Source organism: Spermophilus citellus (assembly GCF_964194105.1).
Source record: "Spermophilus citellus genome assembly, chromosome: 3".
NCBI lineage: Eukaryota > Metazoa > Chordata > Mammalia > Rodentia > Sciuridae > Spermophilus > Spermophilus citellus.
This window is the reverse complement of record NC_138184.1, coordinates 116,526,537-116,664,899: the sequence shown is the minus strand read 5'-3', so window position 1 is coordinate 116,664,899 and position 138,363 is coordinate 116,526,537. Positions and strand designations below refer to the sequence as shown.

Below are 138,363 nucleotides of genomic sequence, written 5' to 3'. Positions count from 1 at the left end.
CTAGCAGAATTTGCAGCCCCTGCATCTTCCCATGCTGAGCTAATGCCACAGGTTTGGGATGGCATGTTTGGGGCAGGGACAGGAGCTGGGTCTCTGGCCTTGAGGGTGCAGAAGAATGGAGGGAGGAGGGGGCAGAAGGCGGGCCCTGGGTTTGGGAGAATAGCTTGGTCACACCTCCTGGCATTGACAGAGGTGAACTATGCCAGCTCCTCCACCCAAGGGCTGGCCCAGGGGCCCTCCCAAGGTCTGCCAGGAGGAGTACCCAGGCCAATGGGGAGATCACACAGGCTGCTCAGGCCAGTTGAGGCCTCCTGGCCCCAGCTCTGTTCCCTTCCTAAGCTGGACTACAGCTCTGACCTCTGTGCTGGGGACCAGGATACCCTTGGTCACTGGGCCTTTGCTAGGATGGGTTGGGGGCAGAAATTCAGGGGCCTCAGGGCCATCTCAGATGCCCCATCCTACCATGAGCTTGTGCCCTTCCTGAAAATCCCTGAGGAAAACCTGAGGCCAAATCTGTCCCTCTGAGCCTCAGGTTCCTCACCTGTGAAATGGGCAGGCTCAGGCCCTAGCAGGTACATGGGGGAGGAGGGCTAGTTTGGGTCAGAGGAAAGGACTCAAGAGACCCAGCCTTGTTTCCTTCTCTAGAGGAGCTTTCTGCCCCCACCTCCTCCACCCTGCCCACAGCTCTGGAAAACCTCAGGGATTAGAGCTGTGGTAGGCAGGTGCCCTCTCTGGGCACAGGGACCACAGCAGTGGCTGGGTCCTGGGGTTCCTGTACAAGGCCCTCATTTCCCAGGAGCCCCTGGACAGCAGGAAGAGTTAGCGCTACATACAGGCTAGGTAGGGGTAGGGGCCGGGGGCCGTCCTCGGGGCCACCACCAGGTTCTCCGCAGCCTAGCCACAGCTCCATGCAAGGGCCATGGGGTGAGAGGGGTGGGGGTCACCAGACGTCCAGGCCCTGAAATACACAGGATATTGGTCCAGAGCCAGCTGAGGGAGAAGGGCTGCAGGTGGTGGTGGGTGGGAGTGGGCCCAGCACTGCACGTGCCAGACCAGGTGCCCAGGTGGCACTTATTTCATGCCGCTGCGCAGCACCTGGTTGGCTGCAATGAGCATGACGCTGATGATGAAGGCAATGGCGAAGGCGCAGATCAGACTCTTGCGGACACATGTCTGGCGGATCTGCTGGTTGGAGCAGGCTGCGGCCACCCACGGGGAGCACCAGGGAGCAGAGAGAAGGAGACACAAAGCGGTAGAATCAGAAGCTGCCTACACTTTGGCACGCAGTCTCAACCCATGGGAACACAGGGACACAAAGCTTGGGACACACAGGAAGCCACCCCCCACCCTGCCAGCCCCACTCTGCAAACCCCTGGTATGTCCTTCTGCTCAAGTGGCTGAGCTGTCCCAGGGGCCTGTCACTCACTTTCCACATCCACAGGGCACTCCTCGGCTGTGCCCAGGTGACTCTCCTCCTCTGTCATGATGATGTTCTCTATGTCCTTCATGGACAGGTGCTCACAGAAGGTGTCATAGAGCAGCCGCTTCAGCTCATCCACCGTCAGCTTCTGCATGTCGCACTTGGGGCAGGAGGAGGAACAGTGCTCTGGCCACCACCCCACCCAACACCCTGCAGTCACAAAAGCCCAAGGACGGTCCTCCAGATTCTGAAGGACTGGAAACTCTTGCTTCATTCCTACGGCATCCTTGACCGACACCTGCCTCTCCCAGTGAGCCCATGGCCCCCCAATAGAGAAGACATGCAGCGGACAGAAGCCTGGAGTGGTCATCTCCCCTTTACAAACCCCTAAGTCTCTCCAAAGCCCTGAGTCCCAACCAACCAGGACATACCTTCCAGAAGACAGTGTCAAAGTCAGTGCCATGGAACTTCTCTGGGATCCCCGAGGTGGAAAGCTTGGGTCCCAGGAGGGTCACAAACTCCTCAAAATCTACCTGGCCATCACCTAGAGTGGGCACAGGTCCAATCAGATTGTCAGGCTGAAACCTACCTGGGGCGGGCAGGGCAGTTCCTGCCCTCCTTTGGGACTTGGGATGGAGTCCTGGCATATCAGGTAAGTGCCCTTTTTAAGTCTTGAGTCAATTTCAGGGGCACCTAACATGCCACGCTCTGGGCTAATATGGAGACCACCAAGTGTGATGAGGCCCCACGGGGGAGGGTGGAGGTGGAGAGCAGCAGGTGGCCCCAGAGTTCACTCAGTTTACACAAAACCATCCAGGGCTCCCCAGCACCCTGTTGCTGACCAGGGCCGGTACAGGGCCAGACATCGCCTCCGCCATACAGGCAGGAAATGAGGTTCAGGAGGGGGTGACCTGCTCTCTTGAGGTCTCTGGTGGGATGAAGCAGAGGGGACTTGGCATTATTGGTCTTTCTCATGAATTTTTCCTTAATAAAATGTCAAGTGGTAAAAACAACTCAATGATTTTGTTTGGGATGGTGGAAGCTGGGGATATATTTATTATAAACTCTCAATTTTCCATATTTCTCAGTCTACAGAGTGAGATGAGAAGAGCAGTCTTTGAGCCCTGCATGTGGCTAGGGCTATCTGGCCTCGATTCTCCAGGGTGAGAAATGGGGCCAGATCTGGCTACAACCTGCAACAGACTTTGGGGTGGCTTGGAGTAGGGGAAATAAGAGGCCCAGGGTAGACTAAGCCTCAGTGACTCAGGCCCCAGACCCTCCCCCATCCCTGGGGCCCAGGTGAAAGGGCCAGGGCTCACCATCCATGTCCAGCCGTTGAATGATAACCTCCAGCTCCACCTCGTTGGGCATGTAGCCCAGGGAGCGCATGGCCGTACCCAGCTCCTGCTTGGAGATGAAGCCATTGCCATCACGGTCAAACACCTTGAAGGCCTCGCGGATCTCTGTGGGGGGAGCAGAGCAGTCTGGAACCTCAACCCTGTCCCCAACAGCCCCCTTGTCAGACCCCTGGGATCCAACCAACCCAAAATATGCAGATCTGGTGAGAAACAGTCACAGGATGGCCCAAGGGTTCACTAGTGGTGCTGTATTCTGGGGTCTCTGGGCAGGCCGAGCCAGGCTGCAAAGGAGTACCTGGCCCTTTGCGGTGACTGTCCCCTGGAGTCTGACCATGCCAGGCTCCCAGAGCCTCTCCTGATGAGCTCACGACGCCCCCGTGTGGTAGGTACAGGGAGGATGCCAGGCTTGCCAGGCCAGGGCTTCTCCTCTCATTCCCACCCCTTCCATCTCTCTCTCTCCTTCATCCCCACCTCCTGAGCTTCCTCCCAAGACTCAGCTCCTTAACAGTGGCCAGCACTCGCTAATGACAGCCACATGAGGCGTCAGCAGCTCCAGCTAATGGGCTCCCAGCTGGGCACATACTGCCTACCAGTTTCGGGGAAGACAGAGGTGGGGTGGAGGGGCCCCACCAGGCTCATGCTAGATCAGATGTGGGAGTCTCCTCCCCATTGCACAGAGGGAAAAACTGAGGCCTGAGAACCTGGGTCACTTAGTTGGGGAACAACACACTTGCAGAGTATGACCTTGGACCGGCCTCAGTCTCACCCATAGCAAAATGGGTGGAATGATGCGAGGATGACATCCAGGAACCATGAATGAGGTCCTAATTTCTCACCTTTGTTCCTCCTCTGCTTCTTTAATTATCACAGCCCCAAAGGGCCCCTCTGGGGGACAAATCTCAGTCCACTAGCTCCAGTTCCCTGGAGGTCTTTCTTCACTTAGCAGCCTGCTGGCCTTTGCCTAAATTGTCCCATGGGTGGGTTTTCAGCATGCAGAGTTGAACTCCTTAGAGACACAGGAATGCCCCCGTGCTCCCCACCTAGACACTGAGTCCTGAAGAGGCTGGGCAGCCAGCTTCTGGACAGGCTGATCCAGGACTTAATGCCGGGGTCTGTGAATCCTAAAACTGCTTTAAGAATCCTACACTTTGGGGTTATTCCTTGGTCTCTGGGGGACAGGGGAGCCCAGCTCAGCCTATTGGTTCTACCACAGACCAGGAGCCATGGCTTACAGCCAGATGGTTTGAGCTGAGGTCAGAGTCTCACAAGTATGTCTGAGACAAACACAGGGAAGCCCCTCGAGTTGCCTAGGTACATTTCAAGGAAAGCTGAGAATCTGGAGCTAGGGAAACGGCTGAGCTGAGAGATTTGGGCCAGGCCCAGGGTTTCTGCAAACTTTAGACTCTGGAAACTCTAGGCCAACTCCCACCAAGCATTTTCCTAAGCCACCAAGGAAGCAGTGTGCTCCCCCTGACCAGAGTGTGTAACAGGCATGGCACCCACAAGGCTCACTCTGAAGAGCCTGGGAGTCTCTGGGTAGAGATGGAGGCAAATACGCACACACACAAACACACGTGGGTTTCTGGACAGTGCCAACCCAGCCCTAGGCTCTGGCCATTCCAAGTACTGAACTCTAGCCCCCAGGGGCCCCTCTCAGGCCTGGACATCAGCATTGCTGTATCTCCAGGAATATGCAGCTCCTTTTACCTGGAACGCTCTTCCTCTCCCTATTGCCACCTCCCATGCAGCCCCAGTTCTCAGCCTGGACAGTCCATCTCCCTAATGCCCTCCCTGCCCCTGCCTGACCTTGGCTCTCCTCTGGGGCCCCAAAGACCTGCTCTTCCCCCACACTGAACGGTGAATTATGACTGCTGTAACGGGGGAATCTTAGTCATGACTTATCCCCATGACCTGAGACAGGGCCTGTCACTCAAGCATAAACATTTGCTGGATGAATGACGAAACTGAATAACTGATGTGGGGACCCACCCACGGGGGCACACAGAGAAAGCAGCTGAGCAGAAGTTCATGTACCGCACCGCTCGACGTGAGGCCGTCACTCGGAGCCTGCTAACAGTCAGCAATGGGAAGAAGCAGGAAGGGAGGCTGAGGAGGCTGCCTGTCCCCTTGCCCAGCCTTCCAAGGGCAGCACCCTCACCCACCCTGTGAGCCATCCACAGAAGAGGGAAATGGAGCAAAGGCAGAGGTGGAGGACCACCCTCGGGCCGCTAACCCAGGGACTTGATTGGGGCAGGGGGACCCAGCATCGGGTACCACGTTTCTCCAAGTCTTTGGTCTCCCCCTCTCTACAGTCTTCTTTGGGCATCTCAGGGTGGGCTGGCAAAGCCCTGGACACTGAAAGTTGCAGAGGCAGCCCCCTTCATCCCTCCCGTGAGCTGAGTTCCCAGATGTTCCTTCCACCTTGCCAGAGCTGCCTCAACTGGAACCCAACTCCTTTCCCTGGAGACCCTGAGGAAAGGCACCACACAGGAGCAGAGGCAGTGGAAGGAAGGCAGGCGGACAAGAGGCTCTGAGGCAGCCCAGCAGGTCCCAGGGCCATGTCTCAGGCAGGACTGACCTCCCAAGGCCACTAGGTAAATCCACAGCCTTCCACCTCCCCATCCACGTGTCCCTTCACGCACCCTTCACTGCACAACCAGTTCGTACCACAGTCCGGGAGCCCCGTCACCCCACTAAGCCCCTGTGCCCACACAGACCCAGTTCAGGCTCCACCTTCCTTGGTCAGGGAGGCATCCTGATATCACACAGACCCAGGTTCAAAACCCAACCTCCTCTACCCTGGCTGGGTGACCTTGAGTTTGCTCACCTGTACAATGGGACTTTCTGGGATGATTAAGCAAGAAAATCAAGCGTGTAAGTGCTGGCCAGGCCTGTAAATCAGACTGTCCCAGATGGTAGTGCCAGAAGGAGAGGGAGAACTTGGGATGCCAAGCTGGTCTGCCCACTGCTGGGGCCAGGACCCAAGGCCTGGGCTTAGGTTCTGGCTCTGCTGTTCCGAGCCAGGTGACTTGGGCAAGGCACTTCCCTCTCAGAGCCTCAGGTGCCTGGTCTGTGAAATGGGGATGAGACTCCTGCCTGATGGCTGAGGCCTGGCCTCTGTGTGTGTAGGGGGCGGAATAAGGAGTAGGTGGTCCCTGAGAGGCATAGATGTCATGACTCCCAGTCACTGTGTGCCATCAACATATCACAGCCTAGCACATTTCCCCGAAAGCCTTGCTCTCTTCCTGCCGCATGAGGCCAGGGTAAACCTGCTGTGCTCCATCTTGGCATGGGGATGCCTGGCTCAGGAATGGACTGGCAGGGCCACCGGGTTTCCAGGCTAACATTGTACCCCACCTGACACCCCAGGCTAACATCCCCCAGCCCCCTCCGTAACCTGTAGAGTTATGTCAGGGCCTGAGTCCCTAGCAGGCCCCAAAGGCCACCAGCGCTCTGTCAAGAGAGCCCGAGTCCAGAGAAGGGGCACGGAATGGAGGTCACTGGAAGGGGCAGTGTCCATTCTCTGCAGAGGCTGTCATTTCCGCGGCATTGGCCCTGCGCCCCACCTCTTCAGCCTCCCTGAGTTTTTGGCCTGTGCAGAGGCGGCTGCTGGGCTCAGGTTGCAGGGACCAGAGGCAGAAAGGAGACTACCCAGGCTCCTCCTCCCCAGAAGGTCCCCACTTGGCCATTCTCAATGCAGTCTTCAGTGTCTTCCTGGACAACCCCAAAACCCTGCCCGGGTGGCCATCTCCCTGCCTACATACTCTTTTCTCCTGTCTCTGGCCAGAAAGGGTGATGGCTTGCAGCTATTTCATTCCCACCCTCAGGTGCTCAAGCCCACTGATGCCTTGGGACCCCTGGAGGCCTCTGCTGTGGGTGCCTGGCAGAACCGGGGTGCTTCGCAGCCATAGTGTGTCATACAGAGGGAATGTGACGGAGCTCTTCCCATTCCCTCAGTGGGGCTGCGTAGGCCCCAGACCAGCTCTGCCCAGCCATGCCCCTACCCTATCAACTGCCATCCAGAGTTCCCCAGGGCCACAGGTTCCCAAGTGCTTCTGCCAGACCTAGCCCCCCACCTTGCCTTCCTCACCCAGTTTCTTGAACACCCTACAGCCCCGCCTCACGGACACTACACACTCCAGGCTTATATTCCTCCAGCGTCCCCTCTTCAATCTCCCCTGCTGTGATGGTGGGACCCCTGACACGCTGCCAGGCCTTGTCCTGAGTACTTTCAATGCATCTTCTACCTGCAGGACCCCCCTGGAGAGCAACATCAACCCCTTCCTTACATACAGGGAAAACAAGGCTGAGAGAAGCAAGAGATTGTCCAAGGTCACTCCATGAGCAGAGGGTACAGAGATCTGAACTTAGCTTTATCTGGTTGGGAAGCCTTCATCCTAAGGCTGCCCTCCCCATCTCCTTTCCTCATCTTCCTCCCTACGCAGACTGACTGCCCCCTGGATTTCAATGAAGGCAGGCACAAACGGCAGTGTTTCATCCCAGTCTGCCTGGCTCCCTCTTTCTGGCACATGTGGCTCCCCCACGAAGGGCCTCCTCCCAGCCAAGGGCCTGGGTCTTATCCATACAGTCCCAGGGAAGGAGCACCAGTGGAGCACTAAAGAGGCAGCAGAAAAGGGATCGGTGCCAGGGATGGCCACTCTTTTTACCCTGCCCTGGCATTCAAGGACCCCTGCAAGGAGCCCAGGACCTTCGAGGGCTTCTGAGGTTCCTGCAGCGGAGAAGAGGGTCAGTCAGTCTTTGTGTCTTCATTTGTAGATGCCCACAGGCCAGGAGATGGCCCAGAGCCACCCTGGTATCTGCTGGTCCCATGCCCTCCACCCGATGGCTTCAGGGAGGTCCCTGCCCTTCAGGTGCCCCCTGCACTAGGGCCCCTCTGCTGGCCCAGGAGAAGGGGGCGGGAGAGAAGCAGGGAGTGTGTTTGGTGTGATGGTGACTAACGCCACTGGGCTCCTGCCAACATGTCGGCTAGGTGGCCCAAGGGGAGCCTGCAGCCTCCTTGCCCCTGGACTGCCCACCCTGTGGCCCACTCACCCCTGCATCCCGGCCCACTCTCTGATTCTCTCAGAGCATGCACTCCAGGATTGAGGATCAGGGAAGGAGGGACCCAATGAGGCTTAGAGCTGGGGTGCCAGGGTCATGTTGGAGGTGCTTGGAGCAAGGGAAGGGAATGAGGTAAAAGCTGCCTGGGGTGTGGGGAAGCATGTGGCCCCCTGTTTGAGTGACCAGAAGGAAATGACCAGGATGAGGGTCTCTGGAGGGGGAAACGGGCAGGAGGTCTGGTTGGCCCAAGGCAGGAGGGAATGAAGATGGGAAAAAGATGGCCTATGCCCCTTCCCTTGCCTCTTGCCCCTCATCATGCCCCCTTCTTTTCCCAGGCCCTAGACGAAGCTCTGAACCATGGGCTTTGGTCTAGAGAGGGTGGGACTTGGGCTTTGGGAATGAATGATAAGGACAGGGCAGGGAAACCAGTGTCCCTCCATCTCTCCTGCCTGCACCAGAGCCCAGACCTGGTCTCCAAAGCTTTCCTAGAACCCAAGGGTTTGTGTGGGTTGTTGGTGAGGAGCAGGTGGCTCCTGGTCTTGTGGTGCAGTGAGTGTGGTGGTGTCTGCCTTCTCTGGATCTTCCCCAGACCCAGTCTGACTCCCCAAAGATCTGCCCCATTCCAGCTTAGGGACCTGGAGGGAACTCCCTTCATGGCTTCCCACCACCATCCCTAACTGCACTGTTCCCTAGGTTGTACATTAATCGGCCCTAATGAGACCCCAGATCTGAGAGACCCTTCAACCCAAGATACCCAGAGAGGCTCATCCTTGAGGTGATCTCAGCCCCTCCCCCAGCAGCAGACAAGCAGATCCGAAGAGGCCAAGACTCCCATCAGCCAAGAGCCCCCCAACTCCACTCCATATGGGGCACCAGGAGGCCTGGGGGAGGGGAATCATGAGCACCTCCCCCCACCTCAGCAGGGAAAGAGTTGGGCAGGCCCTAGGGGTCTTACTGCTCCCCAGAACACTCTTTCTGAGGACCCCAGCTGCGGTCGCCTGTTCTGATTTCTTCTAGACAGTTGCCTGCGGTCCCCATTCATGTCTGAGAGACCGAGGGACTGGGGTAACGGGCAGGTTTGGGTCCTTGCCTCTCTGCCTTTCCCTTCTAAGCTTGGCTATCGCGACTGAGCCGCCCAATCCGGCCACTTGTTGTGGCCACCGCCTCCCCGGCCGCCTTCCGGGCGCTCCGGGCTGGGGGGTCCCCGCAGAGCTGAGGGGAAGGGGCTACCGCCTCAGAAGGGGCTGGGGGAAGCCCCACAACCCGCAAGAGCAGGGCAGTCGCCCTCTCCCCTTCTCCGGCTGCCCAAGCAGATTGGATTTTTAAAGCGACACGAGCGGAATGTCAATGCGAGCGCAGAGCCACGGGCGGGCGCCGCGGAGGGGATCGGGATGCGGGTACTCTGGCCCGGCCAGCGCGGGGGGCGTAGCTCGGACTCCCACCCCCGTCCACCGCGTTGCCGCACCGTCACCGCGGGCTGCGCGGCCCGGTGACCCTGCTGCGGGGCCCGGCAAGTTTCCGCAGCGCAGGGGACCACGCGGCCAGGGGCTGGGCCGCCCCTCCGCCTCGGCTACCCTCACCGCGGCGCCCAGGGGTGCGAACGGATCCTGCCTCCCCGCAGCTGCTCGCTGGAGCGGTCCACTTGGTTGCCGGTACCTGCGGACAGCCCCCCGCCCCGCTGCGCCCCTAGCCGGCGCTTCACCTGGGCGCACAGGTAGGAGGGCCGGCGGGCAGGGGTCCCGACGGGGCACTCACTCACCCTCCAGCTCGTCCTCAGGGATGTCCACGGGGCGCTGCTCCGACAGCAGGTTGGGCACGGTGTAGATGCCCCGGTACATCAACGCCGCCGTCACCGGGTGGAACGGCATCTTGGAGGCTCCGCGCCCGCCCGCCCGCCGCAAACTTTGAGGCCGGGGCTCATGGGCCGCCGGTGGCCCCCGGGGCAGCTGGAGCGGGCGGGGCGCGCGGCTGCGGAGGACGGCGGCGCGAGGCTAGGGGCGCCCCTCCGGGGGCCTAACGCCCCCGCGCCCCGGGCCGCCGGGCCATGCCGCCCCCTCCCTCCTCGGGCTCCCAGCCGGGGCCCCGCAGGGGCGGCGGGGGCGGCGCCGCTCCGGCCTCTCGGCTCCGGCCGCCGCGCGCTGCGCCCGCCGCGCCCGCTCCTTAGTGCCCCGCGCGCTCCGCGCTGTTCGCGGCTGGCTCGTCCGCTCGCCGGCGCGGCCGCCCGGCCAGCCGCTCCGGCTCTCGCCGCCTCTCCTGCTCGCTCGCTCGCTCGCTCGCTCTGTGCCGCGCTAGCTGCGCTCCCCGCCTCCCCCGCCCGCCGCCTGCCCGCCCCCTCCGCGCTCCCCCCTCCCGCCCCTGCCCGCCGCCGGCCCCTGAGCGGCAGCCCCAAGCCCTCCCGGGCTCCTTCCTCCCTTCGGCCCCGGATTCTCCTTTTTCCCATAGGTCTCCCTCAGATTTCTCGTCTCCCACACCTCACATTCGCAGCCACCAGGACCAGGATGGGGGTGAATTAGGATGGGGCCCTTCCTTCGAACCCCTTGACCCACCTTCCCCCACAGTCCCTGCCCCCCTCCCCCAGGAGCTGAGACCTGGAAACTGAGGACCAGAGATCCAGAAAGGTGAGGTTAGTCCCAGATGCCTGGTTCCTCAAGAAGTAGCCTGGTGTTGGTGCCAGGAGAAGCTCAAGGTAGGGAAACTGAGGCTGAGAGAAGGACGTTGACCAAGGTCATAGAATGTGGGCAGTAGGCAGGAGAAGGGGACAGGTCTGGGGCAGGTTTCCTTGTCCTGTGGCTGCCATTAGCAGCTGACCTTGTTCCCCAGAATGGGGCCCCAGTCCTGGATCCTCCCCGAGCTTCTGTCACTCCATTTGCAAATGGGGAGCCCTGATCTGTCTCATGGCCTCAGGGCCAGGGAGGGACAGAGATGGGGCCTCAAGCCTGTGGGGTCTGGTGTAAGGGCCTGTGTGTTCAAGTGGCTACAAGTCACACCTAATGTGCATGCAGGGCTTCCCTAGGCCCAGAGCATGTGGGGGTGTGGGTGGGGGGTGGCAAGTGTTTGAGGGAGCAGCATGTGCATGCGTATATCTTTTTTCTCAAAGTGTACATGTGCCACCAGTGTTCGTACATGTGTTTTCCATCTACGTGTAGATGGATGAGTGTTAGGAGTGTTGGTCACTTGTGTATGCCATGGTTGTGAACTAGCAGGGGAGGGGGAAGGGGCAAGAGCCTATGGGCAGATGGGGCCACATGTGCAAGTCCTTGGGCTGGGAGAGCCCTGGGTGTATACAGGATGATGACCTTCTGACCTGGGTTGGCCTCAGTCTAGGTCTTATCTGTGAAGCCCCCAGCAGAACTATCTCCCTGCCCCCTTGGGTCCAATCAGCCAAAGGCCCCAGCAGGAAAGCTGATTGCCATAGCCCTGCCCGGCCCTGCCCTTCCCAAGCTGATTAAATTTTTCTGCTTGTTTCTGCTTTTGTCGCTGATTAATCATATCCCTGTCTCCAGGCCTGGAGAGAGGGGACTCAGTAAGCCAGTCCTGGGCCTCAGCACTTCTTGGGCTACTCCAGTAGCACCCACAACCTGCAGAGGATCCAGGAAAGACCCCAGCTGTCCATCTATCTGTCTCCCCAGGCATATGGGGGGAGACCCTGTTAAGACCTGGGGCTGGAGGTGTGAGAGGCCCCACAAAGTCCCCACCCCAAAGCTCTCCTCTCCCACCTGTTCCATTGTCTGACTGTCCACCTATACAACTGAATGCTTGAGCTCCTTTGGGGTTTCTGATGCAGCAGAGAGGGGAGGAAGAAAGAACTCAGACCTGGCTCCTCCCTCTGCTTCCTCTTTGCCATAGTACTTTAATCATGCCCCTTAACCTCCTAGGGCTTCAGTTTGCCCACCTGTGAAATGAGAGTGGCAATGCCACCCTCAGGCAGCAATGAGGATGAACAAATTAAAAAAATATGAGTGCCTTCCTCCATCTCTTGGGAGTTTCTTATTAGAATGAACCCCCAGGAATATGAATTAATAATAATTATAGCATTGAGTATTGATTGAGAGCATGAGCTGCAGTAGTACTCAGTTTGCTGAGTGTCCAGGCTGCCCTGGCCCAGCCAGCCAGTTGGAAATTGGGCTGAGGGAGGGCTGAGGGGCTGGCAGGAAACTCAGCTCCCAGCAACTCCCTGGGAGGCTGCTGCAGAGCACGTTGGCACTCGCCTGATGGAGGGGCAGCTCTCCCTGAGTCCTCTGCAGCTCCTGGCTTTGCCACCCGGGTGGGGAATTTTCAAAAAGAAGGGACAGAAAAAGTCCCTGAGTGAATCAAACACAAATCAAGTGAGCCTCCCGAGGATGGCCAGGCCCTGTGAGTCTGTCCTGAGGAAGGATCTGGATATCCATGGAGACATGAGCCTCCCCCCAGATTTTGGCCTTGGTCTGTCTGGTCTAAGGGGTCTGACTGTCTGTCCTGTGACCAGGGTACTCCCCGAGGCCATCTCCTTCCAGGCCAAAAGTGCATGGCTTGCTGGGGATTATAGCTCTAACGCTATGGTGCACCCCACTATTTGGGCCATCTTTGTCATCCCAGTCCCCTGGTGACTCAGTCCCTGTCCTCTCGCCTGATGCAAAGCCATAGCCCATGATGCTGGCTTTCCACACAGTGGGGGCTGCTGATCAGCACCACACCTCCACATGCCACAGCTATATCTGTTCCTCTTTCTGACTCATTGGGGAATACATGGGACACCCTCGGGCTGTGCATGGTACTGTCCAGCCCCCATTATCATGCCTTGCCCCCGTTCACAGGCAAGGACATGTCTGCTGAGGGAGCCGAAAGGACCAGGTTGGGCTATACAGCCACAGGCAGAGCTGGGGGATTGGAGTCCAGGTCAGACACAGGGACTCCAGGGAGCAGGCTGGGTCATGCTGATCTCTCTGTGCTCTCCCAGGCTCAGCTGGAGCCCTGCTGCCTCTGGGAACCACTGTTGACCTCCTCAGCCCTCCACTGCTGTGTACCAAGGTTCATTGGGCAGACCCTGGGTGCCAGGCCCTACATCTCAGACCAGAAGTCAGAGGATAGAGCTGCTTTCAGCTGGGCTCACAGAGCAAGGGTCAGAGGGCTGAGCAGTATCGCAAGACTGGAGTTCATGTGCTCTGCTGAAAGGCTTGGGGAGGTGTTTTTAGAGAGAAACATGGTGGCAGGATTTGAAAAGTCTCTGAACGAGGAGTCAGGGAGGCAGTGAGTGTCATGAGCAGTCAGAGCTCTACATGGAGAAGCAGAGCTTTCTGTGTGACCTCTCTGAGTCTCAGTTTACTCATCTATTCAATGGGAATACATCTAGCCCTTGAATGAACAATAAGATCCTGCATGTAAAGTGCTCAGAACACAGAATCTGGTGGCTCTTATTACAAATCTGATACCCAGGGAGAGGAACCAGGGTGGGCAAAAGCTCAGAAGGGCAGGGTCTGGGTCTGCATCCTCCAGGGTCTCCCATTCCTCATAGCTGGCACAGGGCTGAACTGAGCTTGGGAAGATGATCTGTTGAATGAATGAATGAGACAATGAATGGAATGATTGTTCACCCAGCCGCCCTGCGGCAGGGCAGTCTTGTCCTCTCCTCTACACGTCATGGGAGCAGATGGCATGATTTCAGGGTGTGAATTATGTCTGTCGCTCCCCCATCTGGGGAAGGTGCTGCCGCTGTCACACTGCACTCCCTGGGTGCCCACCAGAAGATGTGCGGGCCTTGGGCCTCCCCAAGAAGAGGCTCAATGGACCTCACCTACTAATCTTTGGCTCAGAGGGCTAGAGATAACAGGAAAGGCGATCCACTGAAACCTGTGACTCTGGGTTTCCCCAAGTGGCAGAAAGGCAAGGGGGAATTACAGTGTCCAGAGACCAAACTCCTTTCTCCAAGGACTGGCCTGGTCCTTATCCTCCCGAGACTGGGAACTTCCCCCCAGGACACTGGAACTTTCTCTCCTCAAGACCAGCACAGGCCCCTCCTAGACCTCTCATCCAACACCCGCATCCTCTTGCCACCTGTGTTCAGCACCAGGGAGAGCTCCCAGAAGAACCCAGGGTCCTTCAGGGGAAGATGATATAGTAGAGGGCCCCTGGACAGCCTGCCAAAGAGATCCATGAGCCCACTGTCCAGAGGAGGAAATCAAAGTGGAGGGCGGGTAAGCACCAAGTCCAAGGTCATGCCTAGACCACTGACTGCAGCCCTGCCCGAACCAAGGGGCCTGCTGAGAGAGAAGGTCCTGGGAGATGAGGAGGTACAGGTGGCAGGGAGGGGGTGTCTAGTGACAGCAGAGGCTCTGGCCTCTGCTCCTTGGCTGGAGAACAATATTGTTCCAAGAACCCGCTGGGGACAGTGTCTGGAGGTGAATAAAATATTCATCGTCCAGGCAAACTCATGCAATCACTTGATGAATAATGGAATTTATGAACTTGCAGATGCAGGCTGGGGCCGAGAGAGGGTGTAGTCCAGAATCTGGGGCTCCTGTCTGTTCTGGTCCCTGCCTTTTTCTGGCCACCCTCTCTGAGCCCTCAGAGGCCCAGCTCCTAAAGGTGGTGGGAGTGTACAGAAGAGCAGGGAACAAAGTCCATATTTGGAAACAGGGCAAAGAGGACAAGCCCTTAAAGTCCTTCTCCTTGAGAAGCAACTTGGGGATAGGAAAAGAGCACAGAAGGTAGAGTGATTGGGCTGAAGCCTGACTCCTGTCCCTAGCCTCGTGCCTTGAGTGTGTCACCTGTCCTGGCCTCAGTTTTCTCTCCTGTAAAATGGGGTTGATGCTGCCGTCACGCAGCCTGCTGAACAGATCTGCCGAGATGATGAAGTTCACAGTGCCAGGGCTGCTGTCCCTGAGCCTGGTCCTTCTGAACCTCCCTCAGTGGCCTCTAGAATTCCCCCAAGCCCAGGAGTGATCTCACCTCGGTACCCTGGGTGGAGCTGCAAAACAGGGGAGATGTGTGGCCCCAGAAGTGGTGAAGCTTCAGACCCTCCAGGCAGGGTTTGACACCCATAACTGGAAAAACCAAAACCAGTTCATCCAGGCACAGTTCCTTCTCTGAGAGTCTGCTCCCACTGGTTTTCCCAGGATTTCACACATACTAGGAAAACTCTCTAACACTGAACTACGTCCTCTAGCCCTTTTTAAATTTTTTATTTTGAGGGAGAGTCTCACTAAGTTGCCCAGGCTGGCCTCTAACTTGGTGATTCTCCTGCCTCAGCCTCCCAAGTAGCTGAAATTACAGACATACACACCCCTACTCCCAGCTGGGCAAGACCCTTTCTTTCTTCCTTCCTTCCTTCCTTCCTTCCTTCCTTCCTTCCTTCCCTCCCTCCCTCCCTCCCTCCCTCCCTCCCTCCCTCCTTCCTTCCTTCCTTCCTTTCTTTCTTTCTTTCTTTCTTTCTTTCTTTCATTTGTTTATTTATACATACCAGGGATTGAACCCAAGGCCGCTTAACCACTGAGCAACATCCCCAGCCCTTTCTTAGTTTTTATTTCGAGACAGGATCTCACTAAGTTGCTTAGGGTCCCTCTAAGTTGCTGAGGCTTTGAACTTGTGATCTTCCTGTCTCAGCCTCCATAGCTATTGGAATTACAGGCATGTGCCAATGTGCCCAACCAAGATCATTTTTTTTTTTGGATTGAACCCAGGGTCTCTCCACCACTGAGCCACACCCCCAGCCCTATTCTGTATTTTATTTAGAGACAGGGTCTCACTGAATTGCTTAGTGCCTCGCTTTTTGCTGAGGCTGGCTTTGAACTTGTGATCCTCCCATCTCAGCCTCATGAACCATTAGGATTACAGGCTTGTGCCACCATGCCCAGCCCAAGAAAATTCTTAATAGCTCCCTAGGAGCACTGAGGGCCAGCCAGAGTGAGAAGCCATGCTCTAGACAAAGAGGGCCTGCGGGGGTGGGAACTGAGGCTGGGCAGAGGTGAGAAGAGGTTGGGGGTGTCCTGCCTCAGAAACAGCAGAGGTCCTTGTCCCTGATATTTTTTAAGTTTTAGTGTTTCCCTCTGGGAAGTGGGAGCCTATACCTGGGGTCTGGTCAGGCTACAGGATGGGAGGTTGCCCCAGGGATCAGAACCCTAAATAGATGAGACGGGGACCATGGTTACCACTGCCCTAGTCCTTGCTCCAGGCTTGCTTCCTAAGTGACAGCTGTGGCAGCTGGTGAGAGTTGAGGTGCGAGACGGCTCCTAATTGCTCTGGGTTCCCTAGGTTCCTGTCTTAGTCTGTTGCCTCTGATGAGAAGCTGGACTGTCTGCCCAGGTCAACCTCTCCCCCAAAGGACACCCCATCTCCGGCCAGCCCAGGCGCCACAGCCTAGGGTGATGGATCGCCTCTCCTGACCAGGATCCTGACACCCTGGATCAGGGTGAGGCTGGGACCCCTCCTCTCCAGATCTCTTTGTGGGATATAAAGGGCTTGTGTGTGAGCTCAGAGGCTGAAAAACGCAGAATAATGAGGTGGGCTCTGTAGCCTCATGTGGCAACCCTGTCCACACTTGGGGCCACATCTGGGCAAATTGGACGTCTGAGATTCTGGGAACCTCCCCAAGGAATAAGGGAACCTGTAACCTATTTCTCAGGGTGAGCACCAAAAGAATAAGGCACAAAGGCACTGAACCCGGGATCCAGGACTGCACAGACATACCTGCAGTGTCTCACGATGCCACAGACCCCTGCCCTCAGCAGACCCCCTTGGGCTAGGTTTTCAAGTTGGCTGCATTTCCAGTTCCAGCTGACCAGACTCCCACCCTGTGGGCCCTGCCCCTCTTGTTTTCTAGAAGCACCTAGAAATGGTTGGAGAGCATGAGACTGAGCATTCATTCCAAGTTCTTTTTTAGAAGGTCCAGGCTCCAGAGGCAGCCTGTTTGTACACCACCAGGGAGTGGCCAATACTGGTCAGGGCCCTGAGGTTTGCCTTTGTGCTCAAAGATCTCCCCTGCTTTGAGACCAAGCACTGAGGGCCTCTAAAGGGGCACCTGCTTGTCACCTGGGAGAGGAACAGTGCTAATCTGTGCCTGCTCATCAATCAGAGTGACACCTCCCCTCCAAGCTGTGGGATATCATGTGAGGTTGGCACCTTGAGCCTGTGGGCAGAGAGGGCTGTGATGATAGAGAGAGGGACAGGAGGAGTGGGGGACAGGATTTCAGATGAGGAATCTCCACTTCTTTATTTTTATTTTTTAGGTACCAGGGATTGAACCCAGGGGCCCTTAACCACTGAGCCTCATCTCCAGCCTTTTTAAATATTTTATTTAGAGATGATCTCACTGAATTGTTTAGGGCCTTGCTAAATTGCTGAGGCTGGCTTTAAACTCACGATCCTTAAACTTTAAATCTTTAAACTCAGCCTCCTGAGCTGCTGGGATGACAGGTGTGCACCACTGCACTGGGCAGGAACCTCCACTTCTCATCCTAAGACTCAGTTGCTTAAATTAACCTGGTACTGAGACTGGGACATAGATGGATAGTTTTGTCCATGGGGAATGCGGGAGAGGTCTGGGCTGGAGACACCTCCCAGGGAGGGGCTAGGCTAGAGGAGCACCTCAGCCCTCTGCCACCCAATCCTTCAAAGTCCTCAATGGTGGACGGAGGAATGTCCCCTGGGGCCAAGCTAGGCCCATGTCCCTGGCCAGCCCCCAACCCGAGGGTCCAGTAATGGGTCTTGATGCCTGCAATGCCCCGGTCATGTAGATCCTAAGTGATGATAAAATCGACAGCAGTTTAATTGGTAATTTTAATCCTGGACAGAGCAGTAATGGTGTTACTAATTGGATCGTTAGAGATTTGTGCTTTATGGCTGTGTAATTAGAGAAACTGTGGGGGGCCGGGGTAAACTGGGGAGCCATGTGGGGCCAGGGGCAGGGGCTTTTCCTAGGCTAGCCGGGTCACATTGCTAGACCCTTCCAAGCTGGGGCTCCGGGGTGGCTGTGGGAGGGAGGTTTGGCCAGGGATCTGCATGGAGCCCCTTCTAGGTCTGGGTCCCATCCCACCAGGAGAAGAGCAGCCCACAGGGACCCCAACACTCACAGCCCAGTCCTGTAGAGAACAGGGATGGAGGGTTCCCCAAGATTGGTCTCTCCCTGTGTCCCCTGGGCTCACAGGGCTCATGTAGCTACACCTGAGGTATCCAGTGTCCCTGCCTGCCCAAGGGACCCCAGTCCTGGGCCCTCACACCAGTGGCTTCCAGGACTCAGGGCAACCACAAAGTGTCTTTGTTTTTCTTTTTTTGTTGTTGTTGTTTGTTTTGTAGCACTGGGTATTGAACCCAGGGCCTTGCATATACTAGGCAAGTACCATACCCTTGAGCTACATCTCCAGTCCCCAAATGTCTTCATTTTAAAATGGGAAGGATTCTTAAGTCCCCCTTCCCCAGTTGTTTGTCACATGGTGAAACTGAGGCACAGGAGGGCAGGGATACCCTGTGTGTGCTGCCCAGCCAATCTCATACTGCAAGGGAAGGCACATTCTCACCCTGGACCCCAATCTGTGGGTGCTCACACACGCCATCTGCACCCATGTGAGGTGGCACATAGGCTGACCTTCCAGGGCCTGGAGAGGGGCTAGGGGACCTGGCACATGGGGCAGACCTTGTGAAGTGCCTCATGGAGGGGTTGGTAGAAGCAGTGTCCTTTGGATGGAGTTCACAAGGGCTGGAAGTGTCTTTGGCCCTCAATAAATATATGCTGGGTTAATTAACAAAAGGAGAAAAGAGGAAGGAAGGAGGGAAGACAGACCAGGGCAGAGGGTGCCTGTAACATGCCCAATCCAGTGGTCCTGCAGGCCCCTCCCATTGACCTTCTAGCATCTTCCATTGGTCACCTAATCTACCACAATCACTCCCCTAAACTCTGCCAGTCATCCCATGTCACCCACCTTTATTCCAAGGAAAAGCTGAAGTGCCCACAGGGGCCCACAGGACCTCCTCCCCACCTCCTCACCTCACTCCCTGGGCCCTCGTGGCTGAGTACCAGGCACCTTCCTGCCTCCGGGCCTTTGTACTTGCTGTGTCCAGAAATGCTCTCCCCTCAGATACCTTCACGGCTCACTCCTTTGGGTCTTTACTCAAAAGTCACCTTCCTAATGGGACTTCTCTGGCCACCCTAGCTTTAAATCAAACAAACAAAGATAAATAATGCCTCTCCTCCCTATGCTGCTTTATTGACCTGGTTTGCATTTAACACAGGGTAACACAGCCAACTCGCTTTTCTTGCCTGGTGCTGGATTTTGTTCACAGCTAGTGTCAAAACATATAGTAGGTGCTTATACATGACTGTCAAATGAATCAAGAACTGGAGGTTCCGCTGGGCATGGTGGCTCATGCCTGTCATCCCAGCAGCTAGAGAGGCTGAGGCAGGAGGATCGTGAGTTCAAATCCAGCCTCAGCAATTTAGAAGGCCCTAAGCAACTCAGTGAGACCCTGTCTCTAAATAAAATATGAAAAAGGGCTGGGGATGGGGCTCAGTGGTCAAGTGTCCCTGAGTTCAATCCCTGGTACCCCCCTCTCCCAGCAAAAAAAAAAAAAAAAAAAAAAAAAGACTTGGAGGTTCCTTACAGAAGCAGCCCTGGGAAACGAGGACAGGTTTGAGGGGGTATAGAGAAGCTGAAGAAGACAGGAGGCTGACATGGGGCCAGGGGAGTGACTGGGACACCTCTGGCCGTGGGCCCTTTCCTTCTGGCTGACCTGGCTCCCACCCCCCAGCAGCAGCTCAGTCAGGAGATGATGCCCCAGCGACCTACATCAGCAAATTACTCGGGGAGGCAGTGGTGGGGGAGATAAAAATCTCTGTCCTCCTGCCAAACGCTGCAGAGCTGCACCACCTCTGTCCCCTCCACCTACAAGGCCATCACCCTGACCTACTCCCCCCTTCAGCCAGGTCACCCTGGGGCCTCCAACTGCCCCCTTCATATTCCCCCCAAAGAAGTGGCTACCTGTGGGGTGGCCTGTGGGACCCCAAGAAGGCCCCTTCCTTGCTGGCCCCAGATCCCCAAACACAGGCAGATGACAGTGTCAAATCTCACCATCAGCCCTGAGGTGGGTGGCACCAGAGCACAGCAACACCCTGCCCACCCGCCTGGCCCTGCCGCCTCGGTGTGGCCAGGTGATATATGGCCACTAGCCCAGCCAGGAAGTGACAGAGATGGATGGGCTGCGCTGGGGGCAGGCTCGGAGCCAGGTGCTTCTTGCAGGGGGTGGGGAAGTGCCTGGCTCTGGAGAAAGCCGTTCCGGGAACGTCACCTCTCTGACCGAGGGCAGGAGATGTCTTGGGCATGGCTCCCACACTCTGACCCTCAGTGTGGGACAGTGCAGGCAGCTGGGAGCTCTTGGCACTTTATGGGATCTCTCCAGGCCTCAGTTTTCTCATCTGCAAAATGACCAAGCAACACCACCGGGAGGCAGAGTGGAGATCACTGAGAAGTGCAGCCCCAGTCGCAGGCGGTCTGCCCTCCCAACCCTGGGGTCCCTGTCCCTACCACTTTGCTTCCGCCTTCCCACCTGACCCCCTTCTCTTTTCCTTTCCTGTTCTCCGAGAAAAATCACCTAGCCAGACCTGGATGGGGCTGCCAAAGTTTCTAGCTTGCCCTTCCCCCCCATTTTCCAGAACAGAAAGCAGGTGTGTGAGAAGGACCTACCCAAGGTCATGGGGAGGTCTAGGGAGACCTCTCCTGGGCAGTCCTGAAAGAAGCCCCCTCCTCACTGTGGATGCGGGAGGGTGTCTGGTGGCAGCTGCCTCCCCTGCTCAGCAGGTGGGGAAGGACAGGAGGACAGCGCTGAGCACGGGGGCTAGAGGCCGGTGCAGCTGCTGAGGCCGAGTCAAGATGCGCCAGACGCCTCCGTGGGCTCTGTCTGCAACCAAGGAGACCAGGACACTGGGCGGACGGACGGTGTGTCCTTGCAGGCTGGGCCTGGAGGAGGGATGGGAAATGGGGGGGTCATTCTGGGAACCAGGGCTGCCTGCAGGGCTGGGCCGTGTCTTCTGTTGCCTGCTTACCTGCCCTGTTCCCTAGAGGAACCTGGACCCCACATGGGGCCTCCAGTGGCTATAGGCATGACACAGAGGAACATGCTCAGGTCTGTGTGGCCTGTCAGTGCAGATGTGTGTGTCAGCAGCTGGGTGTGTGGGCACACATGTGCTTGTGGCCACTGGATGCCAGGTGCATATGTTCCTCCACTCAGGGATCTGACATCTGCCCCAGGGACCCACAGCCAGGACAGAGCAGGAGCCCAGTCAGGGTAGACACACTTGTGTCAGTGGCAACGGTGAACACCTCTGCAAAACGACCAGGTCATTTCTGTGTGTGCAGGGTTCACTGCATTTGCACACACGTGGGTGGGTGTGACTTCATGCTCACTCAGTACCCATCAGGCCCTGCTCAGACTCAGCCTCAGTCAAGGGGACTAGGAGCAGCCCCCATTGTCAGAGGGAAGACTGACAGTAGCTCAGAATAGAAAGTGTCCCACCAAGGTGGGTGTCAGGGTTGACCCTAAATACGGGCTCTTCAGCAGAGCACACCTGGGGACAGTATTCTAGAATGTCAGTCTTTTTTGGGGATGGGGGGGGGTTACCGGGGATTGAATTCAGGGACACTTGACTCTGAGCCACATCCCAGCCCTATTCTGTGTTTTATTTAGAGACAGGGTCTCACTGAGTTGCTTAGCACCTCGCTGTGGCTGAGGCTGGCTTTGAACTCGTGATCCTCCTGCCTCAGCCTCCCAGCTGCTGGGATGACAGGCGGGCGCCACCAAGCCCAGCAGGGGATGTCACTCTTGCTTTGTCCTGTGAGCAGGGACAGGGACATGGACTGTGAAATTGCAGACTTTAACGGGGTCTCTGTTGTCTCTTGGAGCAGCCCCTTGCTTGGAACCAACAGGCAGTACCTTTGTGGAGGGCAGGGGGCACCCCATCTGTAGGATTCCCTCTCCAAGCCTCAATTTCCTCACCTATAGAATGGAGCCTCCCACCCTACTCCTTTCGGGTCCCTGCTGGGAAGGGCTGATGAGGCCCCTGTGACACAGCCCTTCCAATGAAAGAGGGCTGGGGACCCAAGGTCACCTCAGGGACAAAGCAGTGGTCCCAGCTGTACAAAGCTGTACCCTGAACAGTTTCTCTTGCTGGCCCGCTGATCTGGGAGAAGAGATGAGCCCCGGGTGGGGGGAAAGGGGGAGTGAAGGGATCCAAGGCAGGGCGGCAGGGCTTCCGGTTCAGTTAGTGAAAAGATTTGTCATTTTAATGAGGTGATATTTCTTGCCTGGCTCCTGTCCGTGGAGGCGCAAAGGGGACAGCTGCCTCCATGAATGAGGAGGTGCTGGGGCTGCTGTGGCTGTCTTCAGACTTCTGAGCCTGTCTGGGCTGAGGAGGAGGACACCTGGACTCAAGGGTTCCAAGAGCCAAGAGCTCTCACAGAAGGTTGCCTCGGCCCAGCTCTGCCTCTCCCTCCCTACATGACCTTGGGCAAGTCCTTCTGCATATCTGAGTCTCAGTTTCCTCATCTTTAAAATAAAACTAATACCAGGGTGTGGTGGTGCACACCTGTAATCCCAGCAGCTCGGGAGGCTGAGGCAGGAGGATAGCGAGTTTGAGGCCAGCTTGGGCAACTTACTGAGAGCCTGTCTCAAAATAAAAAATAAAAATAAAAAGGTGGTGGTGGGGTGTAGCTAAGTGATAGAGCGCCCCTGAACTCAATCCCCAGTACTGAAAATAATTAGATAAAAATTTTAACTAAATAGGGCTGATCCACCATCCCCCTGCTTTGGGCACTGACCACGGCTGGCTCCAGTCTTCCTCGTAACTCCTGCCCTGCCCCATCTCACCACCACCACCCTGCCCCTGTCACCTGTAAGAACCCACCCCGCCTTTCTCACTTTCAGGACTTGGTAAGAACTGCTCTGTCAGCCTAACTCAGCTCCGTCACCCTGGTCCCTCGAGACTGGTAAAGGAGGCCTCCTTTGACTCTCACGGCCACCTTCCATCTGCCTTGTGAGCACCCTTGTCATATCTAGAGGGTGACGGCTGGTCTCCTAGCTGATGTGCTCATTGCTCTGGTCTAGCACCTAGTAGGCCCTGGATGAATGTGTTTGCTGAATGACTGAATGAGCAGCTGCAGGCCTGCCCTCCTGACCTTGGAGCACAGCATCGAGGGTGCTAGTGGTGGCGGTAGCGAGGGTGGCCTGGCGGGCAGCCCATCCATCAGCCTGGTGCCACACCTGACCAGATGGAGCTGTGCCCCTGGGGGGAAGGAGGGGGAGAGAAGATGCATCACCTTCCCTGTGGGCTGGCGGGTGTGTGGGCCTGCCGGTCCCGCCCCTCACGGGTCCTCATCCATCATGCTGTCTCTGGGATGCTGCATGGAGTCAAGCAGGGGTGTCCTCTCCACCAGGCTCCTCTGGGCGGAAGACTGTAGCTCTCTAGTGCAAAGGGGAAACTGATGCCTGGGGGACAGCATGGGTTAAAAGTGGGGGCTTGGGGACAAACTGGTGTTGGAGTGATAGCAATGGGACTCCTCTGGGACTTGCTTGTGTAGCTCTGGGTGAGTCTTTGGGGGCTTGGAGCCCATTTCTTTTTTCTTTTTTTGGTCTCGGTGCTTAACCACTGATCCCCAGCCCCAGCCCTTTTTAATATTTTATTTAGAGACAGGGTCTCATTGAGTTGCTTAGGGCCTCACTAAGTTGCTGAGGCTGGCTTTGAACGTGTGATCCTCCAGCCTCAGCTTCCCAAGCCCCTGGGATGACAGAGCTGTACCACTGTGCCCGGCTTGGAGCCCATTTCTTCTGTAAAATGGGTACACAGCAGTGTCCCGTCACCTGGAAGAAGAAGATTCACAGAGATAGGTCCAGTGCCTGGCACATAGATAGTGCTTAGGATAGGCCAGCTTGAGGTCATGCTCCCACTCAGCCCCTGCTCCTCAGGCTGATGAGAGGAGGAAGAGGCGGCTATGGGGACAGGAGCAGTAGATTCAGGCAGGATTGCTAATCTGTCTGGGTCACTGAGGGAAGGAGACTTTGACGGATGTTCCTCCCTCCCAGCCAGAGAGGCTGGGGGAAGGGGCAGCTGAGTGATGACTGGGCCCTCAGTGGTGATCACAGCTCAGCTGGCCTGACCAGCTGGCCCAAGGGAACATCGGGCACCTGGCTCTCTCCCAGGCCCACACCATTTTGCTGGGAAGTTAACACCGCCTATCTCCTCCCCAGCCTTCTCATTATAAAAACAAGTTCTTCCTTAGCCCATATTTCACCTGAATTGCACAATGGCCTAGGGAGTGAGCTGAGACCCTCTGGCACTGAGATTCTCATTCCTCCAACTGGGATTCATTCATTCACTCAGCAAAATTTTACTGGGCACCTACTATGAGCCAGGCTCTGAAGAGGGCATTGAGAGAACCAGACAAGGCCACCTGCTTGCCCTGGGCACCCGGGAGGTTACAGGTGGATCTGGTCTGAGTGCTGCATCCTGCCTGAGCCTGCCAGATAAATGAGAGTGTTACGGGATATCATCCCTTCTGGTGGCGGAACTGCCTGGCAGTTATGGGTACTTGCCCAGTGCCAGGCGCTGTGCAAGCACTTTACGGGCATTATTTCATTTACTCATCCAAGGCAGACATCAGTGACCCTGTTTTCCAGCTGAGCAAACTAAAGCTCAAAGAGGTGACCTGACCATTTGCGTGGGGTCCCCCAGGTGGGGTAGGCAGAGTGGCACTTCCCCCTCCCATATACTCTTTCCTTTCAACCACGGGGCACTAATGCCCCATGTCCCCAGCTCCTCCCCTGCTGTGGGGGGAGAGCTGGGTTCCCCCAGAATGCCACCCTCTCCTGGATAGCCCAGGTCAGGCTGTTGGGCTTGTCCCCACTGCTAAGCCCCTTGGAGGGGTGTTGGCCACACCCAGGTGACAGGAAGGAAAGGACTCCAGTCCCTTGACTCTGACTGGGGCTGGAGGGCTTCCTTCTCCCATGAGGGTGAGTTGTAATGAGCCCAGGCATCGGGGAGGGTGGGCTTCGGATCTCAGTTCCAAGAAGTCACGTGGCCTCCCAGAACCTCAGTTTCCTCCTCTGTCGCAAACAGGAGTCTCTCCTCTGTTGCACAGGGCTCTCCTAGGGGGTCCCTCATGATGCCACCAGGTAAGGTCCTAAGCAGGAGGCGCTGCCAAGTTCTTGGGCCCTGGTGTGTGCAGTGATGAAGGCCCTTCTCAGAACCGCCGTGAGGACCGAGAGCTCCCGTGTGCCACGGCCAACACAGGTTCCTGTGATTGTCATTATTTTCAGCTTTTCTCAGGGTCTGACCAAGGCAGGTGTTTAGGAGATGCTGCGACCCTGACCCCATGCACACAGAGTCGGTGCTGGGATGGGGGACAGCTCCCCTGATCCAGGCAGGTAGGGCTGGGTTGGCTTGGAGGAGCTGCGGAGCTCGAGGAAGGGGCTCTGCCCATGCTGATCTAGCCAGTGGAGCAGAGCCAGCTCTAATGAAGTGAGCTAGCCCCAGGCTGCACTGATTTCACGACTCGGTGGCCACTTCCCAGCTGGTAAATGTCATTGGAGAGAGCAGCAGAGGCTCTTGGCATTGGCCCAGTAGAGGGTGGGGGTGGGAGGGCAGCTGGAGGGGCTGGGGATGCCCAGGGAATGCTGATGCTGGGCCAGAGCCCCCAGAACCTCTGGACTCCCTCACCAACCCCTCAGGAGGGGTGGTGTTCTATTGGCTGAAGCTGTGTCACCTACTTTGTGACATTTGCAACCACCTGCTCCAATCCTGCTGTCCATCTATAGTAATCAGAACCTCAGGGCTAGTAGGCTTCCCCTAGGTGGCCACATCTGCCCTTTCTTCTTCTTCTTTTTAATATATTTTTTAGTTGTAGATGGACACAATATCTTTATTTTTATCTGTTTATTTCTATGTGGTGCTGGGGATTGAACCCAGGGTCTCCCGCGTGCGAGGCAAGCGCTCCACCACTGAGCCATAACCCCAGCCCCATCTGCCCTTTCTGCACATGGGGAGGGGGGCTCAGGGTGATCCAGAGGACACAGCTGCCCTGGGTCTCTAAGCAGGAGGTGGAGCTGTGTAGGAACCTTCTGGCCCACATCCCTCCCCGCCCTGAGCTGTCTCCTTTGATAAGTGATCCAGGACAAGTTAATAGTAAGTAGCTATAACCACACAGCAGCTCGCCTGGTTTAATAAACTCTCGCTGCAGCAGGCGCTGCCTCAGAACCCGGGCTCCGTGATCTCATTTAACCCCAGGATGACCCTGTGGTGGATTCTGAACTGACTCCCTTATTGGGGAGGGGGATGAGGCTGGGAGGCCGAGCCCTGGACTCTGCGCAGCCCTGGAGGCTGGACTCCTCCTCCTCACCTGCAGCCCTCACCGGCCCCTCCTCTGTCCACTCCCTGCTCTGCATCGTCTTTCCCCTCCTCAGCTTGCAGGGTCTTCGGGAGGTGGACACCTGAGGGTGTGGCTGGTCCGTGGAACGGGGAACTCAGGAAGGGAAGTGGGGCCTCCAGAAAGATTTGGAGGCAAGAGGCAGGCCATCTTGGAGGGGGGTACAGGGGTGGCTGGAGATGTTCACCCTTCAGTATGTCCCCAGTGCCCCTCTTTTCTTCTGGAATCCTGATCTCCAGGTGTGAGACCTGCAAACAGTCTATCCCAGATTCCTGGGCGTATGTGTGCACCCTTTGTCAATCAGACAAGCTCCTGCCTGGACAGAATATGGGGGTGGCTGACATTAGTCGTGTTGCTGGGGACTGGGAGCAGTGCCCTCGGGGACAGACAGACAGCAGCCTGAGTCACACCCTGCTGGGTCACCGTGACTTCCACATGGAGAGCTGTCTCTGGAACCCCTGGCCTCTCCTTCTCACCCCTCCCCTGCCCAGGGACCTCCTCAAGCTACTTGACTCCCTACCCCAGGCTCAGCACTGCCTGGCCACAGCAGGGTTGCTGTGGAGGGTGGGAAGGAGCTTGGGTCGGGGCTGCCCCAGGAGCTTCCAGGGTGCCCAGAGAGGCAGCTCCCAGCCCACCTTCACCCAGAAGACCTCTCCATGAGAGCTGCTCCATTTCCCCCTTCTTGGCATTTCCAGGGACCTTCCCATGTGGAGTGGGGAGCCCTGGCATCCCCGGCCGCTGTCTCCCTTCCAAGGGAAAAGAGGAGGGAGGAGAGAAAAGCCGTATTAATAAAAGAATAGGGTACTGCGCCTAACGCCCTGGTGTGTGCAGCTCAGAATAGCAATGTGCTTTCTCAAGGCAAACAGAACTCCCCAGGTGTTAATGCAAATTCACTCCAGTTAAGATGAAAGAGGGTTGTTTCCCCCTTTGCTGGTTAATATGAAGGACTTAATAGATTCAGCCTCAGGAGCTGGGGATCTCAGGCTGGAAGCGGAAGGCTGGGAGGAGAAATGGGGGAGGGATGGGGCATGGGCAAAGAAGGTAGGTCCCCAGTGGGTTTCAGGGCAGAGCAACTGTCACAGCAGACCCGGCCAATGCTGCATGTGGCTCATGTCACCCCCACCTCGTGCCCGGACTTGACAGGGGCTGAGACTCGCTGCTCAGGAGGAGGGGGTGGGAAAGCTCAGAGTAGCTATGCCAACCCCCTGTCCTGGCACCTTCCTATTAAGCCAGGGGCTGGTGCCACCAGGGACCTTCCCCAATCTGTGCCAGAGGAACGTAGCGCGGGGCCCCAGGGGACTGCCATCACAGGCCAGGCTTGCTGTTCCTAAAGGCACCAGCTCTTGGTTGTGGCTGTGGGCCACCCCCCTGGGGTCCTGGGCTGGTAACCCCCTTTTGTTTCCCAGAGGGTGATGCTGGGTTGAGAGGGCCTGGGGAGACCAGATGGTAGAGTTGGAACTTGGGAGCCTTGGAGTTCTTCTGGTTCAAACTTGACCTTCTGCCACTGAGGCATGAAAGTCCAGAGAGTGAAAAGGACTTAAGGCCACACAGTGGAAGCAGGAGCTGGGGGAACCAGAAGCCCCTGTGGCCAGCTCTCCTGAAGGACGAGCTAAAGGGGCAGGAGGGCTGCTCTGCCAGCCATGGGGCCCTTTCTTCCAGCGTGAAGCCCTTCTCCACCCTGGGGCTCTAGGGCTAAGCTGTGCATCACCTATGCCTCTCTGAGCATCATCCCCACCTGAAAAATGTGCAGAACCCCAGCAAGCTGTTGCTAGTAGTGAGACTCCGTGTGTGGCTTGGCTGTAGCAGATGTGCATCGAGGACTGGGCAGGGTGTCACCTGGGCTCTGCTGAGGATAAAGGGAGACTTAGGGAGGCCCAGGCCGGGCTACCCCCACTGACTCAATTTAACTTCTCTCTCTCTCAGGGTGAATGGTAGAGCAGGTGCCTGCCACAAGACACCTCCGCTTTTGTTTACTGACTTAATTCCTTCAGATCAAAGGCTGCCCCTTCCTCCCCAGAGGAGGCAGGCGGGGGAATTACATTATTTATATTGGAAATGGGCAAGGCTCCACGGGGACTTCTTTCTTATGCTTGATAAGAGAAAATTAGGTCACCGCTGTGCCTCCCTGGTGTCTGCAGTTGGATTTTTGCAGCCCAGATACCCACGGGTGCAGGGAAGAGCTCCGTGTGCAGAGTCCAGTGTGGCCCACCCAGCTCCTCTCTCATCCTGAGCCTCCAGTAAATTATTGACCCAAGCAGAGGGTATTAATGTGACAAAACAAGAACATCCTTCCCGGGTTGCCCCTGTCCAGGGTTATCTATCATCTCCTGGCCTTTGCAGCTGGCACTGGGCAAACAGCAAGGACAAACAGGCCAGATGCAGGTTCATTAAGCTCCAGGTACAAGTGGTAGGATGGGGGCCCATATGGGGACGGTGGGTGGGCCTAGTCCCTCTGAGCTGTGATATCCTCTGGTCACTGTGGCTCTTTTTTCCTGCGTCCTTCTACCCCTGATCCCAAAAGGAAGTTTTTAGAGACAGCCACAGCTGAGAGTAGGGACATGTGTCTAAACACTGTACTCAGAGCTTTCCAGATATTATTAACCTCCATGAAACCTTCTAAAATTCCCATTTTACAGATGAGATAACTGCAGTGCTCTAAGGTTGGGTACCTTGCCTAGACTCAAAGGGCTGGTAAGTGGCCAAGCAGGGATTTGAACCTGGGCTTGTCTGAATTCCAAGTCCAGGAGGGCCCTGAGTTCCCCAGCTTATCCACAGCTGGTGGTAGAGTTGGTGTCTCCTCGTGCTAGCTGCCTGTCACTCGTAAATAATGGCAGTGCTGCTACACATCCACACCCTCTTTTTCTTAGAAATCGAAGTACTTTTTGCTTCGGTTCTTCATGTTATTCTGGCAACATCCCCAAGACACCCAGAGGCACCACTGTCAACCGTCTTTACTGAGAGGGCAGAGTGTGGCCCTGGGGGAAGACAGGGCCAGGTCCCCACCTTGGCCAAGAGCCATGCAGCTCGGAGCTGCTTAGCAGAGTAGCCGGCTGAGCAGCCTCTGGGGCTCCCACTGCGGAGTTCTCAGGAGGTGTCTTGATTTCGACTCAGAGGCAACATGCCAGGCGCTATTCTGAGGCCACCAGCCCAGTGAGAAATGGGCATCAAGTGGAAACCAGGAGAGGACACGGTGGGGGACCCGCTCTGAGTCAGATGGAGTCCTTGCCCTGCTGATAAACGGCCTTGTCATTTGTCTGGGCTGCCCTGTCTCAGCCTCGAGGGCCGCCAGAGCTGTCTCCCTGCAAGCCAACTGCGGTCTCCCCAGCAGCGCTGGGACTGTGGCCGCAGGATCCTGCTGTAATGCAGTAATGACAGGCTGCCAGGGAGCCCCGCACGGCTGGGAGGGGAGGGGAGCCCTTGGCCTCTCTCCCTGGAGGAGAGGAGGCTGCCTGGGCTGTCTGAGAGGGAGCGGGGGGGGGGGGGGGGGGGGAGGGGGGATATGCAGACGCTTGTCTTTCTCGTCCCCAGACGGCGAGATTGGATTAGACACAGTCGCAGCAATCTTCTCCGGGTACCTTTCCCCCCAGAGTTGGGCTGCCAGCTCCTCATTACACGTGGGTGGCTCCTTATCCTCTCCTCCACAGGGAGGCTCCAGGGGCGGGCAGCCCTGGGGAGCAGCTGCCAGGCACTCCCCACTTAGGCACGGCCCAAGACAAAGGAGGAAGCACTGGCAGGGAGGTCAGAAGGAGCCACGGAAGGGGGGGGGGGAATCCCTTGAGACCCAGCTGCAAATGCCACAAGGAAGCGCTCAGGTCCGGCCAGCAGCTCTGAGTTCAGAGTACGATCACACTCAACTAAAAACACCAGCAGAGCTCAACCCACTTCCTCAACACCCAAATACCTGGCAGTATTGTTATTTTGAATCCTGCTTAATAGGGACCTTGGGATCTCCGTGTATGTCTTTTGAGGGTCAGGGTTGTCTTTTTTAAAAAGGGTTAGGAAAAAATATTATCAGGACAACCTAAAATAACAAATATGTACAAAGTGCTTTCTCTGGTTTGACCACAAAGAAATCAGGACTACCTCCACTTATTAAAAATAACAATTTACATGTGAGAAATAAAGTTCTGTTATTATTTATCTAATAATTACTAACTCTATATGTTAAAACCTAACAACATATTATATATATATTTCCAAAATATATGTCAAAAACTAGTGATATTTTCAAAGTAGGTTTAAAAACTAATATTTAACAAGGACATTTGGGGAATATTTTGTATGCAGCCATGTATCACTTAAAGATGGAAACACATTCTGAGAAATTTATAATTAGGTGGTTCACGTCAATGTGTGAGCATAGTACACTTACACAAAGACATCACCAGACCATATAATCTCATGGGATCACTGTGGAATATGTGGTCTGTCACTGACCACAACTTTAGGTGCCATGTGACTGTATTTTGACGGGCTATTTTCCTTGGCTTGAATGATTAGAATAGAAATATATTCTTACAAGAGACAGAAAGGTCTCCTCGAAATACTGATAATCACATTAGCCACTTGGCTTTCTGATTTTAGGCTGCAGTGATTTGGAGAGTTATCCAATGATAGTTTTGGTCTTAATAACAGACTTTTGTTGATTAAAAAATAAATAAACATAAGCTCTGCATTCAGGGATGGTTCCCAATTTCAAGTGCAGATGTTGGGTAGCCCTGTAATAGGAGCCAAGTCTCTGCCACCCTATAGATGGTGCCTGGGTCCTCATGGCTCTATGTGTCCCCCCACTTTCCAGAGCCCAGAGTTATAAACCCTAGAAGCAGAAGTGCCTAGAGGGATTCCCCACTCCAGTGCCCTATTCTCAGGTCTGGAGTTGAGGACAAGCAGGGCCCTTCCCACACCTCAGTGTGATCCACAGGAAGAGTCCCTAGGTGAAGGGGTTGTTAGAGACAATGCCACAAGCAGGTGATCCCTGGCCCTCAGAGAAGAGGAGCCAGAGGTGAAATCCGGGCAGTCGGGGGAGGGAAGACAGCTCTTGTCCTCATGGAACCACAAAAGCAGGCCCCACCACCCAGCCCTGGTCTTGCCACCTCAATAGTTTGAGCGACAAGCAAACCGAGGAAGCCCGTGACAAACTGTTAGAGCTTAGAATTTTTATTAAAACAATCACTTAAATTACAACAGTCCCCAGAATAGGAAAAAGCCTTCCAAGGTCTGGTCCTGACAGGAGGTGTGAGTCAGGCCCTACAGGAAGAAGTGCTGCTTGACATCTCTGAAAATGGATGCAGCGTCCCTGGAATCCCACGAGGGCCGGCTTGGCCCCAGGGCCACTGGGAGAGACTGAATCCTTGCCAAGGCTGCTCCGCCAGGGGCTGTGAGGCCCCAGCCCTGTCAGGGAGGAACACTTAGTCACTGTCGCTGGTTGTCAGCCTCTGGACTTTTGAAAAAGAGAAAGAGAGCGAGAAACCTGTCCCCCAAGATGACAGAACAGTCACTCACAAAATGTTATGTAATGCCACAGGGCGTTGTCTAGCAAGGCCTGGCAGGTGCATGAATAATGGGGGGTGACCACGGGTCAGAGTGCTGCTGTGGCTGGGGTGGGGCCTCAATTAAACATGTGGGAACGGCTATGGGCCAACAGCATGACCTCACAGAGTCCCGAGCTGGGCAGTGACTTCATGACTGCTTTCAGTATTGGTGGCACTTCTGCCTAAAAGCCACCAGAAGCACTGGTAGTGAAATAATCATGGCCAGAACCTTGCTCTCTATGAACTTCCGAGACTTCCTTACTTGACAAGCTCCCAAGCTCTACAAAATGCTCACCAGAGCCAGGCGTGGTGGCACACGACTATAACCCCAGAGTCAGGAAGCTCTGGCAGGAGGATTGCAAGTTCGAGGCCAGCTTTGGCAACTTAGCAAGACCCTGTCTCAAAAGAAAAACAATAAAGGACTGAGGACTTAGCTCAGTGGTAAAGTACTCCTGGATTCAATTCCCAGTACCCAAAACAAACAAACAAAAACAAAAAAACTCTCAGGAGGCTGAGGCAGGAGGATCATGAGGTCAAAGCCAGCCTCAGCAAAAAGCAAGGCCCTAAGCAACTCAGTGAGACCCTGTCTCTAAATAAAATACAAAATAGGGCTGGGGATGGGGCTCAGTGGTCCAGTGCCCCCCCGAGTTCAATCCCCGGCACCAAAAAGACCACCCCCCTAAACAAACCAGAAAACAAAAACTCACTAGACAGAACAGTCACCTCGGCTAAGGCACAAGTCTCTGAAAACCAAGCGCTGCTTTCATTCTTCCTCCTTCTACTGGGGCTCAACATTCTGAGGACCCCATCTTCTCCCTCCAGAGAGGGCCGAAGGGCTTCTGGCTGTTAGTGTCACTGGCAGGCCCTCCTTCCTGGGTCAGCTGGGCCCCAGGTGGCCATAGCTCAGCGTGGCCACATGGCTTGGCATTTCTTGGACTTCAGAGATACACACAGCAGTTAAATTAAAAACACAGCCCGACATCATTTTTATAAACGACTATCATGCTCCTGTGCCCCACAGCCACTGTTAAAGATTAAATTTACAGATCGGGAGGAAAGTAAGTCCTGGTAGAAATTCAGGGATGGGTTTTACACCCAAGAAGACAGAGCAAGGCACAAAAGCCAGACCTGACTTTGCAAATGCCCAAGGCTTCAGCTCCCGAGGACTCTCCCTATCTGCCACAGCCATCTGCTTTCAGATTCTAGACTGGAGTCCCTCCCTGAGTGTCCAGAGCTGGCTTCCTAGGGGCAAGGTGGCTCAAGAAGGGGGCAGCCAGCCCAGGACATTGTTAGATCAGCCTGACAGTGGAAACAAAGCCGGATCTCACCAGCGAGTCTCAGTTCCTCAAAACCAAATGGAATCACCTGAGATGGCCTCTGCCCTCGGGACATCTCGAGGCCCTCATCTGTCTTCAGTTAATAAGTGTCTTTTCCCTGATTAAGACATATCACCTGCCCTGCGTTAAGGCCTAGGTGTTAGGACCTAAGGGCCCTGGTTGGCCTCAGCTGCAACAGGAGTCATGGAGAAAAGGATCCGAGGTGGCCCCAGACCCTGGAGTGAGTGAGTCATGGGGTGAGTGCTGCCAGGCACCTGTGTGAGCACCGACTTCGAGTGGACACCTGAGTCAGGCGCCAGCTGGAAGGGATGAGAGAGACCTCGCTGGGCCCTCAAGGGGACACAAAATAAAGGGGCTTCGGTGGTGGGGGGGGTACAAAGAAACAGCAAAATGAAGCCCAGGTATAAGTGAAGGTCCTGCTGGCATGTGGCCTAGAGGAGGGGTGAGGCAGGAGGACTAGGCTCTGAAGCGTGGTGTTAGAACAGCTAGAAGTACCTGTGGGGCCTCGGAGCTCATGGAGCACCCCCCACACTCCTGGTCATGCCTGGGGTTCCAGGCACTGATGAGAACATGACCAGGAAGCCCCCCATCCTCCATAGGCAGGGGGACAGGGAAGACACATGTGGCTCCCACCTGCCTCTCTGACCAGGGCTGGGGTGGCTGTGGGGGCAGTGAACACTGTACCGTCAGATCCCTACACTGCTCTATTTGCCTCCCAGTCGCTCGGCTGGCTGGTGGCCATTCATCACAGCTTCTTCCCCGAGTCTCCCCAGTCGCAGCTGGCCTGCCTGTCCCAGCAGCTGGCAGCCGGCACTGTCTCGGCGCTGCCTCGCTGAGGACTCATCGCTTTGCGGGTCCCGAGCTTCAGGCAAGCTCACCGCTGACGTGTGGCAACAGGCGGCTCTGGGCCCCCAGCACAGCCAGGCCTACTGCTTCACTGTGCCAGGTCCTCGCCTGTGGAGGGCAGGGACGTCCCGGAACCCTGAGCAGGGTGGAGTAGCAAGACTAGCCTCCTGGCCTCTAGGCGGCCTCTGCACTTCACTCCCTACAACCATTTCCCAGACAAGGCTCTGGAGGTCAGCGCTGGGCAGGCAGGCAGGCAGGCAGACAGAGACAGACACACATACACACACACACCATGGTGCTGGAACAGAGGAAGTATGGGATCCCACATAAGACAAAAAAGGACAAACACTTCTCAAAAAAATTAAAGTCGCAGGTCAGGAGAACTAGAACGCCATGAGAGAAATCTCTGCAGGGTCGTAGTTCAAAGGCAATTGCACATGAAGGGGGCTGGGCTCTCCACTAAGCTGGGGGAAATTCTGGAGCTCCCACAGGAGCCCCCAGGTAGCCCCTAGGGGTGGTTTCCATGGTGTTGGACCCATCCCGCTGGTGCCAGAAGCAGCAGAAGTGGCAGATCCTGGGGTGGCCCGGTCACTTGTTAGAGCTCTTCAAAGAAGGCCACTCGAGACTTGGCACTCTGCAAAGTGAGCTGTAAGAGAGCAGAGAAGAAGTGAAAGGGGCAGTGTGTTTCTGTCCTTTTATGTGGGATCCCTTCCTGTTGCACGGACTAACCTCAAAGGTGGTCTGGAGTGACGGGGAGGCTTGTTCAAGGAGATGTTCAAGAGGCTGGTGGTCAAGTTCAAATAGGATTCCAGACTTGCCCCAGCTTTCAAATTAGGTGACAAAGGAGGACATGCCAGGAGGCATGGATGGTGGGCAGAAGCCATGTTAGCAAGAAAATGTCATCAGCGTTGCCATTTCATAGAAGATAAGGGTCCCTAGATATTTTACCAGATTCTCATATATTCTTGTCTACAAAAGACTGAGATGTCACCTCTGTGGTATCTACAGCAACACCAGCCTGGGATTCTTATCATTTCTGGACCAGGAAGACCCAGCTCAGCAGGGCAAACCTCTCAGTCCTGACTCCCAGGTAAGGCAAACCATACTTGGGGAAGGCAGGCCCGGGTTAGACAAGGAAGGGCTTGTCCCTTCTGCTCCTAGTGGCCTCAAAGCAGACCTGCTTTGAGGAGCTGAGAGGGATGTCTCCTGATGAGCACGGAGGCAGCAGTTTCCCCATGTGGGACAGGCAGAGGGGACAGTGTATATGGGCAGCATTCTGGCCATCAACTGTCAGGTCTTCCCAGGAAGAACACTGCCCAAGAAGAATGGCGTCAGAGAAGCTCAGAAGGGGAGAGGTGGATCAGGGGCCACACTCTGAGCATGGTAGAGTTTGTGCTTCCTGAGTCCCTGACTCTGAGGCCACTTGGTAGCCTTTTCCCCAAACAGAAGGATCTGGCACAAGTGTCTTCCTGATGCCCTGTTCTGCTCCTGAAATAGACCCACTGGGGCAAGACCGTGCATTCTAGATTTAGCTCCAGAACTTTCTATAGGAGAGATGGCAAAGGGACAGCAGGGAGTCCATCTTCATATCCCCAAAACGTTTAGTTTAGTGCGTGGCATTGGGTAGGAGCGCAGAGCATGTTGAGTGAATAATGTGAATTGTAATGACAGTTAAGTGGCAAGATAGGGGGAAGGCAGGAGCTCCGCAAGGAGCTGAGAAAGGCCCAGGCGAACCCGCTCCACCCTCAGCTCTCGGGGCGGTGGGGGGGGGCCCAGGGAACACCCTTAACCTCTGAGTCTCTCTACTCGGAAGTAAGCCATGGGGCAGGCTAGCTGGTCATGCCCTCCTCACCCTCCAACCTCAGGCCATCTCCAAATCTGAAGAGCCCTCAGTCTTACCCAGGGCTCTACAAAGGGCACGGGAGGGAGACTCCAAACCAACCACTTCACCATCAAAAGACAGGCAGCATTAGCGAGCTCAAAATGAGACAGCTTGAGAGCCGACTCTTTAAATCCTGCCAAATCTTTTGGCCTTGAAGTTCCCGACTAACAAGCGGAATGCAGGGAGGCATCTGAGCCGTTTCCTTCAGTGGAACCAATTCCAGAAGCCCTTTGGAAGCCCACTTCTGATGGGAATGGAGACAGCTTTTCTTTGCTGAAATGGAACTCACTCCAGAAGGGAGCTGCGTGTGGATGGGCTTCTCCCTCAGTGCCATCAGAGAAGGGCCAGCAATTGTGTGCCCTGTGATAATGGGAACCAGGAGGGTAACCAGAAAGACAGATTCAATTGCCAGAGAACTTCTGGGACAAAACCCCTCTCAGCTCAGGGTTGGAATCAAATGGTGTGTACCCACATTTCCACTCTGGCTTCCCCCACACTTCTGAGAAGACCTCAGAAGGCTCCTTAGAGGGCAGAGGCCCTGTAGGGGACAAAGCCATGCTCACAGCCACTTTGAGTCAAACATAAGCACGGCTGACCCAAGGCCCATGTGGCCCATTGACCAGCTGGGTGGCCCTGGGTGGGTCACTGAATCCCTCTGGCCTCAGTTCCCAGCACATGCAGGGTGTGGCAGGCCCTTCCTCACAGGGGACCTGCAGGGAACTGGGAAACGCTTGTGAAGCTCTCAGCGCCACTCCTGGCACGTGCTGAGAGCCTGGCAGCTGTTATTACTAATAGCAGCATCACGTTCCTTCCCTCCCCCAGCGCTGGCTCCTCTCCTCCCGGGGGCAGCAGAGCAGAGTGCTTGTCAGGAAGGGCTGCAGGCAAAGGCAGGGTCATGGCCTCTGAGACAGGGCAAGCGCTGCCCCAGAGGCCTGGCTACTTCCCCAGGCAGGGAGCCCAGGCTGTGGGGGCCTCCGAGAGCCTCCTGCCCGTTTGCACAATGCTGGCTCCAAGAATTCCTGGATCCTCTACCAGAGAGTGTGCTGGCTGTCCCCTCGAGGTGCCAGGGGAGGGTTTTGGCAGCGCTGGTAGCGCCAGATTCCAGTTACTCAAGCATGTGCTTGTTAGGAGGCTAAGCGCTCTTTGGTGGGCGGGCCACTTCCCAATCAGTGTCCACCCCTGCTGCAGGGCAGGGCTCAGCCCACCTCTTCTCTTGCCAGACCAGGAATTTGTCTTCAGCTTCACAGAAAGGAAAGGCTTGCAGTAAAGTTGATATTCTGACCATGCAAGAGAGAGAGAGGGCATCACAGTTGTCCAAAAGGTCCTGAGGCGGTTAGGCTCACTGGCCAGAGGTGGCTCAGACATGGCATCATGGGTCACTGAGGGTGGCAGACGGAGGGCAAGGGGAGTCTCCTGTGGTTGCCACCCACAGGCAGACCTGGCTGCTGCAGCCCCCATCTTCCAAGTTCACACTACAGTTCTGGCAATTTCCAATTCCACTAGGAACCCCAACGTCTGAGGAATTCATAATGCGCGCTTACTCCCCAGGGCTAGGAACCCTTCCAGGCCCCACCATGGCCTCTGCCTAGTTCCCCCCACAGCATTCTTCATCTTAGACATCAAATGCCCTCTTCCTGGCAGGACCAGGAGAACACAGGGGGAGGCAGCAGCGACATGAGGTTCTGTGTGGAAAGGCTTTGGGCCTCTTTCCTCCAGATAACTCAGGAGCCCCTTCCCTCCCACCACTGCCCACTGCTTCTGCCAACTGTGCTCCCTGCAGGGCACACCCCTCACCTGTGGGAGCCTTTGCCACTACAGGGTCTGTTCTGGAAAGCTTACTGTCACATTTACAGCAGAGTTGCAGCAGAAGCATAAAAGAGAAGGCAAAGACTCAGAGAAAGTGGCACAAAACAAACTTTGGGTCTTCTTCCACTCAAAAAAAACCAGCTAAAAAAAAGCTTCTTGGTTTCCCTGTGGCTCTTGCACTCCAAGATTCACCAGCCCATGGTGATACTTAGTCTGTCTTACTGCCTGGTGGCCAGCCTGGCTGTCTCTGCACAACACAGCAACATCTCTGCTTGACAGAGCCACAAGACACCATGGAGATGATCCTGCGAAGGCCCTCGCCTTGTCCTATGTTGCACTGTGAGTTGAGAACTGAAGAAGCCCCATGAGTCCCACTTGTCACCAGAATTTCAAGAAAAGATGTTTGTGCTCCCTTTGGCAACACAGCAATAGCTTGCCTGTTCCCAGCCTTGCCTGCTGGGGGGAAGTCTCCAGGCAGAAGTGGGCTATATGTGCACACTGCAGTGTATCTAGAAGGTCACCCAGAAGAGGTCTTTGCATTTCAGCAATTAGGGAAAAGAACGACCTCAGCTTACGGATACACAACCAGGATCCAGTTGACAATGGCTGCATCTGTGGGGCCTCCCAGTCTTATGGACCTCCTTCGACTCCTTCTGAGAAGTGAGCAGAGCTCTGCTGCACATGAATGGTGACCATGTCCTCCCAGCACTGTCCTTCAGAATTCATAGTCAAATCCAACCACGGGAGGCCTAGCAGTCAAACCCTGCTCCTTTGGTAAGACTGTAAACCACGAGGATCCTGCTCAAAGTCTCCAACCCAAAGTGCTCTTGCCAGTTTCCTAAAGATGACTAAAAGAACACCAAATCTCTCACCAGGCCCCAGGCTGACCTGCTGCTCTCTTCCAGCTGTCTCTTCACATCTGATTAGAATCAGCCATGTGAATAACACAGGAGGAATTAAGTCTTCTCTTGACAGAACCAGTTGTTCAAGTCTGTCACTAATCCAAGTCCATTCTGAAGAGAATGACTTCCTTTCCTTTGTGGCAGATCTATAGGGCTTTTTTTTTTTTTTTTTTAAATCTTATGGGGCCTCTGATCCACCTGCGAGGCTGGCTCTTACCTCCTACCCAGCATCCACAGACTTGACCCTGTCACAATCACCTTTCATCCTACCTTCTGCTCCATCAAACAACCAGTTGTTTGTGACAGCTGCCAAGCTGTGGAAGAATAGGAAAGGAAGCCACTCAGCAGATCAAGGCCTCCTTTTGTTCCACAAACTATGTGATACGACAAAAATGGCCCTTACACCCAATTTAAACCAGTTCAGATTCAGGAGACAAATCTGTCTCCTTGTAAGACAGGAGGCCGGCTCCTCCCAGCCCTAGAAGAGGACCTGGTCGCCAGCTGGGTCTCCTTAACCCAGGCATGCAATCTGATGCAGCCGGCTCTTGCTCACTGCTATGTGACAGCAGCCCATCAAGATGCTCTGGAGAAATGTCCCCAGGGCCTGGAGACAGCAAGCCTGGAAGGTATCTGTGACAAGCACTCTCACCTTCTTGGTGGCCCACGTGGAAGCACAGCTCCTTAAAAATCGCTCCTAAGAGTGCCCCCTGCTGGAGACCCACAGTGCTGGCGGGCTGCCAATTCCTCTAGTTCTCCTCTAAAAGTCCTTTTAGGGGACTGTTTCTCAAAGTGATGGGAAGGTAACTAAATGTATTCCGGCACGGAGCCTGCAGCGGCAAGGCTGCTTGATTAAGAATGAATTACACTTTCATCAGCACAGAGAGAAAATTGATTCACAAGGCCGCATTGTGATAATCTTGTTCCTAAAGCAAAAGGGGGTGGAGGGGTGGGTAGGACAGAGAGCCACTTGGGCTATCAGTAGTGGAGAAAGGAAGCTCTACATTTAAGCTGGAAGAACAAAACTAATCAGAGTTCCAGGATTCCTTCAACTAGTTTCTGGGGGCCTCGCCTCAATCCACTCATCCCAAGAGAGGGGGGGTAAGGAAGGGGGAGGGGGCTATCTAATTCATCTTAAACAATAATGCCAATAGCACTGAACCCATTTTAGATACTAACCTAATAACTCCTGGCACGAAGACTCTGCTAGTCCCATAAAAATGCAGTGAAATTGAAATGCAGGCTCTAAAATCATGTTATACTTCCTCTCCGCCACTACATATTGAAAATGAAGGAGCAAGGGACAGCGAAGATACAAAAGGACATGCAGATTGTTTGGCATAAGGATCCACAGGGGGGAAGCAGACTCTGGAGCAGAAAGGTGGCAGCCACATCTAGGAGCAGGAAATTCCAATCTAGTCTTTGGTTTGGGGTGTGGTAAGCAGCCCCCCTTCTAAACTGGAGCCAAAGAGGGGTAGGGCTGCTGAAGGGGGTTGCTGCTATAAAGTGGCCAGATGAAGCTCTTCTGCAGTCTTGCTAGGGATGGCTTGCACCCAAATGCCATCTGGTGATGAGCACAGGGACAGGGCTGTCTGCACGCTTATTTCTAAACAGGGGTGGAATGAAAAGCCACGTCCATCCCAACAAACAAATCCAATTTGGTATTAGCTCTAAAAAGAAATGTTCCCAGGAAAACCCAGGGGGCCCTATTGTGTATTAATCCTTTAGGGACCTAAGGCAGCAGAAAGATGTCTGGAAATGTGTCTGTCCGTGTCTTCAGCTGCCGCTGTGAGGCTGGTAGGGCCTTTTGCTACTTTGTTCTTCCATCTGACAAATGGACTAATAGGCTTGCTTCACCTCACTGGGCAGGTGGAGGCTAAATGGTGTCTACTGAGCCCTGAGAGCAAGAGCCTTAGGAAAGAGGTCCAGAAATACTCATGTCACTTTTAAATTGCCAATCTCAAAAGAGAAATCATGGCAAGGCTCATAAGAACGGAACCTTGAGCCAGCAGAATGAGTTTGCATCCCAGCTCTTCCCTCCCACTGTTGCAGCAGCAAATCAGATGCCCGTGGAGAGCCGCACTGAAACATATCTTCAGAGCCCAGGGGCCAAATGGGATGTTTTACTGCATCAAATAAGGCCCAATAATGGCCTCAGGCACTTCCAAATAGTCATAAAATATCCTAGGCTAGCAAGGCAGTTTGTAGGCTCAACACCTCCTAAAGAACAACTGCTTGACTGGGTAAAGCATCTTGACCAAAACCAGGCTTGGATTGACATCCTTTGGAAAAGAGGCCAATAGAATCCGCTATTGAGATGGGTGCAGTGGTGCGTGCTTGTAATTCTAGGAGCACAAGTTCAAGGTCTCAGCCACTTACTTAGACCCTGTCTTAAAATAAAAAATAAAAAGAGCTGGGGACATAGTTTCATGGTAGAGTGCCCCAGGGCTCAATCCCCAGTATTGCATGCATGTGCGCACACATGTGTACACACACACACACACACACACACACACACACACACACACAATTTTCTCTTGAGAGTGTTACCAGAAACAAGCAAGAAAACTGTGTGCATATTTTTAGGAATGGCCTTCAGGGACAGGCCCACAGTGTCACATCTAGGAGGAGCCCTCCTAACATCAGCCAATGACTCCTAATGCCTTCCATGTGCTCCTACAGAGCCGGGAGCTGAGTCTGGGTGGCCACTGTAATTTTTTCTGGGTGTGCAATGCCCACAACTTGCTCTCACCCCAGTCCACACTCCTCTTTCTTCCCTCCTCCTTTGAACACAACAACAAAGGGAAGGTTCTGGAACTGAGAAGCCAGTTTGCTGCCTTTTGTGTCAGGGCCAAGGATGCTGTACCAAACAAGAAGCCCAGTTCCTAATGCAGTGGCCTACAGGGTCATAAGGACGGCTGGACATAGGAACCACGTATTAAACATGAATTACTTAGCATCCATCTTTGAGGCTGGTGATGTACACCAGGGGTCACTAGGGAGGCTCTGGCTGCTTGTTTTAATTGTGGGAGATGCCTTTCACGCATATTCACTCTCTCTCTGTGATTTATCACTTCCCTGAGTGTCTGGAGTGTTCTACTTCACTTCGCCAGCCCTGAATCTCCAAGGGGATTCAGCAGAAATTGAAGATGACATTGGACTTTTATGTCTTTCTGATCAAGGAGTGGGAGCTGAGCTTCCCATGAATGTCAAGCCTCCTCTGGTTCCGTCTCTTCCCTCAGTGGGAACCACAGCTGGACCTAGATGATCTGATTATAAAGCTAATAAAATAAGCTTTCTAAGCCTCACAACCCTCATAACTTCTCATCTGTTGATTTCTTTGAAATCCTCTGCTCCATTTGAGACCATGGAAAAATTATCACTTGTTTGCTGGCACCTTGGGCCAGCGCAGGACCAAGAGACTGAAACCAGTCTCTTGAAAGAGGATGACAGCAAGACCATGAAATGTGCATGGTCTGGGACCATGTTTTTATCTCCAGGTTGTGGCAGCACAGCTAAACCCCAACCTGAGCACAGCTCCTGCATTAGCACTGCGGATCTGAGGGCAAAGCACTCAGGACTCAAGGAATCCTATGTGCCCCACCCCCACCCAAGTCTGGCTGATGCCAGTAACATGTGTAGCTCCCTTGGACAACGAAACAAATCCAGGTTCCCCAGTGTGGTGTGTGTGTGTGTGTTTTCATATTAGGGATTGAACCCAGAGGTGTTTTACCACTGAGCCAACCATTTTTATTTACTATTTTAAGACAGGGTCTCACTAAGTTGCTTAGGGCCTTGCTAAGTTGGTGAGGTTGGTATCAAACTTGTGATCCTCCTGCCTCAGCCTCCTAAGTAGCTGGGATTACAGGCGTATACCCTTGTACCTGGCTTTATTCCTCTCAAGAGAGGAAAAATTATAGAAAAAGAAGTGGCAGAGCAATGGTAAAACCCTGAGTAACCAACTGTCATAGCCTCTCAGCATTCCTAAGGGATCACGGTAACACTTAAATTAGCTTCAGCTTTCCATAGCCCCTGTGGGAACTACTTGAACCATACCGGACACTGAACTTCTCAACAAGGAGGAGGAATATTATATACCTGGACTGCAGTAGGTGAGAAAACCATTCTTCCATTGAAATCTAAGATCTAAAATCACTAAAATAAAATAAAAACCCCAATAGGCTGGTTTGGACCCAGGTTAAGAAACGTTTAGGAAACTCTGCAAGTCAGCACTGGTCTTTCCATCTCTCATCTCCAGATATTCTAGATGGAACTCTGCCTTCGACATCTAGGTACTCACATTTCCAAAGCCTGAGGTGGCACTTCTTCTCTGCTAGGCTTGCATTAGTTCACCCTGTGGTAGGCAAGACTTCAGAGCTACCTTTGCACAGATATCTGGCTGGTCATGGAGTCACCAGTCACAGGGACCACCAAAGTCTAGAAAATGGAGCATGCCTCAAATTTTGAGTGCAGCAAAAACCACCAATATGTAATCCAGTGATGCTGAGAGTACAGTCTTATTAAAAGGCAGACTGCCAGGCGTGGCAGTGCACACCTGTAACCCCAGTGACTTGGGAGCCTGAGGCAGGAGGATCACAAGTTCCAGGCCAGCCTTGGCAACTTAGTAAGACCCTCAGCAAATTATCAAAATCATGTCTCAAAAAAAAAAATCAAAAGGGCTGGGGATGTAGCCTAGTGTTAGAGTGCTTCTGAGTTCCATCCCCAGTACCACAAATAAATAAATAAGCGAAGTCCACATTTTATTAACCCGTGATTAAACAGAATTCTTGATTATCTAGAGCTTGACAACATGTTTAAAAACAAGTTCACAAGAAGACATTAAGCGAATGAATGAATGAATGCTTCCATATACAGTTCCTCATAGCTTAATGATGGAGACACATTGTGAGAAATGTGTTGTTAGGTGATTTTGTCACTGAGTGAAAATTATAGAATGTGCTTACACAAACAAACTGCTATGATGTCACTAGGTGATGCACTCTTAAGGGACCATAGTTGAATACTCAGTCCTCCATTGACAAAATCATTTTGGGGGACCTGACTATTTATTCTAGAAATGGTACAAATTTGACTAAAAAATGTAACTTCAAATTATTTATAATAAAAATTCAATGAGAACTTATGGCTAAAATTTAGGATATTGGCTGGGCATGGTGGTGCACACCTGTCATCACAGCAACTCGAGAGGCTGAGGCAGGAGAGGATTGCAAGTTCAAAGCCAGCCTTAGCAACTTAGTGAGGCATTATTAACTTGGTGAGATCCTGTCTCTAAATAAAATACAAAAAGAACTGGGGATATGGCTCAGTGGTCAAGTGTCCCTGAGTTCAATCCCTGGTCCACCACCGCCCCAACCCCTGACAAAAAAACAGTTTAGTAAACTGGAGCATTTAAATATTCTGCATCATTATAGAAGGAGGATAAAATCATATTCAGATGAACAGTATGATCATATGCAGAGAAAAACTGAAAGTATAGGCTGAAATGAATCATAATTTTCTGTTTGTTCCTGTTTAACCAAAGTTTAGAAACCATGGTGGGTCCCTGTGGTACTAGTTGCATGGGGTCACCACTTGGACAGAAATCCCCCTGGCTTGCCCATTCTGATGCTGGTCATAACTGTTCTGCTCCAAACACACACTGGTGTGTGTCAGGATATCAACACCAATGTGAAGCATGAAAGAAATAGTTTTCAAAATCAATCAGGGCTCAAGTTACACCCAAATCAGGGTTCATGCCATGGATTCTTGGAACCATTGACAGCTCTAATCCATCTTATTAAAGATCTATCTGGAACTTTAATAGCTAACTTCTCTTGCTAAGATAATGACTATAAATATGATCTATCTTATGCCAGATCTTATTTTTGGTAGAAATTTCCGATTAACTTATTCTACCCGACTAAATGAGGACGCCAATGGACACATATTATATCCCTGTCGGACAGTGCAGGGCTTACTGGCATGGGCGTGACTGGGGATTAGGTGAGAAGCAGGGGCAGGATGTTATTTTATTACCAGACAAAATAAATTCTCTTCACCACCTAGGCATTGGAAGAATAAGCAGCAATCATTCCATTAATTCACTAAACAACCACTGATCGCTCATCTTCTGGGTGCCTGCAACAGGACTGTTCCAATGTGAGATCACCCGGAGCACAGCCCCACTCCACACTGCAGAGAAGTTGAAGCTAAGCTGCCTTAAGAGCTGAGATGGGACAGACAGCCCACCAGACTGAGAGATGAAGCCCCTATGCTCTGAGTTTGCTGCACTTGAAAAGAAAAGGGGTCTGTACAGAATGGGAAAGCTCTAAAGGAAAATGAGTGAGCGTGGGTGACCCCTCCCTTTCATGACCAGAAGCTGCCAGGTGTGGCCACAGGCCTGCAGAGCTTACCACCACATGATAGGTTGTGATCTTTAGTTAGAGAGACAGTCTGGAAAGCACCGGAATTGGCCCCACTTCCATGCTAGGGTTATTTATCGAAGGAGTACATCACCAAGACAAAGGGCTTTTAGACAGACCTGACTGGACAAGAAGCCATGACCTTTCCCAGCCCAACAATGACACAGATGGGAAGGACAACCAGTCCTATAGTCCCGTGACATGCTCTTCAGAACAAGGCAGCCATCTGGGCTCTGGAGACTGGCCTGGCCCCACAAAGTGGACGCCTGCTCTCAGATCAAAGCATGCTGTGGCCAGTACCCAGGTCTCACCTGCCCTCAGGAGGGCTCCTGGTGGCCCGAGGACAGAGACAGGCAAGCTCATGCATGGGTTAGTATCACAGAGGGCAGTACCATCACCACAGACAGAGTACCTGGGAATAACCTACTTTGAGGGCTCAAATGCAGATAGGTCTTCTGCCTTGGGCTTGAGGCTAAACCAGCAAAATAAAATGAAGAAAAACAAAAACATACCCTGTGATATCAACAATGCCACATGTGCCATTTGCAAAATGCTCAGACAGGCCTGAAATAATGATGAGTGACTTCGCTTGTTTTAATGGCTTGAAAACAGGTCTCTCTAACTTCAGCACTCCAAGTTCTCGTGGCTGAAGGTCCAGCTCACTACAGCAGCAGTGGCAAAGAGGAGACCGCTTTCGGTGCTCAGGTGAAAAGAGCGTGGGGTGGGGTCTGAGGAAGCTCCCTCAAAGTGGACTAGCTCATTGGCCCAATCATCGTTTTACCTCTTTGCTTAGTGATAGAGGCCTCCTTTTAACTTTTTAATAACTTCATTTGGGCTAGGGATATGGCTCAGTGGTAGTGTGCTTGCCTGGTTCAATCCCCAGCACCGCACACAAAAAAAGGGAAACCACTTTAATAACTGTTTTAGAAGGGATATCCAAGAAAGGACAGAAACCAGAGGAAAGAACAAAGAACGTGGAAATGCCTTTCCTTCTAGGTTATGCTATTAAAAGTGATTCTCTACCTGGTGCCAATTGTAACTGGAGTCATTAGAGAGAAGTGCTCCCACTTCTCTACTGTACCCATCACTGATGACAGGCAGATTCAGTCACAGCTTAACCACTGAAAACAGAGACAGTCCTTAAACTGGGAGACCATTTTAGAGAACATTTTAAAGGTAAAGAGTAAAACTTGAACCAGATCAATGAATTCTAAGATCATCTAAACCCAATAAACAATCTTATTTTAATAACACCTATTTTAAGCTGGATACAGTGGCTCATGTCTGTAATCCCAGCAACTAGGGAGACTGAGGCAGGAGGATTGCAAATCTGAGGCCAGCCTCAGCAATTTAGCAAGGCCCTAAAGCAACTTAGTTAGACCCTGTTTCAAAAAAATTAAAAACAAAAAAAGGGTGAGGATATACTCAGTGGTAAAGTACCCCTGAGTTCAATCCCCAGTACAAAAAAAATTAAAAATAATCAAAAATAAAAAAAACCCACACACCTATTTTATAGTAAAACCTGATCCTATGCTATCAGTTAAAAACAGAGCATTAACTGGCTGGTAAAGACCTTTTGCTTTGCCTATATAAGGGAGTTACGCTCTTGGGCTGATAATATGTATGGAACTTAACTTCTAAATATCTAAAATGCCGAGAGCTCCAAATATCAGGCAAGGAAGACGGGCTACTGTGAGCCTCGTAGATGAAAGCTCATTTTTTAAAACATTAATGTTCTCTTAGGTAATTCAAGTATGAAAAAAGTTGAAAATTCAGAATATGGTTTCTCTATCAAGTCCTTGCCACTTAAAAATGCAAAAAGACTAGAGGGGACTCCATTCTTCATTGTGCCTTCTCATTAAGCAAGGCAGTTCCCTGGGCATAACTCCCCTTGGCTTAAAAGACAGAACCGCTTAGTGCTCAATGATGAATCAAAACCCATCTTCTAACAGGGATTCATCTCATCAGAGCTTTTAACACAAGTTTCACTTCCATCAAGCCAGTGGGTTCACGGTCGCTGGTAGATTAAATTCCTTTTCTGGCAGGAGTTGAAAAATTTCCTCAACTAAGTACATGTAAAAAAATGACAACAATCTAATGACTCGCCTCCTGAGGAAACAAGATGCCAACCTCACATTTCGCTAATGAATGTCCTGATCAGTAAAAGCCAAGAGACTGGGTACCTTTTTAATGGTATTGTGCTTGCTGCTGGTGCCACCTCTGTCCGAATTCTCATTGTGCAGAATATCCAAAGCTGTTTCCCTTTCTTTTAGTTTCAAGGCCTCGATTTCTGTCTTGAGCTCATTAAGCTGCTCCTGGAGATGCTTGCTCTTCTCCATATATTCCACTCTGTAGGCAAGAGGACACTGTGGATCAGGGCACAGGTGAACCCTGAGGCATAGGTGAGATGGTTTGTGACCCACAAGCTGCACAGCCAGGGTCTAAGGTCATTCATAGGCCAGCCATGGGAGCTTGGGCTGGTCACTTAAATGCAATGAATGAATCTGTTTCCTCATTGGTAAAATTGGAATAATGATCACAGGGCTATATGGTCAGGATTAAACAAAGTACAGGAGCTTGGCATGGTGGTACACATCTGTAATCCCAACAATGCAGGAGGCTGAGGCAGGAGGATCCCAAGTTCCGAGCTAGCCTCAGCAACTTAGTGAGACCATATCTTAAAATAAAAAATTAAAATTAAAAGGGCTGGGGCTATAGCTCAGTGGTAAAGTGCCCCTCGGTTCAATCCCCAGTATCTCACACACACACAAAGTATAGGAAAGAAAGCCCTCTGTAAATTCTTATAGAACACTCTACAATTACTATTCGTCATACATAGATTTCAGTTTTGCACAAAAAAAAACAAGATTCCTATCACCGCAAACACTCTTTGTCTCAGCCATTCTTGAAGAAGTAATTCAAATGATCTCTTCTGATAGACCATAATGCCCCACTTATTCTCAGACTTCCTCTCCTAAGGAGGACAGAAGCTCACTCAGCCAACACCAGGAGAGGAAGCTCTCCACCCCCACCTGCAAGTAGGTACACTGAGCAACAGTATGTAAAATGGTAAAAATCTAGGAATTGCCTTTGAAGAGTCCAATGACAAGGGAATGGTCTGGAAAACTATGCAACACATATGTGAAGGAGGCTTCTGAAGGGATAACCATGGCTAGAAGATGGGCTCTACCAATATGTGCAAGAGTAACAAGTGCTAGAGGCCCCGGCTCAATCCCCAGCACGATTGATTAATAGATAGATAGAAAAAATTAGAGTAGATCGATAAACAAACACACACACACACACACACACACACACAATGAATGTCTGTGACTGACTTACCCAAATTCACCTCTTAAAACCAGATCACCAATGGGAAGGTGTTAGAAGGTGGAGCCTTTGGAAGGTGATTAGATCAGAAGGGTGGCACTCTCATCATGGGATTTGTGTCCTTACATAAGAGACTCCAGAGAGTCCTCTGGTACATGTGAGTGCACCACATGAAAACACAGCAAGAAGGCGCCACCTGTGTGGGCTCTCACACTCTGTTTGACAGTGCCTTGATCTTGGATTTCCCAGCCTCCAGAACTGTGATAAATAAATTTCTTCTGTTTATAAGCCACCCAGCCTCAGGTATTTTGTTATAGCAGCCAAACACACTAAGACAGTAAGAAAATACAAACTATAAAACAGCGGGACACAGAACAGGATGTAGCCTCACATGGATCACAACCACATAAATATGCACAGCTGGACAAGAGTGAAAGGAGTGCAGACAGCAGATGCTTCCATAAGAGGCTCTCGGTCACTGGCTTCTTTGCTGTCCCCTGAATATGAGGGACTGAAGAGAAAGAGAGCCTGGCTTGCTGGACTCCATGAAGGCACTTTCCCAGAGGCTTATCCTGAGGATGCCACACATGGGTGAGGGTTTTCAACCACTGGTCTGCTCCTCCAGCTGCATGATGCTTGGTGAGCTCATTAAACCAAGCCATTATAAAATGGGAACACAAAAACCTTTGATGTCAGTGTGATGATTGTTAGCAGGAATTAAATGACACAAAAATCTCAAATAACCTGATAAAGTGTAGTAGCTATTGTGATTGTTCTCTGACAGCCGTGGCATCATTAACCAGTTTACCTCCAGCTCTGGGAATGAGGGCTCCCTCACTTTGCCTTCCTGTGCAGCATGACCCCTATGTCTAATCTACATTTGTCTATTGACTTCCCAAAATTCATGTCTTGAAACCAGGTCACCAGTCTGAAGGTGTTAGGAAGCTGGGCCCCACCCTCTAACTCCTTCACATGGTGTTAGGGGTGGAGGGCAGCTTGGCAGAAGCTGCTGTGGTCAGGCCATGCCAGAACTCCACTCAGGGCTGCCCAATGCAGCAGAGCTGGCCCATTCCAGCCACTGGCTTTCCTGAGACTTTTGCCGGAGTTTCTTCTCTTCTCTTTATTCTGGCCATGGGAACCAACACAGATCTGAGTCACTGGAGAATGTGACCAGGTGAAAACCACAGCCTACTAGGACAGGAACAGCAGCAGTCTGACTTAGAGACCCTGGTCAAAGTAGTCCTGTTCTTTTTTTGTTTTTCAGTTCTAGGGATTGAACGCAGGGCCTTGCATGTATTACGTGCCCGGTCCTTTTACCACTGTGCCTGGCCAGTCCTATTCTTCAGTTGAGGTTTTGAGCCACTATAAATTCCAAGCCACCAATCAAGTGTTATTTTTATCCTGTAAAATTGACTGCTGATATGTCGTCTTTAATTTCTAATTAGGAAACTCATCCTCTAGTATATGACAACAGAGCAAATCTTTGCAGGAGTTAGTGACAGGCTGCCACAGCAACCCTTTGTGTCCCTAGGCTCACATCCACTGACTCTTGTTCATGGCTGCCCCAAGCAGGGCACAGGGGGCTACATACTTTTCTTTCTCTATTTCCATGGAAAGTCGCTTCATGTCAGTATCCTTGAAGTCGAAAGACAGGCTGTCACCAATGAGGTTGAAGCTTGGTATGTCAGGAGGCAACGGTGCTGGAATTGGGTTCATGGGCTATAATGAAAAAGCTCAGATTAGGAGGTTTCAGTTATACAAGAACAAACCCTCCACACTCAATACTGCCAGGTGAATGGTCCCACAGATAGGAAAATCATTCCTCTTCCCCTCACATTTGACTGTTCTCAGGCTCAGCTGAATCAAACACAAACTCCCATTCACTTAAAAAATTTTTTTTTTTAGTTGTTGAAGACCTTTATTTATTTGTATGCGATGCTGAGAATCAAACCCAATGCCTCACGCGTGCCAGGCAAGTGCTCTACCACTGAGCTACAACCCCAGCCCACCCATTCATTTTTTCATTTAGGAAACTCCCAGGCCCTGTGCTAAGAGCCGGAGACACATAGAACAAGACAGCATCCCTGGCTCTGAGCAGCTGCAGGTCTTATTCAGGAAACAGATGTGTTCACAAATCCTCACAGTTAAATAAGATAAACACTGTAGCCAAGGAGTGAACAGAGGCCAGGAGGGCTAGGAGGTGTGCTATAAGAAATGCTGCTTCTGTTGGAATCAGAATATGCCAGAAGGAGAAGGGTACCAGGTAAGAGGCACATCAGTGGGTAAGGCAGAGAGTGTCCAGCCAGAGTGCTGGGTGTGTGCAGAGGTATATGGGGAGACAGGGAGGAAACTGGCCAAGACCAGACTCTGCCAGCTTGCTGGGGGTCTGGGACTCAGAAAACGGAGTTGGAGGATGGCTTAAAGTATAGAATGAAGTCATTAGATTTGGTTTAGGACTTTCTCATCCCAGAGCATAGAGATCTCTAAAACACAGCCCCAGTCTACCTCCCTACTTCCCTCTATTCACCCTATTAAATCGTAAATGCTACTATTTATTGTCCCTTGAGCCATGTTGCCTCTCCATCTTTGTACTCATGCCTATCTGTGTCACTTCTCCTTGTGCCCTTTCTCCTTGTGCCTCTTTCAAGGACTTTCTTAAATCCATCAGTCTCTCACTATGTTGTCCCTTAACACTGCGGGGAACTCTGTAATGGGCCTTTTCAGTAATTCTGCCCTGAAAGATTCTTTTTTGGCTGTGTATTCTGTTTTCTATTGTCTGCAAGTTTCCTGTAGGTAGGATCCTTCTCTTTTTTATCCTTGGATCCTGTATTGAGTCCAGGATGGTGTCTGGGGAAGAATGGAGCCTCAAAATGTTCATCTGTGACAATAACAAGGCCTAAGGCAGGGTGTCTGGAGGATGTCAGAAGTGGCGTTTAGTGAGGGTCCAAAACACATTCTGTTTTCTGATCTGAATGTAGGGTACATGGGTTGTTTTATGAAAATTCATCATGTTCAGCCACAATTTGGGTACTTCTCTCTATATAAGTCATACTTCATAAAAACTTCCAGAAAGGATAAGCATTGGCTGCCACATCACTGGAGAGAGCAGAAACTGGCACAACCTCATCGAAGCACACCAAAATTGAATATCTGACCACCCAACTCTATTTACATGAATTTATTCTACCAATATAGCCACACATGTATGTATGAAGATATGCATTCAGGGATATTGAAACAGACTAAATACCCAACCATAAGGAACTGGTTAGATAAATTACAACCTATCTGTACCATAAAATGTGATTACAAAACTGATGGGGGGGGGGCTGGGGTTGTGGCTCAGCAGTAGAGCGCTGTCTACCACGTGTGAGGCGCTGGGTTTGATCCTCAGCACCACATAAAGATAAATAAATAAAATAAAAGGTGTTGTGTCCAACTACAACTAAAAAATATTTTTAAAAAATGATATGATCTCCTTCAGGGTTTATTGCTAAGAGGTATATCTTAGAATAGCTTGCCCCAATGTAAGTTTTAAACACACATATCCTGAGGGCCCAGCTGAGCCTTCAAGGTGACCCCAGTCTCTGTGTAACCTGTGACCACCCCAGACAACCTGAGACATTAAGCCAAATCAATTCACCATGCTGTGAGAGGTATAATGAATGGTTGTTTGGAGCCACACAGTTGGCTTAGGGTGGGTGTTAACACAGTAAAAGACAACAGCAAACTGCTCCCACATCCCTCATCCCAAACCCCAAGCAGCTTGTCTCTTGTGCCCCACCTGCATCTGTCTATGTGTGAACGTGCTATGAAAGCACACACAGTGTATGTATGTGTACTGTGTACTTGAATGTGCAGTGTGTGTGTTGGTGCCATGCACGTGAATGGACTGTGTGTTTGTGCTGTGGGTGCACCTGTGTTTTTGCCCAGAACATTCTATTGTCTCTTTCCCATCTGGATAGTCCCTGCTCCCACCCCAAGACTCAGCTCAGATGCTATCTTGAGCCTCTCCTGCCTCCAAGGCTGGGCTGTATTCTGCGTACCTGTGCACATCTATCTGGATACAGATTTCCACGTGTGTGGTATTATGTGGACACAGAACAGGTATGCAAAGAAAGTTTGCTGAGAAGATTGCACAGAGGAAAGGAAGGGAAGCAGCTTCTATTTACTTTGTGGCCCAATTTAGAAGAAGTCTGTCGCCCTGTCCACAAAACTGAGGTTGGCAGCTGGTTCTTGCATGGCAGTTATTCACTCTGAAGTAAATTCCAGAACTGGAGAAGGCCCTTTTGCCCATTATCTATGTTACTGTCTTTTATCTGGTTATCTAGCTAATCAGAGAGGTAAATAACTAGTCCAAGGCCAAAAGCCCCTCCCGACTGCATTCGATCATGTGTTCACTTGAATGGTCACCCTGAAGGTACTGTCAAATGAACCAAGGGCTGGGAGGGACAGGAAATCACCAGGTCTCTAAAGCAATCACAGGATGGCAGCCTCCACCAGGCTCACCGGGTATGTGGGCTTGGTGGCGATTTCCAGAAGCTTCTGCTTGGCTCTTCGCTCCGCCTCACGGGCTTCCTGCAGGTCCTGCTTCAACTGATCTGCCTCCTTGGCCCTGCAAAGGAAGGAGGAGATGTAAGCTCCACAGAAAAGAATAGGTAGAAAGAGCATACCCCTACTCTCACTCAGTACCTAGAGAGGAGGGACATGGGTTAACTCTGAGGATAACAGTGACATTTATAGGAAGTCAGAACTCCCAAAGCAAGGTCAACATTCCTGGGCATTATTTATTTCAATTGGTAACTCTAGACTGGGAGAGAAGCCAGTGGGGAGAAGAGCCAAACAAGGAGTTCTGCAAGCCAGCCAGGTACAGAGGCACATATCTGTAGTCCCAGCTACTCAGGAGGCTGAGGCAGGAGGATCAGTTAAGCCCTGGGCAACATAGCAAGATCCCATCTCATAACAAAATCAAAAACACAAAACAAAACCTCTGTAATAGGTGGAGACAGAGGAAGGTAGGAAGTTGGGGAGGAGCAAGAGGCACATTTGCTTATTTCTGGGTGACAGTGGGCAGGGCAAAGGAAGTACACAGGAGAGCAAAAGTCTTTTTTTTTTTCCCCAAAAAAGTCTTATACTGGACCATAAAGGGCAAAAATAGGAAAGAATGTTTCTTCACAGGCTGCAAGTAAAAGAGTCACAGGTTAAGCACCCACTTTCCTCAGGCAGGAAGATCAAATCTGCCACTGAGGGCAACTGCTTCTTGGTGCAGATCCCCACCCTAAAGGACACATGTTGGGGGCAGCATGTGAGGCCTGTTGTGGGGACCCATACTGAGATCCAACACTCACAGCAAATGTGACCAACATAGAAAGAAAGGGGGCCAGGACAGGGCCAGCCACCAGGAACCATTTCTCCAGAATGACACGCAAAGAGTGATGGGGAAAATCGTAGTGAATGAACCTTGGTGCCTAAGAGCCAGATTCAAGTGTTCTAAATCAATACAGCCAGATGCTGTGGGGAATGTTCCAGAGTTTATCTGAAGGCTGCAGAACAATCCAGATCCTAGAATAGTTTCTGAGAAGTACAGACAACAGCAGTTCCCTTCAACAGTTCCCAACTTGGTCCCAAGGAGAACCCTGCCTCCCTCTCCCCACTATCTACTAAGAAGGCTGCTGGGACTTCAGATGCCTAATTTCCCTTTCAAGGTAAATAGCCTCTGTTTTCCCACATCACCACCACCATCCCAAATAAAAAGGAGGAAAGAACCACATTTTTTTAAATACAAAAATGACTTTTTTAATTTCCTTGACTAAAAGCAGTCTGGAGATGCTCAGAAGTTCTCTTGCAAAAATGATTATCAGATAGACAGGGGTTTATCACAGATGCAGGACCAGAGAGGTCTACTCAGCAAAAGAAAAAAAAAAAAAAAACTGTTTCTGGGTCCTTCCAACAGCTTCAGCTACCCAACCCTGTCCAGGAAGGAATATCCCCATCCTTGTCCCACAATGGAAAAGCAGCTTGAGGATGGCTGCCACCCAGCTCAAGGAGAGAGAGTCCCTTAGCCAGGCCCAAATTTCCAGGACACCCCCCCTCACCTCCTCTCTGACTCCTCAGCCATCTTCAGTGCTAGCACCTCAGCCTCCAGCACCTTCTGCTCCATGAGGCGCTTCTCTTCCTCTGTCCGAATGGCTGTGGCCTTAATGCGCTGCATCTCCTGCTCTGCCTCTGCGGCTTTCTGGGCCAAGAGTTTGGCCTCTTCCTCGGTGATCTGGGCCTTTTCAGCCAACAGGTCTGCTGTCTCCTCTGACCGCATCTAGAGAGGAGTGTGCTCAGCTGGACTGGGTTCCTACCTCCTGCCCAGATCTGCCCCGGAACATGCAGGTCAGCAAGAACCAGTCTTGGACTCCTCGGGCCCTGTCACCAAGTATCTCCTCAGCAGCACTCATGCAACAGATGATATGTCACATCGCCCAAATATTTAGAAGAGCCTTTTGGGCTCCACCAGTGAGAAACAAAAAGAAAGGGCACTTTTTTTGAGTACCCAGTTCAACTAAGGCTGATGCTTTATGAGGGAGAAAAACAACTTAAACATTGTACTTCTTTCTCTTTAAATCAGTAGTTCCAAACTAGAAGAGGCCGGGAGGCTGAGGCAGGAGGATTGCAAGTTCAAAGCCAGCTTCAGCAACTTAGTAAGGCCCTAAGCAACTTAAACAAGACCCTGACTTAAAACAAAAAGGGCTAGGATATTGCTCAGTGGTTGAATGACCCTGGATTCAATCTCTGGTACCCCATCATGACCAAGAAAAGAAAAGAAACAAGAGGAAGGCTGGACGAGATGGAGCATGCCTGTAATCCCAGCAACTCAGAAGGCTGAGGCAGGAGGATAGCAAGTTTAAGGCCAACCTCGGCAACTTAGCAAGGGCCTAAGCAACTCAGTGAGACTCTGTATCAAAAATAAAAATAAAAAGGGCTGGAGATGTGGCTCAGTGGTAAAGTGCCTCTTGGTTAAATCTCCAGTATCAAAACCAAAAACAAAACAGAAGAGGTTCTATCTCTGTCCCCCACCACCCTGAGGCACATGGCAATGTCTGAAGATACCCACCACCACCCCACCTCACCCCTCAATACTGGAAAAGGCACCCAGGGCCTTGTGCATGCTAAGCAGGCACTCTACTACTGAGCTACATCTCCAGCCCTGGAAACATTTTTGATCGTCACAAATGGAGGTTAATATAATCAGAGATATGATAAATTATGATATAATGGTGCATTAAGAATCGTAATGCAAAAATAAATAAATAAATAAATAAATACATAAATATACAAATCCATTCTTGCAGTAAGATGCATATAATTATCAATTGGATTATAATACTCATCATGTACTTATGAAGTTTGCACTTATATATATTGCCATATATTATTAGCTAGCAGATTTTTAAAACATAATAAAATAATGATACTATTAATTTTAAAAAATGGAAGTTAAGGTGGTATTATTAGCATTTAGGAAGTAGAGGCCAGAAACAATGCTAATCATCCTTCGATGCAGAGGACAGCCCCAGATGAGAGGTCCCCCCATGTCAGTAGTGCCAAAGTCAAATAATGCTGCTTTAAAGGTAATCCTGTGGTAAAAGTAGAGTCTGGATGCACATGAACTCAACCTAAACCTATTTCTGGCAAACAGGTGGAAAGAAAAGGCACTGCCTTTTTAAAAGCTGAAATAAAGTCTGCCACGGGAGGCTGAAGAAGTAGGATCACAAATTCAAGGCTAGTTTGGGCAACTGAGTGAAAGCCCTTCCCAAAATAAAAATGAAAAGGGCCAGAGATGTAGCTGCATCTGCAGTAGTAGAGTGCTTGCCCAGTATGCACAAGGCCCTGGGTTTAATCCCTAGGACTGAAGAAAAAAACAAAACAAAACAGGGGAATAAAAGCTGAAATAAAGTATATCAAAGCAAATATTGCTAATTCAGTCCCCAGGGGGCTCCCTCCAGAAGTCCCCATGTGACCTCCTGGGACCCCAGCCCTCAGAAAATCACCAGTGCTTCATTGGCCATCGTGGCTTCTTCTTTCATCTGTAGCAGCCTCCTCTCCAGCTCATCCCTTGTGCGTTCAGCCTCCTCCCGCATCTGTTTCTCTCGAGCTAGGCGCTGCCGCTCCATCTGGAGGGGTGAACAAGAGCAGGGGTGAGTCACGATGCTCCAGCACCCCAAAAATGCCCAGCCTCCAGAGCCTCTCCTTTGAGGACCAATCTCTTTTCTTGGGGCAAACTTAACCATTGCTCTCTGTCACTTCTAAACCAGTGGCAGAGTTGAAAGCTGTGTACCTTAAAAAAATTCTACTAGTGAACAAATAAATGAAGAAACAACAACAACAACAAAACCACGCTTGGTCTCCATCTGGACAGAAGCAGCATTCTTCCACAAAGTGCCCTTGTAACACCCCTGTTAGTTAGGAAACCTCATGTGGCTCTGCCCTGTGGCTGGTGGTTTGTGACGCAAGTTCCTCCTTCCTGAGATGGAGCAGCTCTCAGCTCTCTCATCTCTCAGATGAGCCACTTCACCATTTCTAATACACACAGATTCTTCACACATCTCTGATTTCATCCACAACAACTCTGCTCCTGTCTGGCCCACAGAGAAGATGGACCTGTGTGTCAAGCATCAATGGCTCACGCAACTATTTCACAGGTGGAAGCTGCAGCAGCCACAGCACAGCTCTGCACAGCCCCACGCAGAGGCGACTTCTGAGCCAGGCAGGGAACATAGCCCAATCCTTAAGGCAATGGTACAAAGCCACTGCCACCTCCCTTGTCTGCTAGATCACTGTGTTAATTGGGCTACCTGCCGAGCTTAATAAGGGGAACAAGACTGGGACAGCATCATCTCTGTGATCCCAGAATATGAACTGAGTCCAGAAAGCAAAAGCTAGAATGATCACTGTGCTATTTTCTGCCTTAAATAATGAAGGCATAGTGAATTACTACCTTCTTGCTTTAATCTTATCCCAAACTCTAGTAGTACAAGATTTCTTGGTCTAGGGCTGTAGCTCAGTGGTAGGTCCTTGCCTAGCATGTGTGAGGCTCTAGGTTTGGTCCTCAGCACCACACAAAAGTAAATAAATAAAATAAAGGTATTTTATCTAAAAATATTTAAAATTTTTCTTTTTTTATGTGTGTGCATGTGTGTGGTATCATTGTTGGACTGAGGGGTGCTCTAACACTGAGCTGCATCCCCAGCTTTTTTTTTTTTTTTTTTTTTTGGAGACAGGGTCTCCTTAAGTTGCTCAGGTTGGCCTTGAACTTGTGATCCTCTTGTCTCAGCCTCCCAAGTAGCTGGGATTACAGCCCTGTGCCACCATGCCCCACTGGTAGGCTGCTGCATTTCTAAATACAAAGCCAAAAAAATGCACTGAAATTTGAAAGGATAATGCAAAGATAAGTAATAAAATACTGTAAGCTCTCTAATTTTCTTCTTGCTGGTCAATGAGAAGCATGGCCAATTTGTTCTCTAATTTCCATCGTATTATAATTTCCATCTCTATTATCTTCCTCTTGGGAAAAAAAAATGGCCCAGGCAGCCCCATTCAGTTCCCAGCACTATATTTTCCCTGAGACCTCTACCCCAATAATAAAGGACTTCCCATCTACAAAGCAGTCTATCACTTACAAAGACTTTCTTCAGGCACAATATGTCCTTTGATTTGAGAAAAGACAAGAGGCATCATTAGCTCCACTTGATGGAAGAGAAAACTAAGTCACACACTAAGTGACGGATCCAGCTCCAAGGTCACTGTTCTACTGAGCCATGGAGCCCTCTGACCTGTCAAGTCCCCTGACCTTTGGTTTTCCAGATGCCTGGGTCATGCTTCTGCTGTCCTATAGGCAGTACAGGCCAAGGGGTAGTCATGCTATTCTCTGCCAGGGCCCAAAGCCTACACCCTCCTTTATGTCTTTAAATCTGTCACTTCTAAGCTTTGCTCTGCTGAGAAAGAGGTCAAAGGAAGCTCTTAAAGTTGCCACTACAACCTTATGCTGGCCAGGAGCATTTCTTTGCCCAACAAAACCTATCTCATCACCTTTAAAGCATCCCAAAGAGTACATTGAGCCTATCTCCCAGAAAGCAAAGAGATGGAGAGCTAACAGCCCACTGGATCAAACTGGGCATTTCACATTCAATTCCAGGGCTGGAAGCCAGCTCTCTAGGGTACCCAAATCAGAGAGCAGCACACAGACTAATCATTACACCTCTGAGCTTGCTAGTCCGGAGGGCAGCCGACTGCAGCTGCCACTACTCTATCTAACAGTTCATCCAAAAACAATTGATATTCTCAGCAGCGAGGCTCAAATTAGTTGTGTGGGTTTTGGTGAGTAGAGAAGGTCTATGAGTAGAAAACAGCGATGCAGCTCGTCCAGTCTGCTGATAGGCCCTCTCCGAACCTCCCACAGTGGGTGATGTGCACCCAGGCTGACCTGCAGTGAGGAAGTGTGACCAGAGTCTAATTAGTATTCCAGCAGCAAGCACTGAAATGCTGCCATGTATTCCATCACCATCTAATTAGAAAAGGAGAAGGCCAGGCAAAGGAGACAGACAGGCAAAAAGAAAGCTAGCTAGCGAGGTGGATGGAGAGATGAAAGAACACTAGCTATATCATCCAAACCTGTGTTAATCACACTTAACTTCACTGAAGTGTAGAGATATTTCTCTTAGATGGCTGTTAGAATTTATTGCTCATTTCTAAAGCTGACATTCCACCAACTGGGTATTAGCTAATAAAGATTCAACAGGGGTCTGAGGTTGTAGCTCAGAGGTAGAATGCTTGCCTTGCACATATGAGGCACTAGGTTCAATCCTTAGCAACACATAAAAATAAACAAATAAAATAAGTTTTAAAAATATAGTTTAAAAAAAGATCCAACAGGGATGAAGTAGGAGCAGGCATGTCCATGGCCAAATGGTTCTATCAGTCCACAACCGGCCTTACCTTCCAGGGCAAGACTGACCAAGCAGCGACATCATCCTTAAAATAAGGTCTTGCTCACCTGCTTTCTAGCCTTCTCCTCCCTGGCTTGGGCTTTCATCTGCTGAACTTCCAAAGAATCGGCCTTCCTTCTCCTCATAAATAGGTCATGGTTCCCAATACATAATTGAAGAATCTGTGGGCATGGAGCATGAGAAATGTTAAACCCACAAATTTACTTTTCTGCCTATCAGACCAGTCACGCTACGCATCACAGCCTCTGGTGAGTGGCACTAAACCTGAGGAGTAAAATGGCAAAGCATGCTGACAGCTTCTAGTGCTCTTAGCTCTGTAGGCACGCAAAATGAAGACAGCTCAGATAAGCTAAGAGGTAAAAATCACAAGTGGAAAGAGGAGAAAGGTCAATTATCATGTCTTCTAGATGTACACCTTACTCTCCTAAGCCAAGATATGGCTCTGCAGATTAGGAAGGGCAGGAAAGCTCATTCAGTAAGTTGGGCTGGGACAAAAGGTTATTCATGTGGAAAAAAAAGTTTGTTGGATCCCTCCCTCACACCATACACAAAAATTGATTCCAGAAGGATTAAAAACTTAAATGCAAAGATAAAGTCCTAGAAATTGTGATTAGAAGATAATGTTGGGGCTGGGATTGTGGCTAGCGGTATAGAGCTCACCTAGCACAGGCGAGACCTGAGTTCTATACTCAGCACCATACAAAAATAAAGGCATGTGTTGTGTCCATCTACACCTAAAAAAATTAATATTAAAAAAGTAATAAAATATAGAAGATAATGTTTATAATCATAGGAAGAGAAGATATGCCAAGTAAGGCACATAAAAGCACAAATAATTAAGGAAAATATTTTTATATTTGTCTGCATTAAAATTTTAAAAACTTGTTAGAACTGGGCATGATAGTGCATGCCTGTAATCCCAACGCCTTAGGAGGCTGAGGCAGAAGGCTCACAAGTTCAAAGCCAGCCTCAGCAATTTAGTGAGGTTCTAAGCAACTAAACACCCTGTCTCAAAATTTAAAAAACCGGGGGCGGGGGGGGGGGCTGGGGATGTGGCTCAGTTGTTAAGTGTCCTGTGGTTCAATCCCTGGTACAAAAAATAAAAGATAAGATTACCTCTAGATAGGGAACAGGTGTGGGAGGGAACGGGAGGGAGAAGGGGAATAGCATGGATGGTGAAAGGAGACCCTCATTCAAACACATGTATGAAGATGTGAATTTGGTGTCAACATACCTTATATACATACCTTATATGATAAATTGTGGTATAAAGGTGTATTAAGAATTGTAATGCAAAAATAAATTAATTTTAAAAAAAGATAAAAACAAATAGGGGCTGGGGCTGCAGCTCAGTGGCAGAGTGCTTACCTTGCACATGTGAAGCACTGTGTTTAATTCTCAGCACCACATAAAAATAAACAAATAAAATAAAGGCATGCTGTCCATCTACAACTACAAAAAATTAAAATTTTAAAAGTAAATAAATAAAAACAAATAAAAAATTTTTAGGCCAGGCATGGTGGTGCACACCTGTAATCCCAGCAACTCAGGATGCTGAGGCAGGAGGATTGCAAGTTAGAAAAGTGCCTCAGTAACTTAACAAGGACCTAAGCAACTTAGTGAGACTGTGTCTCAAAATAAAATATAAAAAGGGCTGAGATGTAGCTCAGTGGTAAAGCACCTCTGGGTTCTATAACTAGTACCAAAAAGAATAAAATTAAAAAACAATTTTTTATTAGTCATGATACTATTAAAAAAAGAAGAAGAAGAAAAACAAGACACAGGCTGGGAGAAGGCATAATCAATAAAGAAAATAAATGACCTAATAGGAAACTGGCCTGAAGACAAGAAACAAGAATTGAATAGAACAGGAAACAAGATTGGCCAAAAAATATATGAAAAGATGTTCAATTTCATTAGTAATTATAAAAATGCAAATTGATATGACATTGAGGGTTAGGGATATAACTCAGTGGAAGAGTGCTTGTCTAGCATGTGTGAGGCCCTGGGTTTGACACCCTATCTCTGGGGGAAAAAAGAGAGATACTGAGATATAATTTATATATACAAAATTGGCAGGAAAATTTTTTTTTCAAATATTTATTTTTCAATTTTCAGCAGACACAACATCTTTGTTTGTATGTGGTGCTGAGGATCAAACCCGGGCCGCACGCATGCCGGGCGAGCGCCCTACCGCTTGAGCCACATCCCCAGCCCCGAAATCCCAAGTTCTTGGCAGGAAAATTTAAAAGATGATAACTTAAGTATTGAAGATACCAATCAAAAAGAAATCTCACTTACTGCTATTGGGTCTGTAAATCTATTCCGTTTACCTTCTTTGAAAAAACAATATATTATGTACAACTATAATGCACTAGTTAAAAAATATGAAAAAAAAATGTGTCATAAATTTGAATCTGAATACATACTAAGCCCTGTACTTCTATATATACACTCTAAACTCTAGAGAAACTATTGCCTATGTGTACCAGAAAGCAGAGACAAGAATGTTCATAGCAGCCTGCTAAAACAGTACAGAAGTCCATTATTAATAAGAGAATCAAGAATTTTTTTTTAAAGTACATATATTACACATATATGTATGTATGTGTGTGTGTGTGTGTGTGTGTGTGTGTATATATATATATCCATATAATAGAGTACTATACAGAATTTAAAATGAAAAGACTGTCTTTTTTTTGTGGGGTACCAGGGATTGAACTCATGGACACTTGACCACTGAGCCACATCCCCAGTCCTATTTTGTATTTTATTTAGGGTCTCACTGAGTTGCTTAGTGCCTCCCTTTTCCTGAGGCTGGCTTTGAACTCGCATTCTTCCAGCCTCAGCCTCCCAAGTCACTAGGATTACAAGCATGGTGCCTGACTAGCAGACTATATCTTTTTTAAGCATCAACATAGATAAATCTCACAGAACAATGTAGAAAAAAGACACTGGGATTACAGGCATGTATCATCATGCCCAACAGAAATGTGTTATTTCTTAAATGTGGTCATGAGTAATAGTATTCATTTTGTTATTCTTTATGCTTGATATATAATTATGCATATATATATATATATGAAGTACTTCCACAAAAATCATTTTCAAAACTTAGTTTTGGACTGGGAGTATAATTCAGTGTATATCAACATGTTCAAGGCCCTGAGTTATATATTCAGTGTATATCAACATGTTCAAGGCCCTGAGTTAAAGCTCCCCAGAACTAGAAGGAAAAATTTAGGTTTGACTCTGTAAATTCAGGTAAAGAGAAAGGTGTGTACCAGGTGAGCTCTCATTTTACACCTCAAAGACATCACTCTGATATTCATCAAAAAATAGTATTCAAGCCAGGTGCAGTGGCACATGCCTATAATCCCAGTGTTTTGGAAGGCTGAGGTAGGAGTATCCCAAGTTCAAGGCCAGCCTCAGCAACTTAGCAAGGCCCTGTCTTAAAATAAAAAATGAGGGAGAGTGTAAGGGGGTAAAAAAAGATGCTGAAATAAGATGAATACCATTGCCCTAAGTACATGTATGAAGAAGACACGAATAGTGTGAATATACTTTGTATACAGAGAAATGGAAAATTGTGCTCTATATCTGTAATATGAATTGTAATACATTCTGCTGTTATTTATAACAATTTAAAATTTTTTTAAATAAAAAATACAAAACAAAAAGGGCTAGGGATGTAGCTAAGTGGAAAAGCAATGGGGAATGGGGTTGTGGCTCAGTGGTCACTTGCCTAGCACATGTGAGGCACTGGGTTCAATCCTCAGCACCACAAAGAAGTAAATAAATAAAACAAAGGTGTTGTGTCCATCTACAACTAAAGGGGAAAAAAAGCAACCTTCGGTTAAATCCCTAGTATTGATCCCCCACAAAAATTCAATTTCTTAGAAAAGCTATAGTTATCAATAATGAAAATCAGTATCTAAACTTACCAGCTTATTAACACGGAGTTTTGAGGAATTAAATTTGAAGACATCAATTTTCTTATCCAGTGGTTTAATAGTAAACTGAAAGAAGAAAGTAGAAAATACTTCAATTTGGAGCTAGGGGTGTAGCTCTGTGGTGGAGTGCTTACCTAGCAGGTGTGAGGCACTGGGTTTGATCCTTAGCACACCTTAAAATAAAGGCATGCTGTCTATCTACTACTACAAAAGGAGGAGGAGGAGGAGGAAGAGGAGGAAGAGGAGGAAGAGGAGGAGGAGGAGGAGGAGGAGAAAATAGTTCAGCTTGATTGCATAGATTCCTACCACCAACTGGGAATTCCACAAAAGCAGCAACCACGCTGGCCATGGTCCATCATGACGCTATGCCTTGTCCTGGCTTCCTAGTTCCCAGGCTCTAAGCCTCACTGCATTAGGAGAATGGAGAACAGCAAGTCTGGGGCTTTGGAAATTCAGGATCCTAAAGGTATGATTTCTGTACCATATTGGGTGGCTGTGAGGAAGGGATGCTTGGGCCAGCCCTCAAGGCCAACACTGGGAGAGCAGCACAGTCTAAGGCATAGCCCCTGCCTCATGAAGCTCCCAATCTAGTAAGAACCAGACTAACAAGAAATGGCACTCATTGGTGGCACATATCACAAATGTCCTGGGGGCTGAGTAGATCTACCAAAAGTAGAAAGGGACTGGATCTGGTCTTAGAATATGACAAAGTAGTTAAAAGGCAGGGTGCAGAGTTATTATGGATAGTTAAGAGGAATAAGGGCAGTCAAGAGGAATAAAGTAGAGATGGGGAAAGGGGAAGAGTGTGTGTGTGTGTGTGTGTGTGTGTGTGTGTGTGTGTGTGTGTGGTATTATTAGCTTTTGGGGGATTGCAGTGGGCTTAGATGGAGGGAGGCATGGGTGGGCTGGGAATGGAGGTAAGGAATAAAAGAGAGGTTTAGATTTGATGTGACAGGATACAGGGGGTTACTACAGTTCTCTGAATTTGGGCAAACTTGATAAAAGCTCTTAATAGAAGGAATAAAATATGAAGAAGATAAATGGACTGCTATAGAAGATCAAAACCTAGCTCCTGAAATCAAAGTACAGAAAAAGATGAATGATAAGGCCAGGGTGGCAGCCAAGTAGGACCAGGACCAGATCCTTGACAGAAAGAACAAATATAATTTCCATGCTTAACCATTCCTAAGGAGGCCAAACAGATACTTGATTTCAAAGATTCATTTTAAACTATATATTCAATTCCAAGAAAGACTGCTTAGCCATCCTTAGCATTGCAGGAGTTTAAAAAAAAAAAAAAAAAGCATCAGTGGTAGTGCACTTGGCCTAATTCGCTTGAGGCCCTGGGTTTGGTCCCCCATATTACAAGATGAACAAGCAAAAACCCTAGCTTGATTAGCTGATAAATATGTTGGGGAAGATATATTTCTGAGTATTTCTTTCACATGATATATTTTTTAACATTGAGGACAGAAAATGATCCTTTGTTTAGCTTTTTGACCAAGTTAACTCAGAAGCAGTATAGCTCTTGTGTAGGCTGCTATTTGTAAATTTCATGAGCTTATTTCTGGCCCTGCTGTCAAACCCAGAGGCTGTCAATGGGAAACCACAAGTACTGGGGAAACCACAGGCTCTGCGCCATAGCAGGGTGTACACAAAGAATCAATGGATGACTTAAAATAAACTAACATTTCTGTTTTGACAGCATGGTTATCATGCATAACTACCGAGACTACTTCCTATTATGCCAAGACAGCTTGAGGTCCGCTTACCATGAGTTATCAACAGGATGGAACATGACAGTGTCTGGCCCCTGGAGAGGGTAGGTAGATTAGAGTTTGTTATATCAGGCCATAGTAAGGGAGACTTTAATCCTTGGGTTCTCTAAAAATGAGTGTTTGGGGAGCCTTTAGTTAGCACAGAAATGTGTGATGTGCAGTAAACAGAGCTTTATGAAATTGGGAGATAAAGGACTACCGTACTGTGGCACATCTACTGCTTTAAGTCACATGGAGCTTTCAATTTAAATACTTTCAAAAAAGAACTACCTGATGTTTATTTACCTCCTGGGCTAACTACTTACAAAAACTCCAAGTCAGAATGTTTGGGATTAAGATGCTCAATTGGCCTCATCAAGCATGGCTGAGTAGATTACAACACAGAGTGGAAACCAGAGCCTGGTGTTCCTTTCCTCAATTTGCTATGAAGAAAGAAAAAAAAAAAAAAAAAAAAAAAACAGGAAATCTAGCCAAGTGCAGTAGCACACACTTATAATCTCAGTGACTCAAAAAACTGCTGAGATAGCCTCCTTGGCAACTTAACAAGATCCTGTCTCAAAATAAAAAATGAAGAGACTGTGGATGAACCTCAGTGATAGAGTTTTCCTCCACACCCTGCCTTAGATGTGCAAGTACCAGGAAAGCACTGAGCACAGTCCAGGCTGCCACTTCCCACCCCCTGGCACCTGGTATCTTGTGCTCTCAAGGGCCCAGCCTCTGGGCCTCCCTGAAAAGCTGGAACTGTGGCATCAGCCACTTTGCCTCCCAGCTCCTGCCACTCTACTCAGATGCAGGTCACTGTATCCCCTGCACCTCTGCTTCCTGGTATGACATGGCTACTGAAAATACAGCTCCTGTCTTCACAGCAGGGTTCTTACAAGGATTAAATCAGAGAATCAGAGCAAAATTGCTTGTAAGTAGAAGCTCTCTATTATTGTCATCTTTGTCATCAGTCCCTTCAATTGTACTTATTTATTATATTGGTTGAGTCATTACTTGACTAGAACTTCCTGGGTTGGGTTTTCTTTTCTTTCTTTCTATCTATCTACCTACCTACCTACCTTTCTTTCTCTCACCTTCCTCCTCCCCCTCCCCCTCCCCCTTTCTTTCTTTCTTTCCAGTGCTGGGGACAGAGCCCAGGGAATCACACATTCTAAGCAAGTACTCTACCGCTGAGCCACATCCTCAGCCCTGCATCTGATTTTTCCCCGTGTTGGCATTACTGGCAATTGAACACGTGAGCCTGGGCTTTCTACATCTTTGTCATATGAAACCTAGCACAAAGCAGATTCTCAATAATTCTTTTAAAATAATTCACAGGAGATGTGGGTAGAGTTCAGTGGTAGAGTACTCACCTAGCATGTACAAGGCTCTAGGTTTGATCCCCAGCACAAATGGAAAAAAAAAAAAAAAAGGAGGAGGAGGAAGAGGAGAGAGAAGGAGGAATGAATGAATGAATAGAGGATTATAGCAGTAGGGAAAATTCATTAGTATCCGGTATAGGAATATTTGAATCCTATGAATATTCATTATTTATTTATTGTTTGTTTTTAATATTTATTTTTCAGTTGTAGTTGAATACAATACCTTTATTTTATTTACTTATTTTATGTAGTACTGATGATCGAACCCAGGGCCTCGAACGTGCTAGGCAAGCGCTCTACTGCTGAGTCACAACCCCAGCCCTGAATATTCCTTATTTAAATTGCCAATGCTGAGAATGATATTGGCCAAATTATATTGTTACATTGTGTGAATACATATCAATATGTAACCACAAATCCCATCAATGTAGAAAAAATAAAAATAATCACTCAAAAATAAATAAATTGTGAATGCTGTGAGAAACACACACACTAATATATATATATGTATATATATATAAATATTATATATATATACATATATATATCACCCCCACACATACACACATAATGGTATGTGTATTTATGAACATATATATTTTTCCCACCACATGGATCAAGCACTAGACAGAGAAAGAGGCTCAATATAGACCATGCTTAAAATACAAAGAGAATTCATCACCAGAAATAGAAAGCTAAGTAATCAGAAAATGTTCCTTTTTTCTTTTTTAACTGTTCTTTTGGGGTTTAACCCTGACATGTTGAGCTTCCCATTCTTTCTTTAGTCAATAATGGGGTTTAGTGATGCCCTTTGAAAAAAAGGATGCCAGTTCTGTTCTGTAAATACTTTAAAAATCAACAACCAAAACCCCAAAGCCTGAGAATTAGAGGGCTTTTCCTGATAATAAGGAGATGGCCAAGCTGGGGCAGCTTTGGCAAGCAGGGGAGATGGGAAAAGACATTTTACTGGGCCACTGGCAGCATTTGTATTTCAAACATATCCTACCTCCTTGTCGCTGTATGAGATGTTTCGGATTTCATTCCACGGGAAGGAGATCTTGGGGGTCAGCCTGTTCTCGGGGTCATAAATGTGAAGTCCCAGAGCATCTACTCCAAGCAACAGCTCTGTGCCCTTTTTATTCTGTAGAGTCAATAAAGAGCGGCCACTGTCAACTCCAGCTCAAGATTTTATTCAACTTTCTAAAACCTAGCATACACTGTTACAGCTGACAAGTTTCAACAGGTCCCAACAGAAATCACAGCTGTCTTATAACCCAGGAGGCTTTCAGCTTCCAGGATTGGGGCAGGCAGAGGCACAACTATACCACTGTGACTTGTATATTCTCCCACAAAGGTCACTAGGAGCTCCTATCATTGGCTCAATGGCTAAAGGAGGGGCAATCTAAGTGTTACTGCCTCTAATTAATAACCAGATTATCTTGGATGTAGAATTAAAACCTGTAGATTTGGGGCTGGGGATGTAGCTCAATGGCAGGATGAGTACTGAGCATAAGTGAAGGCCTTTGTTTGTTTGAAAACACTGCCAGAATCCCCCCAAAACCAAGAACATACAAACAATCAAAACCCGTAAGTTTAAATATTTCCCATGTTAAAGAAACAGGTTGGCCAGATGTAGGGGCACATGCCTATAATCCCAGCAACTCAGGAGGCTGAGGTAGGAGGACCAAAACTTTAGAGACCAGCCTCAGCAACTTAGCAAGGCTCTAAACAATTTAGTGAGATCCTGTCTCAAAATAAAAAATAAAAAGGGATGTGGCTCAGTGGTTAAGCACCCCTGGGCTCTATCCTCAGGACCAAAAAGAAAGGACAGACTGTTGGATTACTGGAAAATTTTATATGTCAGGACTAGATGGTCTCATTTTAGGTTACATTCAGTCTCAATGTAGTCTTACTGTACTCAAAGCTGATAAAATGTTAATAGTAGAAACTCGTTAGTGAGTATATCTGGGTATTTCCTCTATGTTCGAACTATTTAATAACTAAATGTTAGAAATAAATGTCTGATGAATTATATATAAATTAATTAAATTTAATATATATGTGTGTGTGTGATACTGAAATGTCATGCTACTTCATATACTAAACAAGTATCTAAAGAGTATTCCATTATAAAGCAAAGTTTTAAAAGTTTCATTAATTTTATTTCTTTAAACTTTTGGATCAATAAGCTGTTTAAAAATTTAATTGGCTGTTTGTATGTTATACCTCTGTCAGCCATCCCAGTCAGCAGTCCAGAAAGCCAGGAGCAAGTGTCCTGGGCCCCGCATCACTGACTTGGCTACGGATCTGTCAGCCACGTCCTCAAGGACAGGCTCACCTGCCAGCACCATGGTCCAGCTCTTGTCTGGCAGAAGAAAGAAACTCCCCACACAAGGACACTATAGCTCCTGACCCCATGCTGACAACAAGGAAATTGAACCAAGACTCAAGGGTAGGAAAACAGATCTGCAAACTGAGAAGGTGCTTGGACTGTGACGAGAAGTACCAATCTAACAGCAGGTGTCAGATGGAGAAGCGAGTGCTCTAAGATAAATCTCTTTACTCCTTCTAACACCTGAAGTTAGGCGCTATCACCAAGCTATGAGAGAGTCTCCTGTTTGTCTGCAAAGCTTTCAAAATAACTGTGTTAACAAAAATGAGGCTCTGTACTCTTACATCTATAGCACATTTTGGAAAATGAGATATTCCATTATGTTTCTGATTATTAAGTTTAAATAAAAAAAATAAACAAACAGATTTTGCCCGCTGCCTCCTATCATCATGACTGACACTTCTATACATTAAACGAGAGATGGGAACACAAGCAGCTCCTTTTAAACTGTTTTTATCACACAGTATCCTGCTATATTATAATTTTTTATGTTATATATATGTGTTAAAAATAAATTTTAATTTTAAAAAATTATTTTAAGCATATATCTTCCTTAGTTAATGATGAAATTTAGGAACTCTAACAGTAAAACCTCTAAAATAATCTTTAACCTGGTCTATTGATCAATATAAGAAATGTATATACTCAATAGTATACATTAGCCTGACTAATGTAGACATAGTACCTGATAAGAAACTGTTTTTTGAGGATTATAAAATCCTAGTTTAAAGAATCTAGGTGGTAGGCACATGGGACAAGAGTAGCTGGGTTGACAAAACCACAGTGTTTTGTTAAATTAATTTGACCTTAAAAAAGGCGGGGGGTGGGGCTGGGGTTGTGGCTCAGCGGTAGACCAATTGTGTAGCACATGTGGGGCCCAGGGTTTGATCCTCGACACCACATAAAAATAAAACAAAGGTATTATGTCCAGCTATTTCTAAAAAATAGATATTAAAAAAAAAAGGCTGGGGGCTTGGGTTGTGGCTCAGTGGTAGAGTACTTGCCTGGCATGTGTAAGGCGTGGGTTTGATTCTCAGCACCGCATATAAATAAATAAAAATAAAGATCCATTGACAATCAACAAAATACATTAAAATAAAAAAAACAGGGCTAGAATTGTAGCTCAGTGGTAAAGTGCTTACTTAGCATATGTGAGGAATTGGGTTTGATCCTCAGTACCATATAAAAATAAATAATAAATAAAGGTATTGTATGCATCTACAACTAAAAATATTTTTAAAAATATTTTTAGTTGTAAATGGAGCTTATGTTTTATTTATTTATGTATATGCGGTGCTAAGGATTGAACCTCAGGGCCTCACACATGCCAGGCAAGTGTTCTACCACTGAGCCACAACTCAGCCCCTAAAAATACTTTTTTAATGAAGAAACCAAACAATTAGCAAATACTAATTAATGAAATTTTAAAAAGCATATTCTAGGCACCTGTTTAGTATATGAAATAGCATATTCTAGGCACCTGTTTTGTATATGAAATAGCATATTTTAGGCACCTGTTTTGTATATGAAATAGCATAACATTTCAGTGAGCTTATTTGTTATGCAAAGTAATCCATCAAAATCTGTATTTAGAAGATAAATAAAGTAAAAAGCTATTCTAGAATACTAAAAATGTTTTAATTTACCCAAGTTTAGTTCAAATGTTGTAAGAACTTGCAAAGAGGAAAGCAAAGCATAACTGTAGTCATAAAGGTAAACCACTGTGGCAGATGTTTTTTTAACATCTACTCATCTACCAGTCGTGAAATGCCTGGACACATCACATGTATTCCTTTGGAAGAAGCTGCGGATACACTGTGTCTGCCACCCAAACCCACCCACAGGAGAAAGGCAAGCTAAAAGGCCAGACTTTGGCTGCACACAAAGGCCTCTCTCTGAAGAAGCAATGGGTTCCCAGAGGAGGGTAGATCATTAATGTCTGAATAGAAAAAATAATTAGCTTCATAGAACAAGAGTCCCACCCAAACAAATCAGTAATCTATAAAAGTCGCTTCACTCTCAGTGGGCCTTGGGGAAAGAGTATTTCCGGGTGCTCTCTGGATCTCACAGAGCTTGAAATAATCAAATGTTACACTCCCAGCATTCCAACAGGCTTCTGCTAGGAAGCAAAGCAAAGGCCCCAGTCCCTCAAGGCTCCACAGCCACTTAATTACCTATGATCTAATCTGAAGTCCAAAAATAGAAAATCAAGCTCTAAGACCCTTTCCCTTTGTCTTTTATTCTTTACCACTGAACCACAAAAGACTACCACCCTGGGATACAGAAGTAACCCGTTTTGACCATCTGGCCCTGGTTCAGCATCTATTTGCTAGCCGGGGAACTCAGGAAGTTCAACATACCCGAATTGCAAAGTAGTTCACACCATACATCTCCAGGTCCTGAGCTATCTTCAAGTACTCCATTTCAGCTTCATCCCTGTGAGGAGAATGGAAGACACTGTCACTGGAGCTAAGAGGCAAGGGTAGAGGGCAGGTACCCGCCAAACTGAGCATTCTGAATCTGCCACTTCCCTGGACCCATACTGGCAAAGTTCTTCTCAACCCTGAGTCTATTAAACACAGCAGAATTTCTCATCCCAGTAAAAACAGGAAAACAGATTCATTATGCTGTCTCTTGGCTTCAATTTCACACTTTGACCTTGGTAAACGGTGACATTTGTCTCAAGTGATTCAAGTAAAGTACATGGGGGCTAGGGATGTAGCTTGGTGGTAGAGCACTTGCTTAGCATGCACAGAGCCCTGGCTTCAATTCCCAGCATGTCAAAAAAAGAGAAATACATAGTATGTTATCTTCTAGCCTTAAATGGGTCTGGATATTCAAATTTTATTTAAGTTGTTGCCTTATCTTTGTGTACTTCCTTAACTTAGAAGGTTTTGGTAATGAACAACTCTTTCTGCAAGCCACCTGACAGCTACTTTCCTGGTTTTATTTCTTGACGTATTGTTGGAGGTTAGGGCAAGAGCTATTGGGACTGTAAAACCCAAGCCAGGTCACCTCCTTCTAAGTTATAAGTCAAATTTAAAGGAAGTTCTTGAAGCAGCAATGACTTGCAGAAAACTCCCAAATAGGTAATGGTATTGAAATATTTTAACTGGAGTCTCCCTGTGACCTTGTCCTTTTCCCTCTCTCTCTGATCTCAAAATGCTCTCAAATAAATTTTAAAAATTCACCCTGAGAGAACGCCAAGTGTTGGCAAGCAGGTGGAGGAACCAGAAATCACACACTCCTGATATAAATTGATACAATTACTTTGGGAAATTGACATTATTGTAACAGCAAAAACCAAGAGACAACTGAACAACCTCAATGTCCTTCAATAGTAGAATGGATAAATAATTTGTGGTGTATTAACACAGTGGTATTCTGCACAGCCATGAAAATGAGAAAATTATTGCCACATGCCACAAGCCCAAATTTTGCAATATGATGCTGAGTAAAAGAAATGAGGAACGAAAAATAGAAACTGATTGTATTTATCTAGAGTTTAAAATGGGCAATGCTGGGCTAGGGGTAAAGCTCAGTGACAGGGTGATTGCCTAGCATGCAAGAGGCCTTGAATTCAATCCCCAACACTGCAAATAAAATAAAATAAAATAAAATGGACAATGCAAATCTATGGAGTTAGAAATCAGGGAATCAGTTACTTTGGGGGGAAAAGGAGAGTAGTTATGGGCTATTTCTTCTCGAGGGTAGATGGTGTTTTCACTTTGTGACAATTGATCAGGCAGAATACTTATAATTTGTCTACTTTTCGGTATTCATATAACATATTTTTAAAAGTAAAAAAAAAGGACACATGATAGGAAGCTAATTTAAAGAAGAGATTAAAAAAAATTTAAAGGCTAATGCAAAGACGATCAATTCCTACAGTGACCAGCGGAATGCCAATTTTAACAATATGAATTTTCACCTTTTAGTTTACAAAAATTATAGATTGATAAACTTTGTAAACTAAACAAGTGCTGAGTATAGACTGGAATGGGCTGACTTGTTACCAACAGGAAAAGCCTTATGGAAGGGCAATTTGGTGGCACCTTTTAAAACACAAAATGTTCACATCCTTTATCCAGCCATTTCCTTCTCTGAGAATCTATCCTTACACTACTCATACAATCGTGTAACAATATGACCTAGGCACTTCAGAACTTTTTGTAAAGGTGAAAAATCTACAGATACTCCAAATGCCATCAATAGAGGGCTGGATGCAACAGCAGTGCCTATCTATACAATATAAATCTTAAAATTGAACTAAATTACTAATGAATGCATTAGGTCTGTACATCCTGACAGGCAATACATATGCCACTTGACACCAATGCGCTACAGAAAAGATGCACATGAAACTGAAGACTGACATGACTCTCAGCTCCCCCTTTGTCTTTATATACTTCAGTACCATATTTTGTTCAACAGACCTGTCCTCGTTTTGCAGTTCTTTAAGGAAAAAAAAAAAAAGGCCATAAGAATGTAAACAATTAAGGGACCTTACCTGGCTCGGCCTCGGTGCTCTGCATACCAAGCTGTAATTCTCTCCTCCCACATTTCTGGAGTCATCTGATATAGATTTATTACCTACCCAAAGAGAGAAAAATAAAATCTACACACAGGGCTAGACGTGGTGGTGCAGACCTATACTCCCAATGATGCAGGAGGCTAAGGCAAGAGGGTCACGAGTTCACAGCCAGTCTCAGAAATTTAGCAAGGTCCTAAACAATTTAGTGAGATCCTGTCTCAAAATAAAAAATAAAATGGGCTGGAGATGTAGCTCAGTGCAAAGCATCTCTGGATTCAATCCCCAGTACCAAAAAAAAAAAAAGTACAAAAATCAGAATCTACAGATAATATGATATAGGGACCGGAAATGTAGTTTATTTATAGTGTGTGCTTAGCATGTACAAGGCCCTAGGTTCCATTTCTAGAACCAAAATAAATATATAAATAAATAAATAGTTTTTAAAGATCTACACACAAAGTAAGTTTGGGTATTTTTGCCATTTTTATAATTATGCATCATTTTTACAAAATAGCAAAGCTATTTTTAAAAAAGCTGCACACAGGGAAGAGTCATATGCAGAAGTAGGTGTGTAAACAAGCAAAATTCAATTGGAGGAACAGCCTGGAAACTGCAGAACTCCTCAGGCCTCAGTGCACGCGGGGGCTTGGCAGCAGGCCCCCTTTCCTGCCTGGGCTGTGTATCCCAGAGACCACCTCTAACAGTGAAGCAATGCTCACTAATCCTGTGCCTTTGTCTGCATGGAAGCCATCAAAGACAGGCAAAGGCCAGGAGAGGTGAGAAGCAGACCTTTATTACCCACTGACAGATGAGTGGGGCCATAAAATCAGAAGCAGCCAAAGGGAAGGAGGGCCTGCTTCTGTGGCTAATGAACAAGATGAACAATGCTGAGGATTAAAAATCACAAGGCCCACCCCTACCTCACCTTTATCCACCCCTTGAGGCTGCAAACGGCTTAATTCCCAGAGCTGAACACAAACTGCTCCATACACCTCCCTGGAAATCAGTGCCACTCAATCACCTTTAAAGAAATCACCACACTAGAGAAACAGGCCATGCTCATCCCAGCAACACCAAACTAACCTTTGTTTTCTTGTATACTTAACAGAGATGCCATACTCTTTACTCAAGATTTATTCATTACAAAGTATTTAGGAAAATGCGCTTGCCATATACTACCAACATTTCTTTAAATCATTTGGTTAGCTTTCTTTAAGACCACGTCTCTGCTATGTTTCCCCAAAAAGAAAATTTGATTTCTTACCCTTTTTGGAAGCAATTCTTCTTGGGCCAAAAACCCCCGTTTGTGCACTGAGGGGTCGTAGTCACCATACTGGAAGGAGAAGAAAGGAGAGCAGGTGATTGAGATTCTAAAGACTACTGCCATTTCTGAACAGGGCTCTACTTAGTCTTATTCCCTTCTCCCAGCTCCAGGGAGCAATTCAATTCCGATGACAAGTCAAGATTTCAACCTTGCTAGTTTGTTATCCTTGAATGAAAATACAAAGCTGATTATATCTATGAACACAGTTGCAAAATCCCTCAAGGCGATGTGCTAATAAGAATCTGACATTTGTATGGAAATGTAGTCATGTTTTCTAAGTCACTTCTAAAATGTTAGTTTTTAAATGGAAACAACAAAACACAACTGTGAAAGTTGTGATTAGCAAGGTGTGATAAGAGTCTTACCTACAAATGCTTCTAAGTGGCTGGTAATTGGAGCCAATTGCTAGGTGGGAGCTGGGAATAATGCAGACAATACTTTTAATACCTTTCACTCAAGGCTCAGAAAAATGCTTTGGAAAAATCTGATGTTAACACTGTCATTCCTACTATACAAAGAAACGAGTAAAAGGTTAACTGATTTTGCAAAAGCTGCACAGCAAGTCACTACTGGGGCTGGAAATAGGTCCTGCATTTTAATTTATTCCTCCAGGGACAATGACTTAGAAATTTGTTCTCTACTTAAAAAAGGAAAAAAGTGTTCTTTTCTTTATTAGAAAATTTAAGCCTCATCAGGAAGTCATCAAAAATGAAACAAGGGGGCTGGAGGTGTAGTTGATGGAGTACTTGCCCTGCAGCATGTAGGAGATGCTGGGTTGGATTCTCAGCATCACCTAAAAACAAAACAAAACAAACAAACCTAGAGAGAACCCAGGTTTCTCCCTACTTCTAAAAGGCCCAGAGACATAAAAAGTCCTAACAGTATGGTTCTTTACTAGTATTTCAGAGGTAGCTGCAGAATACAAGTAAGAGGCTAAGCATACTTAAGTTTCACCCCAGCTCTTTCACTTGGTAGCTAGATGACCTTAGAAAATTTTCTCTTCTGTAAAATGGAGATATCTTACAGGACTCTTGTTTGGATTAAATGAAATAATATCTGCAAAGTTTTAAAAACCATCTTTGACACATACAACCAGATGTCAAAGATCTCAGGCCCCTCAAAGACTGTTTTCCTATTGGTCAAATGAGAACACTGGCCTTGGAGGATCTAGAAGGGAGCTCTGGAGTATTGACACCGTGGTTTTAAGTAAGGTGCCCTCTCTCCAAACCTCAGCTTCCTTATCTGTAAAGCAATGGGTGTAAAAGCACCTAGCAACGAGGGTGAAGTAAAGCAATACAGGTAAGCCTTTAGCCCAGTGCCTGGCTCCTGGTGGAAGTCAGCTATGATTATTATTTAGGTTATCACCTGCCACTGTTTGCCTCCCCAGTTTTTGAAGGCATCTAATGCCAAAGAAAGCCCTATTAGTTGCATTTCCAAACCTCTCAATAATGCCCACCAAACTTGAATGCAAAAGTAAGCAGATATGCAAAGTTAAAGTTGTAAATTCAGGTTCTTGCAAGATTAACGGTCCCCATTATTAAATTATACTAAGCTCCCAGCTACTCCACTGATCAAATATATTACAGCTGAGCAATGCAGAGGTAGCAAAGACTGCTGCAAGAACTACTCCACTGGACTAACTCCACTCACAACATTAAAGCCACCTTGATGTATGTGCCTGCTCTTAAATGTCTCTTTAAAAAACAAAGGGGAAAAAAATCCTGAAATTGTAGCAATGGTGAATATAAAAAAAGTCATATCACTCTATGGATGGAGATGGCAATTCCTCATCCTTTTATGTAACAGATGCATTCTGATAATATATCCAGGGTGAATTTACTGTGAGGGTAAGAAGTTGAGATTTCAGCTCTCTGTACCTGCATGGGCCTCTGCCTAATTTTAAGAGTCATGATTTGGTATTCTTTATTAAAGAAAAGTCCCTAAATTATATAAACTTCAGGTCTACAATACCTGGATCTACACCTGATATAAAATAATTGAATTTAAATTCAAGAAGGGAGCACACTATTTAAAGGACTCTTGGGGTCTTTAATTTTTTTTTCCTTTTTGTGGTGCTGGAGATCAAACCCAGGGCCTCACACATGCTAGGCAAACACTCTGCCAATGAGCTTCATCCCCAGCCCCTATAGTCTTAAGTGGGACTCTTTATGGATATTAAATGATTTCCTATATTTTTATGTATGTAAAATCAGGTTGTTGTAGGGGACAGATGAGGCAGGGTACCAAAGATAGCAGGAAACAGTTTTATTTGGCTGCAGTCAGGTTCAGAGGGCACAGCTTTCTCTGTAATCAATTAGTCCCCTGAACCCCAAATTCAGGTAGTTTCAGAATTTTATACCCAGCATGTAAGGGGAGGGGCTCAGAAGTTCACAATCTGCAGAAGTTCACATTCACTATTCTGGGCAAGTTAACCCTTCAAGGACAACACCTGAGAAGGGGAGAGCTAGACAAAATGGACAAAAGATCAATACCCTTTTTTTTTCCTCCCCCTGCTGGCTGTTATGGAGCCCAACTGGTAACTTCGCTTATCTTAGAAATGTTGGCATCTTTGTGAAGCTCCAGCTCAAGGCCAGAGGCCTTGCTAAAGGATCTTTTTTTTTTTTTTTTTTAAATCACATTTTGCATTTGCAAACAACTTCTTACAAACTACTATCCTGGATAAATGTTTGTGAAAAACAAGTAAAGGGGCGTTCAGCAGTTGGAGTGCTGATTTCTTCCAGGCCAGTGGCCAAATAAAATGGAGCAATAGGAAAATTAGGAAGTTTACCTACACTGAACTATTTTGTAGAGACTCTTTTGCTGATAGTCCTAAAATCAATTATAGTAAAAATTTCTGGAGAAGCTTAGCTAAGATTTTCTGTGGAGGAGGGGGTGCCACTACAAGGTTGAATATTCTGACCAGGATTTCACAATAAAGATTTACTTAAGGAATATATAGAAAAATGGATCCCTATCACTAAAAGTCACTAAATTCCAGATGGATTAAAGACTTAAATCTATAAATGAAAACCCATAAAAACATCAGAACAAAATAGAGAACATGTGTATAATAATGGTTGGTGAAACCATTTTATGTGACTCCAAACAACAACAAAGGACTGACAAGCGTGACATGTAAAAATAGACAAAAGGTTGATACCTGCAACAGATGGTGCTTCAATAAATCAATCAGAAAAAGATAATCAATACAGTAGAAAAAGGTACAAGTCATAAACAGTTGATTCACAAATAAAAGAAACACAAATGGTCAGTAAATCTATGAAAAGATTATCAACCCAGATGACAATCGAGGAAATACAAATTTTTTAAAATCTATTTTTCTTTCAGGCTTAGTGGTGCACTCCTGTACTCCCAGCACCTCAGAAGGCTGAGGCAAGAGGATCACAATTCAAGGCCAGTTTTAGCAACTTAATGAGACTCTGTCTCAAAACAAAGAATAATTTTAAAAAGATGAGTGGGGGGCTGGGGATACATAGCTCAGTTGGTACAGTGCTTGCCTCATATGCACAAGGCCCTGGGTTCAATCCGCAGCACCACAGCGGGGAGAAGGGGGGGGCAGGGAATGTCACTCAGTGATAGAGCACCCCTAGGTTCAATTCCCAGTACCACATTAAAAAAAAAAATCTAGTTTCCTATCAGATTAGCAAAAATTTAAAAGACTGATAGCATCTATTTATTGGAAAGGATGTGCAAAAACAGGTCATCTAATGCACTATTGCTGAAAGTATTCTTTCAGAGAGTAAGTTGAAATTTGAAGTTTTTAAAATTTTTATCTATATCTATTTGAAATTTTTGAAATAAAATGTACATACATAAAATTCACCATTTTAAGTGAATGATTCAATGGTTTTTAGTATATTCAGAATGTTGTGTAACATTCACTAATTCCAGAACATTACCATCACCTCAAAACAGAAATCCCATACCCACTAGCAGTAATTCCTAAATTTCTAACTCCTCCCACCCCCTACAACCACTAAATCTACTTTCTGTCTCTGTGGATTTGCTTAGTATAGACATTTCATTTAAATGAAGTCATATGATATGTGGCCTTTTTGTTGGGCTTCTTTAACTTAGCCTTACTTAAATTTTAAATGTTCTTATCTTTCAACTCGGTTGTGCCATTTTTTTTTTGGTATTTATCATAACAGAATATAAGTAATATATGCCCAAAGGGGAAAAATACAAGGATGTTCACTGCACCTGTTTAAATAAATAAATAAATAAATAAATAAATAAATAACATAACAAAACAAAAAACCCCACAAAGATACCTTTAAATAATCCACAGTTCCTCCTTTCCATGATATACTGTACAGTAGGTAAAAAATAAGGCAAGGGCTTTGGCTGTGGCTCAATGGGAAAGCACTCACCTAACATGTGTGAGGCACTGGGTTCAATTCTCAGCATCACTTAAAAAAAATTAAATTAAATAAAGGCATTGTGTTCAACTAAAAAACAATAGGCAGGTCTATCTGTTCTGACAGTTTTAAATGAAAAGGATGTGATGTGTAGGAGCCACGTATTGTATGATTTCATTTATATGAAATGCCCAGAACAGGCAAGTTCACAGGGACACAAAAGCAGATTAGCAGTTGTCAGGGTACAGGGGTGGGAGCAGAGGGGTTCGGGGAACCTGCTAGTGGCCGTGGAATTTCTTCTGGGGGTGATGGAAACATTCTGGAATTAGGCATTACTAATAATATCAAACACCTTTTTATTGTATTTATGGGCCATTCTTACTTTCTTTTCTATAAGACCCCTATTCACATGCTTCATGCCCACTATCTTTTTCCTATAAACTTAAGACTTCTTTGTATTTAGATAGACTTTTCTATTGTCAATTCTATTAAATTCTACTTCTAGAAATTTGCCTTAAAGGGGGGAAAAAACTTTTGTGCATGCATATGAAGAACAATGTAGGAAGATTTTCAGCAAAGCACTGTTTATAATAGGGTAAAAGTAGAAACAATCTACCTCTTCTCGGGGGATGTAAATAAACCATGTTTATTTACGAATGGTACCAAATAGCAGTTCAAATCAAGGAGCTACACCTACACATACAACATAGATACATCTCAAAATCCAGGCTGAATGGGGAAAATATATCAATTTGTAAAAGGATATGCAGAGTATAGCACCACTTAATCAACTTTTACCTCCTACGTATTTTTAAGTCAATCTCTTCCTATCCAACCAACCATTGCCCACTTTAATTCAATCTCACTGTGTCAATACTGGGAAATTTAGGCTCTGTCAAAAAAATAAATCCTTCACAGGCTCTGAGGCACCCATAGGATAAAATTAAGACCTTTTATGATCTGTTCCTCTAGAGATAACTCCAGCCTCAATCTATGCCAGTCTCTACCTATACTCAGTGTTCTAACTGACTTGCATTTTGGCACTAATCATATTAAAGAGAAAAAGGAAAATTAAGCCTCCTCTCCCACCATTCTTTTCTTCCTTCAGAATGTGAAAAGTCTGCATGTAGCACCAGAAGCCTTATAAATCACATACCATTCTCTTCCAAAGTCATTTTTAATTAGGACATATTTCAAACCCTAAATTATCAATATAAAATCCAACAGGTGTTTTAAACATTGCAAGATGGTGGTGTCGTGTGACTAGACCAAAGAAATCCTTCCCATACTTTTGACTCCAGCATAACTCAACTCCAACCAAGAAATATGGTTCTTGTTAACTGAACCATGTGATTAATATTTGTATTCATACCTTGAGAGGAATTGTTTCTTTATGCTTTAGAATCAACTGTGTCTATATCATTCAAACAGCTGAAATACTATAATGAATACATTTGTGCATAATTACATTCCATGTGTTAATGAGCTCAGTTCACTTTCCCCTCCATACTTCGAAAGTTCCTTTCTGCTTCAGAAAGGTTGTGAAAAAAAACAAGCTGCATACTGGGGAACCAGTATGACTTACTGAAAAGCTTGGACTACCTGTGATCACATAAATGAAACTACAATTAGTGAAAGGCAATGTCTGATCTCCATAGACCTTCCTCTCACTAGACAGTGAGGGACGAGAGCAAAGTGCTAATTCAGGCAGCTGGAACACCAAGGTCCCCAACCCAGCTCCTCTCGGCTTAAAATCCTTTCCATCAAGAAATGGGCAATAGCCAAGCACAGTGGCGCATGCTATAATCCCAGTGGCTTGGGAGGCTGATGCAGAAGGATCATGAGTTCAAAGCCAGCCTCAGCAAAAGTGAGATACTAAGCAACTCAGTGAGACCCTGTCTCTAAATAAAATACAAAATAGGGCTTGGGGATTTGGCTCAGTGGTTGAGTTCTCCTGAGTTCAATCCCTGGTGTCCCTCCCTGCCAAAAAAGAAATGGGTATAGGACTGGGGTGTAGCTAAGTGGTAGAGTGCTTGCCTAGCATACACAATGCCTGGGATTCAATCCCCAGCACTGCAAAAAAAAAAAAAAAAAAAGAAGCAGCAGCAGCAGCAGCAGAAGCAGCAACAACAAACAAAAGAAAGAGAAAAATAGATGGACTATACCCTCTGTAAAACAGAATTAACTTAAAAGTATTGTGACTTTGGACAAATCATCAATATTTTCCGAGCCTTAAATTCTTCATCAGCAAAACAGGCACAATACTCTCTAGCTTGGCTTCCAGAAAAGACTACATTGAGTAACTTGCAAAATATTCTTGTTACAGCACTTTGGCAAATGCCACAAGCCAGGCATGGTGGCACACGCATATAATCCCAGCTATTCTGGAGGCTGAAGCAGAAGGATCACAAGTTTGAGGTCAGCTTGGGCAACTTAATGATACCCTGTCTCAAAAAAATTAGAAGGACTTTTTTGTAGCCCAAAATGAAAAATAAAAAGAGTAGCCCTGGGTTCAATCCTCAGTACCACAAATAAACAAATAGAACAACAACAACAAAAAGCCCAGTATGAACATGTAAAGTCTTATTAATATTATAATCAGATATATCACCTTTTAATATTAAGCAGCTCCTAGAAACTGGAAGCATGCTACAGTGAGAATTTCCCCAGTGCAGATTTAAGCCATAGATTACCTTTATTTGTAAGATCCTTAAAATTTACACCGGAAAAAATAGTTAGAACATCCTCCTCCATATGAACCACATATGCTGTCTGTGAATCACTTTCATCTCCAAATTAGTAGAATCCAAATTAGTAGGGCTTTCCTACAGTGAAATCTGTTTAAGCAAACATCTGCTGGTTCCCAGAAAAGTGATTCCTCCCCCCAACAGGTGGCCTTTGAATTTGTGGCCTAAAATCCATACTAAGAAAATATGGCCTTTGTGACCAAGGTAGTGTCCTTGAAAGCTTGGGTCTCCCCTAAACTACAGCAAAAATGTGCAAAAAAGAACTCCACTCTGGGCCAGGCAGTGCCCAGATTTAATGAAAGTGACAATGACTGCTTCATCACTGTTGGGGCGATACTGATTGAAAGGACACATTTTTCCTGTTACTAATATTCTTGATCAAAGCATAAAAGGAAGCATATGTTTTAGTTGAATCAAGGCCCATTTTCTGTTTTCTCAATTACTCATTTTTCAGAGAAGTGGAATAGGGGAGGCACAAAATGCAATCCCAAAGCCATGAATTCTGTCCTTAGCATTACCCAAGATTGCTGAATGACCTTGGGCAAATCACAGAGGGCAGATAGTGCTTCAGCGCCTACATCTTCAATGTTCAACAAACCCCCTCCCTCAGGCCTGGTGAATGCTCAGCAAATATTCCACGAGTCATCATATGATGAAGCTGTGTTTCTATTGGTGTGATCATCAAGACAACGTACAGCCTTCCCCCACTCACCCACTCAAATGACAGACCAGTTACTTCCTGGCTTTGATCTGAAATTGTACCAAGCTACCCAAAAAAAGTGAGCGAAGAAGAATGTCATATTGATTTTTCTAACACAACAGGGGTGGCTTTACAGATACCTGTAATGAAAAAGGAAAATAACTGAAAAGATTATGCTTTACAATCGCAAGTCATCAGTGTCTGAGGACATCTTATACTTCAGTGAAAGGCAGGAAGCTGGGAGACTAGGAGAAGGTGGTATGTGAGTGAAATGGGAAATCTGAGGGACATGAAGTACCCTGGGCTAACCCTCTTGTTGGTCTTAAAAAAATAGAACAGAGGGCTGGGGATGTGGCTCAAGTGATAACGTGCTTGCCTGGCACGCGTGGGGCACTAGATTCGATTCTCGGCAACACATAAAAATTAAAAAAAAAAAAGATGTTGTGTCCACCAAAAACTAAAAAAATAAATATTAAAAATTTCTCTCTCTAAAAAAAAAAAAAAAAGAATAGAAGGGACAAAAACCCAAGATGGGCCAGGGTTGTGGCTCAGTGGCAGAGCAATTAGAAGATTAAAAAGACACACCACATGTGAGGCATTGGGTTGGATCCTCAGCACCACATAAAAATAAATAAGATAAAGGTGTTGTGACCATCTACAACTAAAAAATAACATTAAAACAAAACAACAGGGGTTGGGGTTGTGGCTCAGCGGTAAAGCACTCACCTAGCATGTGCGAGGCCCTGGGTTCGATCCTTAGCACCATGTAAAAATAAATAAACAAAATAAAGGTATTGTGTCCAATTAAGAAATAAATATTTAAAAAAAAAAAGAAAAGAAAAGAAACACAAACTTGGTGATGTTCCTCTCCAATCCCTCCTGGTCTGTAGTGAGTGAATGAAAGTGAATGATTTTCAGCTAGCTGGACAGCTCCACAGGCAGAGTCTAGCCACACAATCAGTGCGCATGCCCCTGAGAGGTGAAGGAGGCAGGGCTGTGTCTGAAGGTGTGGTGGGGTGCCTCCACATAGGACAGCTGGCTTTTAGAAGATGGAGGGAGAATCTGGGCTCTTTTGACCTAAAGGCCACGTTTGGTCATAACTAGAGATAGTAAATTCATTTTTCCTGGTTAATAAATAGAGGTTGGTGTGGTGAATGTAATGACCCACATGTGCATAATGAAATTTCACAGAAAATTTATCTTTCTGAATGAATTCCCATAGAATGAATTCTATTTCATTAGAAGGATATACTTATCATTTGTACATACAAACACACATATGCCCACATACAGAAATTAGGACAGTGACAATGGATTCCCTAATCCACAAGTCTTAGGACATTTCACTTCCTAGGACAAGTCTTTGTTGAGAAAATCCAAAGAACCAGAATATAGAAGCCATCCTGTGACACCAGTTAATGTCCAGGAAGTTGCATTTTTCTTCTTTGAGCCTACCTTGGCCTGGACAGCATAAGAAGCCAGGAGCACAGAAGCCTCAGGAGGGCAGTAGATCTTTTCCTCTAAAATCTGCTTCTTCACCTAAAAGGGGCAATGAGGGAGACATGAGACTGTGCGCAAGGAAGTGAGTCGCGCAGGCTGGTCACAGCAGATGGCTGCAGGGTGTTCTAAATGAGGGCTGTCAAGGCAGCCTGTTAATGATTTTCTGACAAAGGGGACAATTTTTTTTTTTTTTTAACTGCTGCAGACCACTTGAGAGTTCAGTCACTGAGAAGTTACTGCTAAGATGGCTACACATAAAACCCCCTCATCTTGGACTGGGGGGTGCGGCTCAGTGGTAGAACACTTGCCTAGCAATGGGTTTGATTCCCAACACTGTAAAAATAAATAAATAAATAAATAAACAACACTCATCTCTTCAAGATCAAGGCTGATGAGTAAATGTGATCTTCATGGTTATTACAGAGACTGACATCTGGGCTATGGCAGAGAGGTGTGAAATAGAGAAGTGTCAGGAGCCCTCTGAGGATGACTACAGCCTAGGTCCCTGCTGAGCACTCAGAGCATGGAGGAAATGAAGTCTACTTTTAAGTCTAAAGACAAAAGCTACCAAGGCAATGAGTTATGACTGCAGAAAAAAACATCACTTTCAATGTGCTGCTCTAAGGAAAAAGGAAGCAATAAAATTTGATCGATTCAACACTTTTAAGTACACGTGAGGTTCAGGAAATATAATTCCTAAGCCACAGTGTTGAATTAACATATTTCATTGCACTTAATTTCTTGGAATGGTGCAGTGTATGATCCTGACATAGAGGCAAGAAAACTGCATGATGCGGGGCACACTAAAATAAACACAAAAGGAAAGCCAACTCTTTTTACAGATGTCAACAGTCACCAGATTCATAAAAGTAGTAAATTTTGCCTTATTCTGTTACAAAAACACCCTAACATTTCAATGAAGGAAAATCAAACTAAAGTCATACGAGGGATAGATTCTGCTTTCAAGCACTTACAGGAATGCCATTTCTATAACACTAAGACATTCAGGGACCTTGGAGGTCTTTATGTGGCTTCATTCACACAAAGAAATTCTTTCCAGGTTTTAAAACTCATTTTATATTCTTACAGAGAAAATGAAACCTGAGCTCTTTTGAAGCAGTGCAACTTTTCAAATCCTTGGATTCTTTTCAAAGGAAAAAGAAAAAGAAGTCACACTACAGAAAAACTGAAAGGGCTATCTTTTGACTTGAAAATACTGGAAAGAAATCTGACACATACTCTGTGTGTGTGCATGTGTGTGTGTGTGTGTGTGTGTGTGTGTGTACGTGTTTGTGTGCATGCGCACATGCACATGAGAAGACCTTTTGGTAAAAGAAATTATTTAGGGGGCTTATTACATTTCACTTAATATTTACCAAACACAATATTCTGAGGCTCAAATTAATTACAAGGATGCTGTGACACACCACATGTCTACTTCTGGAGAAATCATGTAATTAACAACCTTGCTGCAATCTTAACGTCACTGACAGTGGGCACCTTCGGTCACACAGGCAGCCCTGGTGCCAATCACTGCAACTAGCCACAAAATCAGGGAGGTGCTCTGGCCACAAGTAAGCACACAGGCAAAACTGACAAGGTTTCCATCATCCTCTAATTCCCCTCCCCATCCCCCTAGAGGGTCAATAACCTATAATTATGCATCTCCTAATTTCAATTTGGATGAGTGATTACTTAGGAATGCCTACTGAACATTTGATGACTTTTGCTTTTAAGGGGCTTACACTCCAACAAGGAAGCAAAGGAGCAAGCAGACAATTATAGAACAAGATAGCATGAAGCAGAAAGCTGGAAGTATCACAGGCACGAGACAAATCAAGCATCACCAGCATTTTGAAGTTCTGTCTTAATGAGATCAGATTTTGAACTAGGGAAGAACTACTGCTTTATAAGCCTCTCTCTTTAGACTTTCTTTGCACTTTCAAGTTAGCTTGAAGCAAACAGGACCCATCTTCTGGGAGGTTTTAGGTTAGGCAGCTGCTTCTATCCATGCTTCATCATCACACCTTTGCAATTTCATCTGACACCAATTCTCATCGCTCAGGTATAGTTCTATTTTGAAGATTTTTTTCCATTACAGACCCAAAGGGACTGACGCTCTAGAGGCAGAACATTTTTGCAATGTGGAGGCGTTTGTGGTCAACTCTGAGAGGTTCACTCAGGATGCCTCTGCAACCACAGAGAGGGCAGGGGGGTATTCTCTCAGAATTTAGGGGGTAGCACAGGCTGATGTACCTGCAAGAAGAATAAGTGTTGTGTGATCTCCTGAACCAGCTCCTCCTCAGCATTCTCAGGATAAAATTTGGCCAGGAAGTGAAAGGTGACCGGCTCCTCCTTTGAAACATCATGATCCAGCACCTGCAGAATTGCAAAGCAGAAGACACACGTATTGTGTCAGCCCCTCTTCTTCCTGTGCTACCAAAGAACTTTTTGCAGGGAGAGTATACAATTTTTTCCCTGTTAATTTCTTCATATTTCTCACAAGTGTTGATTCCCCAGCTGGAAGCATTCACAGAGCCATCCACATGAGGTAATACCTTCCTCACACAGGGTTTCTGAACCAAACTAATCAATACCCTAAAAGGTGAGTGAAGCTAAGATGAAGGTTCAAATGTTCTCGAAGCCACAGGAAAAAACCTAGAAATATAATTCAAAGGTCTTGGCCACTGTCTTTTATGGGAGACTGAAATGTTTTTACATTTTTCTGAAGTAGTGAAATGTCCCTTTGTTCTTTTTCCTTATTGCCCACCTACATAACGTAGATCCAATTGGAATACACCTTAGAGATGATGAACTAGATTTTTGCGACACCATTTAAATGTTAACTGAACAACAGAAGTGAAACGTGTCCACAGAACAATCCTTTGTTTCTAGGACCCTCCAGAGATGCCCCACAAAATGCTTGCAGTGCAGTCAGTAAGCCACTGCCTTTAATCTTCTAACAATTCCATCCACCCCCTGAAAAGCTTGAACCATCTGCTCTCCAGAGTGAATTTCATTTCAGGACATAAACATGTCATGTGACAGGCTACCAGGCTCCATTAACATGTGTCATAATTTATTTCCTTTGAGCAGCAGTTCCATGGCTCCTGATGCCCTCAATCTAATATCCGTTTGGCCAACACTCAGGTATGATTTAAAATTCACTTTGCTGAGAATCATAAAAACATATGGAAAGTTTTGCTGTCTCTGACACATAACTCTCCTTACTCCTGCCCAAATTATAGGGGACAGTGGCCAATAACTCAAAATCAACCTGATCTAGGATACCCTCACTGACACTGGCACTTCACAGAACTCAGATCATGAAGAATAACCATTTGAAATTTACAACCAGCAGGGATTTCAATGTGAAGACTTGAGATTACCCTGTACATATATAAACACAATTTGAACACTTCAGCTTAGGATCACACTGGTAAAAGACAGGAGGCTTTCATTATTTATCATAACATGAAGTATGTAATAACTTCAGGCAGGCAATTGCAGAGGGTACCAATTAAGGTAAGAATTAGACACTGACTTATTTAAAGATTCAGGTGTCTTTTTAGGAGTGACAGACAAAAGCACATGGTCCTGTTCCCCAATCATCTTCATAGTTAGGTGGGCAGGTAAATATATAAGTGTGTCTTTATGTGAACATATGAGCCCATGCAGAGGGCAGTTCCTCTAGGCAATATCCATTTTCAAGCCATTTTAAAATTAGTAGGAGCCCAGACTGCACGTGCCCCAGAGAATCCCAAGAACAAATGGGCATTGTTCCTTCACCACAGGCACAGGCGTGTCCTTTATTCCTTGGATCACATTAATGATTAAGTCAAGTTGGGCCAGGGTGTTCTTAAAAAGACTTAAAAATTCCCTTGAGAACATGAGCCCCAAGAGAATCTTTCAAAGACATGAATCGTTTTTTTTTTTTTAAGTATAAGATAGTAGTCATTTTTATTCATAAAGCCTGCCTCCTGGCTCAATAAATTGAAGGGCATAAAGCTGGAAGCAATCGGGCTGGGGACAACAAGCAAAGAAGCCAGGACTTGCAAGGGTTGAACCCCAGTAAACTCCACTTGCCTAGGACAGGCTGGGGAAGGGTAGGGCACAGCACTGCTGGGACCTGGTCTCTGCACCACTCAGTTCAGGAACTTGACCCCCTTTCTACCATGTAGCCATGAAGTCCTGATGATGAACAAATAAGCTAAGCATTTGCTCAGGGTAAAACCCAGAAAGCACACATCTGCCCCACTGATTTTGTGCAGTTCCAAGCCCAACCTTCTTGTCCATTTTGAGCCAGGCCACGGTGTCCTTGATTGTGTACTGTAGTCCAAAAAACCAGGTTTCCCGCAGCCCCAGAGTCCGGCACACCAAATCAAACAGGTCCTTCCCTTTCCATTTCACCTGCAATATAACAAACCAACAGGGAAGGATGTTGTGAGCAAGAATCATAACCTACTCGCCTACAAAACGGTTCTCTGCACTCTCTACTGATACTAAGATGGCTGATGAGCATTGAATTCCTAAATAATTTTAAAGCTTCCCACACAAAACCATGAGTGGGAAAATACCAATTAGAGCTTAATGGCTTAATCACTGCAGAGCATACACAATACCTCCCTTGGACACTTCCTTACAGATCTTAATATCCCCAAAGCTGCTAATTTAGGAAACCTGGTAAATAAGCATCCTCATTTAGGAGAGCTGAGCCTCCTGAGTTAACCCAGGGAGATGGCCAGCGTCTGAGACATCAATTCCCTTGAGATTTTGTTGTTGCTTTTTAAAAAATCATTCTGCCCTTTGATAAAAGACTAGTGTGTGTGTGTGTGTGTGTGTGTGTGTGTGTGTTTAACTTAAATATTGGTTTTACTAGAAGTTTTTTAAATATAGGGGAGGAAGTTGCAATCAAAGTCATAAATCAGGGGAAAAAAGAACCATGAGAGATCAGCCAGTCCAATCACAGGTTTCCTATCATAGATGCTCAACTGGGCTAAAGGCAAAGTAACTCATCCATAGTCAACAGAGCAATTTCAAACTCTTGGTATCTGAGCCTAGATGACAGACACCCATATACTATGGCGTGTTTACCCTAGAGACTCACTTTCAAAAGAACCTGAGCTGGACACAGTGGCATATGCCTGTAATCCCAGCAGCTTGGGAGGCTGAGACAGAAGGATCATTGAGTTCAAAGCCAGACTCAGCAAAAGCGAGGCACTAAGTAACTCAGTGAGACCTTGTGTCTAAATAAAATACAAAATAGAGCTTGGGGATTTGGGGATGTAGCTCAGTGGTTGAGTGCCCCTGAGTTAAAAAAAAAAAAAAAAAAAAAAGACCTGAAGCAACAGCTGCTAACCCCTTTTCTCAGCTAGTCAGTCAATCGTAGCTGGAAAAACAAATTCAATATCTGAATAGGGGAAAAGAATGTCTAGCAGCTTAGTGAATGTTGCCACCTAGTGGCTTTGCCATTAAGTCTCCCAGGATGTTCCTATACTACCCACTCAGCTACCACTTGCCAGATTCCTGCCCCATCACCTCCAAGTTATCAGTTGAACACAGAAATACACGCTTAGTTGCAGGTATGAACACCTGAGGCACATCACAGAAACAGCAATCATAGAGTAATCCTGAGACTCAAATGCAAGGTCGCCAAACATGGAAAGAATGAGACCACTTGATTGCAAAAGCCTCAGAACTTCTACCCTCATTGGAAATCTCCAAAGTCCTGGCACACAGAAGATGCATGATGAAAAAGGAATGGGGAACATGTAGGTTTTAGAGACTTATTAGAAAAAAGAAAAAAACAAGAAGGAAAAAATATCTGATTGACTTTTTGCTAAAACCTAGTTCCACAGGGGAGTTTTCAAGTAGGATTTCTGTTTTTAATAGCTGTGAATGAGGGCTGGGGTTGTGGCTCAGTGGTAGAGCACTTGCCTAGCATGCATGAGGCACAGCATTTAATCCTCAACACCATATAAAAATAAAATAAAAAACTGTGTCCACCTACAACTAAAATATAAATGTTTAAAAAAAAAAATAGCTGTGAATGAATGGTGGGTTCCCCACAGGTACTCAAAAGGAGAGGCCATCTCTTCTCTGTGTTACATTCCAGCATTCCAAGTCAGCAACCCAGATGGAAGACCACAGCAGACAAGTGCTTGAGTTGCAGTGGGCTTTTGTTCTTTCTTTCTTTCTTTGGCGCGGGAGGGCTGGGGAGGGTACTGGGGATTGAAATCGGGAGCACTGGACCACTGAGCCACACCCCCAGCCCTATTTGTAATTTATTTAGAGAGAGTTGCTTAGCGCCTCGATGTTGCTGAGGCTGGCTTTGAACTCGAGATCCTCCTGCCTCAGCCTTCCGAGCCACTGGGATTACAGGCGTGCCCCACTGCATCCAGCTAATTTTGTTCTTCACTAGGGCTTTTTTTCCTGTCTTTCTCTGACTATAGTAGAGTCCCTGGTATACAACAAAGATTATTAAGATTAACAAAGTCCTTAGAGATTATTTTGAATAGAATAAAATAAAATAAATAAAATCACGAGTTTTATTTTTAAAAGATTATAGTCTTTCCCCATTTATAATGCTGAACAATGGCCACACCCATTGCCCCATCTGACAACTGGACAAAGGGTTTTTAATTCACAGCAGGTTTTAATTCCTACAGGCAGACTTCACTGAAGAAACATTATTTTGGAAAACTGGAAGCTTCAGGATGCCGATTATCCTCTTGTCTCTATTTTAAGCAGCACACAGTATATAAATTATAAATGCCTACCTTGCTACAAGATAATGTACCACTAAAGAGCAGGCATTAATGTGGAGAAGTTAAACACCCATGGGCCAAGAGGATCAAGGTAATGATTCCCAACGTGCCTTTACTTACAGCCACAGCCAGGGCTGGGTTTTGGCACGAAGGGGCTGTCTGCAAGTGGGATGGGCAATGCACTGGAAGAAAAGCTGCCAAGGGAAGATGAGTGAATTTCCCAACTTGGGAGTTTAAATCCTCAACATAATATCATATTAATGCAGTTTTCCTGCATTCCCTTCTACTTCTTTGTTTTTGTTTTGTTTTTGTTTATTTTTAATTTTTTCTTAATTGTAGATGGACACAATATCTTTTTTTTTAATTTGTTTTCATTTTTATGTGGTGCCAGGGATCAAACCCAGTGCCTCACTCATGCTAGGCAAGCGCTGTACCACTGAGCCACAACCCCGCCCCCTACTTTGGGGCCCCTACTTCTTCGTTTTTAAAATGCAAAACTATCTTTGTTGAATGCAAAGACAATGTATTTGACCCCATGGAGCTTGCAATGAAGTGAGGAGGAGGGAAAGAATTTTCATAACAATTCAGAATGCCCTACTTAGGGGGGTTTCCTACTTATATTTTTAACTTTGGTGTGAAGAATCTCAGACTGTCAGAGTTGAAAATGAGCCTGAGTAATTAACTATCACAGACCCAGCCCCTTTTGTACAAATAAGGGAACTGAGCCACAGATTATTTGGCAGGATGACAAAAGCAGACCCTGGCCTTTTTCACGGTGACTCAAAGTAGGCAAACCCCGAGTCCCTCGAGCACCTCTTTCCCTATTCTGTGGTCCTCCTTTCTTCTTGCTTTCCACCTTGTTCAGAAAGTGACCAGTGTCTGAAATGACACCCATTCTCAGAAGAGTCAAATGTGGCTCATCTACAGCTTCATGTGAATTAAGGCCCCTGGTTACTCTCATTTATTTTTACAGTTAGTACTGCAGAGCACACACGCTATGTGCCAGCACTGTTGGACATCGGGACTACAAAACGATGCAAGCAGGATGCATGCAAGAGAAGCAGGGGAGAACTCAGGTCCGAGAAGACTTAAAGAACAAGTGAGAGTTCATGAGGTAGGGAAGGAAATACATAATTGTGCTGGGTGCGGTGCACACACCTATAATCCCAATGACTCCCAATGAGGCTGAGGCAGGAGGATGATAAGTTCAAAGCCAGTCTCAGCAAAAGTGAAGTGCCAAGCTAGTCAATGAGACCCTGTCTCTGAATAAAATACAAAACAGGGCTGGGATGTGGCTCAGTGGTCGAGTGCCCCTGAGTTCAATTCCTGTGCCCCTCCACCCCAAAAAATCATGATTGCTACAGGAAACTGCAAGTCATTTGCTGGAGCTGAAACCAACAGCCAGGCTCTGGAAGAGGCATGGTGGAAATAGTGCTTAATGCCCAACCAGGTGACTTGACTTCAGCCAAATTCCATAGAGGCTTTGAGGACTTGGGCAGAGGAGTGACAGGGTCAGATCTGCATTCTGGATGTGTTCTGACAACAGGGGAGAGAATTAGTTGGAGGAAGGAGCCTAAATCAAGAAGGACAGAGCAAAAGCCATTCCTACAATGGGAAAGGTGGTGGGAGGGAGAAAAGACAGCCTGAGAAATGGAAAGCGAGCAGTCATAGAACTGGTGCCTGAATGGGGACCAAAGGAGAAAGAATCAAGAGGGACACCTGCATTTCTAGCTCAAGCACCAGATGGTTCCACTAAAGGAGAGATGGAATACAAGAGAAACAGCAAATTTGGGAAAACAGATGAGCAATTAAGTTTTAGACAAGATAAATTAAGCTGCCTGAAGAAACCAGGAAGAGATGCCTTAAATAAATTTGATTTAAAGCCTCCATTTATAAAATAACATGTTTGAGGCTGAGGCGGGAAGATTTTTTGAACCCAGGAGTTCAAGGTCAGCCTTGGAAGCATAGTAAGACCCTGTCCACCCACCCCCCAGAATAATAAAATAGAAAGTTGTGTCTTTAAGCAATTAAGTTTTCTTATGGTCTGGAGTTGTAGCTCATGGTAGAGCATTTGAATAGCATGCACAAGGCTGAGATTTAATCCCTACCAAGGACAAGGACATGGAGGAAAAGTTGTTTTCTGTTTGGCTAAATCTAACCTCAACATGTTATTACCTACCCAAAGTTGTTTTTGGTTTTTGTTTTGGTTTGGTTTGGTTTTGGTACCAGGGATTGAACCTAGGGGTGCTTACCTGCTGAGCTACATCCTCAGCCCTTTTTATTTTGAAACAGGGTCTCACTAAGTTACCTAGAGCCTTACGAAATTGCTGAGGCTGGCTTTGAACTTGCAATTCTCCTATCTCAGACTCCCAAATCGCTGGGATTACAGATAAGCACCACCATACCGGGCTGATGTTGTACTTTTCAATATGCCCTTCCCCAAATGTCTGAGGCTTGCTCAGTCTTCCTGATTTGAGTCTCCAGTTCTTTACAGACAAAAGCTGTTGGTCATAGATACTGTAGGTTTTCAGGATCCTTGAGAAGGGAGGTATTTGGTTATGAATGGTTATGAATGATGTGGGCTGACTTGAAAGAACATGACAAATTTGTCCTTTTTAAAAATGTTTAATATTTATTTGTTTGTTTATTCATATTTTTTGGTACTGGGAATTTAACCCAGAGGCACTTTGCCTCTGAGTCATATCCCAAACCTTTTTAATTTTATTTTTTAGACAAGGTTCCACTAAGTCGCTGAGGCTGGCCTCAAACTTGCAATCCTGCTGGGCTTGGTGGCACACACCTATAATCCCAGTGGTTTGGGAGACTGAGACAGGAGGATCGTGAGTTCATAGCCAGCCTCAGCAATTTAGTTAAAATAAATAAATAAATAGGCCTAAGCAACTCAGCAAGACCCTATCTCTAAATTAAAAAAAAAAAAAGGCTGGGGATGTGGTTCAATGGTTAAGCGCCCCTGGATTCAATCCCTGGTACCAAAGCACAAAACAAAATGTGCAATCCTCCTGCCTCCACCTCCAGAGTCACTGGGATTACAGGCATGTGCCACCACTCCCAGTTTATCTTCAGTTTTGTTGCTGGTCCACTGCATTGTGCTGATGCTGTGAGGTGGCTCACTGTCATCTGAAGGTCTCCCTAGATTGTAGACACCTCTGACTAGGAGCAACATTCACCACCTTCCTATTCCCCACAGCGCCCAAGTGAGTATCTGCATACAAGACACAGCAAACAGTGTCCATGTGACAAAACTGAACTACTTCAAAAATCCAAAGCTTAGAGACTTGGAGCACAATTAGTCCCACACACCCACTCCTTCCACAGATATTTAGTGAACACCCATTGTGTCTAAGCACCATGCTAGTGCAGGGAGAAATAGGGAACAAAAGATGAGTCCCCACTCTCACAGGTCTGGAATACGGCCAGTCAGGAACAGGTGGTCACCTCCCTAAGCCCACACAAAATCAGCTTCAGGTGTTTTTCAGCACTACACTTGTGCCACAACAGGGACACTAAGGGCTGTGGGGACCCCATAAAAAGGACCCCCCTCATCTGAGAGAGTAAGGAAATGTCATCTAAACAGATTCATGGTGGGAAAGAGAAGCCAAGTGAAAACTGGGCTTGGAAGAGGAGAAGCCCGCGCGCGGTAAGTGGTGTCCCAGGTAGAGAGACAGTATACACAAATGTCTACAGGCAAAAAAAAAAAAAAAAAACAAGTTTAGATTGTTCATATGGGAAATAACAGTACTATAGTTCTGTTGGAGATGAGAATTCTACCCTGTTTCCGAAACTACATCTTTTTTTTTTAAGAAAGAGTGAGAGAGAGTGAGAGAGAGAGAATTTTTTAATATTTATTTTTTAGTTCTCGGCGGACACAACATCTTTGTTTGTATGTGGTGCTGAGGATCGAACCCAGGCCGCACACATGCCAGGCGAGCACACTACCGCTTGAGCCACATCCCCAGCCCCTGAAACTACATTTCAATTCAATACTTTTGTCAATTGTCCAGCTCCTCTTGCATCTGAACCACAGAACACAGTGAGTTATCTGGTGACTATTTTCTCCAGTTTCCCAAGAATGGAACATAACTAGTATCATTCTAAATACACAGGAGACAAGTTGAATCATTACTGAGATGGATGCCTCAGGACATTGGGGCTTAATTCTTTCTAGGAACCATTCTAAAAATCATAGATAAGTTGGTTATCTACCATTGGTATGAATCTCAACACTGTCACTATATGACCTTGGGCAAGTTATTGAATTTCCTTGAGCTTTGCAACAAGGATAATAAACAGAACCTGTCTTAGCAGATTGATCTAAGGATTAAGTGCATTAATATATTTCAAAAGATTAAGACAGTGCTCAACCTGGAGTAAATAAACATTCAATAGGGGTAGTTATTACTAATTCTCATCCTGCCTCCTCTCCTTGGATTCCAAAGTGGTACACTTAAAGCCTTCCAGCCCTGATCCACACCAGGGATGATGGATGACAGATCGAAAAGGGCACCATCAATTCTCATTGAGCTAACCATACAATCACTCATTTGACAAACATTTATTGAGCACCCACTACATCCTAGTCATTGTGTTCGGTACAGGAGATAAATGATGAATCAGAACAAGACATGGTCCCTGTTTGCATCTGACAGGGAAGAGAGGTAAATGGATAACAAAAATGAACCTGGTTAAGTGCTAACAGAACAGGATGCTGTGGGAACACAACTCAGGCTGGGGATCTTGGGCATGAGGGGTTTCACAGAGATGCTGTCTGAACTGGGTCTCAGAAGCCAAGTAGTGGTTGGGCCTGTGGTGAAGGAGCTGACAAAAAGGAGGTCACACCAGGAGGAGGGAACAGCACGTTTGCTGCTTGGGTCCAAGCTGTTGCAAAGTGAAGGAATGTTCTTTGCACTTTTCTAGTATCTGACAAACAGCATAATTATCCAATCTGCAGTACTGAATGTTCAATGCAGTACTGAATATGCAGCTTTGGCCCAACGTGTAAGATTCTGACTCCACAACTGATCAGGAACCTGGCTGTTCAGGCTCTGGATCAGAGCAGGTCCACATCCTGCAAGGGTACCTGCAGGCCTCAAAGAAGCTAAGATGACAGGGATGAGTCCCTGCTTATTTTCCTGGGCTGAGGGTGTAGCTCAGTGGCAGAGTATTTGCCTAGCAGCATGAGGCTTTGGTTTCAGTTCCCAGTACTGGGGGGGGAAATCCCTTTTTTGACACCTGGTGGTATGTAAGCCTTTCAGGCCCTGCATTCACACTATTTACAGGCCTTTTTGTTAGAAATTGTAATTTTTTCTGAACAGGCTGCCAAAAATAGAACAGCTGCTGGTCCTGATGAAGTATACACTGAAACCATCTCTTTCCACCTGGCCAAAGTGTTCAACTGCTCTATGTCCAGGACAGTTCCCTGCCTCATCTGGGTCCAGCAAAGAGGATGGAGGCTAAGAGGCAGGTGTTTGTTTTGCAGAGAGAAAAAGAGAGGTGGGGGGAGTGAGGAAGGTGGTTTGCAGGGAGAGGAGAGGCAGGAAGAAGCATAGATCTGGACTGCATCATGTGGAAGGAAGTGCCCCCTCTGCAGGCCTCATCCTCAAGGTGCCCTTCAGGCGCAGGGGCTACAGGGAGAGAGTGTGCAAATGCGATGCTGCTCGGCTTTGTGGCTGTGCTTTCCTGTTACTTTTAACAGGCTGTGATGCAATTTCATAGATATATACTTGTGCCGGTATCAAAGATAGATGTGTATGAACTTTATAAACAGGACTAAGTGCTGTCAGCTTGTTATTTTTTGTAGGAGCTGAATTTATGAGCTTTATCTAGAGTAAAGTACTTGTCATTTATCAACCTGGAAAGTTTTAAGTAAATAGCACTAAGCACTTACCCTCCACAGCAGGAACGTAACTAGAATGCAGCACTTTTCTGTTATAGGAAGCAAATGGCAACAATAACCTGCAGGGCTGATTGGGGTCTATTAACTGGGGAAGCTTTATGAATAACTTCTACTGACAGCCATCTTATAGTTGGCCAGAGTTATACTCAATCCTGAAGATGCCTTTTTTTTTTTCCTTTGGGCTTTGGCAGTCTTCACATTGCATTTCTCCTATTTCTTTGGGCCACGAAGCCAGTGACAATCAAACCCCTTGAACTTGCTGATAACAACAGGGCAGGGTGAGGTGGAAACCAGCCACATGTGGGAGAAAGGCCACAGTTAGACAAGGTCAACTGTCTTGAAGAAAGTGAACCCAATATGGCTGTTAGATGTAAAATGCTTAAGAATTGGAACCCACAAAGACACGTGGGCTTTTTAGAAATGACTCACATCTGGAAAAAGCTAAGAGAGAAGCAATATTCTGTTTCATAGAGGTCTGGTGGGCTAGATTACCAGTCACACAAGCAATGCTATTTAACTGGTTGTCTCCTCCATAGAGGATGAAAGAGAACTGACGACCCCAGCATTCGCTTATCAGGCTTCCTTCTAATTAGCTCACAAGCTGCCATAGCATTTGCCATAAAAATTGTCAAAAGGTTAGCTCCCTTGCAGATACAGCAACAGAAGGAACTGTGCCTCCCCAGGCTCAGGGAATGTGCCACATGTTTGCCGTTATTTCAGAAATGGAAAACTAAGGATGACTGCAATTTCCCTGTTCAATGTTTATCCATAACTAACTACTGCAGTCATAGCTGGCCTTTGAGAACAGATTTACAGACTTGAGAATTTAAGACAGTTATGTAAAGATTTAAACCTAAATACAACTTTTATTTGTCTGTTTTGGAAAAAATGGAGGGCAAATACCTCAATTTACAAGATAAACGTGATGGAAAGAGGTATATGGGAGCCAGGCATGGTGGAGTATGCCTGTAATCCCAGCAGTTTGGGAGGCTGAGGCAGGAGGAACACGTGTTCAAAGCCAGCCTCAACAATGGCAAGGCACTAAGCAACCTGTCTCTAAATAAAATACAAAATAGGGCTGGGGATATGGCTCAGTGGTTGAGTGCCCCTGAATTCAATCCCAGTTATGCAAAAAGACAAAAGAGGTACAGGGGCTGCTGATGTGGACCAGTGATACAGTATTTGCCTGGGTTCCACCCTCAGCATCCCCCTGCAAAAAAAAAAAAAAGTAATAAAAATGATTTTGCTATGCAGTAAGTGAATAATAATGAATCCCATTAAAATCTCCTCTGATTAATCAAAGATTTAAAAAGTATAGTATTATGGCTGTAAAATCAACACTTCAACTCAGGATGTAGTATCACCACACCAAAAAAAACAAAAACAGAAACAAAAAACAGGTTCTTCTGTCTCATGAGCTTAATGCAAAACCACTCTGCCATTTCCTTTTGAAACTAAAGGATATACCACTCCTACGCAGGCATTATTTCAACATGAGGGAAAAAGGAATCCTCCAAATAGAAACAAGATCATAGCAAAAAGAGATTTGTTTGCTCTGCTCTGCTGATCTTGAATCTGTGCAAGATTCAAACCTAAAGCCTCTTTGCAAAAATTCCCATCTCTAATTTCTTACCCTGTCAGTTTCTGTCATAATGGACTATGGTAATTAATTTTCTTCTTCCAGTTCTCTAATCATCTGTTATTATACCGAATCTATTTAAATTATTGGTTTCAAGGCTTTCCACCAAATCCTTCCTCCCTCATTCAATCAATTACCTTGCCTTGTTACAATCCAGCCTGTGTACTCCCAAGACAGCAAACCTGTGTGCTTCCAGCCTGGCCTATGCATGTAATCTTAGATGCTCGGGAGGCTGAGGCAGGAGGATTGAAGTTCAAAGCCAACCTCAGCAACATAACAAGGCCCTAAGCAACTTTGTGAGACTCTGTCTGAAAATAAAAATAAATAAATAAAAAATTTTTTAAAGGGCTGGATTCAATACCTGGTACCAAAAAACTGAAAATAAAAATCTATGTACTTCCATTCACCTGTAATCAGAACTTTGATAAGATCTATTTCTTTATCTCAGTACTGCCCTTCCCTGATACAATATCACAGACAAGTCAGTATGTATTTTACAAATATGGAAAAGTGTACAGTCTGTCTTTCCCCAAGATTCCTGTCTTTCCTCCAACTCTGTAGATCACAAACTCCTTGAAGGCAAGGTCTAACACAAACAGACATACACATACACGCACACACACACACTCACACACACATGCATGCACACCTGCATGCATGTATATGCTCACACACTTAAGTTTCCCAGAACCCAAGCAAGTGCCACATAAATGCTTGTGGTTGGCTGGTGATGTTGATAATAATGATGATGATAACTAGATGAGGCTTCTAAGTAGAACAGACTTCTAAGTAATGACTGCAATGAAGCAAGAATTTATGACACTCCTTATTAAAATTCTAACTGCATAACTAGACCTTAAGGTATATATTTTTCCCCTTTGGTGACACATACTGATTTACTCTCTCTAAAAATACCCTGGCAAAGAAATCTAAATCTCAAAGAACTGAGGAAGAAAATTTTCCACCAAACAGAAGAGACTAGTAAGAAACAAATCACAGCACCTTGGGAAGCCACAACATAGAGGTTTTTAACTCTGATAAGTCTCTGGTCTTTCAAAACAAAATGAGTTACAGTTTGTTAAGGGGGAAAAGTCCTTATGTCTGCAGCTTCTGACATCTTTCCCGCTGAAGTAGAAAGCAGTTATGGGATCAGCAGTGAACCCAGAGGAGAAATCTGGATCCTAGACACCCTCCTTCCACCACACACAAGCCTGTGACTTAAGTGAAGCACACAGTTCAAGGAGGCCCCAGTGTCTTCATTTGTAAATTTTTTATGCCCTGTGCAGTCCCTAGATTTGATGATGCTCTGAATTAAAAAAAAAAAAAAAGATGTACTTGCTTCAAACTTGGTTGACAGATGACAAAGCAAAAAGAAACAACACAATTATAGTGCTATAAAAGCAAGACAGTCCCCCCAAAAGCAAAAAAAAAAAAAGGGCAATCTCTGTAGGATTTAGTTCACAACATGAGAGCAATCACAGCCCTGTCAAACAGCTATAAAACACCAAAACCTGCTGTGTTGGGTAAGTCACTTAACCTCTTTGGGCCTCAGCTTCTGCAATCATCAAGTGGTCTTTCAGAATTAATACCACCCTCTGAGTCCATAAGCTTGAGATGGTTTTTGTATAAACCATGTAGTACTTTTATGTTGTTGCTGCTATAATAATTTCTTTGTTAATCCTTTAATGCCTTATTCTATACCTTAAAATCATTTTACAGATGTAAATGACACTTAACATTTCACTCCTGTGTGGTTTTTCCATTCTATTCCCTTGCTCTGGTTCTGCCATCATGTTCCTTACTCCTAATAATCAAGAGTTGACTGTATAATAATGAATTCTCCAATGCAACAAAAATGATAATTAGAATGCTGCTGAAGAGTAGAAGTTTTCAGGACTAGAATGCTGTTGATTCTCAGCAATCATCAGTGATTACAAATGTTTGAAACATTGAAAATAAAAATTCAGCAGAGAGCTATAGATAGGAAATAATAGTAAATTCAGTGAGATAAGACACAGGGCTAAATTTCAAATGTCTAATCATTAGAGAAAACTAGCACATTATGAAACACAATTCACCACAAAGTATTATCCAATGGATATTCCTATCTTGGACACTGTAAAAAAAAAATGCAGATTATATGTAAAAGTCTATTCCAGCAGGGTGCAGCTCAGTGGTAGAGCATACATAAGGCCCTGGGATCAATTCCCAGCAAACCCCCCCCCCACAACCCACACACACAAAAAGCTTTTTGCACAATAGAGCCAAAATATAATCCATTTGTGCAAATTAGCTTGTGTAGTATGCTGACTCTAGCCACTCTAATTGCAAAGAAATTTTAAATGTTCTGTCTCTGTTTCTAGCTTGATGTTTTCATTATGCTTCCCGATCATCAATGATAATGACACTGACTTTTAACAACACTGGAAGGTATGAATGGGTAAGACTGGGTGAAAATTTCTGCAAATGGTTGAGAAAAATCTACTGTGGGCTAGAGACATTTTTTAGACATATTTATGAGACTGACTGATATAATATCAAAATCGACAGGAATAGGATAGTAGATAAATGCACTATTGGGAAATTTAAAACCACAGATGGGTCCAGATAAGCTTAGTAATTTAGTAATTACTTCAGGCTTCAGTTTTAAGTTTCATCTGAAAGTCAAACTATAGAAACTACCGAAACTAGGAAACTAAAAATGGCAAGATATTTGGGAAAGCCATAAGCAACATCACTCACTAACAGAGAGTTTCTGTGAATTTTCTAAAGCCAGGTCCAAATTTGGCAGAGAAGCAAAAAGAAGCAATGAAAGCAGAAGAGGAAAAAGGTCCAATGTCTTTAGAAATGATGTGCTCTGCCGCCACCTAGTGGTGCCACCGTGATTTCTAAACCCAAACAAACACCTTAAGTCTCAGCATCTTGAGTCAGCACCCTGACTAAAGGTTTGATTAAGGCTTTTCCCCTTGAAGTCAGCACTAATTCAGTAATAAATTTGTGTGCTAAAAATGTCCTAAAACATGTGGATTTAGAATCTAAATTAGACAAAGCACATACAGGAAGAGAGAACACTTCATCCTGTAACAATCCAGAGAAGGCTTGTCACCAGCTGGCTAAAAAGATTAGCAGCTCTGAGAAAACTTAATTCTGGGTTTATAAAACTTAAAATGTTTTAACTTCTGAAATTAAAAATAAACAAGCACCAAGAACGTTCTTGGACAGGAATGCAAAACTAGCATGAATAATTGGAGGAGTCACCAAAAACAAAGAAAAATGTCAAAATGACATATGGGGGGGGGGCTGGGGTTGTAGCTCAATGGTTAAGCACTTGCCTAGTATATGTGAGGTAATGGGTTTGATCCTCAGCACTGTATAAAAATAAATAAATAAAGGTATTGTGAAAAAAATGACACACTGGGGACAAAAAAATAGAGAATAACAAACAATGGCAGAAATCAGAAAAGAATCCTGTTACCACAGTGGACATCAAGCTAAATAGAGATCAAGTCATATTGTATATTATAAAAAAGAACATCCTTCAATAGGAATATGGCAGGCTGTGGATGTAGCTCCGTGATAGTGTGCTTGACTAACTGTGCAGGGCCCTGGGTTGGATCCCCAGCACTGGGAAGAGAGAGAGAGAGAGAGAAAAACCAGGAATATAACATAAGATAAGCTCATTATATTTAGGTAAACTATAGAAAACTTTATACAAATCATAAAGGCGTGAATAATCTGAAGGAGATTCAAAAAAAATGAAGACAATAACTAAAGGAGAAAAATTCATACAGCTGCTAATAGGAGACTTTTTCTTCTGGTTCCCACATTCCCAGCTTAAGATGCTAACATTTACCAAAGGCTTATTATGGGTCAAGTAGTAGACCCAATTCTTGCCAAGATTCATCTCATTTCTCAAACAACCCTGTAAGAATGATACTGTAGGGGGTGGGGCTGTGGCTCAGTAGTAGAGTGCTTGCCTAGCACATGTGAGGCACTGGGTTCGATCCTCGGCACCCCATAAAAATAAATAAATAAAATAAAGGTATTGTGTCCATCTACAACTAAAAAAGATTTTTTTAAAGAATGATACTGTATTATTCTCCCCATATTATAGATTCAACAACTGAGTTTTACAGTGTTAAAACCAAGATTGCTTCCAGAACAGATGGCAGGGCATTTCCCAGGCCAATTCACCCCCTTTACTAGAACTAATAGCTAAACTCTTATTTCCTAAGCAATATTTTTCCTGTTCTTTGGCAGATTATTCTCGCATCTCAAAATCCTGAGATGACATCCTAAAAAGAAAGTACAAAAAGGGGGAGCACAGTGGGCCTCTTCCATCTAGATCATCTTAGGTGATAAGATGTGGAGACAGAGGGCCTTAGAAATCACATTTTTTTTTCCTTTTTCAAATGAAAGAACTGAGGCCTGGAGGAAAGAGGTCATACACAGAAGAGCTCTACCTGGAAGCCAGATATTCAGACCCCAGCCTAAGGCTCTAGATGATTCTATGTGACACCTTGACCACGCACTGGGACTAGAGATGAGAAAGTGTGCTGACTTTTCTGAGCTCGGCTCTGACCAGGTTTGCCCCAAGAACTCCGTCCTACCTGGCTGGCTTTCCTACTCTTGGGTCTGCTCATTCTTTTTTTTTTTTTTTATTTTTTATTTTTTTATTGGTTGTTCACAACATTACAAAGCTCTTGACATATCATATTTCATACATTAGATTGAAGTGGGTTATGAACCCCCAATTTTACCCCAAATGCAGATTGCAGAATCACGGGTCTGCTCATTCTTGATCTCAGAAGACCCCGATGTCCAAATTCACTTGATCCTTACATCTGCATAATTATGTTCCAGCCCCCAGATGGTCCCACAGTTGCTTTGGTTCTTATTTTTGTTTTTTGAGTTTTTTTGTTTTGTTTTGTTTTGTTTTTTATTCTTTAAAGAGATGAGGTCTCTGTTACCCAGGTTTCATTTTAGGCCAAAGGCAAGGAAACCCAAGTGAGAAAGATTCACTATGGAAAATGCCCATGTGATTCAAAAAGACAAACTAAGACACTGATTCAATATAGCAGGGGTTGTCAGTCTTATCCTTCACCCAGAAAAATATAAGCCCCTGGCAGTTTGGTTATTTCATTGCTTAGCTATATATAGTAATAGGATAATAGGACTCTGTATCAGCACAACAAGAAACTTATTTCAGAAGAAAGGCCAACATCTCCCTTTTTAACTGCTTCAATCCCATTCTGCCCTCCCAGAATTAACATCCCCCAAAATCTTAGGGAGTCAAGGAATTAAGATCTTAGAGAAAATAGCAGAGTTGGTCTTTCTGTCTTCTCCTTTTGAAGTTTCCTTCTGTTATGGACAACTTATGTCCATTTTTTTTTTTTTATCTTGGAATGGCCCATTATGTTGGTATTCAATCTGATTATAATTCCATTTGGGTATGTGAAAACAATTAGGATGCCAATCAACAGGAGAAGGTTTTGTTTTCAATATAAGATGGCATTAGAATCTCCTACAACTCAATTTTGAGAAATTTTTCATAACTGGTTCTTTTTGCTGATAGATTGAATTATTAGAGTAAAATTCCAGGCGAGATAAGAAGTAACATAACCGTTTAGCCTCCTGGCAAATTACATTCAGCACCCACTTTCTCAAAATGACAAATATCAAATCTTTCAAGTGGAAAAATCTTCCAAAGCACCAAGCCAATTGTGCAATGCAGCAAGTAGTGCAAGAAAGAGATCTTTCCCCCTATGTCTGCAGCAAAAAGTCTTATTACCATAAAGTAACATGACTCATAAGTACTACCACTGGTTCTGCAATTGAGTCCTTCTTGGAAGGCCACCAACATTTGACCTTAATAAAGCCAAAACTTCCACAAGTGCTATCTCTCTTTTTTATTTTCCCAAAAATGTACCTGCTATCTCCTTGCATCAGCACCTTGCCCAGTTAATATACAACATAAAAACAGGGCAGGGGAGTAAGATTAATGGCCTCTCTGAGTTCCCTCTATCATCATAAATCAAACTACTATTGCTTTTTAACAGAATATTCTAACAATGTTTACAAATGGGTGTTTCCTCTAGAATTTACAGTTTTGGGAGATGCAACCTGACAAATCACAACAGGAAGTACCCAAGGTGACCCAAGTCTCCTACTTCAGGCCAATTATAGTCCCTTCTCCCCCACACACATTTTTATTCGGGCACTACAGTTTAACATAATGATGGGATTTGTTGTTATATATTCATACATGTACACAATTTAACAATATAATTTGGCCAATATCACTCCCGGCTCCCTTTTTTCTATTGATCTCCCTTTGATTTTCATGAGCTCCCCTCTCCACCTCTCTTTTCCTTTTTCCTCTCTAGTTTCTACATATGAAAGAAATTATAGTCCCTTTTAATTCCTCCTCTCTGCCAGGCACTAAGCATTCTAAAACCCCTTATAACAAATGTGCAGAGTCCGTACTATTGGTCCCATTTTATTGATGTAGAAACTGAGGGCCCGAGAGCTTAAGCATCATGTCCAAGGAAATAGTGTCGCTAGAATTCAAGCTCGGGTCTATTTCAAAGGCCAGGTATAGGATAAATCCAAATCAATATCTTACTGTGCATTCTGAGAGCTAAGAATAATTTTTATATTTTGTATTTTTTAATATTTTATATATAAAAATATAGAAATGGTTAATGTAAAAAAATGGTTTTAAAACCCCAAAATATTTCATCACTTGTGAAATTACACAGAATTCAATCAAATTTGTGTCCCTCAAGCTTGATGGCCATTGATTACATTTTGTCTAAGGTTGCATTATTAAAATAGTTTTATTGAAATGATTCATATACCCTTAAATGTCACCTTTTTAAATTGTACAATTCAACATTTTTAGCATATTTACCGAGTTGTGCAACCATCACCAGCCAATTTGAGATCATTTTCATAACCTCAAAAGGAAAACTCCTAGGGGCTGGGATTGTGGCTCAGAGGTAGAGCGCTTGCCTAGCATGCATGAGGCACTGGGTTTGATCCTCAGCACCACATGAAAATAAAATAAAGGTATTGTGTCCACCTACAACTAAAAAATATATGCTATAAAAAAGGGGGGGGACTCCTAGTTTTTAGCTACCATGGCTATGTCCCCATCCACTCTTCCTGCTCTAAGCAACTACTAATCTACAGTCTGTCTCTACAAATATCCCATTTCTAGATTTGCATTATGAAAGGAATCATACAACATGTTCTTTTGTGACTGGTTTCTTTCACTTACATAATGTTTTCAAGGTCCATCCATGTTGTAGCATGTATTGATACAGCATTTTATTTTATTGTCAAATATTATTCCATTGTATTGATATACCATGTTTTATGTATCCATTCATCAGTTGATAGACATCTGAGCTGTTTCCGCCTTTTGGCTATTGTGAATTATGCTTCTGTACATGCACAAGTTTCTCTGGCATGGCTTCATTTCTCTTGGGTAGATATCTACGAGTGAAATTACTAGGTGATACAGTAACTCCATGTTCAATTGAAGAACTGCCAGACCATTTTCCAAAGTGGTTGCTTCTTCACATTCTGGCCAATACTATATGATTTTTTTATTCCAAACATCTTAGGGGTTAGCTCTATTATGGTAAAGTCCTCATTGTGTTTTTGATTTCCATTTTCCTACATATAGAGCATCTTTTCATGTGTTTTATTGGCTATAATATCTTCCTTGAAGAACTGTGTATTTAGAACCATTGGCCATTTTTAAATTGGGTTATTTCCTTCTTTTATTATTAAATAATATTAAACTGTAAGGTTTAATTTTGTTTGTTTGCTTTGAGCTACTGGAAATTGAACTCAGGGCTCGCACATGCTAAAGCATGATTTGCATGTTTGAGATAAAACATAATTTGCACTGGGCGTGGTGGCGCACACCTGTAATCCCCGCCACTCAGGAGGCTGAGACAGGAGGATTGTAAATTTAAACAGCCCCAGCAACAGCAAGACGCTAAGCAACTCAGTGAGACCCCGTCTCTAAAAAAAAAAAAATACAAAATAGGGCTGGGGATGTGGCTTGGTGGTTGAGTGCCCTTGAGTTCCATTCTCAGTACAAAAAAAATATATATATATATATAATTTGCTACTGTATTTTTATTTAATGATGGCCATTGAAGTAAAAAGTTTATCTATTTTTTTTATTGCTTATGCTTTTGCTGTCATATCTAAAAAAAAAAATGTAAGCCAAATTCAAAGACATAAAGATGTATCCTTATGTTTCCTTCTAAAAGTTTTATAGTTTTAGCCAGGTGTGGTGGCACAAAACTGTAATCCGAGCAGCTCAGGAGGCTGAAACAGGAGGATCACCAGTTCAAAGCCAGCCTCAGCAAAATCGAGGGGCTAAGCAACTCAGTGAGACCCTGTCTCTAAATAAAACCCAAATTAGGGCTGGGGATGTGGCTCAGTGGTCGAGTGCCCTGGGTTCAATCCCCTATACCGTGCCCCCCCAAAAAAAAAGAGTTTCATAGTTTTAGCTAATACATTCATATCTTTGATTCATTATGAGCTAATGTTTTATACATGGCATAAAGGTGTAATTTCATTCTTTTGCATGAGGCTCTTCTGTTGTTTCAGTACCACTTACTTTCCCCCACTCTATGGTCTTGGCACCCTTAGCAAGAAAACAATTGACAACAGACCAATGGATTTATTTCTGGACTCTCAATTGTATTCCATTAATCTATATGCCTATCCTTACACCAGTACCACACTGTCTGGATTATGATAAATTTTTGGTAAATTTTGAATTTGGAAAATGTGAGTCTTCTTGCTTTGTTCTGTTTCAAGATTGCTTTTTAGCTACTCTGGGTTCCTTGAAATTCCATATGAATTTTAGAATTGGCTTGTCAATTTTTAAAAAATTTTGCATTAAATACATAAATTATAATACTACCAACTTGACACTGAAAAGTGCCTGTAATCCCAGTTACTTGGGAGGCAGAGGAAGAAAGATCCCAAGTTTGAAGTCAAGCTAGGCAACTTAGTAAGACCCTGTCTCAAAATAAAATTTAAAATGCTGGAATGTAGCTTAGTGGTACAATGTTTGCCTGGCATGTGTGAAGCCCTGAGTTCAATGCCCAAGACCAAAAAAAAAAAAGTTTTTATAGTTTTTAAAAGCTAAATTTTGCCCTTCTTTTGTTTTTTTTTTAATATTTTTTTATTTTTTAGTTTTTTTTTTTTTTTTTTTGGCAGATACAACATCTTTGTTTGTATGTGGTGCTGAGGATCGAACCCGGGCCGCACGCATGCCAGGCAAGCGCGCTACCACTTGAGCCACATCCCCAGCCCCCTGCCCTTCTTTTGTTAAAAGTATTTCTAAGGATTTTGTACTTCTTGATGTTATTGTAATTTCACTTTCAGATTATTCATTGCAATTGTACAGAATCAACAACTATTTTTTCATATTGATTTTTTAAGCCTTCAACCTTGCTGAACTCATTAGTTTTAATAGTTTTCCTGATTTCTTACAGTCTTTCTACAGCATCATGTCATCTGTAAACACAGTTTTGCTTCTTCTTTTCCAGTTTGGGTACCATGTATTGAGTCTTCTTGCTAAGTACTTTAGTTAAAACCTCCAGTACAATGTTGAATAGAACTGGTAAGACTAGATATCTAAGCTGGGAATATAGCTCAGTGATAGGGGGCTTACCTAGCATGTGCAAGGCCCTAAGTCTGATTCCCAGGAATGAAGAAAAAAATGGATATCCTTGTCTTATTCCTGATTTTAGAGGATAAGCATATAGTCTTAAAAAAATGAAAGGAAAAAAAAACACACAAAGAGTATTGCACGCCTAAGACATGTGAGTATTAGACTCTAGCACTGTCTTTCATCATTAAATATGATGTTAGCTGTGGGTTCTTCATCGCTGCTGTTTATCAGGTTAAAGAAATTCCCTTCTATGGGCACAGTGGTGCACACCTGTCAACAACTTAGCAAAGACCCTAAGCAATTTAGCAAGAACCTGTCTCAAAAAAATAAAAAGGTTCAGTGGTTAAGCATCCCTGGATTCAATCCAGGTACAAAAAAAAAAAAAAAAAAAAAAAAAACTTCCCTTCTATTTGTTGAGTACATTATCATGAAAAACATGATGGATTCTGTCAAGTGCTTTTTCTGTGTCTACTAAGATGATCATGTTATTTTTATTTTTTATTTTACTGATGCATTATATTATTTACAATAATTGATTTCTCCAATGTTAAACCATCCTTGTAGTCATGAAATAAATTCCAGTTATTTGTGGTATATAATTCTTTTTATACATTGCTGGATTCAGTTTGCAAGGTTTTTTGTTGTTTAGCTTTGTTAGGATTTTATTTCCACATTCATAAGAGATTTCAGTCTATGGTTTTCTTGTGATGTACTTATCTGGTTTTGGTACTGGTGTAAAGCCAGTCTCACATAATTATTTGAGCTGGGCACAGTGGCACCACAACTGCAATCCCAGCAACTTAAGAAGCTGAGGCAGGAGGATTGAAAGTTCAACGCCAGCCTCAGCAATTGAGCAAGGCCCTAAGCAATTTAGCAAGACGCTGTCTCAAAATAAAAAAAGAAAAGGGCTGGGGATGTGGCACAGTGGTTAGCACCCCTGGATTCAATCACTGATACCAAAAAAATAAAATAAATTTATTTGAGAAGTGCTTGCTCCAACTCAATGTTTTTAAAGAGTTTGTGAAAAACTGTACTACTTCTTCCTGAACTGTTTTGTAGATTTCAGTGGTCAAGCTAGATGAGTCTCTAAAGGGTAGACCCTGAAATTTTCTTTGTAGGTAGTTTTTTGTTACTAATTCAAATTCTTCATTTGTTATTGGTATATTCAGATGGTCTCCTTTTTAAATTATTTTTTAAGTTGGAGATGCAACACCTTCATTTATTTATTTGTTTGTTTATTTATTTTTATGTGGTACTAAGGATCAAACCCAGTGCCTCACATGTACCAGGCAAGCACTTTACCACTAAGTCACAACCCAGCCCCTGTTCTCTCTTCTTGAGTCAATTTTGGCAGTTTCTTTCTTTCAAGGAATCTATTTCAGCTGTCTATTATTTATCATCAACTGCAGTTCTATTTCTTCTCTGTTTCATGTCTTTTGTTGTTGTTGTTCCTCTATACCTCCATTACTCCTTGATCTTTTTTTTTTAATATTTATTTTTAGGTGTAGATGAACACAATACAATGCCTTTGTTTTTTTATGTGGTGCTGAGGAATGAACCCGGGTCCCGCCCGTGCTAGGCGAGTGCTCTACCACTGAGCCACCATCCCAGCTCCACTCCTTGATCTTACTTTAAGTGAATATTTTTAATAAAACATTTAAAATTTTCAATGATTATTTCACTATATTTTTAGATTTTTTTGTAGTTGGTCTAGCATTTACGATATAATCCAAACTTATCAGAGTCAACTTCAGATTTACACTAGTTTAGTTTCACCAATATATAAAACATTACACCTAGCTGGGCACTGTGGCAAACATGTGTAATCCCAGCAACTTGGGAGGCCAAGATAGGAGGATCACAAGTTTGAGGCCAGATTCAGTAACTTAGCAAGACCCTCAGAAAATTAGTGAGACCCTGTCTCATAAATAAAAAATAAAATAAAAAGGGCTGGGAATGTAGCTCAATGGTAAAGCATGCCTGGATTCAATCCATGGTACCAAAAATAATAAAAAATATATATATACTTCTGTATAATTCCATTCCCTTTCCCCTTTTGAAGGGTATTATTGTTGGACATCTATGTAGTACATCTATTAAATTTACATACCCAATAATTCATTGTCATAATTATTGCCTCACCATCTATCTATAGCCATTTCCTTAGTCCATTGATATCTCTGCTCACACCCACTTCTTTTGTGTTGTTACTGGCAAATACATTACAGGTGCATTACATTTCTACCCATTATAAGCTAATAGTACATTATGTACATTTATTTTATATAATTGTTTCTTAAATCCAGTTAAGAGAAGAAAGCAGGAAGATATGCATTTATATTTTTTTAAATATCTTTATTTTGTTTATTTATTTATTATGTGGTGCTGGGGATCAAACCCAGTACCTCACACATGCTAAGCAAGCGCTCAACCACTGAGCCACAACCTCAGCCCTGCATTTATATTCTTTTATAATTATAATGATTACCCTTACCAATGCTATTTTTACCTATGAATTTAAATTACTGAGGTCATTTGCTTTCAGCCTGAAGAATTCCCTTAAAATTTTCTTGCAAGGCAGGTCTATGAACAAAAAAAAATTCTCTCAGTTTTTAAACAAAAAACTGTTAAGACTTCATTTCACCTTCATTTTGAGATGTCCTTTTCCTCAATATCCAGCTTCTGTATGGATCATTTGTAGACACATGATTTTTAGTTGATAGGATTTTTCTTCTGTCAGCTGTTAAAATTACTAGGCTCCCCTCTAAGTAATGAGTCTGTTTTTCTCTTTACACGTTCCAGTTTTTCTTCTTGTCTTTGACTTTCAGCATTTTTACTAGATGTATCTTTTTGTGGATCTCTTTGAATTTATCCTACTCAGAGTTCATTGAGCTTTCTGGCTTTCCAAATGTATAATTATTATTTTTAAAAAACTGGAGATTAGGAGTTTGTAATGAGGTTGCGGCTCAGTGGTAGAGCTCTTGCCTAGCATGTGTGAGGCACTGGGTTCAATCCTCAGCACCACATAAAAAATAAATAAATAAAATAAAGGTGTGTGTCCATCTACAACTAAAAATATATAGATGTTTAAAAAAAACTGGAGAATAGTGGGCACAGTGGTACATGCCTCTAATCCCAGAGGCTCAGGAGACTGAGGCAGGAGGATCATGAGTTCAGAGTGAACCTCAGGAAAAGTGAGGTGCTAAGCAATTCAGTGAGACCCTGTCTCTAAATAAAATACAAAATAGAGCAGGGATGTGGCTCAGTGGTTGAGTGCCCCTGAGTTAAAAATAATAAAAAATAAAACCTGGAGAATTAGATAAACCCCATGCTTATATAATCACATCATGTATAACTAAAAAGAACAAATAAAAATTTTAAAAACTGGAGACATTTCAGCCATAGTTTGTTCAAATATTTTTCTGCTCCTTTTTCTCTTCCTGCTGCTCTCATTATGCACTCACTGTTGTGCTTAATGATCTCCCACATTTCTAGAGGTTCTGCTCATTTATCTTCATTATTTTCTTTTCCCCACATGTCAACTTGCATAATCTCTATTAATCTATTTTCAAATTCACTAATTCTTTCTTCTGCCAATTCAAATTTACTATTGAGTTCCTCTAGTGAATTTTTTATTCCAGTTATTGTACTTTCAACTCCAAAATTTTCATTTGGCTCTCTTTTATAATTCCTATCTTTTTGCTAATAATTCTCCATTTGATGCAACAGAATCATAATTTCCTTTACTTCTTTGTCATCATGCTTCCCTTTAGTCCTGTGAACACATTTATAATGACTTGGAGGGGTTAGTTTTTGTTTTCTAGTACCCAAGAGTGAACCCAGGGGCACTCAACCAGTGAGCCACATCTCCAGCCCTTTTTACATTTTAGTTTTGAGACAGGGTCTTCCTAAATTGCTTAGGACCTCAATAAGTTGGCAAGGCTGCTTTGAACTCGTGATCCTCCTGTCTCAGCCTACTGAGCTGCTGGGATTACAGGTGTGCACTACCATACTCACCCCTATAATGACTTATTTGAAGACTTTTTTGTTAAATCCAGCCTCCGTTCACTCTCACAGGCAATTTCTATTGCCAGATTCTTTCCACTGTATAAGTCTTACTTTCTTGTTTCTTTGTATGACTCATAATTTTTGGTTGGAAATTGGACATTTCAGATAATATACTGCAACAACTCCAGGGACTGGAATGCCCTCTCCAGACCTTATTATTTGCTTGTCTATTAGTTCAATAACTGGCTAGATTATTTTAACAAAATCTATTTCACCCACATAGCATTAAGGAGGTGTAGCTTTGGGTTCCCAAAGCTTTAGGTTCGCCCATAGTCCCTTTGGTATGACAGTGGCTTTAGAAGGGCTCTCTTCTCTCCTTCCCATGACTACATTCAGCTGAACTCCATTCATTGTGGCTTATTGATCTATTATTTTCAACAATGCCCCGAGGCATAACTTATTATACATACTAATCCTATCAAACTATGATTGTTTTGAGGGAACTGTTTCCGAGGTCAATATTTGATATTTGTTCTAACACCAGGAGGGCTCCTCCCCTTTGTCTTGTTTCCTTATTATTTCCTGCAAAATGAAACACTTTCTGTCTAAGCTATATCAATATTAAATTCACAAATCTCCTCCCAATTGCTTTTTTTTTTTTTGAATGTTCAAGATTGGGTTGGCAAAGACTGAATGTTGTCTCTGATATGAGGATGCTAATCCATAATGGGGACGGGCAAGGGGAGCATGGGAGGAATGGAGGAACTTTAGATAGGGCAAAGGGGAGGGAGGGGAAGAGAACGGGCATGGGGGTAGGAAAGATGGTGGAATGAGATGGACATCATTACCCTAAGTACATGTATAAAGACACGAATGGTGGGACTCTACTTTGTGAACAGCCAGAAACATGAAAAATTGTACTATGAATTGAAATACATTCTACTGTCATATATAACAAATCAGAATAAATAAATGAATTAAAAAAATGGGTTGGGATGAGGCAGAGGAAAAAGGTGAATGTGAAGCTTAGAGTTAGGATTAGAGTTTTGGGGGCTGGGGTTATAGCTCAGTGATAGAGCTCTTGCCTGGCACATGTAAGGCACTGGGTTCAATCCTCAGCACCACATAAAAAGAAATAAATAAAGATATTGTGCCCACCTATGACAACAACAAAAATTAAAAATAAAAGAATGAAGGTTTGGGATTTAGAAATGGGATTGGTGTTAGGTGTCAGGATAAGTGGTCTGGGGTGAGGATGAAGGTGAGTGGTGGTCAGGGTGGTGATGGGTTTGAGTTAAGGTAAGTTTTGGGTTGATTTGGGGTTAGAAAGTTATTTGGGGATCATGGCTGTGTTAGAGAAGAGGTTGGTGCTGGGAATTTCATTTTGTGGTTTTTTTTAGTGATTAGGGCATAAAATATAGTGAGAAGGCTCATGTTAAATATGAATAATTTGGGTTGAGGTTGTACTAAGCCATAAATCTCTAGGAATTAGGGAGGCAGGCTGGGAAGGGACCTTAGCTGAGAACTCTCCACTTAGGAAATGGGGCCTCAACTGCTTGTCCTTATCTATGTTCTCTTTTCCCTATATGTTCTACAGATCCATTCCAAAGTTCAACTACCTTCATCCACGGCATTTTTCTTTCTTTCTTTTTTTAACTTCTAATTTTTTTATTTGTTCTAATTAGTTAGTTATGCATGACAGTGAAATGCATTTTGACATATTGTACACCAATGGAACACAACTTCTCATTCTTCTGGCTGTACATGGTGCAGAGTCACTCCAGTAGTGTAATCACATTTGTATATAGGGTAATAATGTCTGTCTCATTCTACCATCATCCTATCCCACAGCTCCTCCCCTCTGCACAAACCATAATTCCTTCATTCTTCTATCCCCCAGCCCCACTATGGATCAGCATCAGCTTATCAGAGAAAACATTCAGCTTTTGATTTTGGGGGAGTGGCTTATTTCACTTAGCATGATATTCTATAGTTCCATCTATTTACCTGCAAATGCCATAATTTCATTCTTCTTTCAGGCTGAGTAATATTCCATCATATATATATATATAATCTCACATTTTCTTTATCCATTCATCTGTTGAAGGGCATCTAGGTTGGTTCCATAGTTTAGCTATTGTGAATTGTGCTGCATTTTCTTCCACTTGCCACCCACCATTTGCCACCCAGACATTCACCTACACCCACTGCCCTGTCTGCCCAACCTGTGATGCTTGCAGAACTTCAAATTTTCCCACTATTTTCAAGTGTGTATAAACTGCTCCACACTGCTTTGCAGATGAAGTTACTTCCTTTGGGTTTTTGGTTGGTTGGTTGGTTTGGTTTTGGTGCTAGGGACTGGACCCAAGGCTCCCTGCAGGCACTCTACCACTAAGCTATACCCCAACCAGGAGCTCTCTGTTTTAATGCCAGCTTCTACTCTCAGCCAAAATCCCTGAGCCAGGGATCTGGGGATGGGGAAGTGGCCCATGGCAAGCTTCTCTGTGAGTGATATCACTGACTCTAGCACTAAGTACTTCATGGAGGGGGACAGGTGGAGATACACTAGCTCAAGGTCTCAGCTTGCCTATCCTGCTGTGGAACCACCCCCTCATAATCGAGGATGGAGACAAAAGCAGTTAGGGCTGAAGTTATTTCAATATGCCAAGCCCTGTTCCACAAATAGGGACTAAGTGGAAGAAGGGAGCCCCATCTCTGAGATGCAATCACCAAGGACTTAGCCTCAGCAACAAATAGGTCTGGTTAAGATGAGAAACAGTGAAGTTCTAAGAAAAGAGTAATCTTGGTCCAAACACCACTGCCTCTCACCTTTCTTACCAAATTTTCATACTTTTTTCTTGAATAAATACATCACCATTTGCTGTTTTACCTTTGGACATTTCCAAAGGGTTTAAATAGTTGTTAATAATTTTCACCAGTTTTGCAAGAAAATGGGTCAATGGCGCTCCTTAACACCATCATGCTGGAATTCCAATCAGGTCTAAGGCTGCTTTTGGGTATAACAACAGAATTGAAAGCTGAGTAAATCCAGCAGAAATCCTATGGCCTGCAAAGTTGAGAAGCTTGACTATGTGGCCCTACTATATGGAAAAAGTCTGCCAACCCCTGACTTAAGTTACTACTGCCAATGCTACTGATCCATGAACCAAACTGAGTAGTAAAGACTCAAATTACTTAGTCCAAAATCTACCAAGCACAGTGGTGCACGCCTGTAATCCCAGCCTCTCACAGGCTGAGGCAGGAGGATTGGGAGTTCAAAGCCAGACTCAGTAGCATAGTGAGGCTCAGAGAAACCCTGTCTCAAAATCAAATATAAAAAATGGGCTGGGAATATGGCTCAGTGGTTAAGCACCCCTGGGTGCAAGCTCTGGTACCAAAAAAAAAAGAAAAAAAGAAAAAAATCTTGTGGTATTTTGTAGATACAGGCAAAATACAAGTGTTTTTTCTATGCCCCCAACAATAAACACAGAAGATTTATGTGACCTTTGATCATCAAGAAGTATGTAAGAGCCAGGCATGGTGGTGCACACCTGTAATCCCAGTGACTCAGGAGTCTAAGACAGGAGAAGCACAAGTTTGAGGCCAGCCTCAGCATCTTAGTAAGGCCCTGTCTCAATATAAAAAATAAAAAGGCCTGGAGATGTAGCTCAATGGTTAAGTGCCCCTGGATTCAATCCCCAGTACCAGAGAGAGAGAGAGAGAGAGAGAGAGAGGTGTGTGGTGTGTGTTTGTTGGGATTTCCCTCATGAGTAACTAATCAATTAGTCAATTCTTTTCTGCAGCAGACACCAGCTGGATGTCCTCTAATTCAATTCCATCCTGATATTGTTTACCTAGAGAACTCAATCTAGAGGCAATTCAGATCCCACAGGTAGAGGTCTCAGTCCCACAGACTGTCTCCCCCATAGTAGCCAATCACTTGCCCTGGAATTTTTTTGTTTGTTTTTGGTACTGGGGATTGAACTCAAGGACACTCAACAACTGAGCCACATCCCTGCCCTATTTTGTATTTTATTTAGAGACAGTCTCACTGAGTTGCTTAGCGCCTCGCTTTTGCTAAGACTGGCTTTGAATTAGTGATCCTCCTGACTCAGCCTCCTGAGATGCTGGGATTACAGGTGTTCACCACTGCTCCCGGCCCCAGGATGTTCTACCTGTGCTTCAGACCAATCAGATATAAATCAGAGTTCACACCACCTCTCTTTGGGGTGTACTTCACCAATCTCTGGGAAACATTTATGTTTACCTATTTATTAAAAAGGATATTGTAAGGGCAACAGATGAAAAAACACAAGACATGTGGGAAGAGGCACAGAGCTTCCATGCCCTTTCCTAGGTAGGACACCACCTCCTAGGAACCCCTTGCAGCTTCAGCTGGAAGCTGAAGATTTGGAAGCTCTATACATCCTGTTCTTTTAGGGGGTTATGGAGGCTTCATTACACAAGAATGATTGATTACATCTTTAGCCAAATACCTTTAGCCCCTCTCCCCTCCTCCAGGTTAGGTGGAGCTGAAAAACTCCAACCCTCTAATGGTTCCTTGGTCTTTCTTGTGATCAGCTCCTATCAAGATAGGAGCTACCTAGTCAATTCATTACCATACAAAAAGCCACTTATCACTTCAGAGATTCCAAAGATTTCAGTTGTGGTATGCCAGGAAATCAGACCAAATACATATTCTACAATGTTACAGGTACCTGCCTCACTGAGTTATTGTAAAGGTTAAAGTATGAATGTCAGCGGTGGCAAACACCCATAATCCCAGCAATTCAGGAGGCTGAGGCAGGAGGATGGAAAATTCAAAGCCAACCTCAGCAATTTAGCAAGGCCCTAAGCAACCTAGCTACATCCTCTCTCAAAATTAAAAAATAAAAAGGGCTGGGCATGTGACATGTGATTCAGTGGTTAAGCCCTTGGGTTTAATCTCCAGTACAAAAAAAAAAAAAAAAAAAAGTGAGTACCTGACCCTTCAACAAAGTGATAGTTGTTATATCAGGCTGGACACTGTATGGAAAGTATTAGGTACTCTCTCTTAAAGAGCTTTTTGAGCTTTTTGTTTGTTTGCTGGTTTTGCCCGACGGTAGTCCCAGGCTAAATAGTTTGAGGCAGGATGATTACAAATTCAAGACCAGCCTCAGCAATTTATTTTTTTTTTTAATTTATTGTTGGTCGTTCAAAACATTACAAACTTATTAATATATCATATTTCACAATTTGATTCAAGTGGGTTATGAATGAGGCCCTAAGTAACTGATACCTTGTTTCAATTAAAAAAAAAAAAAAAGGCTGGGGATGTAGCTCAGTAGTAAAGCGCCCCGAGTTAAGTTTCCAATAACAAAAAAAAAAAAAAAAAAAAAAAAAATTATCTTTTCCAGTTTGGAAAAGGGAGCAAGTATAGACTGTCCAATAACGAAGTTTTAACTTTTAATACCTGGGATCTATAACATTACCTGGGGTGGAGGACAACTCCCTTGAGTTTAAGTTAAAACCTGACACTGTAAACCATAATTCTCTACCACGGAAGCTTCCAGCCTCCACCAATAACAATGAATGAAAATAACCCTTAGAAATGCTAAACCCCGAGCGAAAGAGCCCCAAGCGAAAAAGCAGTAATTAGCTTTAACTTGTGGATTTGGGCCTGTATGGCCCCTTCCGGTTCTCACGGTCTCTATCAATGCCCAGAGGAGAATAAAACAGAATCCCTCAAGCTTCCATCTCGACTGTCACCGCGACCCGGGCTCCCCAGTAGGTGCCGGATGCGGGGACTCAGCGGGGCTCCCTTCGCCTCAGCCCGTCGAGGGTACTGGCCAGTTACCTCGCAATTGAACTCCATCTCTGCGTCCATGGTGACGATCCGCACTGTGAACGTCTTGGGCTGCTTCCTCTTGAGCGAGCTGAAGCTCATGCGGGAAGCGATGGCCCCGGCCATGGCGCGGGGCTCAGGCCTGGGACCCTCGCGCCCCAAAGCCTATGCTCTGGACCTGTTAGCCCCCCTGAAGGAGTTGCACAGGCCTCAGGGCCACCATGGTGGCCGGCTGGCCGGCCCAAGAGCGAGCTGGGTTGCGTGGGTCCCCAGCGGCCAGCATGGGCCGCGAGGACCCTGCCCCCAGAGCGAAAAAGGGGAGTTGGGGGGCAGGCCCTGACGGCGACAAGGGGCAGACGCTAGCAGGAGCCGACGGGGCGGGCGAGGCCCGACACTCCGAGACTGGGGTCGGGGACGCCGGGCACGCCTGGGAACAAGAATCCTAGACAGCGGCCGCCCAGACCCGGCGCGCCTCTGGGCTGCCAACGGGGGTCGCGGGGCCGCGCCGCAGCAGGGCACGCACGCGCGCGCGTGGCTGTCACCGTCCTCGCTCCGCGCGCCCGCGGGAAGCGTACCCGGCCCGCAGCTCCCAGCCTGCTCCCCGCCCCGCCCTCAGGCCTCCCCGAACGCTACACACGTCTCAACCTAACACGTCAGTTCTTTCCCAGACGCCTTGATTGGTTGAGAACTCCAAAGAAAACAGGACTTTAACTTCGTCCCGCCTCTTTTAGGGCGACTCCACCAATTGGAAGTTTAACTCTGCCGGGAGGCGCTGACCTGTGCTCAGCGTTGAGTGGCTACAGCAGCAGTCACTCCGAACGCTTTTGTTCCTAGAGGGCACGCCTACTCTAGCAAGACTGGTTGAGACGGCGGAACGCCGCGCGCCTTTCCCGGGAACCCAGGTAGAGACTAGTCCCTGCGGCTCTGGAATGAGTCGCTCCCAGATCAAAGAGATACTGCGGTCCAACAAAGTACGCGCCGTAAGCGGCGCCCCAAGGGAGCGCGTTTCGGACACCCGGCGAATATTTCTATGTAGCACTTAACGACTTACTCACTTCTATGTTTGTCAAACTTTTACAACCCTTCTGGAGGCCTAGTAGGTTGCCGGCCCTTTCCCGCCTGATCCTTCTGCTTCTCTGTAAAAGAATTACAGTTGCCAAAGGGGAGTAATGACTGTATCTACTTCATGGAGCAGATGAATTTCAGAGTGTTTAGTTACATATAAAGCCTTAGAGCAGAAACTGGCACATACTAGGTTGAATTCTATTAAATTGCTCTGTTTGTAGAACAAAAAGCGTGGGAAGGCTGGCGGGGTGGCGCACACCTCTAACCCCGGCAGCTCTGGAGGAGGCTGGGATTACAGGAGACAGGAGTATCTCAAATTCGAAGCCAGACTCAGCAACTAACGCAAGCCCGAACAACTTATTGAGACTCCATCTCAAAAGTAAATAAAACAAATAAAAAGGGCTGGAGATGTAGATAAAGCCCCCTGAGTTCAATTCCCAGTTTAAAAAAAAAAAAAAGTGGGGGACGGGAAATGAAAGTATATATCATGAGGACCGCAAATTCAAAGCCAGCCTCGCAATTTAGCGAGGCCCTGGGTAACATAGTGAGACCCTGTCTCAAAAAAAAAGGGGGGGGTGGGAAGGGGGGCTGGGGATGTGGCTCAATGGTTAAGCACTTCTGGGTTCAATTCCTGGTTTAAAAAAAAAAAGAAGTGTATTTCATGTTACACCCTGTATGATTTGTTTTTAACCATGTGCAAGTGTATTTTTTAACGTCATCAAGGGATATAACGTGAATAAGAAGGGTATGCTTTTCTATATTTTTTTAAAAATTGGTTTTTTTGGCAGAGAGCCCAATTTTGTTGTGGGATGGATTATTCATGCTGAGAATATGATAAGGGTCAAAGGTCAGCAATAAAGTGCACTGATCTGTGCTTATATTTTAAAAAATTGTTTTTTAAATTTTTAGATAGAATCTTGCTATGTTTTCCAGGCTAACCCAGAACTCCTTGGCTCAAGTGATCCTTCTGCCTCAGTTTCCTGAGTAGCTGAGATTACATCCTTGGACCACTAGACTCAGCTTTAATTCAATTTTAAAACAGCTTTTAGTGGTGGAACAGAGACAACTTGCATGTGTTCTGACTGAATTGTAACACTCCAGAAGTGTTAGTTGTGGTAGCATCACCCTTACTCTATAGATGAAGAAATTGAGGCTCAGCATAATAGAGTCTCTTGCAGACTATCACCTAGAATAGGAGGCAAAGTTAGGGTTCAAACCCAGGTCTACCCCACCAGAGCCTTCTGATATTACCCACTGTGCTGCCCTGATTGAGGCTTCTAAATTCTTCCATCTGCAGCTTTAAGACACCGTGAACCGGGCTGGGGATGTGGCTCAAGCGGTAGCGCGCTCGCCTCGCATGCGTGCGGCCCAGGTTCGATCCTCAGCACCACATACCAACAAAGATGTTGTGTCCGCCGAGAACTAAAAAATAAATATTAAAAATTCTCTCTCTCTCCCCTCTCTCTCCCCTCTCACTCTCTCTTTAAAAAAAAAAAAAAAAAAAAAAAAAAAAAAGACACCGTGAACCTCAGTTCTGCACCTCCCCAGTGCCAGGAAGCACCAGCCTGGACCCCAGGAATAATTTACTGGCATACCCAATGGAGGCTGCTATTGCAAAACTTTATGTCCTTCATACCACTAGCAAATTCCTGCCACCAAACTGCTCGGGGAACTATGGACTTAGTTAGGACTTGGTAGGAGTGTCTTCATTTTCATGCCTTCAATTTTTCCCTGCAGGTAGGAGAACCAGGCTGGATTCTCCTCTGGGCTCCCCACGGGGAAGAAAAATCAGGTCTTTTAACCCAGGGCCAAGGAGGCTGTCAGAAAATAACTGAATTTGAGAAACCACCGAGGAGCAGCAAAAAAAAAAAAAAAAAAAAAAGTGGATCAAACAGCAGGGGCTAAGAAACATCAGTGACCAGTAACCACTCATTTTTATAGAAGACTAAGTGTTAGTTGCTGAGCTAATTGGCAAAACATACCCAATTTAAAATTCCCGGAGGACGTCCAGGAAGGTTCTGGATCTCATAAAGGAGGGCCAAGAATAAAAAATAGATATGATGAAAAATCATATTGATATTTAAAATTCCCTTTACAAAGAATAAAAAATACATAATAGTTACCAGGTAGAGATTGAAGAATAATTTTGGGGGTGGGGATTACTTATTTATTTTATGTATGTGTGTTGATTTTTTTTTTTTTTTTTTTTGACAGGCTCTCATTATGCGGCCCAGGCTGCCTTTGAACTCCTAGGCTCAAGTGATCCTTCTCATGAATAATTCAGGTTGAGCACATCAAAATCTGATACACACAGATACCATATAATAAATATCTCTGGAATGAATGAGGGAAAGATGTGAGGAAATGGTTACAGTCTCAGCTGTGGTCTGGACAATATTAATAGTGATCATTTATAATTGCTTACCATACAAAACCCTGTGAAGTTGCTAGGCATGATGGAGCACGCCTATAATCCCAGCGGCTCGGGAGGCTAAAGCAGGAAGATCACAGATTCAAAGCCAGCATCAGCAATTTAGCGAGGCCCTGAGCAACTTACCAAGACCTGTCTCAAAAAAAAAAAAAAAAAAAAAAAATGGGCTGAGGCTGTGGCTCAGTGGTTAAGCACCCTTGAGTTCAATCCCTGGTACAAAAAAAAAAAAAAAAAAAGTGAAGTGTTCTGCATGCTTTAAAAATCCTATTGGCATGATGGTGCACATCTGTAATCCCAGTTACCCAGAAATCCCTTACTGACACACCTAGTTGAGCTACTGCTGTGGAGGATGAGACAGGAGGATTTAAAGTTTGAGGATAGCCTGGGCAACTTAGACCTTGTCTCAAAATAAAAACAAAACAGGTTAGGATTTAGCTCAGTATCAGAGTGCTTGCCTAACATGTGAGATCCTTAGTTCCATCACCTAGTGCTAGGGTGTAGCAGGGGATGATTTTTGGATATTATCAGTTTATATGTCAAGAAACTAGATAAGGCTGAAATAAAGTCATTTACCCAAAATTGTAATTTGGGTAAATTATGATTATAGTTATGTCGCAGTTTGTATCTAGGACTAGTTTAATCCATATCTCACCTGATTTACATTTTGTTCCTTCAATCTTCAGAAGCTCAGGGATTCTCAAAGGTGATCTCTGTCCCATAGGTGACATTTGGCCATGTCTAAAGACTGTTTTGATGGTCACAACTGGATGTTCCTGCCTTCTACAGATAAAAGCTAGATGTGCCATTACAACCTAAAATGCACATGATACCCCCACACAAACAACAAAGACCTATCCAGATCAAAGTGACAATAAAGCCAAAGTAAAAAAAAAAAAAAAAAAAAAAAAAAAAAAAAAAACCGTGCTACAGAGCAATAATTCTTCCATCTTTTAAAGTCAGAAACAGTGGAACTAAAGTATCTCACTCCTCAAGGGAGTACATATATATAAACAATTTTGCATGTTTTAGGGGGTTCATGGAAAGACCCATCCAAAGCATGTCTATGAACTCCAGTGTGTTAGTCAGTTTTCTGTTACTGTAACAAAATACCATAGGTAATCAATTTCTGATAAATTAGGGCAGAGAGAATGTAGTGGAGTAAAGCTATTCGCCTTATGACCAGGATGTAAGAGAAGATAGAGGAGGAATGAGAGGGTCCCATTTCCCTCTTCAAAGGCATGTTCCTAATGACCAGAAGACTTCCCGTTAGGCCCTACCTATTAAACAGTTCCACTACTTTCCAAATGTTTCAGGCTGGAGACTAAGCCTTTGTATGTTTCTTTGTTGTTGGTTTCGTTTTGTTTTTGCAGTGCTGGGGTCAAATCCAGGGCTTCACAAATCTAGACAAGTACTCCACCGCTTCATACTCCCCTAGCGCAGGGACTAAGCCTTTAGCATAAGGGCCTTGGGAGGACATTGAAGATCCAAATGTAGCACCCAGATTAAATCAACTCATCATACAAATGCCATGAGTGAATTTTAGATTGTGATTCCTCTGCCAAAAACTGCCCTTTCATTCTTTCATTTCTAGCTACTTTCAGAATTACTTTCACTACACATTGGCATGAAGCCAGCATCCTGCACCACAACTGTCATAAGTAACAGCCCCAGGGAGCTCTGACTGTCTTTATAGTAGAGATTTAGCTGACAGTTTCATTCAGCCTCCTTTCAGTGGAGACTCATGAGAAAAAAAAAGACTTTATGCACCAGCACTTCTATCTTTCATCTAATCCAGGTCTGGGGCTGTGGCTCAGTGATTGAGTGCCTCTGAGCTCAATCTCCTCCTGTACCCCCCCCAGAAATAAAAGCGGGGGGGATTGGGGCAGGGGCATGCACTTCTATCTGCTTGTAAATCACTTATCACATAACAAGAAACTCTGTGGCCTCTGGGTATCAAGAATGGTCCCTGATCAACAACTAAAAAAAGAAGGGATCTCAGTCCTGCAACCAGAGGCAACTCAAATGTCAATAAGCAGATGAGAACTACAGTATGGCTGATACCTTGACTGCAACTTCGTGAAACTCTGAACCGAAAATCATGCTGAACTAAGCCTGGACCTGAACTCCAGACCTATGGATACTATGAGATAATAAATACATGTTGTTTTAAACCACTATATTTGTAGCAATTTGTTACACAGCAATAGAAAACTGAAGCTGGGAGGCTGTGATGTGGGAGGCTGAGGCAGGAGGATCTAAAGTTCAAAGCCAGCCTTAGCAATTTAGCAAGTCTCTGAGCAGCTTAACAAAACACTGTCTCAAAATAAAAAAAAATAAAAATAAAAAAAGGGGCTGGTGATAACCACTTTGGCTCAGTGGTTAAGCATCCCTGAGTTCAATTCCCAGTACCCCCCTCCCCAGAATTAAAAAGATTGGGGATTTAGTCAGTGGTAGACTGCTTGCCTAGCATGTGCAAGGTGCGGGGTTCCATCCCTGATACTGAAAAAGAAGAAAAAAAGCAAGCAAATGACATGAAACACTACCATTAACTGAAGACCTGACTGAAATTTCAAGAACTTTTCCATTACCATCTTTTTTCTATTCCTGGATCCCATCCAGGATCCCACATAGCATTAATTTCTCCTTAGTCTGCAGTCTGTAATTGTTCCTCAGTCTTTGCTTGTTTTTCATGACCTTGACACTTGTTTGAAGAGGATACTTGGCCAAGCATCTCTCAGTGTGGGTCTGTCTTATGTTTGCTGATATTCTGCATATATTTTTGTAAGCTTCCCTACACTGTTTCCAGAATGTGGTGAAATTTGAAGCCAAGTAAACTAAGAAGTCCTTGCCTACCTGCAGCCTGTGTCTCTGGGAGGTGACCTGACTCATTAAACATCACCTGGCCCAGGAGATCTATGCAAGGCCAGGATGCTCATCCAAAGTGCCACCCTAGGGCACTGAGTTTGAATGAAAGCAAGTTGCAGGCAATAACTCCTATGTGAAATAATAGTGAGACACCCCAGAACAATGGCAGAAAAACTACAGTTCCTCAGCCAGCTGCCATTTGAAAATATTAAATGGAAAATTCCAGAAATAAACCACACATTTTAAATTGCAATGTTGTGAACAGTATAATGAGATCCTGCCCTGTCCTGTCCTGTCTTGCCTGGGAGGGACTCACCCCTTTGTCCAATTTATTGCTGAATGAGCCTGTTAATCACTTAGTTGCCATCTCAGTTATTAGACACAATGCTTGTGTTTAAGTAATCCCAATTTTACTTAATAATGGCCCCAAAGCTCAAAAGTAGTGATGCTGGCAATTCAGATATACCCAAGAGAATCCAATATTTTGTCCTTGCTGAACAGAGCTGTCTCTCTGCTTCCAGATGGCCACATCCTGAGCCACTTTCCTTCACCACACTCTTCTGCTATGACATTCTGCCACACCTTGGGCAGTCTATGAACTGAGATTTCTGAAACCATGAGACCAAATAATATTTTTCTCATCTAAAGAAAGAGAGAGAGAGAGAGAGAGAGAGAGAGAGAGAGAGAGAATCCATAAAGTACTTCCTTTAAGTGAAAAGGTGAAAATTCTCAACTTAATGACAGAAAATAAATTATATGCTGAAGTTGTGTAAGATGCCAGGTAAGACTAATTTATCCATCTGTGAAATTGCTCTATATTATTATTAATTATTGTTGTTAATCTCTTATTATAACTAATTTATAAATTAAACTTTATTATAGGCATGTACATATGGGAAAAATAGTGCTATATATGTATGTATATGTATATATGTATATATATGTATATGTTTGTATGTGTGTGTGTATGTATACACACACACATATATATATGGTTCAGCTGGGCAGGGTGGTGCATGCCTGTAATCCAATGACTTGGGAGGCTGAGGCAGGAAGATTGCAAGTTCAAAGCCAGCCTCAACAACTTAGTGAGGCACTTAGAAACTCAGCAAGATCCTGTCTCTAAATAAAATATTAAAAAGGGCTAAGGATATGGCTCAGGGTTAAGCACCCCTGGGTTCAATCCTCAGTACCCCCCCCAAAAAAAGTGTGTGTGTGTGTGTGTGTGTGTGTGTGATTCAGTACTATCTGTGGTTTCAGACATCCAATGGGGGTCTTGCAATGCATCTCTTTCAAATAAGGGAAGACTACTATAATTATCCTATTCAGTTCAGGCAAATCTTTGAGTCTTTCCAAGATATCATTTGTGGTATTAGAGGGAGAGAGGCCTGAGGTGAGATTTCTATTTCTCTGAGACCTTAGGCAACTTAATTTCTCTGAGCCTCAATTACATCATCTGTGAAAACAGGAATAATAGTGAATAATAGGACAAATTTACAAGCCCTTCATAAATTGTAATTATTTGTTGAGCCCTTCTACATCCAAAGTGCTGTGTGACCTTCAAAAAGTTTTTACCATTTTTGGGTTTCCATTTCATCATCTCTTCAAAAGCAGAGAATATTGGCTGGAGTTATAGCTTAGTGGTAGTGTGTGCTTAGTATTCAAAGTCCTGGGTTCAATCCCTAGCATCCCCCCCCCAAAAAAAAGGAGGGGATAGGAAATGATTGCAAGTAGCAAAGCCTAAAGCACACATTTATTGAACTGTTTTTTACTGAGTGCTCATTTTAATACACATGCATTATCATTTAATTCTCAAGATCATGGAGGTTATTATACTTATTTCATAGTTAAGAAAACTGAGGTGAGGGGCTGGGGTTGTGGCTCAGGGGTAGAGCACTCACCTAGCACATGCAAGGCCTTGGGTTTGATCCTCAGCACCACATAAAAATAAATAAATAAAATAAAGGTATTGTGTCTATTTACAACTAAAAAATTAATGTTAAAAAAAGAAGTGGGCTGGGGCTGTAGCTCAGTGGTAGAGTGCTTGTTTAGTATGTGTGAGGCACTGGGTTCAATCCTCAGCACCACATGAAAATACTAAATAAAATAAAGATTTTAAAAAAAGAAAGAAAACTGAGGTAGCCAGAACCCAAATTTCTGGCCAAAGATCACATGATTTCATGGAGATAGAGCCTGGTTCCTTAACCCATAGTCCCTGGTTCTGGGTCCACAGTCTTTCAAAAAGAGCTTGCTGCCAGTAGAAAAAGGCCTTTCCACAAGAGGGACTGAAAAATGACTGTTTTCTGTCCTAAAATTCATCCCTGTGTGTAATTTGCAATTTGCTGATGTTTCTATGCTCCTTAAAGTGGCAGATCATTTGGGGTGTTGATCTGACATTCTGCATTAGTTTCCTAAGGCTGCTATAATAAAGAATCACCCTTGGGGTGGGGGGCTTAGAAAAACAGAAACATGTCTCACGGCTCTGGTGGCTGTATGTCCAAGATCAAGGTGTCAGCAGGGCTGCACACCCTCTGAAACCTACAGGAAAGGGTTGTCCTTTTTCTTTTTCTTTTTTTTTCCTGTACTGGGGATTGAACCCAGGGGTGCTTTACCACTGAGCCACATTCCCAGCCCTTTTTTTATATTCTATTTAGAGACAAGTTCTCGCTGAGTTGCTTAGGGCCTCACTGAATTGCTGAGGCTGGAGTTGAACTTGCAATCCTCCTCCCTCAGCCTCCCGAGTCACTGGGATTACAGGTGTATGCCACCATGCTCAGCTCTCCCCTTGTCTTTTCCAGCTTCTGGTAGCCAGAGGTATTCCTTGGCTTGTGGCAGCATATCCTCAATCTTCACACCACCTTCTCCCTATGTGGCTTCACATCATCCATCCTTTATGCCCATCTGTCTATGTCCAAACCCACTCCCTCGTTTTTTTTTTTTTGGGGGGGGAGGGTACTAGGAATTGAACACAGGGACATTATATCCCTGTATCCCTGAAATCCATCCCCAGCCCTTTTTACTTTTTTATTTTGAGACAGAGTTTCATTAAGTTGCTGAGGCTATCTTTGAACTTTCAATCCTCCTGCCTCAGCCTCCCACGTGACTGGGATTGCAGTCATGTGCCACTTCACCCAGCTCCACATTTCCCCTTTTTCTTAGGACACCAGTCATATTGGATCAGGGCCTTTCCTACTGACCTCATTCCCCCTGTCCAAATGAGATTTCCTATTTCCAAATAAGATCACATTCTGAGGTACTGGGGGTTAAGACAGCAACATCTCTTTTTGGAGGAACACAACCCCACCCCTTTTCAGAAGTGAGTTCCAGCAGTTATATTTATGCCAAGGTAGCTGTGGAGATCCAGAGAAGTCATATTTTATAAGAAGACTATTTTCTGTAAAACTTCACATGATTCAAAATTTAGTATTCCAAGACCTGTTCCCCCCATAGGAATGAATGTAAAGATAAAATGCACTCACACTGCTCATAAATCTGCACAACTATCTTACTACATTTTTGTATTTGATGGTGCTTTGTGGTTTTGCTGCATTATCTTGGCTTGTGGGGACTCTTCTAAATTAACAGCACCACCTGTGCAGAGGTGGATCAGCTCCTTGCTTCATTGTCTTTATCATGCCCAATATCTACTCCAAAGGTATAGATTTGGTGGGTAGGGTGCTTTCTGGCTCTAACATCTTTACTTTGTGAAAGCTTAAATGAGGTTGTTAAAGCTTTTGAAAATGGCTTATACTAGCAGTGAATGGCCAAATAACAGCTCAGTAGTCACAAGAAGCAGTTGCCAGCCAGGCATGGTGGCACAAACCTGTAATCTCAGCGAATCAGGAGGCTGAGATAGGAGGATCACAAGTTTGAGACCAGACCCAGCAATTTACTGAAAACCTGTCTCAAAAAAAAAAAAAAAAAAAAGGCTGGGGATGTGGCTACACAGTTGCTAGAGTCAAAATAATGCCAACAGCGGTATGATTTACTCAGTCAAGACAGTATGTGGAGCCAGGCAGGGTGGCACACTCCTGTAATCCCAGCAGCTTGGGAGGCTGAGGCTTCAGGAAGATCGTGAGTTCAAAGCCAGCCTCAGCAAGAACGAGGGGCTAAGCAACTCAGTGAGACCCTGTCTCTAAATAAAATATAAAATAGGGCTGGAGATGTGGCTCAGTGGTTGATACCAAGTTCAAGCCCCAGTATCCCAAAAAAGAGTATGTGGGCATTTGTTTCCTGGTCTAAAGTGGTGCCACTGTGGCATAAACAGTTTATAATTCATTCTACACCAACAGCTTAGAAATTGTTCAAACTGGCGATTATATTGTGCTTTTGTATTATTTATCTTTTTATACATGGAAAGCTAATTTTTATGTGTCACTATGTCAAAATTGTATAATTCATACATGTGATGCATAGTACAGAGGGACTGGGACTTTGTCTTGTGGCTCATGCCCCAGTGGAGTCATAAAACCTTTGTTGTCCCTGGCCCTCCTGTTTGGGATCCCCTGGGAGCTGGAGGATACAGTTCTCAGAGAGCCAGTCGGGCTTGAGCATAAAAGCCCATCAATAAGAAGCAGGTGACACTGCCACAGCTGGGTAATTTGTCTCTTTGCCCTCTTGCAGCCTATTTGGTGATGATCTATTTGTCCTAGGGAATAGATGATGGCAGGTTTGTTCATATATTACACTTATGAACCTGCCTGCTCCTCTCTGCCCAGTGCTGCTCATCTGTCTCTGTCCCTAGCTCCCCTCATTGCATTACACAAGTGGACAGCAGGCCTTGGCGAAGAGTTATGAAGGCAGATTCCAGGAGGGCAGCTGTGAGGGAGGGAAGGAGAAAGGCAGGAAAGAGAAAAGGCTGGGTCCACACCCTGCAGAGAAGAAAGGGATGGGTGGGAGACATGCATAGGAGAAAGAGATGTCACAGACTTACGAGTGGGCCGGAAGGGATCTCTGGGAGGAAGGGGATAGGAAAGCCAATGGCGAGGTCCTAAGACAGAGGAAAAGGTGGGTTCTGGGAATTTCTGCTCATAAAATAAAGCTTAAGGGAGCTGCAACAGCTCAGTGGCTGAATATTTGCCTGACATGTGCAAGATCCAGGGTTTGATCCCCAACACTATGAAAGAAAGAGGAAGAAGAAAAGAACAGGAAGAAGAAGAAGGAGACAGCTTGAGGAGCTGAGTCCAACCCCAACAATTAAATTGGGCCTAGTATAATCTTAATTTGGGGGGCTGGGGCTATAGATCAGTGGCAGAGTGCTTTGCCTAGCATGTGTGAAGCACTGGATTTGGTCCTTAGGATCACATAAAAATAAACAAATAATGGGACTGGGGTTATGGCTCAGAGAGAGTGCTTGCCTCGCACATGCAAGACCCTGGGTTCAATCCTCAGCACCACATAAAAATAAATAAATAAAATAAATTTATTTACAAAATAAAAATTAAAAAATAAAATAGGGGCATTCTCTCCATCTGCAACTACAATTAAGAAAACCCCTAATTTTAATAACCATTTTCCAAAACAGTCCCAGCAGCTCTCAAATGTTGGTATTCACACTCTTATATAGGCCACTCCCATAATGAGCAGTCATACCATATGTAACCAAAGGAATGCATAGAAATGTCACCACTGACTTCTTAAATCTGGTCATAAAAGTCCACAAAGGTTCCACCTTACTCTCTCTTGGATTAGTCACCTCAGAGAAAGCCAATTGCTACGCGTCAGGACAACCAAATAATCATTGGAGGAGCTCATGCAACAAGGAACGGAGGCCTCCTGTCAATGACCAGCACTAACTTGCCAGGTGTGTGTATGACCCACCTTGGAAATGCACTCTCCAGCCTCATTCAGGTTTCCAGATGACTATAGCCCAGGCCAACATCCTGACTGCTACCTTGTGGGAGTCCCTGAGCTAGAACCACCCCCAGCTACCCTGAATTCTGGACCTCTACAAACTGTGTGAGATAATAAATGTTTACTGTTTCAAGCTGCTGAGACTTGTGGTAATTTATTCCACAACCATTGGATATGGTCTAATTCCTTATTTGTGGAATTTTTGTCAACTGATTGGCTGCCCAGAATGCATGGTCCATGTGGCAGGACCAAGTTTATAACAAGTAGGAAGTTCATCAGCCACAAAGTAGCCCAACAAACCAGCATGGTGGCACATGCTTATAATCCCAGTGTCTCCAGAGGCTGAGACAAAAGAATCACAAGTTCAAGGTCAATCTCAGCAACTTAGTGAGAACCTAGCAGCTTAGGGAGAGCTTGTCTTATAATAAAAAATATAAAGGGTAGGATGTGGTGGTGCCTGTCTGTAATCCCAGCAACTTGGGAGGCTAAGGCAGGAGAATCGGGAGTTCAAAGCCAACCTCAGCAACTTAGCAAGATCCCTGACTCTAAATAAAAGAGAGCTGGGAATGTAGCTCAGTGGTTAAAGTGCCCCTGGGTTCAATTCTCAGTACAGACAACAACAAAAAGGAACTCTGAGAAAGTCCAGGATAAACCAGAATAAGTTGATCACCCTGGCTAGGTGAAGCTGTCCCTAGGCAGCTCCACATTGTTGTTTATAAGGGATGACTTAGTCTGTTGCTATAACAGAATATCTGAGACTGGATCATTGATAAAGAAAAAAAAATTATTTCTTACAGTTTCAGATGCTGGGAAGACCAAGGCTGAGGGGGTGCATCTCTGATGAGGGCTTTCTTGCTGGTGGGGACCGTGTGTGTGTTACCGGAGACTGAACTGAGAAATACTCTACCACTGAACTCTATTTGTTACTTCCTGACAAGTTCTTTCTAAATTGCCCAGACTGGCTTGAATTTGCAATCCTCCTGCCTCAGCCTCCCAAATCACTGGGATTACAGGTGTGTAATCCCAGTGATTTGGGAGGCTGAGTCTAGAGGCAGGACAGAGCATCTTATGGTGAGAGTTCTCAAGAGGAGTCAGACTGGTTGTGTGTGTGTGTGTGTGTATGTGCACGCGCGTGTGTGCATGCACAGGCATGCTGGGGACTGAACCCAGGGCCTCACACATACTAATCACATGCTGTAACACTGAACTATATCCCAAACCCCAAACTGGCTTTTTTTAAAAATTCTTCAGCTAAAACAGAAGGGATGATTTATTGTACATTCATTACACTGGCCACAACTGATAAAATGAATTAGTCCAGAATGTCAAAGGTCCCAGGCAAAGGACCAACAGGGAATGTTAAGAGCAAGGTGGGTCTTCTCTCAGTGGTGGTCTTGGCAACAGAATGGCGATGTAAGTTTTTAAATCCACCGAGACAAAATGTGGACAGTAGGAGGCAGTCCAACTTGTACCAACGTCCCCGGCCCCTGGCATTCTGTATCTCTACTCCTTTGGCTTCCACGGTGCCCAGCTAGTTTACTTAGAACTCTGCCTCATCTTTCTTCTTTCGTGCTTCAGCCTGCGCATTCGCTTCTTCCTCCACTTGGCTCTCATGGCGCAGAGGTTTCCAAGAAGATGGCGCTAAGGCCGAGAGCCCAAACTGGCTTTTATAACAGACCTACCCTCAGGATAATTAACCTACTAATAATCTATGATAATCTACTGATAATCTATTGATCCATGAATTGATTAATCCATTCATGAAGGCAGAGGCCCTATGAACAAATCACCCACAGGTTCCATTTCCAAATGCCATTAACATATGAGTGGGGATGAGGTTTTCAACATGCGAATTCTGGGGGACAAACATTCAAAGCATAACATGTAAGCAGGGATGGAGGCCTATCTTTCATCTCTCCCAGTTAGGGGCTGGAAGGATGTTCCAGGAGCCTGCCTGTTTCACCCTCCTGCCCTACTTGGGTGAAGCAAGATGGAAAACCCCTTCTTGGAAATGCCAAGACTAACAGGAGAAGGCAGCAGCCAATCATTCCTTCCTCCCTGCTGCAGGTGAGGCAGGCAGAAACACTGAGGCTTTAAGGAGATGCTCTCCCCAGACCAGCAGGGCCAGCCCCTCCCAGTCCATGGGTCTTGATTCTGTGATTTGATTACCAAATGTCCTCTACCACATGACCAATGAGTTACTATGCACACTGTGCTGGCATTATTCAGTGACAGGTCACCAAGGGTTGCCCATTCCATTGTTAGAAAATTATCCTTTGTACTGAGTGAGAAGCTGCTGCCACATAAATCACCAACATTTGATTACATTCTATTGTGCTTTCTCCCTGGAAGACCCTTCACATACCATCAGTCCTTTGCACTATGGGTTCCACATCTTGGATTCAACCAATTGTGGATCGAAAACATTTGGGAAAAAGTGTCTAGCCAGGCTTGGTGGCACATGCCTATAATCCCAGCAGCTTGGGAGGCTGAGGCAGGAGGATCGCAAGTTCAAATCCAGTCTCAGCAACTAGTGAGGCACTTAGCAACTCAGTGAGACCCTGTCTCTAAATAAAATACAAAATAAGGTTGGGGATGGGGCTCAGTGGTTGAGTGCCCCTGAGTTTAATCCCTGGGATCTCCCTCCCAAATAGTGTCTGTACTAAACATGTACAAACTTTTTTTTTGATCACTATTCCCTAAATAATACAGTAAAATAATTATTTTTTATTTTAATTTTTGGTATCAGGGAATGAATCCAAGGGCTCTTAACCACTGAGCTCCATCCTCAAACCTTTTTATTTTTTTTTATTTTGAGAAAGGGTCTCATTAGGTTGCTCATAGCCTCACTAAGTTGCTAAGGCTGGCTTCAAACTTGTGATTCTCCTGCCTTAGCCTCCCAAGCCACTGAGATTACAGACATGCTCTACCATGCCTGGCTTGTCTTATTTTTTGTTACTAGTTTAATAACTATTTACATTAACATACACATAATCTTTGATGTTAGACACACACAGGTTATACGAATATTATTGGTATATAAAGGACTTGAACATCCATGGGTTTTTCTTAATATTTATTTTTCAGTTGTAGTTGGTCACAATACATTTATTTATTTATTTATTTATTTATTTATTTATTTATTTATTTATTTTTATGTGGTGCTGAGGATCAAACCCAGGGCCTTGCACATGCTAGGCAAGAGCTCTACCACTGAGCCACAACCCCAGCTCCATCCATGGGTTTTCTTTTTATCTATAAGAGGTCCTAAGACCAACCCTCCACAGATTTTCTGAGGACAACTGTATTGTGTACACATTGCTTCTGAGGTTTTCCCTTCACTCTATTCCTGGAAAACTTCTATTCCTGGAAAACATCCTTAGAAATTCAAGTCCAAAGTCAGGCCTTCTGCAAGTGGTTGCTTCTGTCTCTTACACTCAGTCTGTCATACTTGGTTCCTAAGGGAAGAACAGCTCCCACTGCATGACTCTAGTGATGTCTCCATTTGCTCTTCCTCTGTCTACCCATCTGGTTTTTCCAGAGTGGCTGTAACTGGGGGCCCTATAGAGAATACACCGATTTCCAGAATGAAAAATCCACTGCTTTCAGGTTTTCTTTTTTTTCTTTTTTTTTTAAAGAGAGAGAGAGAGAGAGAGAGAGAGAGAGAGAGAGAGAGAGAATTTTTAATATTTATTTTTTAGTTCTCGGCAGACACAACATCTTTGTTGGTATGTGGTGCTGAGGATCGAACCCGGGCCGCACGCATGCGAGGCGAGCGCGCTACCGCTTGAGCCACATCCCCAGCCCCTTTCAGGTTTTCTTATAACCTCAAACAGCAATTAGGGCCAGGTGCCAATGGTGCTCGCCGGTAACCCCAGTGGCCTGGGAAGCTGAGGCAGAAGGATTGCAAGTTCAAGTTCAACCTTGACACTTAGTGAGTCCTAAGCAATTCAGTAAGACCCTGACTCAAAAACAAAAACTAAAAAGGGCTGGAGATGTGGCTCAATGGTAAAATGCCCCTGGGTTATATCTCGGGTCCAAAAAAAGAGAGAGAGAGAGAGAGAGAGAGAGAGAGAGACAGACAGAGACAGAGACAGAGAGACAGAACACTTGTGCACATAAATGGGGCACAGTTATGCCTCTGACCCCTTCTGAGTGCTTTACTTTGTTATCAAAGGGCTCAAGCTATAAACTCATAGCCTCTGCCTTAGCTACATTGGAACATCAATACTGTTGTTTTCATTGCATTTATTTTGATGATTCCACCTGCTTATGACAATTAATTCTGCTTTCCATTTATCAAGTTGATATACAGTTTCCTTTTTAAATAAGTCACAAAATACATGTTCATTGTAACAACTTTAGAAAAATTAGGGAAGGCACCAGAAGAGAAGGCTGACACCTGCTTAGGAGGCTGAAGCAGGAGGATTGCCAGTTCAAAGCCAGCCTCAGCAATTTAGGAGGCCCTTAGACTCTGTTTCAAAATAAAACAAAAAAGGGCTGGGGATGTGACTCAGCAGTTAATCGCCCCTGGGTTCATTATGGTAACCCCCCTTCAACTAAAAAATAAATAAATAAATAAAAGAAAAAAAAAGAAAGAGAGAAAGAAAACTTAGGGAAAAAAGAAAAACATCATTCAAATCTAACTTCCTTACAAAAGTCATCACAGATATTGGAAGTCTTTAAAGAACTTCCCTATGATTTCCTCACCCCCATTACAAGTTCTACCCATATTTCTTCATAGCCTCTATCACAATTGGCAAATGTATCTGTATGCATATTTTTCACTTATTTGGCAAATCCTTAATACATCAGACAGGAGAGATGAGGGAAGGATAAGCAGCTGAGGCCTCTGCCCTGGAGGGGTTCAAAGTCAGTGGTGACTTGATATTCTTCTGCCCTGCTGAGCAGTATGGTGCTTGTTCTGTCAATTTTTGGTGTCTCAGAGCACAGGGCCTAGCCAGGCAGATTCACTATTTAAAACAATCAAGAAATTAAAGCCTGCCCTCCAACTCTCCACCCAAGCACACCAGGAGGAAAACACCAGTGAGTGGGTGGACATTCTTTTGGGGGAGGTGTAGCTCTGTCCCTGGGTCCTCCCACCGTGGGATCTTTAGGCTTTCCATTCCTGTCTGTTATCTGAGGGATTATGGGTTGAGAAGGAATTAATTTGGACGACAGGCAAAGGAACTTTGAAAGTGTATGTGAGGTCCAGGAGGTTCGTACAGAGAAGGTAAAGGAAGATTAAAGAGCAAAAGATGCTGGAGAGAAAACACAGTGGTTGTCCAGAGTTTTGCCCAATTGTCTTAAATTGTTAAAAGAGTTTGTTTCTTTGATAGTATGATAAAGGGTAGTCATGCCCCAGAGGGAGGGGTGGGCAGAGCACATTCTTAGCTTGTGTGAGCACCTGAGTTTGATTCCCAGCACTGGGGATGGGAGAACTCACATAATCTTGTATACAATTTCAGGGGGCTTACTGACTTTCCTTGGCCCATTCTCTGGATCCCAGGTATCACTGTTTGAGGCTCTCATTTTATCGAGTTGAACACTGAGACCCAGAGTAGGAAAAGGCTTGTTTAAGACAACAGAGCGAGTCAGCCGTAGAGCCTCAAAAGCTCAGAAATCTGCACCAGGCTCTCTACCGCGCACCTGCGGAGCTGGAGAACGCAGGTGCGCAGCGCCCACCCGGCCAAGAGCAGAGGGAGGCCGGGCGACTCGAAGGGGCGGAACCTACAAGCGCCCCGCCTCCGCCGCCGGGTTCGGGGGCGGGACCTTCCTCCAACCTGCGCCGCTACAACATGGCTCCGCGTCTGTGCAGCATCTCTGCAGCGGCGCGGCGGGTGCTGGGGAACCCGGGACCCCGCGCAGGGGACGTCGCGGCTGCGGCTGCGACGCGGTGAGAGCCTGGCTGGGAGGCGGCGGCCGCGCGCTGAGTTGCAGGGGCGGCGGCCAGGGTCTGGGCCTGGGGGAGGGGCGAAGACTCTGGTTTGGAATCCAAGGATTAGGGGCGGAGCCAGGATCTAGGCCTGGGGAGGGTCTGGGAAAGAATGGGGGAGGTGAGAAAGTAAGAGCAGGGTCTTTGTGCTGGTGGGAATCTGGCTGTCCGTGAAGAATGAAAGATGGATTGAGTGGGGGGGGGCAGGTTCTGGGGGACCGAGGATAGTAGTATTGCCCCTTTCCTGGGGCCTTTGCCTGAGACTATGATTTAGCACCCGCTGGGGGTTTCTGGGCGAGGCACTTTCTCCCTCAGTAAGTTCTAGGAGGAAGAGATGAGGGCGAGGGTACAGTGGGGGGGCCCCAAGGACCATTGCCTTACAGATCTTTTGCTTCCCCACTCTGAACTGTACAGGTGGGTCAACAGAAGTCTAAGATGGGAATTGTCCAAGGTCAGTCTCCATGCTATGCAGTGGCAGTAGTGGAGCCTGAGTGTACCTTGCACTTTGCACCATAACTGATGGCCTTCTGGGGGAGGGAGGCTGGCCGGACCATGTGCTCACCCAAGGCTTTTGTTTGTCCTGGGCTGAGACAGGGCTTGGCTTCCCCTGAGTGACTCTAGGCAACTCCTCCCTCCTCCATTCAGTGCCCTGTACTTCCCCCATATCTGCACATATCACCCTGTGTACTTATGACTTGGTGCTTACCTATCTGCCCCATTAGACCATTACCTAATTTTTCTGTTTCCTCAACTCCCCACCCCCACAGGGATCAGGACAGTGTATGCTCAAGAGTATTTGCCAAAGAAGTGAGAACACTTTCTCCCACTTGTGAAAAGGAAGCAGTATTTCCTCCTGCCCAGCAGCCCAGAAGTGAAGCTGCAGAGTTCTGTTAAACCTGTGAGATGTTAGAGCACTATGCAGTGAGCCCTTTGGACACTGGGAGATAGGAGCCAAGCATGTGCCCCTCACCTGGACTACCTGATAATGAATGAGAAGGTTGACATCATGAAATGAGCCTGGAGTTTGCCTGGCACTAGCAAATTTAAATCAGCCATTTTTTGAAAGGTGCCCTTCAGTATGACATTTGACTTCTTCAAGCCTCAGTTTCCTTATCTGTAAAATGAGGATGACAAATAGGATGTATATCATAGGAGTGTTGAGGACTGAAGAGGTCATGCTTGTGATGTGTCACCTGATGCACTCAAGTGTTATCACTTGCTCAACCCTGTATCTCAGGCAATTTCTACCCTAGACCTCACAAAATGTCAGGGTTGAAAAGGCCTCGTGGAGATAATCTTTTATAGGCCCATGTTTTCTAGGTGAAGACATTGAGATTGGGGAAGGAACAGAATCATTTGGTGATAAAATCATTTGTGTGGATACCCAGGGGCTACAAAAGGAGTGGGAGACTTAGAGACAGCCTGCTGTCCTCAGTTGCATTTGGTAACTTGGGATGTGTCATTGAAGCTCCACTGAGCTATGGTTTCCTTCTCTGTAAAGTGGCATGGTAATCCCTGCTTGGCACTTTTCACTGGATTGCTGGGAAGGCATATAGATTAGTATTTATCAAGTCCCTCAAAAAACGTTTTGCTGTTTTGAAGTTTGTGGTCCCACATTGGGTACCTCTTGCTGATCCTCTGCCTGCCACCTTTCTGGAGTCATTAGTGGGACCATCAATAGCCCTTCTGGTTTCTTGAGGTTTTGGGGGCAATGAGGCTGCTGGGATGGAAACAGAGGCTGGGCCTTGAGATCAGACAGACCTGAATTGGAAACATCTCTGAGCCTCCTTGTATTTCATGTGTAGGTGGGTGGATGGGTGGTGCTGGGGATCAAACCCAGGACCTTGTGCATGCTAGGGAAGTGTTCCACCACTGAGCTATATCCTCAGTGCCAGACTCATTATGTTAAAAATATGCTGTGAAAATTAATATTTAGCATACAGTAAGTGCTCATAATAAGTAACACTGGTTACTTTTAACTGCTGCTTCAGTTATCTTGTTAACAAAACTTCAGTTCTTCTAGCTGAAGACAGCCCTCTAGAACAACAAGCAGAAATGCAGCCCCTCTCTAAAGTCAAGTTTTTCAAATGAGACATGCATAGAGCCAAGCCTTTTAGTATATAAACTAGAACATTCTGGGTTTTATGTGGGGAGGCATCAGACTGTTGATCACTATTGGCAATATGAATATGTCATCTACAATAGCTTTTCCTTAAGAGAGAGAGAGAAAAGTTCTCATCTGGGTCAAATATTTATTGTGCAACTACTATGTCAAAAGCACTATATTCGGTATCTGGGAGATGGAAAGACATTAACTAGTAGCATCCCATGTGCCTAGGGAAAAAGACATATCCAGATAACATTGAGGAAAGAATTGAGAGATATTTTTGTGGGGAAGGGCTGGAGCAGTCTAGCT

At 45.6% G+C, this 138,363-nt stretch overlaps 3 protein-coding genes across 6 annotated transcripts in view; 1 reads left to right on the top strand and 2 right to left on the bottom strand.

The window, feature by feature from the left end:
- Nucleotides 1-901: 901 nt before the first annotated feature.
- Nucleotides 902-10,065, bottom strand: CABP7 (calcium binding protein 7). Its single transcript, XM_081285742.1, has 5 exons — nucleotides 9,599-10,065; nucleotides 2,740-2,883; nucleotides 1,852-1,964; nucleotides 1,427-1,580; nucleotides 902-1,199 (listed from the first exon to the last, which is right to left on the bottom strand). Exons 1-5 carry the CDS (start codon nucleotides 9,705-9,707, stop codon nucleotides 1,072-1,074), a joined length of 648 nt encoding a protein of 215 aa, XP_081141868.1. The 5' UTR covers nucleotides 9,708-10,065; the 3' UTR covers nucleotides 902-1,071.
- A 21,292-nt stretch (nucleotides 10,066-31,357) lies between these two features.
- Nucleotides 31,358-118,428, bottom strand: NF2 (NF2, moesin-ezrin-radixin like (MERLIN) tumor suppressor). 4 transcript variants are annotated; one of them, XM_081285729.1, is made up of 17 exons: nucleotides 117,811-118,428; nucleotides 88,222-88,347; nucleotides 86,194-86,316; nucleotides 83,893-83,976; nucleotides 74,549-74,617; nucleotides 73,261-73,343; nucleotides 71,111-71,186; nucleotides 67,365-67,499; nucleotides 63,208-63,282; nucleotides 59,311-59,424; nucleotides 56,309-56,431; nucleotides 54,365-54,582; nucleotides 52,779-52,884; nucleotides 49,861-49,988; nucleotides 47,123-47,288; nucleotides 45,352-45,411; nucleotides 31,358-34,576 (listed from the first exon to the last, which is right to left on the bottom strand). In XM_081285729.1, exons 1-16 carry the CDS (start codon nucleotides 117,922-117,924, stop codon nucleotides 45,376-45,378), a joined length of 1,776 nt encoding a protein of 591 aa, XP_081141855.1. In that variant the 5' UTR covers nucleotides 117,925-118,428; the 3' UTR covers nucleotides 31,358-34,576; nucleotides 45,352-45,375. The 4 variants fall into 4 exon arrangements, with proteins under 4 accessions (XP_081141855.1, XP_081141854.1, XP_081141853.1 ...); XM_081285728.1 differs by having other exon boundaries at nucleotides 45,367-45,411; XM_081285727.1 differs by lacking the exon at nucleotides 45,352-45,411.
- A 17,355-nt stretch (nucleotides 118,429-135,783) lies between these two features.
- Nucleotides 135,784-138,363, top strand: part of NIPSNAP1 (nipsnap homolog 1) — a 15,043-nt gene continuing 12,463 nt past the window's right edge. Inside the window, exon 1 of the mRNA XM_081285741.1 lies at nucleotides 135,784-135,908. Within this exon, the coding sequence (XP_081141867.1) occupies nucleotides 135,811-135,908 (98 nt within the window). The 5' untranslated portion in view covers nucleotides 135,784-135,810. The remainder of the gene's footprint in view (nucleotides 135,909-138,363) is intronic.

Coding starts and splice junctions, on each gene's coding strand:
- CABP7 (XM_081285742.1), bottom strand. CDS start 9,707: ATGCCGTTCCACCCGGTGACGGCGGCGTTGATGTACCGGGGCATCTAC. Junction 1,965..2,739: donor TCAACGGCTGGACATGGATG/GTGAGCCCTGGC, acceptor TGCCCACTCTAG/GTGATGGCCAGGTAGATTTT. Junction 1,200..1,426: donor GTGCCCTGTGGATGTGGAAA/GTGAGTGACAGG, acceptor GGGTGGCCGCAG/CCTGCTCCAACCAGCAGATC.
- NF2 (XM_081285730.1), bottom strand. CDS start 117,924: ATGGCCGGGGCCATCGCTTCCCGCATGAGCTTCAGCTCGCTCAAGAGG. Junction 67,500..71,110: donor TGAACTACTTTGCAATTCGG/GTATGTTGAACT, acceptor TTGACTCTACAG/AATAAAAAGGGCACAGAGCT. Junction 59,425..63,207: donor AACTCCGTGTTAATAAGCTG/GTAAGTTTAGAT, acceptor CCATGCCCACAG/ATTCTTCAATTATGTATTGG.